The sequence below is a fragment of the Magnolia sinica genome, chromosome 10 (genome assembly GCF_029962835.1).
Source record: "Magnolia sinica isolate HGM2019 chromosome 10, MsV1, whole genome shotgun sequence".
NCBI classification, from domain to species: Eukaryota; Viridiplantae; Streptophyta; class Magnoliopsida; order Magnoliales; family Magnoliaceae; genus Magnolia; species Magnolia sinica.
The window spans coordinates 49868640-50012818 of NC_080582.1; positions in this window are offsets into that span (position 1 = coordinate 49868640).

Below are 144179 nucleotides of genomic sequence, written 5' to 3' on the forward strand. Positions count from 1 at the left end.
TTGGGTCCCACAAGTGGTCATCAATGGGTGGCCCAATCATGCATCAATTGAGCCTAAAAATTATTCTAAGGAATAAGTGAGCAATAAGTACCCAAATCCCTCAATGTGGTGGGCCCCCAATTCTAATAAAATTTTAGACATACATTGTATACTTAATTCCCAATGGCTGGACTTTTAGTCCACTTAATATTTTGGGCCTGCTAAAGCCCAAAAACTAATCAAAATAGGTGGGAATTAATCCCATAGGGGCTGGTAATGATCAAAAGGGGCCCCAACAGATGGAGGAAGGGCATTTACCACTCAATACCAAGTAGGCCTACTGCTGGAATGCAGGCCCAGCAGTAGCCCAAGCGTGGGAGTCCCAAGGGCGGGACGGCCCAAGGCCATGGACGACCTGGCCACATACATCAAAGGTGGGCTCCACACATCTAAGGTGGGCCCCACATGGGACGTCCACCTAGGGTGGACCCAACCTCCACATGGGCCACTCAAAAGGGGAAGGACGGAGTGGATGAAAAACATACATCATGGTAGGCCTAGCCAAGGACGGCCAGCCCATGGTGGACGTCCATCAGCTGGACGTCCATCATGGACGGCTGGTCCAGCTAGTTGAACCCATAAAAATAGCCCCAACGGCCTCTGGAAACATCATAGGGTAGGCCCCACAGACATGCGCAAAATCCTCAATGGGCTGGGCCCAATAAGTTCAACAATTACAAAGAAGACAGTAAGGTAGAGACAAAAATTCTGCAACATACATGTTGTTGTCCTGAATTTGGGCCCTCCAATGGAGTGGGTCCAGGGCCTCCAAAATTCCTGAAACTAAGGGCCAAGGTCCCTCATCATGTCTACAACAAGTTGGGACCTAGAAAGGTGGCCCACCATCAGAGAAAATATTTTTAAATTAAGGTTTACAACATTCTGATTGCTAGACTGTACAGTAGAAATCTGGTTGATCACCCATGTTGGCCCACTCTTTTGGAGGCTCAAAGTGGGTCAGTTGGGGCTAAAATTTGGTAGGATTATAGGTGGGATATACACCTTCAAGAATCATGTATTGTATGGTATCAATCTCTCCACCAAATGACCAAAAATCAGGCCCCAAGATGGCCTAAAAATCTATCCAAACAGTTCTGGACAGCAACATATGTCTGATAAAAATAAATTGTAAATATTATTCAAATAGAGATTTAGCCCCAAAAAATCATGGTGTGGTCCACCCAAGTGGGCCCCACAAACATTCAAGCCATCCCACCATCCAAAACATCCTTGCATGCACCTCTTTTTGGTGCATTTAGGGGCCACACGTCCAAGGGATGGATTGTCCAAAAATGTCCTCCCACTTGGGACGGTTTGGATCTTGTTGGTCCACAAGGTGGGCCACACACTCATGATCAGAGACTTATGAGCAAGAAAAGAAGAAGATCGGCCACAAGGGAAGGGTCTCCGCCTCATTGAGGCCCTTCCCCTCATCACACAAGCAACACTATCCACTATTACATGATTCATACAAAATCTACATGACCAAAGGCTATTAACTTGGGATCTATAGTGGAGATCTAATCTCCACCAAGGATCAAGGGTCTAGATGACCAAAGGATCCTTGATCTAAGGAAGGAAAGAGCATGAAGGGATCCATGGAGAATGGTCCCTTGCATGCACATGCATGCAATGTAGGATAGGCTACAAGCCATATCCATGGAGTCTTGGGGCCACCATCATCACTTGATGGATCCCACAAGCTCCATCATTGGAAGAAGAATGAAGAATAAGAAGGGATGAAAGAAAATCTGAAATTTAGATATACAAGCACACCCACCTAGGAAATCAACTCCAAGGCTACACCACAACGCTCTAGAAGCTCCAAGGATCAAGGATCTAAGGTTGAGATTGGTTGAAGAAGGGTGGATTAAGAGGTGTTTGGGAGATGAGAGGGCTGAAAATGGAGGGGAGGTGATACGTTTGGATGGTTGCAAGAGGGAGAGGAGAGGGAGAGGTAGAGAGAAATGAGAAGAAAGAGAGAGGGAGAGAGAGTTGTAGAGAGGTCATGATGACTCTCTCTCTCCTTAGTTAGAGAAAACTATGATAGCCTATGGTGATAATAACAAAGTGGCTGGCTAGGTAGGTCTTAGGGTGGTAGGTTAATAGGTCTTCTAGCAACCCTATACTAGGGGTGACATCATCACCCACATGCAACTAGGAAAACGTGTGAGGTGGGGTCCACCACCACACATCAAAGGTCCAAATCGAACGTTGCCCATAACTCATAATGTACACGTCGGATTCACGCACAAGACATGGCGTTGGAATCGCGGCACCAATACAGACAAGATGGCAGAGGTTTTGGGTCGATCTGAGTTAAGCCAATGTGACTAAACTCAAGGATGACTGTAATCATTACCTAAAGGTCGCGGGCCGCTGAGATTCGACCGATAGGACCGCGTGACCTAAAGAAATGGCATGAAAACTTGGGTTAGGGTCTTACACAAAGTCCTTATCCTTGAGTTCAAATTACTTATCCAAAAAATTTCAAAGGGTTAAGGTTTTGGATATCCATGTTCTCAAATTTTCCTAATTATAAGGGAATTTCATATAAGTCTAAGGTCCAAAAGTCTATCTTAAAAGTTTCAAGGGAACCTAAAACTGAAGTACCTATGTTCTCAATTCCTCCTAACTACAAGGGGATTTCATATAAGTTCAAATAGTTATTCTAATAATTTCTAAGGGGACCTAAGATTTTAGGTTTCTATACTCATAAAGGATTCCACATCAATTCAAATGGCTACCTTAACAATTTATGGGGGAGCTTATGTTTGGATTTCTATGCTCTCTACCATTCTTTTAAGTTTAAGGGAAATTCACCTAAGTTCAAATTTCTAATTTCAAACATCCTAACTTGAGACATTTAAAGTTTGTATAAGGTCATTTCCCAAGGCTTAGTTTGTCCAAACTATGCTCTGATACCAACTGTAACGCCCTGTGTTTTCAGTACCTGAGTATATGACCCATTTCCTAAAAACACGAGTGTTAACCTTAAAAGAGCCAAATTCCATATATAATCTTTTTTCTTTTATCAAAGTTAGCAGATAAGCGTAGAATGGATAAGTCAGTGTAAAGAAAAATTTACATTTTCAATTAGAATGTACAAGAGGCTGCCCATAATGACTTATACAAACCAATGTCTTGATATTAACAAATAGAAGAATTTCACATTTAATACAAGAGAAGTAATACTATGCATATAAATTTGAGCCACAAGATCGCGCAGCTCCTCGTAACGATACAATCGTACATCTTTGGCACTTGTACCCGGCTCCTCAACAGTCTGAACCTGGAAATCACTTAAACCACCTGTGCTACCTATACAGTTATATATTTGATGGATGAGTTGCCAACTCAGTGTGAATTCCCCTCAAGATTACATACCGTCGCATTAGGTAAGCATAGTTTAAAAACATAGCAAGGAACACAAAATAATACATGATGCGGTCTTTTTTAAAATGCATGGATGCGTAAATGCACATCGACCTTGGGATGCTTATCCAGTCGGACTTGGTCTCGTCACCCATGTAAAAGACTGGTCACCAGCATAGCATAACTCGTACAACATGGCACCAAGTCATCATACATATCTTATACGTAGGTCACTAACGTAGCATATCTCATACAACATAATGCTAAGGGTCGATAGTCGGTGGTCTGGGAGCTAGTGAAATGATACGCCAATAAAAGGGCACGTGCTATAATATCCAGAATTAGCCACCCGTCATCACTAATATGCTATGAATGCATGATTAGTCAAGGTCATTCCCTTAGTGAAAGTGCAATGGGGTCATCATTCGAAGGTCGGAGTGTCTTGGGAATGCGAGGTCGAGATTAGAGAGCATTATCCCCATTTGTTTGATGATTGATTGATGTATGTATGATTGTTTGTATTGCCTTCTCTTTGATGATTGTTATATGGTGGTGGTGTTTTGCCTTTCATTTGTCCTGAATTTGGTAAATTTCAAGGATAAAATTTCTTTGTTGGTGGGGAGGGTTGTAAGACCCGACCTGAGTGCATGTGTATGCATGTGTGTGTTTGAGTGTGCATTTCATTTCTCTTGTTCCCATGGTCCTACCGGTCAAATCTCAGTGACGCGTGACCCCCTGATAGTGTTTGCGGTCATCCTTAAGTCTGGTCAAGTAGACCCGACTCGGATCAAGCCGAAACCTATGCCATCTTATTCGCACTGTCGTTGCGGTTCTGACACTGCATCTTGTGCGTCCATCCGATATGTGGATCATAAGTTGTGTGCATCTCATTTTTAGCCTTTGATCATGATCATGTGGCCCACCTAGGAGTGGTGCACACATTTTTCTAGATGGCTCCCTCCCTATACATAAGTTCCAATACAAGCCACCCATACACTACCCAAAGTTTCATATCCTACACTACCCACTACCCAAACACCACCCATCCCTAGTCTATAGGCCCCATATAGCTCTTCTTTTGCTAGCCTATGATGAGTTTCTCTACCCCATGCAACTCTTCCCTAGAGAAACCATGATGGTTTTTCCTCCCAAGTCATTTGCAATGAGTATTTTCCTATAAGCTCTTTCCTCTCTCTTCTCTCCCATATTTCTCCCTTCTCATTTCATTCTCCCAAGCTAGAGAGAGCTTGGATGTCCCACCATTCTAGCCCCTTTCTTCTCCAATCTCTCTTAATCCATCCATCCCAATCCCATCTCATCCATTAATCTTAATTCCTTGTAGCATTTGGAGCTTGGTGATCTAAGTTTTGGTGAAGATCTTTAGGTGGGTGCTCCTCTAAATGTACACATTCCTTTTTCCATAGCTTAGATCTTTTCTTTTCTTCTTTTAGGAAGTGTAGGACCCACCAATCAATGGTGTAGATCCTACACAATCCCTTGGATGTGGCTAAATGGCCTACCTTATGCATACATGTCCCATGCATGGGGTTTCTCCTTGATGGACCCCATCATGGAGGTTTCTCCTAATTCTATAGCATCATGGGTCATCTAGACCCTTGCATCATGGTTGGGATGGCATCTCAACCATTCATCTTAAATATAGATCATGCATGATGAAGATCCATGATGTAATATGAATGTGAATGAAATGTGTGGGTGTGATTGTGTTGGGGAAGGCTCAATAGTGGCGGAGCCTTCTCCCTATGGTCGGGATGTTCTTCCTCTTCTCTCTCTTTTCTTCTATTTCTGATGATGATGGGTGTGGCCCACTTGGTGGGATTGGATTGTCTAGAAGGCCCAACTAAGGTGGGACGCCCATACCTCCTTACACTATAGTTTTGGGTGTCCCATTTACTGACCTTTAATGATGCATGCAAGTGTGGTAACTTTGGGATTTGATTTGGACATCTATGGAGCCTACTAGGGTGGGCCATAGTAGCTACTTTTTGGGATAATTCTATTTTTAATTAACTCATACATTTAATTTAATCCAAGTGTATGTTGCTGTTTAGAATTCTCTGGACAGTTTCTGGTTGATTTTGGAGCAGATTTTAGGATTGTTTGGGGGACTTTTCTTACCCATCAAATATACTTTTTTGAAAAGTGGGGATCCCATCTTGATGTTCCCCAAATTTCAGCCCCATCTGACCTTGATTGAGGACCCAAAGGTGTGGCCCAAGTGAGGTGGACAGTCTGGATTTTTTGGACTGTTCTAGCAACATGTCAGTTTGAAAATATTTGATAATAAAATAACTTTTGCATTGGTGGGCCACTTCTGTGGACCCCACCCTGTGGTATACATATTAGGAGATGTGAAAACCTTTTTTTTCCAATTTTCGGAGGCCTTTAGTCCACACCATTGGAAGCTCAGATCAGGGCCAGCCTAAATTCTGTACTAACCAAATTTTTGGGCAGGCAGTTTTCTTTTAATCAAAATAAATACTTTCCTAATTCAATAAAATCTGAAATTTTTTCAGGGGGTGACCTACCCATGATAGGACCCACCTACCAAATTTCGGGGCCAAAGACCCCTGAGTGATCTTCGGCGAGGGCTAGACTGGCCCACTAGGCTAGACGCCTAAGGTTGGGATGTCCAGCACGGGCTAGTCGTCCACCATGTTTTGGCCCACCTTGATGCATGTTATATCCACGACATCCCTCCATAGTGTGGTCCACATGGGATGTGGCCCACCTCCCTGTGGGACGTCCACGTGTTGGGCCCACTTTGATGTGTTTTGGGGGCTACCATCCACGCCCCCTTGACCATCCTCTAAGGACGCCCAAGCCTATTGAGCTGCTGCTGGATATCCAGTCCAGCAGTATGACCCACTTGATGTATGTGTTTTATGCACTCCATTCATCTAGTGGGGGCCACAGTGATGTGTGTGGCTCACCAGTAAATTATATAATTTTATAAATTGAATTTTTATTGTTGGACTCTAGTAAGCCCAGAAAACAGGTGGGATGGAATTCCTGCAATAGACTCAAACTGGCCGCCCTTAATGGCATGTTTTGGGGTAGCATGGCCTGCCAGATTTAAGGATGTTATATGCACATATCTTACTATTTCCCTGATGTGCCTTTAGGCTTAATTAGTGCACTCTTGAGGCCCACCCCAATTGGGTTTTATTGGGTCCATATTTCTAGCTAATCGTTGACTTTTAGGCCCATTTGTCCTAGAACTTTCTAAATAGGCCCCTTGACCTTTGGGCCTATATTTTTTTACTTATTATGATGGGTTTGTGGGCTATAATATGTAAGTAGTTGGGCCCTTGGTTGCCCACCAAAATAACCATTGTACTTGGGCCAAGTTGTGAGGCCCAACTCACTTGGATTAAGTATAAGGATTGCCCTTATGGTTAGATTACAGGGCTGCCCATTAGGCCCACCACAATATGTTGGTTTATGACCTTTATGGTTGGGCCCAAACCTTACTTGAGGGCCCACCATATTGCCTATGCGTTGGTTGGGTGTGTAGCCCACTAGGCCATGGATTGCTTAGTCCTTGGGCCTTGTTTCACATTCGAGTGGTGGCGGGTTACCTCTTGGGACCCAGTTGAGGTTGGATGTCCTCCTTGGTGGCCCTAAGGTAGGCCCATGGGTTGCTATGAGTGGTTTAAGGCATAGTATAGGCCCTCGTTATGACCGCTTATTCCTTTAGGCTTATATATTGCCCTCCTTAGCTTTGTGGGCTACCCCAAAGTATTGGGCCCCCACTAGAGGATTGTTCCTTAGATTAATTATCTAAGTACCTAGAGTTAATTCCCTCCTTGGGAATGAGGAGTATGTTCTAGTCATCATCGTCGTATGGCACACCCTCATGACCCACATGTATCATGGTGTGTTTGGATTTCATTTGTGCATGGTTATTGGGTTAATATGATAGAGGGATGGAGTTCCCCTCTTGTGACATTGATTGCTTGGAGCTACTGCATGATTGGTATGCGTGATTCATGCATTTGGCATCACATTTCATGGATATTATTACCCTTGCTTCATCAGGGCTTTGCCTCCACAAGGGTATTCGTGGATGGCCATATGTGGATACTGAAAATATATCATTTGAGCATTTAGGGTGCATAGGAATCCCTAGGTGAAAGCCCCTAAACCTTCAAGGTACCTAGAGGACGCCTTAACGTCGTGACCGAGTGAAAATTATGAGCGCCCGAGTGCCTTACACCATTAGGCCGCGTCTCCCACTGTCGTGCAGTCGATTGAGATGGGATGTGGCCTTATCCGCCTGAGTGATGGGCATTACTAGGCTAAGTCTAACCAGCTCGTGAGTGGGTCCACTACCGTCAAGCCTTGCTGGTGATTGGCTATCCACAGGTGGGTAGTGTGGTCTCTTATGCTCGTTTGACTGTGCAGTCTTGAGAGCGGCAGTCATCTTGTAGTGCATTAGACCCCAGTGATATTCCGTATGATGGAATTGTATTGGATATGTGGACTGGTTATGAGCATTGGCATTACTTCACATTGCATTGGTATCGGTTGTATAAATCTTATTGTATTACATAGCCTTGGTGTGGATTCCTGCATTCATGGCTTATCCTTGGTAAGGCTAGTGATATTGACATTGATCATGTTTCCCTTTTGTATCCCATATTATTCTTCTGCGCACCATTGTCACGCACTTTCACCACCCTTTAAGCTTTCTATAAGCTTATGCACGATTGATGCATGTAGGAGATCCTAGGTCGGCGTTGTAGCAGCAGAGCTTGGATAGGAGTTGAGCCGAGGATTCTAGTGTTGCAGATATTTCCTTCTTTCTTCTGCTACCTTATTTATTTCTTTTCAGCCTTATACTTGAAAAGTTCAAATTCATAATGGATTTTGCTATATGTTCCTTTGTTATTTCTGAGATTTACTTGATGTGATCTTGGGTATGCTCGTACTAGAATGGATATATGATTATGAAAATCCTCCTTGTAGGATCCCAGGATCGGAACTTGCTTTAGGAGACAAGAATTGGGTACTATGGAGGCTGTTGCGGCCAGAACTGGCTATCGAGTTCCTTGTGAGTCCAGTTACCAAGTCTGGGGCCTGACAAGGCTGCCCATAATGTCTTATACAAACCAATGTCTCGATATTAACAAATACAAGAATTTCACATTTAATACAAGAGAAGTAATAAAATGCATATAAATTTGAGCTGCGAGATCGCGCAACTCCTTGTAACAATACAACTGTACATCCCTGACACTTGTACCCGGCTCCTCAACAGTCTGAACCTAGAAATCACTTATACCACCTGTGCTACCTGTATGGTTATATATTTGATGGATAAGTGACCAACTTAATGTGAATTCCCCTCAAGATTACATACCACCGCATTAGGTAAGCATAGTTTAAAAACCCATATAGGGCAAATACAGAAACAAAGTCACATAGGGCGAATATCAAAACTGAGCTGTATAGGGCAAATATAAAAAATATGCGATAAAAGACCATCCTTAAAAACCACTGAGACACAACAACCCCTGTATGGTATGCCCACATCAGTATTCAATTTAAGCCACCATTCAATAACCACTGAGTCAAAGGTCTATTACAATTACATTCAATCGAGTTACATCCCAAGTATGGTGTACATTTATAAGTAGGGATTTCCCATTGATGTACTAGGTTAAGTTTCATAAACAATCCACAAGTAATTCATAAGAATAAGGGAGTATGTAGGATAAACATTAAGCATGTAATATAGTAATTCAATTCCAATATCTTCAGATACATGGGATTGCTATATCCCTGGATTGATATATCCAGTCTGTTTGGCACACCCGGCCAATACTGGGATTAAACCTTACCATCCCTTCCAATCCCTCGAGCCAAACGCGTCTCAGGCATTGGCTGTTGATCACCGACTCTGTTTGGCACGCCCGACCAATCCCAGAATTTAACTTCCAATCCCTTCTAATAACATCCAATCCCTTCCAATCAGAAATGCCAAACGGCCCTTAGATTTCAGAAACAAAAGGGGCAAATCCTTCCAATCCCTTCCAATAACATCCAATCCCTTCCAATCCGACCGGCCAAACGGCCCTTACATTTCAAAAATAGAGAGAGTGGAATGCGGATTGAACCTCTGAAAGATTTGAGAAAGAGATAAATAGGGAAAAAGAAATATACTCACCGTACGATGCTTCTTCTTCTTCTACTTCATGCAGCGAAATGGGTTTCAGGAGATGCGGAATGCGGCCTTGAGACAGTGAGAGAGGGTGAGGGAGATCGGGAGATGAAGAGAGGGCAAGGGAACGAGAGAGACTAAGTGTGAGAGAGAGAGAGAGATGGAGACGGTTTTGGAGGGCGAGAGAAAATGGCGATGAGTTTTGGTTTTGGAGGGAGACGGGGTTTTGGACGGGCGCGTGACGGACGGCCCTGAGCGGTTTTAGAATTTTAGTTACGTGGGGCCCACTGTGATGTATTTCATATATCCACTCCATCCAATAAATTTAAATTATTATTTTAAGGATGATAAAAAATTCATTTAGATCAAATCTTTAAGCTGACCACACAACAAATTAACAGTACACATTTAATTTATATTATTTCTTATGGTGTGGTCCACCTAGATATTCAATCCACATAATTTTTGGGCTTATGCAACAACATTATATATCCGAATTTTTGGACGGCTTAGATCAAATACATATATTCCAGTGGACCTCATGGATCCCCCTCAGCACCATATAGGTTATAGGTTGAAAGGTATGTTTTAGCTACAGAGAACCTAGGCTATAGCTACGGATTAAATCCGTAGCTAAAAGCTTTCAACTTCCATAGCCTTTACTCGATTTTTTTGGTAGTGGGATTTCCCATTGATGTACCAGGTTAAGTTTCATAAACAATCCACAAGTAATTCATAAGAATAAGGGAGTATGTAGGATAAACATTAAGCATGTAATATAGTAATTCAATTCCAATAATTAACACATGTGATTATAAAATGAAGATATCAATTATCAATTGAAATTTAAATAAAAACTATCACTCAAGCTAATGGGAAAATGGAAAGCTCAAGGGGAAGAATCATCACCTTATATTTTGAACCGCTTACATTGTCGCTAGGACGCTATTAGAGTCAAATCCTAACATGAATCGTAAGATCGTATGGATAGATCAAAGTTCTACAAACTATTTATGGCCAAGATTATAATCTAAGGTCTGAATCACTTAGGTTTAGGGTTTTACCCTAGAGTCTAGGTCTGGGCTTAGGTCTTGGGATTTGAACTTAGCTAATGTGCAATTAATTGAAATGTTAATTTAATAACTATAACATAACTATTAACATTAATGATATAATTAATATTAGCTCATCATTATAATAATAATCATTATGATGGTCGTACATGGAATGACCAGCTATCTATGGTAATATTTCTAAGTAATGAATAGGATATGAATATCTAATAATTGCAACTTTGTTTATAATGACTATTATTAGCGTAGATAGTCTATTGATGGCTAACCATGCCTACATTAAAATTTATTATGATAATAGTAATAAGGATGATAATTGTCAATCAGAATACTTCTACTTTGGGAAGACGTGTCGACTCACCATAGTCAACTTGATAGCTTAAATGTTTACAATTTATCTACCGTTAGGATTCACGTTAGGGTCATAATCATATCACCTAGTGGACTTTGACCCACACTCTAACTTAAAGTTAGCATTTTGAACTCTGACTCATATAATTAATTTATAATAATAAATAGTAATTGTCTCTTAAGACATATTGCATACGTTCCATACCATACCATACCATACCACGCACCCGAGTTCACATTCCACGTATCGGCTCGAACATTGATACAGGTAAGATCCGGGTAACGTTAGCCACACACATGGAATATATATGTATGATGATCAGAACCAGAGATCATGTGGGCCCCTTAGATTTCCAGAGGGGGGTAGTACCCAATCCGAGTCAGCAGATGGAATGGCGAACTTCAGCCAAGTTTTTTAATAGCCATAAAATTTATTTTGCAAATTGTGGCCCAAACTGAGGCTGTGCCTAGCCCGGGCCCACTATGCAGTTTTGGCCCGATTTCTGGCCTAGACTTGGGCTGATTTCAGCCCATCACATGGTCTAAACTAGTGGCTACCCTTGTCTCACCTTTTAGACTGATTTCAGCCTAGAACGTGGGCTGGTTTCGGCCCACTTCTTTAGCCCAGGTCAGCAACTGGGCTCAGCCCAAACCATAACCCGAGTTGTGGCCTGATCTAGGCCCACTTCGAGTGGGTAGGCTGGACCCCACTACGACCGGTATCGGCCCAGACTTTGGCCAGTTCTTGGCGCAACCTATGGTTCAAATGGTGGCCATTTTCAGCCCACTATTTGCTCCAACAAGAGGTTGGTCTAACGGCCCAGCTAGAGGCCATTTTCGGCCCACACATCAGCCCTCATCATGGCCTCGTTTTGACAATGGTCTCAGCAGCTGTGGTTGGATGAAGATTGAGGGATAAGGGCATTACCTAGCTTGACTCGGTGCTGAACAAGGATGGACCACAGGCAGCAATGAGGCAGCCCCACTCTCTCGCCCCCTTCCTTCTTCCTTCCTCTCTCCCTCTCTTTCCTTTTTCTTCCTTCTTCTTTTCTTTCTCTTTTCTTCCTTTATTCTCCTTACAACTGAAAATGCCCAGCAATGGCCGAAACTCGACCCCGACTGGTGGCTCGGGCGGGTCAGCACGGTGTAGCACCCAAGATGGCAGCAACCGTTGTTTCTCCCCTGAACTCTCTCTCTTTCTCTCATCCATCCTCCATTCTCTTTCTCTCCACCAGATGGTCTGATCTTGACCAGACCCATCCTACTCGAGCCAGGACTCGGTCGGACTTAGGCGGTAGAATGATGGAGAAGGAGATGGTTGTTAATGGCGAAATCTCGCTCGTAAGATTATCCTTCAATCTGCTTCCTCCAGACACTCCAAATGGGTCCTAGAAGAGTTACGAACGGGCTCTTTTGAAGCTCTAAGAGGATTTGGGTGGTGGGTTCGAATGAAGAAGAAAATGACTATTCTCTCTCTCTCTCTCATTCTCTTTCTTTTCTAAAAAAAAAAAAAAACTAGCTAGGATGGTTAGGATTACCCTCCAAGGGACGACTGAGATGGGAGGATGGAAGGGCACATAGATTGCTCAGCTGGCAATGGACAGTTTCCATTTTCGAAAACATTGTGTTTCCAGGGCCAGTTTATAGCGAGAATTGTGTGCAAACATGGTTGTATGAATGCGGATGGAGGGCATGGTTTTGGTTAGGGCCATGCTGCGCACAAGATGGACGGTTTGGATCATGCTGGTGGCCACAGGTGGTGGGCCACCGATTAAAAACTCATGGACATTGTTCGTTCACTGCCAACACTAAAAGAAAGAGAGGAAGTTTCTCTTTTTAGAGAAACACGGGTCAAATGCTCTGACCGAGCATCCCCTATTCAATGCACGACGAGTGCACATCTCTGTTCTGTACTCGCGCTGCGAGGTGGGGCCCATCGTGATGCATGTGAGAAGTCTACTCCGTCCATTCTTCTAGGGAGCTCTTCCAAGGGATCTTGGGCCATTAATTGGGCCGATCTAAGGTTTAGACGGGGCCCACAACTCGATTTGGGTCATATTGGTGGATTCCCGTCGATCTAATGGTCAGATCATTCCGAAATTGAACGTCAATGGGTAAAGGGCCCTAAGAATTTATTTAGATGACTGGGACCCCTGTTCTATGAATTTAGAACATTAAATGTTATTATTAGAATAATTTTGAAATTTGTTATTATCATTATTATTGTTGTTGTTGTTGTTGTTGTTCTTATTATTATTTTTTTTAGATTAAAATTGTAGGGGCTCATTTTAAGGTGGTCATGTAGATATGTGGGCCACAAAAGGATTTAATTAAAATCCCTAATAGTTAATTTCACGTCTTTGAAATCCTATGGTTTGTTGGCCCATATAAATCCAATGGTTGGATTGATCCTGATCCGACAATCAATGGCCCTGGGAGTTTCTAAATCATGTGAACTCTTGGTGGATTCCGTTTAATGATATGTTATGGGCCTAATGTGTGGATCGGATCTTCTTCTTGATCAGTGAAAGTGTAACATGATTGTGATGGACATGATGAACAGTGGATCACGTGTCTTTGATCTCTAACTTACTTTATATGATTTATTTATACTAAATAGGCATACGTTGAAATATCCTCACGATCAAGGTTCTAAAAATAGGATTTCTATTTATTTATTTATTTATTTAAGTACAGGGTCAGTGTAATCTTGTTGTGATAGCTAAATGGACAAATCGATCTCAAATCTTATTATGGTGTTATGATTTATTCATAGTCCAAAATTGGATGTTTTAAGGGTCATTAGGGATCCAGGACAGATTGAACTTAAATCTTAAAGGTCTGGTTGTCATAGTTAAAGTCAAACGGTTAAGATGGATAGATTGAAGGCGACTGTTCAAGTAAGTTAGGTTAGCGAGCATACTAAGGTAGGTTATACGGTAACACCCGAGTACTGAAAGTATGGGGTGTTATGTCACGCCCCAAACTCGGAAAACGGGCTTATAAAATTCCCAATCGCTAAATCCGGCGCTGATAGCCTCTGTAGTGCCCCATTCTCGGCTCCCGGAGCTCATATGCCAGATTCTGATCCTGATACTCTATAAGGAGGATTTTCAGTATGATTTTTTTTTGTAATAGAGCATAACCACAAGCATAACTAAGTCACAAAACAACATCACCACATATCGACTATATCAGAAACTTTAAGTACAATGCACGAAGGGAAAATACAAGGTGATAAAAAAGGCTCAAAATAATCCAATGCGCGCTCCTGCCTCAGCACTACTGTGATCCAACGACACCTGCACGCAACAGTCGTGCATAAGCTTCCAAAAGCTTAGAGGGTGGTGTAAGTTTGTGCACAAGACAAGTGTCAAGTATACAGTATAATGCAATATCAGAGTAATGCGAAAAAATGTGGGTAAGTCCATGAATACAATCAGCCATACCAAGGCTATGTGATGCAAGGCAAGAATGTTATCGGCCATACCAAGGCCATGCGATGCGAGGCATGTGTAGCCAAATGTCATATGCGAGATGCAAAACAAGCATGCTAGTCCTCATCAAGTACACATATAAGTATAGTTCCTCTCTGGGATATCACCGGGGTCTAGTACACTCCACACTGACTGTCGCCTCCCTAGCCGCACAGCCCAGTGAGCGGAATAGACCTCACTATCGGCCTGACCAGTAGTCTACCAATACCTACTCGGCTCGTCGATAGAGGACTCATTTGTGAGCTAGTCAAAATCAGTCTACCTTATTGCCCCCTCACTCGGGCGGATAAGACCACAACCCCTTCCAACTGACCACGACATAGTGGGAGACGCGGCCTACTGGTATTCGGCACTCGGGAGCTCGTGTATCCACTCGGTCTAGACATTGGAGCATCTCCTAGTACCAAAAAGGTTCTGGGACTCTCACCCAAGGACATCTTAAGTACCCACGGGGCTAGAATTAAGTATTTTCGGTATCCGATACGGCCATCCACGATGTGCCTGTGGAGCCACAGCCCTGATGTTGCTAGGGCGTACAATGATCAAGACATACAAATGCAAGATGCATGAAGTACATTGTCTAGTCATGCAACAATCTTGCGCATACCACGTGCTCATGTGGGTAACTCCTATCCATCAGTCCCATAAATAATCTGCCAATGGCATATGCTATGATCAGTCACTACTCATATCAAGCATAAATATGTTGCGTATGGCATGAGTCATGGAATTATACTAAGCATGTTATAAAGTAATGAACTATCCTTACAACGCAGATGGGCCTAGACGGCCTACACATAACAAGTATGGTCCTATCAATGGGCCCTAAGGAGAGTTACAATGCGGACATTTAACCAACATTGAACTTACAATGTGGGCGTCAAAACATCATTGCTCCCAAGGCATAACCCGCTATAAAGGTGAACACATAAACCATGGTGAAATCACATTACAATGGGCCTTATGTACATCCCATTGGGCCTCGACCCATGGGCCTCCAATACATCAAGTGGGCCTCATAACATGGGTCTCATATATATCAAGGTGGGCCTCAGCGGATGGGCCACAAATACATCAAAATGGGCCTCATACATCCCCAAAAATCATATGGAAGGATCATTTGGACCATGCCACAAATAGCATTGGAGATAATAAATTTGCACTGTTAAATAAATCATAAGGCCCACTACAAAGTTTATTTTCCAACCAATCTAATCATAAGGTCATAAAGACTTGGAGTAAGAGGGGAAAACAAATATCATATTGGTCCAAACCCTATAGCCCAAGGGTTTTTAATGATGGACATTCAAACCCACTATTTCCTGTAATGTGGTCCACCTGATCAACGGCTGGATGGTGTGGCCCACTGTGATGTATTTTGAGATCCAACCTATTCATAAATTAACATAGTGATAGATGAAGTGGAAAAAAATATCAGCTTAATAGGAAACTACTATGGCCCTTAGAAATTTTGAACGTCCACCATTTCAACGGTGGGGACCACTTGAACTTTAAATCTAACTCATCCTTTAGTTCATACCATAAATTAATATTTCAAAATGTTTGGACAGTATAGATACAACGCATTATATCATGGTGGGCCCCACCGTCCAAACAGTGGACGGTGTGGATAAAACACATACACCATTAGGTGGGTCCCACCGTCCAGTGCTGTGGATGGTGTGGACAAAACACATGCACCATGGTGGGTTCCACCGTCCAATACTGTGGACGGTGTGAATAAAACACATACATCATTGTGGGTCCCATGTGGGGCCACCATAACGTTTATCTGTCGTCCAATCTGTTGATTATGTCACGTACACCTGGATGCAAAGGAAAAATAAATTTTAAAACGATCCAAAACTTCTGTGAAAACCCAAATGGGTTTCAATGGCAGGCGTTCAATCAACACTGTTTCCTGTGGTGTGGGCCATCCGAGCTCCTCATACGGCTGATTTTTGGGGGGTCCACTATCCCAAAGGGGACCCAAAAAATGCACGGTGTTGATGATCAACACACATCATGGTAGGGCCCACGGCTAGGACCCTCCCACTGCCTAACGCAGCAGGACGTCGCTGGCGTCCTCTAATGGTCAGCAGCAGCAGCAGTGGCTGTTGCCTTATTTTTATTTTATTTTGGGTTTTTTTGAGGTTTTTCCTAGGTGAGGCCCGCATCAGCAAAATTCACCCCACCCACTGGATTCTACAATTCATAACAGATCCATCAAGCCCAATATTAAGCATGTTTCAGTGTATAGAAACATCGGAGTGGGTTTCAACGGTAGAAAATACTATTTTCTAAGAAATGGCCTGCCAGATAATCGGATTGACTCCATTTTTCGGCTCAACGCCTAAAATGAGCTGAGGAATAGAATGGATGGCGTGGATAAGGTTCATACATCAAGGTGGGGCCTATATGAGTGGCCCACCCAAATAGCTACAAAAATATATTTTTTTTGTTAGTACACACACTTCCTTCACAACGTCCAGTGTCCAGGGACGCTGGACATGGACGTAAATATCAAGGTGGGTCCCACGTGGACGTGGCCCACATGATCAATCTGATATTTGTGTCTTCCCATCGCCAAGGGTAGGGCCAGCATGGCTTGGACGGCCATGGGGTCCACTTGATGGATGGTTTGGACACCACATACACTCATCATGTGGGCCACAAAATAAATAAAGGAAGGAGAGAGAGAGAGAGAGAGAGAGAGAGAGAGAGAGAGACGTGATGATGGAGAGACTCCTGCACTATGGGCCCTCCCTTGCATGATTTACAACATACATCAAGTGGGTCCCATTTCATATAAGCCCACCAATCAAAATCAACGGTGGAGATCTTTTCTCCACCGAAATGGAAGGTCTAGATGTCCCTATCCATGCAAGGAAAATACACATCATGATGGGGTCCTTGGAGAATGGCCCCATTATGGAATGATCATGAGAATCAAGGTGGGTCATCGGCCACACCTAGGGTCCAAAGTGAGATCTATACCATCGATCGGTAGGCCTCACTTGGCCCATCATCAAAACATGAAAATCTAGCCTACAAAGCACCCACCGTTCTATCTTCTTAGTCCGATGGAACGCTGATCTCCATGTGTCTCACTTTGATGGAGGGTGATGTGAAGTGAATGGCTAGGATGAAGGATTTTATGATGGGAAGTGGGCCACACAACACACTTTTCTCACATGGGATGGCTTGGATGTCCACTCTCTTCTTTGCTTAGAATTTTATGTTTGAGAAATGAGAGAGAGAGAGGGTTGTAAGGAGAGAGAGTGATGGGTGATGGATGTGAGGTGAGTGATGGGTGAGGTGAGAGATTTGTTGACTTTTGGGGTAGATTGCTTGACTTGTGGAGAAATAAAGCAAGGTTTGTGTACTTGACATGAGGTGATTGATTGATGGAACATGTTGTAGAGATTCACTTAGTATTGCAAATGCATGGTGTTTTTCTCGAACTGAACGCGGGCCCACAACTCCTGGCCAGGGTATCGAATTGGTATGCAAGATGTGGCATTGGAACCATGGCGACGATGCGGTCGCAATAGTACAGGTCTCGGATTAAGCCGAATCAAATCTACAGGATATGACTTAGGATCGCGTGCAAACATCGATTATAGGTCATAAGTTATCGGAATTCGTTGGGAAGGATAGCGGGAGTTGATGGAACAATACAGACTAGGATACGGGTCTTACAGTTCTCCCCACCTAATAAAAATTTCATCCTTGAAATTTATACTACCATCACAGCTCATCATAACTCATAAGGGAATAGAAAACATAACATCATGTATAATCAAAACACAATACAACATACAATCAAACATTAAAAAGATGAGGATGGCGCTCTCGAATCTCTACCTCGTGCTCCCAAGAGGCCTCATCCACATTATGATGTCCCCACTACACCTTCACCAAGGGAATGACCTTGGTCTGCAAGACCTGGTCCTTCCGATCGAGGATACCAAGTGGCCGCTCAATGTAAGAAGTATCCTCATGAACCTCTAACGGCTGCAAATCAATAACAGGAACGATGTCTGACCCACACTTCCTCAACATAGAGACATGGAAAATGTTGTAGACGCCAGACAACTGAGATGGCAAGGCAAGCCGATAGGCCATGGCGCCAACGCGACCGGTGATCTCGAAAGGTCCTTTAAATCTCGGGGCAAACTTGCCCCTCACTCCAAATCGAACTACGCCCTTCATGGGTGAGACCTTGAGATACACATGGTCCCCTATAACAAACTCCAAGGGATGACACCGACGATTAACAAAACTTTTCTGTCGGCTCTGAACTATGCGCATCCTCTACCTGATGATATCGATAACATCTGACGTCTACTACACAAGCTCGGGACCTAGGAGACGTTGCTCTCTAACCTTAGTCTAACAACTCAGAAATCTACATGGTCTGCCATATAATGCCTCAAAAGGAGCTATGCCAATGGTCGCCTGATAGCTGTTGTTGTACACGAACTCACCCAATCGCAGGTGTTTGTCCCAACTACCCGAGAAATCAATCGCGCAGGCTCGAAGCATATCCTCAAGGATCTGGTTGACCCTCTCGGTCTGGCTATTGGTCTGGGGATGATACGCGATGCTGAGCTGCAAATCAGCTCCTAACGCTCTCTGAAAACTCTCCAAAACTGAGACGTGAACCTCAGGTCTTGGTCTGAAACAATCGAGACAGGAATACCGTGCAGTCTCACGATCTCATCAACAAACATCTTGGTGAGCCGGTCCGCATGCCAGGTCTAACGAATCACAAGAAAATGTACCGACTTCATCAGACGGTCCACGACAACCCAAATGATGTCATGACCGTGTTGCATCCTCAGCAAACCCATGACAAAATCGGTAGATATGTGCTCCCACTTCCACATCGGGATGCTCAACGGCTGCAATAGACCGGGGGGTCTTTGATGATCGGCCTTGACATGCTGGCACGTGTCACACTCGACCACAAAACTGGCTATCTAGCGCTTCATCCCCGACTAAAAATACTGACGCCTTATATCGTGATACATCTTCATCGAGCCACGGTGGATAGAGAACCACAATCGGTGTGCCTCGGTCATAAGATCTCTGTACAACTCAAGTATATCCGGGATACATAATATGCCTCTGAAGCGAAGTCCACCATCAGAACTAATCTGCTAATCTGTCTGACTCTCAGATGTTGCCTTTGCTCGGTAATTTTGTAACGACTCATCTATCCGCTGAGCCTCAATCACCTTTGCGACAAGAGAGGGTTGAATCGACAGGCTCGATAGCTGAACGATAAAAGACTGTTAGCCGATCTCGAAGTCAAAAGCTGACACATTCTCAAGCATCCTCCACTCCTGAATCATCATGTATGCCACCAGACTTCGTGGCTGACGGCTGAGGGCATCCGCCACCACGTTCACCGTGCCTGGGTGGTATTGGAGGTCAAAATCATATTCCTTCAGGAGCTCCATCAAACGCCTCTGCCTCATGTTCAGCTCGGACTGAGAGAACAGATACTTCAAGCTCTTGTGGTTGGAGAAGAGCTCGAACCTTACCCCATAAAGATAGTGCCTCCACACTTTCAGTGTGAAGACAACTGCTATCAGATCCAAATCATGTGTGGGGTAGTTTAGCACATGGACCTTGAGCTGGCGAGACGCATAAGCCACCGGCTTCCCGTGCTGCATTAAGATAGCACTCAAGCTAACTCGCAAGGCATCGATAAATATAACTAATCCATCACTCCCAGAAGGAAGAGTGAGGACAAGAGCGGACGTGGGGCAGTCCTTCAGCTCCATAAATGCATGCTCATAAGCATTGCTCCAAATGAACTCGACACCCTTCCGAGTCAAACTGGTCAATGGGGCTACAATACGAGAGAATCTCTTAATGAAACGTCGGTAGTAGCCCGCCAAACCAAGGAAACTGCGGATCTCGGATGCATTCGTGGGCTCACCCCACTGATGTATGGCATCAATCTTCGAGGGGTCCACTGCAACGCCTTGCCTCATCACCACATGACCGAGGAACTTCACCTCCTCTAGCCAGAACTCACACTTCTCCAGCTTCGCATAAAGCTGGTGTGCACGAAGGGTCTGCAATGTAATCTCCAGATGCCACTCATACTCCTCATGGGTCCTCGAATATATCGGAATGTCGTCGATGAACACAACAAACTAATCGAGATATAGACGGAAGACCTCGTTCATCAACTGCATGAATACTGCGGGCACATTGGTCAGTCCGAAGGACATGACCTGAAACTCAAAATGACCATAGCGCGTCCTTAAGGTTGTCTTCGGGATATCCTCATCTCGGACTCGAACCTGATGATAACCGGACGCATGTCTATCTTCATAAAGAACTGCATCTCCTGCAGCTGATCAAACAAATCATCGATCCTCGGGAGCGGGTACTTATTCTTAATCGTGACCTTGTTGAGCTCGTGATAATCTACGCAAAGCCTTAACGAGCCATCCTTCTTCTTCACGAAGAGTACCGGTGCTCCCCATGGTGAACTTCTCGGACGGATAAAGCCTAGCTCATGCAAATCATCCAACTGCTTCTACAGTTCTTGTAACTCCAACAGTGTCATACGATACGGGGCCTTCAAAATAGGCACGGTACCGGGCACGAGATCACTCTAGAACTCAGTGTGCTGACGAGGTGATATCTCCGGAATCTCCTGGAACACATTGGGAAAACCACAAATGACTGACAGCTGGTCGATACTCAAAGCAGCTGACTCCTCAACGGCACATGACAACAGGCAGGAAAGCTACCCTCCTATGGGCTCGGCAACAAACTGGAACTCTAGCACGCTGGGTATATAGAATGTGAATGTCCTTATGGAGCATTCCAATATACGTGGTACTCGGCGAGCCAATCCATGCTCAGGATGACATTAAACTCAGACATCAGCAATATGAATAAGTCGGCAAGCAAAAAGATATCCCCAATCAGAACTGGACAAGAAGAGAAAAATTAGTCTAACACTGCAGTCTTCCCCAAGGGCGTCGACACCGACAAACCCTCACGGGCAGACTTCATCAGCAAACCGGTTGATAAACAGAAATCATTGCCCACAAAAGAATGCGATGCACCAGAATCAAACAATACACGTGCAATGCATGCAGAAACAGGGAGAGTACCCTTGACGATCCCTCTTGATGACTGAGGGTCCTGCTAGGCAGCATAAAATCTACCCTAGGCCTACTAGGGAGGTGCAGGTCCCCTCTGAGGTCTCTGTTGATGCTATTGTCGCTGTGGTGGTCTGATCTGTTGTCTCTACTACTGTGGGGGATGTCCTGGAGGCTGGTGCTGCGGTCGCTGCTACTACTGTGGGGGCTGATACAGTGCCCTCGGCTGCTGCTGCTGCTGTGGATGGGGACACTCATGCCTACGGTGTCCTGTCCTACCACATCCAAAGTAGGTACCTAAAAATGGTCCCCGAGGTGGCGTTGGGGGTACCACTGGTGCTCGAAATGCTGGGCAGGTCATGCTTCGCTGCTGTGGACGATGCTGCTACTGCTGGGAACCACCAGAGGGCGTCTTCCTCTTCTGATCTCCTCTCTGGTCACGGGTCCTCTGCAAACTGGCCCAATTTGACTCATAGATCTGGGCCCTCTCTATAATCTGCTCAAATGTCGAAAGTATGTGTCCGATTCACGGCTCGTGAGGGAAGGACGCAAACCGTTCTTAAAATGGTGGGCCTTCCGCCCCTCATCATCAACAAGATACGTCACGAATCTCGATAGTACGATGAAATGTGCCTCATACTGGGACACAGTCATGTTCCCCTGGAATAGAGTCTCAAACTCTAATGCACGCTGCTGGCGCACATGCTCGGGAAAGAACTTCCGGTCGAACCGGTCTACAAAGTCCTCCCAGGTCCACATGAAATCGGCCTCTACTGATCGGGTAACAAATGCCCACTAATGTTAAGCCTCACCCTAGAGAAGAAATACGGCTAACGAGAGTCGCTGTTGGGTCGTACATCTCATGGTGTCGAATATCTTCTCTAGTGGGGAGCACCATATCTCTGCTGCAGTAGGGTCTGGCTCGCCGCAGAAACCCAGGGGATCGTGCTATCAGAAGTCTTTGAGAAGGGTGCTTGCACACTCTTGCTCTGCCTCGGCCGGTGTAAAAGTGGGACGCCTGCTCTGCCCCTGAAGAATAGCGATCATCGCCTATAGCATTTGCTGCAGCTGGGTGGCACTCACAGGTATGGTCCGATCCGCACCAGTCACAGGTAGAGGATTGTCATCCTCAGGCTGGAAAGCAGGAATATTCGGTGGTGGAGTGGGAGTAGCAGGTGGTAGAGCGGGAGTAGTAGGTGGTAGAGTAGGATTCACTCGGGTCACTCTTCTAGGCAGCATGTCCTATGAGAAGGAACAAGGGCCTATCAACCTTGAGAATTCTCAAAGGCATAAATGTTAAGGGTCTATGTCAGAAAATTGCTAAGTTATTCAGACTTGGAACCTATTCATTCTAAGTTCATAGTAGATATGTGATGTGATCCTTAGGTATTCCCAAGTTATGCTTTGATACCAACTTCTGTCACACCCCAAACTCAGAAAATGGACTCACAATATTCCCGATCGCCGAACGGCGCTAACAGCTTCCATGGTGCCCCATTCTCGGCTCCCTGCGCTTATACGCTGGATTTCGATCTTGAGACTCTACAAGAAGGATTTTCAGTATGATTTTTTTTTTTGTAATGAAGCATAACCATAAGCATAACTAAGTCACAAAACAACATCACCATATATCCACTATATCACAAACTTTAAGTACAATGCGGGAAGGAAAAATATAAGGTGATAAAAAAGGCTCAAAATAATCCAATGCGCGCTCCTGCCTCAGCGCTGCAACGATCCAACGACACCTGCACGCAATGGTCATGCATAAGCTTACAAAACCTTAGAGGGTGGTGTAAGTATGTGCACAAGACAAGTGCTAAGTATACAGTATAATGCAATATCAAAGTAATGCAAAAAAAATGTGGTTAAGTCCATGAATACAATTAACCGTACTAAGGCTATGTGATGCAAGGCATGAATGCTATCAGGCATACCAAGGCCATATGATGCGAGGCCTATGTAGCCAAATGTCATATGCGAGATGCAAAATAAGCATGTCAGTCCTCATCAAGTACACATATCAATGTAGTTCCTCTCTGGGATATCATCGGGGTCTAGTACACTCCACACTGACTGCCGCCTCCTTAACAGCACAGCCCAACAAGCGGAATAGACCTCACTATTCGCCTGACCAGTATTCTGCCAATACCTACCCGGCTCGTTGATAGCGGACTCATTTGCAAGCTGGTCAAACTCAGCTTACTTTATATCCCCCTCACTCGGGCAGATAAGGCCACAACCCCTTCCAACCGACCACAACATAGTAGGAGACACAACTTACTGGTATTCGGCAAATAGGCACTCATGTATCCACTCGGTATAGATGTTGGAGTATCTCCTAGTACTAAAAAGGTTCTGGGACTCTCACCCAAGGACATCCTAAGTGCTCACAGTGCTAGAATTAAGTATTTTCAGTATCCGGTCATCCACGATGTGCCTGTGGAGCCACGGCCCTAATGTCGCTAAGGCGTACAATGATCAAGACATACAAATGTAAGATGCATAAAGCACACTGTCCAGTCAAGTAAAAATCTTGCGCATACCACGCAGTCATATGGGTAACTCCTATCCGTGAGTCCCATAAATAATCTGCCCAATGACATATGCTATGATCAGTCATTACTCATATCAAGCATACATATGATGTGGATGGCATGAGTCATGGAATTATACTAAGCATATTATAAAGTAATGAACTATCCTTACAACGTAGATGGGCCTAAACGGCCTACACATAACAAGTATGAGCCTATCAATGGGCCCTAAGGAGAGTTACAATGCAGACATTTAGCCAACATAGTACTTACAATGTGGGCGTCAAACCATCATTGCTCCCAAGGCATAACCCACTATAAAGGTCAACACATAAACCATGGTGGAATCACATTACAATGGGCCTTATGTACATCCTATTGGTTCTCGACCCATGGGCCTCCAATACATCAAATGGGCCTCATAACATGGGTCTCTCATGTATATCAAGGTGGGCCTCAGCGGATGGGCCATTACTACATCAAGATGGGCCTCATACATCCCCAAAAATCATATGGAAGGATCATTTGGACCATGCCACAAATAGCATTGGAGATAATAAATTCGCACCATTAAATAAATCATAGGGCCCACTATAAAGTTTATTTTCCAACCAATCTAATCATAAGGTCATAAAGACCTGGATTAAGAGGGGAAAACAAATATCATATTAGTCCAAACCCTGTAGCCCAAGGGTTTTTAATGATGGACATTCAAACCCACTATTTCTTGTAATGTGGTCCACCTAATCAACGGCTGGATGGTGTGGCCCACCGTGATGTATTTTGAGATCCAACCTATTCATAAATCAACATAGTGATAGATGAAGTCGAAATAAATATCAGCTTAATAGGAAACTACTATGGCCCTTAGAAATTTTGAATGGCCCACCATTTCAACGGTGGGGTCCACTTAAACTTTAAATCTAACTCATCCTTTAGTTCATACCATAAAATAATATTTCAAAATGTTTGGACAGTATAGATACAACGCATTGTATCATGGTGGGCCCCACCATCCAAACAGTGGATGGTGTGGATAAAACACACATCATTAGGTGGGTCCCACCGTCCAATGCTGTGGACGGTGTGGACAAAACACATACACCATGGTGGGTTCCACCGTCCAATACTGTGGACGGTGTGAATAAAACACATACATCATTATGGGTCCCACGTGGGGCCACCATAACGTTTATCTGCCATCCAATCTGTTGATTAGGTCACGCAGACCTGGATGCAGAGGAAAAATAAATTTCAAAATGATCCAAAACTTCTGTGAAAACCCAAAAGGGTTTCAATCGCAGGCGTTCAATCAACACTGTTTCCTGTGGTGTAGGCCACCCGAGCTCCCCATACAGCTGATTTTTGGGGGGTCCACTGTCCCAAAGGGGACCCAACAAATGCACGGTGTTGATGATCAACTGTCAGGCATGTGTCCTAATGACTATTCTGTTCTGTAAGATCTCGCGGTTCTCCCGATCGAATTCCGGTGACCTGTGACTTGTAGACGGTGTTTGCGCATGACTTTAAGCCACATCCTGTAATTCCAATACGGCTTGACCCAAGACCTATGTCATTGTGATCGCATTGTCGTTGCGGTTCCAACGCCGCGTCTTATGCTCCGATCCGACGGGTAGATCAAAAGATGCATCGTTTGTAATATTTGAGCTCTTGATTGATGCGGGGCCCACTTTGGGGGGTGCACACATTTTTCTAGGTGGACTCACCCTAGCTGCACCATTTTCCATGAGAGTTTTAGTCAACTCTCTCTTACAAGTCCTTATGAGATTCTCTTCCATATGCTCTTACAACTCATTATTACTCTCTTACAACCCATCCTCTCTCTCTCTCTCTCTCTCTCTCTCTCTCTCTCTCTTCTTCTTCTTCTTCTTCATTTTTCCCTAGCAAGGAAGGAGCTAAAAATGTCTGTGGCAGCCCTCCCATTTCCAGCCACATTCACCTTAGATCTCCTTCAATCCAGCCATTAAAAGCCCATCTTCACCATTGAAGGAGCCTCAGTGGAGCTTTGGAGCACTACGGAGGAAGAAGAAGGAAAGGTAGGTGCTTCTTTCTCTCTCTTTCTCTTCTGTTTTTGGTGATGGCGTGTGGCCTACCTGATGATGCATGCATTATATCCTGACCGTCCATCATGTGGGACTGTCCAGTCGGCCCAATCTTGCTGGCCGTCCAGCAGTTTTTCCTGGCTGCCTGCTTTGGTCAGGCCTGGACGGATGAGAAAAATGCAAATATCAGCTTGATCTTTTAAGGTGGGGTGGCCCACTGACATGTGGACCCCACCTTGATGAACATCCACACCGTCCATAGAGCGGGCCCCATTGCTGACACCGACCAGTGGCCTGCTTGGACCGGCCCAAACGAAGTTTAAAAAAATACAAATAACAACTTGCATTCAAGCCGGTGGCCCACCTGCGTGGACCCCACCATGCACCATGAGATCATCCAGGCCGTCAGTCTGAGGATGTCCAGCAAGCCTGGAAGATAGAAACACAAATATCTGCTTGGTCCATGGGGCCTACCTTGTTGTGTGCGTTGCAGTCCACACCGTCTAGCCATGGATGGTGGGATCCACCAGAAGAATGTGTTCTGTCCACACGTGTGGACTCACCATAAGTATGTGTTTCATCCATCTCTTCCACCATCCAGCTATGGATGGTGGAGCCCACCCTGCCTACATGTACCGCCCACATCGTCCGGACCCCTGGACGATGGGACCCACTGTGATGTATGTGATCTAGCCTCTCCGTCCATCCATTTCAGGCGGTGGGGCCCACCTTGATGTAATGTATATCCACACTATCTGTCAGATTGGGACAATGGATCCCACGCAGCAAAGTGCTGTTGTTTTAACGGCAACAAGTTCTAGGGCTGATCATGTGGTATGCGTTATACCCATGCCGTCCGTCCCCTTTTTCCTCATGTGGGACCCACCCACATGTGCTGGGGGGTGGGGCCCTACCTTGATGTATGTGTCCTATATCCTCAACCGTCCATCTGCACGGCCCAGATCCAGCATGTTGTGGACTACACAGTAGCAGCAGCAATACCATCCACCTGTTGACTGTCTGGATAAGGAAAAATGCAAATACCAGCTTTGTTTCAAACATCGTGGGCCACATTGACGTGGACCCCACCTTGAGGAATGTATTGTACCCACACCGTCCATATGCAACAGACTAGATCCAACGCTCTCGTGGGCTGCACCACAGCAACAGTTGAACCGTCCACCTGCTGGACCGCATGAAAGGAAAACACGAGTATCAACTTGATCCAAAAAAATTCTGGTGGGCCACTCACGTCGACCCCACCTTGATGTATTTATCTGATCCACACTGTCCATCCTATTTCCCAGTTTATTTTAGGCGTTGAACTGAAAAATGGAGCTAATACAAATCTATGGTAGGCCACACCATCAAAAGATCATTTCAGTAGTGATATACTGTCAGGGCCCTCCGTGATTTTTTATACTTCAAAACTATCCAATATTGGACTCATTGAACCTGTCTCGAGCCCTGGAACCTAACCGGTGGAGTGGATCGGCCTGATGTGGGCCCCACCTATTAAAAACCATGGAAAAAAATAAAAAAAATAATAATAATAGGTGCCAGACGCTGCTGCTTCCAGCGTCCAGAGGACGCTGCAGCAAGCAGTGTCCAGCTGCTTGGGATAGCTGTGTCCTACGGACCCAACAGCAGACCCTAGCATGATGTATGTCAAATATCCACACCATGCATTTAATGGGTCCCCTTCAGAAATTGGGACACCCCAAAAATCAACCGTACATGGAACTCAGGTGGCCTACACCATCAAAAATCATCTGAAGACTTGCTAAATCATATAAAAGCACTTGCTGGGGTCCATTTGAGATTTGGATGCACCTAAAACTTGGTCTGACTCCTTAACCTAGGGGGACACACATAATTGATAGGCTGGATTTGTGAACCATGGCTTGGTGGGCCCAACAAATAATTATGAATGCTTCAATGGAGGGTAAACCTCTCAACTGTTGTGCATGGTGTGGCCCACACAAGCCACAGATTGACTTGATTTTAAGTCCCAGGGCTCACCGTGATGAATATGATTATATACTCAATACCCAACCATTTTTTTTTTACCTCTAAGGCCGTGGGCCCCCATTGCCATGACAGGTCCACCTTATATATGGGCCCAGTTAGGTGTCCAGATTGCTAGACGTCCAGCAGGCCCAGATGGGCTGGATGTCTAGTGATCAAGCCCACCTTGTTGTAAGCATAATATGTATAGGTTGCCATCCAAATTGCTGGACTATGGACTGACCTATAAAGCCCACTATGATGTATGTGATAAATGTAGACCGTTTATCCATATTTAGGGTCGCGAGCCCCACTGTTTTGAGAGGCCCACCCTACGTATGTGCCCAATCATGGGCTGCCTTATGCAGGCCCACCATGATGTATGTGTGTCACACACACTGTTCTTTTGTCCTTAGGGTCATGAGCCCCATGGCCTTATAAGGCCCACCATGAGTTATGTGTATATGCATGCTGCCCATCTATTTTCTTGGGCCATGGGTTGCCTTATGAGGCCCACTATGATGAATATGTTATATCCATTCTACTCATCCATTTGAGAGTAGTGGTCCACCTCGTGAGGCCCGCCATATAAATAAGAAGTATGTACATGTTGTCCATCTGTTTACCAATTGTGTATGGGCCGTGGACCCCATTATGAGTTAGATTCCATATTCCAATTGGGTCGTACCATGTTGAATGTACCATATTCATGCCAGCCACCTTTGGTGAGGCCATTTATGATGTGCAGGGGCCCCATTTGTTGTATGATTGGCCGCCCATTGTACAGTTGTGAGTCCCACCTTATTGTGTGCATTGGAAGCACATTGTTTATCAGTTCCCTGGCCACAAGCTGCCCCATGAGGGCTTGTTATGATGTATGTGTTGCACATGCTGCCCATCTATTTTGTTGGATTTTATGGACCACCCCATGAGGGCCCAATATGATATAAGTGACCGAATCTTTGCCGCCCACCCAACTTGCCTAGTTTTGGGCTGAATGGAAAAGCACACATTGGTGGATGTTGGTTACACCTTGGCTATTTAATTGGGGCATGTGGGTTGCCCATGAAGTCCAACATAATGCATGAGCACGATGTTTCCCATGGCCATGATGTTTTTGGGCCATGGGTTGCCCCTCATGAAGCTCATTTGTTGTATTTAGGCCTTCGGCCATTACTTGGAGCCCAACATGGTGTGTAGAATATTGTAGATAATGCTCATTTTTTTCCCAGCTTTTGTGTGGGCCATGGGATGTTTCCTAAGAACCTTGTATGAAGCCCATGGGATGTGGCCCAAATGTGATGCATATGAGGCCCCTAAGCGAGGCCCAACACGATATGTTTATGGCCCTTGTGTGAGGCCCAACATGATATGTTTATGGCCCTTAAGAGAGGCCCGATATGATGTATTTATGACCCTTGTCGAGGCCTAATGCGATATATGAGAGGCCCATGTGATGAGGCCTTTGTAATGTGTAAATCCACTATAATTATGTTTGCCCAATCATTCTCTTGGTTAGTATAAGCCTTGGGCCCCCATCATGAGATAGATTCCATGGGCCAAGCCTTGGGAATAATGATGGTTAAATGTCTACATTGTTAGAGCAATGGTGGTTAAATGTCTATCTTGTGATCCTCCCCAGGGCCCATTGATTAGGCTTGTTCTCATACCCTCCTTAGTGGGCTAACCTAAACGGATGGGCCCCTACTATTATTAGTATGATCCACCCCATTTATTGGTCTATCCTAATTCTTTGGGTCCCCATTGATGTTAGTAGAAGTACCCAAACCTGGAAGCCGGTTATTAGGTCCATGAGTAGGCCATCTAAATCTACCTTTGTTATGAGGCTAGTACATCATCACTGTAGATGGTAGGATCGGTGGTATCAGATTTGGTCTATCCACCATTGAGGACCGATCCTCATGCTATGAATTAGATCCCCTATCCTTCTAAGGACCCCGCCATATATAGGTCGATCATTGATTTCGACTATGTTAGTATATGCACTAGGTATGTGTTAACATAGCATTATGTTTGCATGAGGTCCATTGGGATTGTTCGAGGCCCATTGTGATGTGTGAGATCTATTGTGATGTTATAAGGCCTATTGCGAATGTATGAGGCCCATTACACGAGGCTCGTTGTGACTACTTGAGGCCTATCATAACTATGTGAGGCCCATTGTGATATATGAGGCCCATTGTGATTGTCTGAGGCCCATCGTGACTATGCGAGGCCCATAGTGTTTATCTGTGGCTCATTGCGATTATATGGGGCCCATTGTGTTTGAATGAGGCCCATTGTGTTTGTATGAGGCCTATGGCACGAGACTCGATGTGATTGTGTGAGGCCCATTTATGACTAGATGAGGCCCATTGTGATGTGAGAGGCCCATTGTGATTATGTGATCGATCATTGTTAAGTTCAATAATCATGCATAGTTTCATGTTTCATGTCATATGCATTATATGTGTGCGTGTTATAAGGAGTGATCATAGCACATGCCATTGGATGGATTATTGCATGACTAGACGATATGACGCATATACCTTAGCATTTTGTGATATGAACATCGTGCGCCCTAGTGACATCAGGGTCATGGCCTCCACAGGCATGTCGTGGATAGTCAGTTGGGACACCGAAAATGTTATTTGAGCATTTAGGGCACTTAGGATGTCCTTGGGTGGAAGCCCCTAAACCTTCATGGTACTAGGAGACACCCCAACGCCGAGACCAAGTGGAAAACATGAGCGCCTGAATGCCTTTACTATTAGGCTGCGTCTTCCATTGTAGTGTGGTTGGTTGTGAGGTGGTGTGGCCTTACCCGCCTGAGTGAGGGGGCATAACTAGGCTGAGTTTGACCAGCTCGTAAATGGGTCCGCTACTGTCGAGCCTTGTTGGTGATTGGTTGTCCATAAGCGGGTAGTGAGGTCTCTTATGCTCGCTAGGCTGTGCAGCTTGGAGAGCGGTAATCAGCAGGCAGTGTACTAGACCCCGGTGGTGATCCTAGAGATGTACGGTTTTAGATATTGTGATGACTCGTCACTGTTACACATTTGGGTGGGTACATGTGGGCAGACGCTGATGTAGGCGGGGCCTAAGGGCCTGGGCGAGCTACCAGTGATTGGCAGGCTATTGTACTGGCATGCTACTGTGCATATAGTGAGACGGAACCTTATCCCACATCGGACACTATGGCAGTCACATGTGGGCTTGCTAGTAGGGGTTGCATACTTAGCTCTTAATCCATTTATTCATTCATTCACCATACACTCGGGTTGGTGATGCGTAACCAAATCATTATGTGTATCTTCGCAATGACCAAGATTTTGGTTAGGAGCGCGACCAACCTGAGATCAGGAGTTTACCACATTAAGTCTAGCTATCCAAATTTAGGAATGAGCCTGGTTTGGATAGAAGTCCTTTGTGATGGACCCTCATCGCTTGCGATATTACGTGCTATCCTCCCGATTACACACTGTAGCTTGGTCATCCGCATTACATACTCTAATATCATATGATCTATCCTCAGCACATTGCATTTGGTTTATTGTGTTTTTACATGGCCTAGATGAGGCTGATGGTATTTGTGGCTCATTAGGTATTGCATACTGTATTGTATTCTTAGTGATTAATATTTGGCTTATATGTTTCTACATTTGCATAGCTGATCTACATTACTTTCTTAGTTCATGGCACTGGCTTATTATATATTTACATTCCATATCCTAGATATTGTTGTAATATTTCTACAAACTTGTTAGTACCTTCGCTTACTTTGATATCTGTGTGCTTGCCACTTATCTTGCGCCCAAACTTACACCACCCTCTAAGCTTTCTATAAGCTTATACACGATAGATGCATGCAGGCGATGCTTGGGCAGTCATAGCTAAGCAAGAGCAGGAGCGCCAGCAGGAGCGCGAGCTTTGTGGAGATTCTATTATATACATGTATTGCCTTTCAATATTGTAATCAACGATTTATTATTAGTGGATATATGATGATGATGTTGCCATTATGAATTGGGTACACTCATGGTTATGCAAAAAATAAAAAAATAAAAAAATTTCACTTACAAATCCTCCTTATAGGACCCAAGGATCGGAATCTGGCGTATAGGCGCTGGGAGCCGAGAATGGGGTACTACGAAGGCTGTCGGCGCCGGATTCGGTGATCGGGAACTCTATGAGCCCGATTTCTGAGTTCGGGGCATGACGTCAACACACATTATAGTGGGGCCCACAGCTGGGACCTTGCCCACTGCCTAACGCAACAGGACGCCGTTAGCATCCTCTGCTACTGCTGCTGCCTTATTATTATTTTTGTATTTTGGGTTTTTCTGAGGTTTTTCCTAGGTGAGGCCCGCATCAGCAAAATCCACCCTACCCACTGGATTCTACAATTCATAACAGATCCATTAAGCCCAATATTGAGCATGTTTCGGTGTATAGAAACATCGGAGTGGGTTTCAAGGGTAGAAAATACTGTTTTCTAAGAAATGGCCCACCAAATAATCGGATTGACTCCATTTTTTGGCCAACGCCTAAAATGAGCTGAGGAATAGAATGGATGGCATGGATAAGGTTCATACATCAAGGTGGGGCCTACATGAGTGGCCCACCCAAATAGCTAAAAAAATTATTATTTTTTTTTGTTAGTACACCCACTTCCTTCACAACATCCAGCGTCCAGGGATGCTAGACGTGGACATAAATATCAAGGTGGGTCCCACGTGGACGTGGCCCACCTGATCAATCTGATATTTGTGTCTTCCCATTGCCAAGGGTAGGGCCCGCATGGCTTGGACGGCCATGGGGTCCACTTGATGGACGGTTTGGACACCACATACACTCATCATGTGGGCCACAAAATAAATAAAGGAAGGAGAGAGAGAGAGAGATGATGATGGAGGTACCCTGGCACTATGGGCCCTCCTTTACATGATTTACAACACACATCAAGTGGGTCCCATTTCATATAGGGCCACCAATCAAAATCAACGGTGGAGATCCTTTCTCCACCGAAATTGAAGGTCTAGATAACCCTATCCATGCAAGGAAAATAAACATCATGATGGGGTCCATGGAGAATGGCCCCATCATGGAATGATCATGAGAATCAGGTGGGCCATCGGCCACACCTAGGGTCCAAAGTGAGATCCATACCATCGATCGGTAGGCCTCACTTGGTCCATCATCAAAACATGAAAATCTAGCCTATAAAGTACCTACCGTTCGACTTTCTTGGTCCGATGGAACGCCGATCTCCTTGTGTCTGACTTTGATGGAGGGTGATGAGAAGTGAATGGCTAGGATGAAGGATTTTAGGGTGGGAAGTGGGCCGCACAACACACTTTTCTCACTTGGGATGGCTTAGACGTCCACTCTCTTCTTTGCTTGGAATTTTGTGTTTGAGAAATGAGAGAGAGTGAGGGTTGTAAGGAGAGAGAGTGATGGGTGATGGATGTGAGGTGAGTGATGGGTGAGTTGAGAGATTTGTTGACTTTTGGGGTAAATTGCTTGACTTGTGGAGAAAGAAAGCATGGGTTGTGTACTTGACATGAGGTAATTGATTCATTAATTGAGTGATTGATTGATGGGACATATTGTAGAGATTCTCTTGGGATTGCAAATGCATGGTGTTTTGCTCGAACTGAATATGGGCCCATAACTCCTGTCCAGGGTATCGAATCGGTATGTAAGACACGGTGTTGGAACCGCGGCGACGGTGCGGTCGCAATAGTACAAGTCTCGGATTAAGCCGACTTAAATCTATAGGATATGACTTAGGATCGCGCGCAAATGTCAATTATCTGTCGCAGGTTATCAAAATTCATCGGGAAGGATCGTGGGAGTCGATGGAAAAGTACGAACTAGGATATGGGTCTTCCAGTTACATCTGACCATCCTTCTTCATATGCCCCTGTCTTCTACAGTTCCAACACTTCATCTTTCCCTTGTCCTTAGATTTGGATTGTGAACGCGATGAATTTTTCTTCTCCCACTTTGAATTCCTTTCCCTAGCTACCAATGCATATATAGAGGAACCTATGTGCTGTCCTTCTTTCTTAACACCCTCAACTAAAGGGCTGAGATGACAGTCTTAACATTAATGGTCTCTCTATCATATAACATAATGTTTACGACACTATTGTAAGACTCGATAAGAGAGTTTAACAAAATTAAGGCTTGATCTTCCTCTCCCATCTTCACTTTCACGCTTGTCATTTTGTAAAAGATCTAATTGAACGTGATGATATGTTCATTAAAATCTGACCCTTCCACCATCTACAAATTATAGAATTAACTTTTCAAGTACAGACGAATCGACGATGATTCCATCATAACAAGCTACATATCTTCTTCTAAAGTCTTGTGGTGGTCTTTTGATTAATGACATTATAAGGGGCATCATCCACCAAAAATAGTTGGACTGAGGTTTTCGCTCTTTCATCCAACTCTTCCCACTCTTTGTCGCTCATAGACAATGGATGCTTCTCAACACCAAGAAGTTCATGTTATAGCCCTTGTTGAACTAAAAGGCCTCCCATCTTCACCTTCCATAGTTAAAAGTTGTTTTTACCAGTGAACTTCTCCATTTTATACTTCATATTTGATCCCTTAATCATCATGACACCAATCCAAACTTAAATCCCAACATTTTCTTTGATATAACTTGTTGAGAATCCATGAAAGTAAACTCCGAATTCAAATCACATGAGATTAATCAAATGTAAACAAAGAAATCACAAGCACAAATAAATTTTACATGGAAAACCTCTTGAAGGAAAAAAAAAATCACAGCACAAAGTGACAGTTAATCACTATGAAAGTAAAAGTACAAGATATGGAATCACTTACAAAGCTTGGAAAACCCTCATTTCACATCCTCAAACCCTATAAATGTTTAGCCCTTGGTTAACATCTATTAGGATGCCCTAATCCCGCATTACACCATCATATATATATATATATATATATATTATCACACATGGAGTAAGAAACAAACTGTGAAATTCCACAAAATTGCACGTCTTAGATCGAAACATCAATCGATCGACACTGATGGAGCAATCCTCAATTTATCGACACTAATTAAGAATCCTCAATGATCGACCCAGCGTGTTCGAGCAATCAAACATGCCCAAAAGTGTCCAATGAGTTTAGAGGAATTTATGAATTTCTGTTGATCAATCGACCTGACAGTTCGACCGATCGAGGATATCTAAAATTGTCCAGAGACCAATCTGCATACAATCCAATTCAAGCATTTAAATGATTTAATTAATCAAACAGATAAGTAAGAATATAAATGTATGAAATTCATAATCGCAAACACAACCATATATAGTGATTTAGTTTCCCTGCTTCACTCTAAGGGGACACACTCTCCTTGAATTTACTAGTATTCACTATCGAAGGTTTTAAATCAGGTTTAATCTAATATATACAAGCGTACACTCCCATTAGAGCCCTACAAGGACTTATCCAGCATATACTCCTACTGGAGGCTCCCGCAAGAGGCTTTAATTGGTTGATCGGCTAACCAGCAACCTTGGTCCTAGTCCAAAGACTTACATTTACTCACGCCAGAGGCTCCACAGAAACTAACACCTATGCACCCTTTTTTGATGAATTCAACCCTATATAAGAGCCTAGGTCCTACACAAGAACCTATCGAGTTTCGGGTACAAACTTTTACCTTCAATCCTACACAAGGAAAAAGAGTATATGGACTCACACTTAACAACTTACTTGCCAGATTGAACCCCTTTGTTGAGACGCTCTTGAGTTGCTTCTTCAAAAATATCATGTGCTTAAATCCGCTTCTTAATTTCTCTCATGAAAGTTAATGTCGTTTCTTCAGCTCATACGGTCGTTTGCTTTACATATGATGTGCCAACCAGGTGACCAAGGCAAGGGAGGTTGAGTGAATCTCTTACAATTAATGGGAATGTTATAATCTTAAGGGATTCACTTAGATGGGTCTTCTAGAAGATTTAGACAAAAGACATGCTAATAAGATTAAGTCTAGTATCTAGTAAATGATAGAGTTCAAGATCATCTTTAAGGTGGAAGTTGGAATTTTTATTAGAGTAAAAATCTTAAGGAAGATGACTTGAAACTTATAGGATTATAGGTATAGGATAGGTGCTATGACTGAGAAAACATAGTCTTTTATTGCACCAAATAGCCCATAAAAATGCCCAAGGTCCATATGCCCTTTATAAAGGAACCAAGTTCCAATAGTTAGAAAAATAGGCAAAAAATGGCTAGTTTGATTGATCGATTGATCCGAGCCTTTGATCGAACTCCCATTTGATTGATTGGGCAACGCATTGATCGATCACTATAACCACAACATTTTTCCAAAAGCTTGTTGGACATTTTGGGACATGTTCAATCGCTCAAGACTGATCAATCGAGGATCTCTCGATAACACCTATGAGTATTTTTTTTGGGTAGTTTGGTTTAACAACACCTCCATATAAGCATGTTCAAATAGGGCTTATAAGGCTAATGAATAATCAAACAAGGTTTACCTATTAAACTATGATCATCTAGAGGTACAAGATTATTTTGGGCCAAGGTTCGGGTCACCAGGGCACCTCATATAATTTTATTTTATTTTTTTTACTTGCTTGATGTTCTAATCTTCTTGTGTCTTTGGTCTTCAACTTCCAAGGGCTCAACTGACTCGTTGACATATAAATGCATGTTTTTGACAAATAAGGTGCGCAACTAAGTGAACTAACATAATCTACATAATTTGGAGTTCACCTGATTGATCAACCAAGGTGGTTGATCGAGTGAACTGCTGTTTCGTGTACAAATTTAAGACATCTCACAACAAGCATTAACTAAGAATGATAAGTATTAAGACATCTCACAACAACATGAATTTATATGTTTTAAGTATAATTTTATGGGGTGGGCCTTCTACAAAACTATTGGTAGCCATTTCATCCCAACTATTCACTGTGGTGTGGCCTACCTAAGTATCATGGTTTTGGTTTCCTTGATTAACACGAAGCAATGTACCCGATGTATGGGGTAGATCACATGAAATTCCACACACCTGGCTCTCTTTTTGTGAAAATAAACCCACTATTGTGGAAGGGATTTGAAATGATTAATGTGTGCGTATGTGGGGCCGCTGAAATGTCCGTGAGAAAGCCACTCCGTCCATCAGTTTTCCTACTTATGTTAGGACATTAGGAAAAAAAACAAGGAAAATCTAAAACTCCCGTGGGCCATGCCAAAGGAAAAATGTGAGAATATAAATAACTATCATTGAGACTTATGTGGGGCTACGTAAGTTTTGGATAAAGCTAATATTTGTTTCTTCTATTCATTACAATGTAAATAACCTTATGAGTTGTTTACATGATATATACATCATTGTAAGCTCCAGAAAGATATCAACAGTGGGTGTTTACATTCTCACCTTTTTCTATTGCAAGGCCCAACTGAGTTTTGGATCTATCTCATATTTGCCACTGCCCTACTGCAAATTTAAGAAACTGATATGAATATTTGGGACTTATGAAAACCTATTTTATAAACCTTCATAAGTCTCAATATGTAAAATCAGGCCTAGTCCACTTGCAAGTAGGTCAAATTGGTATGAAAACAATGGTCTGTTAAAAAAAACAGAAGTCCAACTTTTCAAATCCAACCAACACTTGTGTCTCACATTATTTGTGTACTGTCATGATTTTTAAGATATGGTGTCTGCATTTTTTTACCATAGCTTTGCTATACTCAATTTATGACTATTCTTGAGAAACTCAATTGAAAAGGATATGTGTTATAGAAAGAGAAAGATATAGCATACTAAAGGTTTTTAAGCATACTTGGAATGCTTTTTACAAAATCACAGCCGTCAAGATGATAAGAGAGGGAGTGGCGGAGAGGTGTTCAAAAGAAAAATGAGCGGCTGAGAGGCATTCAAAATGCTCGACTGAGAGGTGTCCAAAAGCAAATCGAGCAGTCAAGATCTATTCAAAAGCAGAACGAGCAGCCAAGAGGTGTCCAGAAGAAAATGAGCGATCAAGAGGCGTTCAGAAGAAGAACAGACAGAGGGAAACATATCAAGAAAGACAGAAGTATCTAGAAGACTACATAACAATGGTTTAGTTGTCATATTAAATAGAGAAATATCTAGAAAAATTAATATTACATGTCATTAGACAATCGTTGAAAGCAATGTGACCGATGAATGATTAGCTACCAAATCAGAGCTTGGAATAGGAACAATCAGGAAGAAAAAACGTAATAGAAAGAAGAATCTAAAGAAAGACTTTTTCAACTACCATAACCACTAAAGTAATGATAGACATATCTCGAAGAACAAGTTGTAACATAACTCTATAAATAGTAGAGTAATCAAATAGAGAAAATTCCAACTAGTCCAACACAACAACCAATTAAACCAAATCTATCAATTAATTATCTTTTATCTCAACTTATCTTAAAAGTAATGATAATCCATTAGGTGTAATTCTTAGATATAATCTTTATTTGCTCTTCATCTTATATCACACAATTCTTTCAAGAGACATGTTCTTATATTTGCTCCTGGTCACCAATTGTAAGTGGTTTTTCTTTTTTTTTTTTTTTTGGGTGAACTGTTATTTTGAAAGTCCTTTATTGTGAAATGCACAAGGTAAGCCATCTTCGTAGGAAGAACCCGATCCTCAGGCTATCACAATTATTAAATTCTGTAAGTGACCTACGGTTATATCGAACATATCTACTTAGTTTGGGTAAGCCATCTTCATGAGAAGAACCCGATCCTCAGGTTATCACAATTATTAAGTTCTGTAAGTGACCTACGGATATATCGAACATATCTACTTAGTTTGAGACGCCTGGAATCACAGTTGACCGAAACACCGTATCGATTCCGGAACGTGCGCACAATAGAAAATCAACCGAACGACCAACAAGCATTATAAATGGCCTGGTTTATGACTCGTGTAATGTCCGCCAGCGTATCTCTCACGTACACAGCCTGGCCTTGTTTATGACTCGTGTACTGTCCGACAGCATAACTCTCACGTACTCGGCCTGTAAAGGCAGGCATGGAATCACCTCACCCTGCAAGCTGTGCAACGAAAATTGATACTCTGGGTGCGTACGGCGGTGGATACGACAGTCACTTTGAAGTGGGACATGCCTAACCGCTGTCTCTAGATTACATTCTAAGAATCAGATTAGTTGAACCATCCTACCCTGCGATTCTTCCACATCTGTTTAAAATAAGACCAACATATATGTTTTTATTTTATCCTTCCAATAAATATCCAGCAATCTAATAGTTGGTTATCCAAATAAAAGCAATTTTTGGTTCACCATATCTACTAAAATTTGAATGGTGCATGTTGGGGAAAAATAGTACAAGTTCAGAGACTCGGTTATGGAATGGACCAACTCTACTAACACTGCCAGGGATCCCGAGGCAATAAGCCTGACCGATGCACATATACTCAAAACCTGAAGGAGAGACTTAGCTTGGATAACAAGGAACCAATCTAGACCGAGACTTACAAAGTCCTGAGCCGAAAGGCAAAGTATCTATAAGATACACGGAGTTGGCTCGGCAAATGAGGCAGTAGCATCCGAATCAGCCGACTAAGGCCTAATGCTCATAAGCCCCACGACCGGCCATAAAACCGACCCATCCTAAAGTCAGTTTTGGAGTCGACCATCAGGTTAAGAAGGTGTACTAATTATGGATCAGCCTCAAATTATCCGACGGAGGACAAATAGTTCAACCTTCTATAAGTCAGCCGAGACTCGTTTAGAGTCGACCAGGCTCGGGAAAGGAAGAAACAGTGTAAAGTGAAACACCCTCTCGAAAATCTAGTAAAAAGATTCCCAATCCCGAAGATTTTAGAATCGGCTGGAGTCCTAAAATGGATTGACATCAAATCTCTAAGATATCAGGAAAAGAATCCTGACACGATGAGATCCTCCCCTTCCTATAAATATAGGAGATTTCCTAGGTAAAAGGTACGCAAAAACTCTCCCTAAAAAGCCTTCTAAACAATCTTAGTCTTGACTTTGGCATCGGAGGGTCCCCGGCTCAAGCTAGGGTCTCATTTGTCTCATTCTTGTGCAGGATCAAGGTCAAAGGAAGGCGCACTAGTTTTTTGCATCAATAGTTTGGCACCGTCTGTCGGAAATAAAATGAAAAGTCGTCTTCCTAGCTCTATCAGAAGCTTCAACGAAATTTTCAATGGCAAGAACAAGGAGAACAGTCCAAAATGAGCCTAATGAGGTCGCTGTCATTGGACTACCAGCGATAGAAGGTCCGCCGGGTACGAATGGAGCCCAAGGGGCCCACAACCGACCCGATAATCGACAAGGTTCTGCGGCCCGTCCGTCAACCTCCGTCTCAACCATGTACACCCAACGAACTGAGGAAATGGACGGTTAAATAAGGAGGTTTAGGAACTCCGGACCGATATGAACTACATGAAGCATATGCTGGAACAGATCCATCGCCAGCAAGTTCCGCCTCAGTATGATGGCGATCGGGCAAATGCCCCACGACAATTGGCCGACCCTCAGCCCGTTGCTCCACAATCTGTTCCTCAGCAAAGCCAACACCAAGGTCCAGCCGAGTCTGCACCCGCTCATTTCATGACCACCCCGTTGCCTGATACTGATCTTCGGCACGAAATAGATCGGAAAAGACGCAGCAGGCCCTCGGTTGAGGGTATAGCTGATAGCGATGAACCTTGGAAAGATGACCTTCAGGATTTTCGGAGGGAAGTACAAGGAGATCGCAGACATGAGGCAAAACCGTAATCTAGGTCAGACAAGACCCGAGGCGAAGGCATCCTCGTTTACAAAAGAAATTATGCAAGCTCGGCTACCGAAACGATTCCGCCTACCTCAGATTTCACCTTTTACTGGCAAAGCCAATCTAACCAAGCATATCGAGTCCTTTCGGACATATATGGAATTGCATGATGCCTCAGATGCCGTGATGTACTGAGCCTTCTCCCTCACTTTGGCCGACGTAGTTCGGTTTTGGTTTAAAGAATTAAAGTCAAAATCCATTAGCTCCTTCATAAAGCTCAGCGATGCCTTCCTCGCCAATTTCATTGGTGGGAAGAAAAAATTAAAGTCATCTACACATTTGAACACCATAGTTCAGAAAGAATGAGAGCTGCTGAAGGATTATATCAAGTGCTTTAATTTCGAGTCGCTCCAAGTCCGGAAACATTCGAACGAGATAGCTCTTAACTCGATCATGCAAGGCGTCAAAGATAAGTCGTTTCTCGCATCCTTAGACAAGAACCCGCCTACTACTTTGGCAGAATTCATGGCTCAGTCAGATAAATATGTGGACGCCGAAGAAACCTGAATCCTGCGTGAGGCCGCCTAAAACACAAAAAATTCGGCCAAAGAGTTAGTAAAAAGAGAAGTTGACTTGGCTAGTGGAAAGAAGAGTAAAGACGATTGGTCTCGGGATGAACATAGGTCGGGTAAGCAGCCTGATCATAAATTCTAAACGTACACCCCGCTCAATAAGCCACAGGAGTAAGTGTTGATGAAAATCAAGGGCGAAGGGTTCGTCAACTGGCCAAATAGACTCCGAAGTAATCCGAACCAACGACGTAAGAATAAATACTACCATTATCATCGTGATCATAGGCACAATACGGGTGATTGCTATCACTTGAAAGAAAAAATCAAGGGACTCATCCGAGAAGGCCGTCTCAGAGAACATGTCGAAAGAACTGGGACAACGGAAGAACACTCGAGCGATAACCAACCCACAAAAGAAATTCGAACTATTGTCGGTGGTCCCAGAGGCGGGGGCAACTCAAACAATGCTCGAAAAAATCATGCAAGGAGCATCAGTCGACCTAAGTACGAGATCCTAATTTTAACTCGGCCTTCGAAAGAGAGGAAAAAGGAGAAGTACTGCATATCGTTTACCAATGAAGATGCTCGGGGTATTCATCATCCACATGATGAGGCGTTAGTCGTCACCCTCACTATAACAAACCGCAAGGTGTTTCGTATTCTCGTTGATACAGGATTGTCCACAGATATACTGTTTACTCAAGCATTCAACAAAATGGGCATCGAACTGTCGGCATTATGACCAGTTCACACCCCATTAATCAAATTCTCTAGTGGACAAACCCTCCCTTAAGGAGTCATCTAACTGCCACTCACTGCCAGAAATTTCCGGCACCAGGCAGTGATGGTCGAATTTTTGATAGTCGACCAACCTTCAATCTATAACGCCATCCTCGGACGACCTTCTCTGTATCTTCTCCAAGTTGTAGTGTCAACGTACCATCTCTCCATGAAATTCCCGACTGAGTTGGGAGTAGGAATCGTTAAAGGTGACCAATAGGATGCAAGGTGCTGCTATACGACGATCGTGAACGCCCCAGCCGAGGTAACCACGATAGAGTCATTGGACCCTCAGGCCGAGACCTACGAACGAGGCCAACCGATAGAGGACTTGATTCTAATACCTTTGGTTGGGATGGACGAATCCAAAACGGTTCGGATTGGCTCGTCTCTGCAATCATCTTTGAAAGATAAGCTGGTATCCCTACTCCGACGATACACCAACGTGTTTGCATAGAGCCATGAAGATATGCCTGGGATCGATCCCTCGGTAATGACTCATCGCCTCAACATCGATCCGACCTACCAATCGATTTGACAGAAGCGACAACCACTTGGCCCCAAAAGGTACACCATCATCGAAGAAGAGGTTAGCAAGCTCCTCAAGGCTAAATTCATCGAGGAGATATACTATCTAGAATGGGTAGCTAATGTCGTACTTGTTAAGAAAGCCAATGGGAAGTGACAAGTCTGTATTGATTATACCGACTTAAACAAAGCTTGCCCAAAGGATAACTTTCCTCTTCTGAGGATCGATCAGTTGGTGGACAGCACTACAGGACACGAGCTTCTTAGTTTTATAGATGCTTATTCTGGATACAATCAAATTGTAATGCATCAATCAGATAAATCTAAGACTACCTTTGTCACTGCAAAGGCCTTTATTATTACCACGTGATGCCATTTGGCCTAAAGAATGCAGGAGCAACCTATTAGCGGTTAGTAAACAAAATGTTTGCTTGGCAGATCGGCCGGACAGTGGAAGTATACATTGACGATATGCTCGTCAAAAGTATACGTGTGGCCGATCATATTGCCGACCTAGAAGAAATGTTCCTTATCCTTCGTAAATATCAAATGAACCTAAAATTGAGCAAATATGCCTTTGGGGTAAGCTCGGGTAAATTCCTCGGGTTCCCAGTCAACCAGTGAGGGATCGAGGCAAATCCAAAGAAGATCAAGGCGTTGCTTGAGATGAAATCCCCTAAAATGATTAAAGATATACAAAGACTGACTGGATGAGTAGCCGCACTCAACCGTTTCCTTTCCTGAGCTACTGATAAATGCCTCCCATTCTTCAAACAATTGAAGAGACGACAAGTGGTGGATTGGACGGAAGCGTGTGAAGAAGCGTTCCAGCAGATGAAATCATATCTCAGATCTCTTCCTCTCCTATCAAAACCCGACCCGGGGAGCCTTACTGCTTTATCTAGAAGTTTTCGACGCAGTCATAAGCTCGGCCTTGATACGCGAGCATGAAGGGAAGTAATTGCCGTCGTATAATGTCAACAAAGCATTGTTAACGGCAAAAACCCAATATCCGCCCTTAGAGAAAGTGGCCCTAGTGTTAGTCGTATCTTCACGATGACTTCGATCGTACTTTCAAGCGCACACCATCATTGTTGTAACTGACCTCCCACTGTGTTTGGTTCTTCAGAAACCGGAGGCTTCCGGCTACCTAACGAAGTGGGCAATTGAGCTCAATGAATTCGACATCCAATATAAGCCGATGGTAGCCATTAAAGGACGGTCGTGGCCAACTTCATAACTGAAGTTACTCCGCAGACCGATCCACCTACCAAGCTTGTACATGAATCTGTTGATCCCCGAACGGTTGCAGCACCTGAGTTATAGCTCGATCCAACCCCTGGCAACTTTATGTCGATAGCTCATCCAACTCTAAAGCAAGCGAGGCAGGAGTCATCCTGGAAACTCCCGATCAAACCCATATGCAATATGCCTTAAGACTTAGATTTCAAGTCTCAAACAATACTGCAGAATACGAATCTCTGTTGCTTGGTCTTCGACTAGCAGCCAGTCTGGGTATTACTCATCTCAACGTATTCAGTGACTCGCAGTTGGTCATCAATCAGGTTACTAACGTGTATCAAACACGTAAAGAGTAGCTGAAAGCATATATGAAGAAAGCCAAAGAGTTGATCGACGGTTTTCAATGATGTACTGTCACTCGGATCGCTCGAACAGAAAACTCTAAAGCTGACCTATTGGCAAAACTTGACTCTGCCAACAAGGACGATATACCCAGGTCCATTCCAATCAAGTACTTTGCTAAACCGAGCATCGACGACCTGCCTAGCTCAATCGTACATTTGATCAATTCGGAGCCTACCTAGCTTAACCTGATCGTCCAATATCCGACAACGGGAAGTTGCTTGAGGATCGCGTCGAGGCCCAACGGATGAAGATCCGAGCCTCCCGTTACACCATGAGCAACGGGGTACTGTATAAGAAAGGATTTTTCACTCATTTGCTACGTTGCTTAAATCACGATGAGGCTAACTATGTACTACGCAAGATCCACGAAGGGATTTGTGAAAATCACTCGGGAGGACGATCGCTCGCACATAAGGTCTTACGATAAGGGTACTACTGGCCGACCATTCAACACGACACTCGTAAGCTCTCTAGAGTTGCAATAAATGTCAATGATTCACGACCATTCTAAGACAGCCACTAGAGGAGCTAACCCCTATGGTCGGTCCTTTGCCTTTCGCGCAGTGGGGAATCAACATCATCGAACTGCTCTCGTTGGGGAAAAGGCCGAACCAAGTTTGTCATCATTACGGTGGATTACTTCACTAAGTGGGCCAAAGCCGAGCCATTGGCTAAGATAACTGAACATAAGATTACAGACTTTGTTTGGAAAAATATCATCTGTCGATTCGGGATACCTCAGACCATTATTACTGACAACGAGAAGTAGTTCGACAACAGGCAATACAGAGAGATGTGTGACAATCTCGGAATAAGAAATGTCTACTCGCCCCCCATCATCCTTAGATGAATAGATAGGTTGAAACAGTCAATAAGATCATCAAACAGCATCTCCGAACCAAAATCGACCAAGCTAACGGAGCGTGGGCCGAAGAACTTCCTAAAATTCTATGGGCTTATCGGACTACCGCTCGAACGGCCACGGGAGGGACTCCCTACTCCCTTGCATATGGATCGGAAGTCATCGCTCTGGTCAAGATCAGACTACCTTCTGCTCGAGTCAGTTCATTTAACGAACAAGACAACGAAGAACTGCTAGCTCTCAGACTCGACCTCTTGGAAGAACAAAGGGAAAGGGCTCGGCTACGGATGATGGCTCGGCAACAACAGGTAGCTCGATTCTACAATGCCTGATTCAAGGTTAGACGATTCTGAGCAGGGGATATGGTCCTCCGAAAAATGTTCCTGAACATAAAGTAGGTTGGTGCGGGCACACTGAGACCCAATTGGGAAGGACCCCATGTTATCTCGAGCACCATCCAACTTGGAACGTATCGGTTAGAAGATCTAACTGGACAACTACTCCCCCATCCTTGGAATACCAAGCATCTAAAAATCTACTATCCCTAGGTCGGCCGTTGAGCAATTAATTGCATTCGTTTATCAGACGAGCAAACAATGAAAAATATATAAACTGAGTCAAATGAATGTGAAAATCGAATATATTCATTCATCAGTGCAAGTTTTACATCGGATTACATTAGTTTCTACTTTGGAATTACATTGACAAAGTGATAAGGATAGTGCAGAAAAAGGGTCAGCCGAAATAAGCGATGTCCCCCCTCGGTTGCAGATGCTCTCGAGCCCGGCTTGAAGCTTGGTATGCTTGAAGTGCCTGACACGCTTTCCAATCTAAAATTAGCTTCAAGATTTATCAGGAGCTAACTCAGGAGGAGGCTCGGGTTCAGCTGCTGCCGCCACTTGAAGCAACCTCTAGCGCCGCCTCAAGAGCAGCCTCGGAAGTAACCTCAAGATCAGCCGCCGCCGCATCAGCAGACCTAGTTGCCTCAGCCTCCAGTCCATCTGACCCAGAGCCACTTTCGTCAAACCTCGAAAGATCAAGGTCGGGGAAGGACTGCTTCATCAGGTCCATGCATTTGATGTAACCGTCCTGATACAAGTGTTCCCGCTCTTCCAAGTACTCTTGTGACTCAAGAAAGGCCTCTACGGCCTGGACCTGGGCTCACGTGATAACAGCCTTAGTCTCGGTCTTAAGCTGAGATAACTTCTCCTCGGAGGAAGCATGAACCTGACGGTTCCGCAGACTCTCCTCCTGGGCCTCTTTCAATTGCGAGGCTATACGAGCACTCTCGGCCTTGGCTTCCTTGGCGACCTTCTTGGTGATCCCCAAGTCGCCAGTCATTATGTTGAGCCGAGTTATAGCGGCAGCGAGTTGTGTTTCCGCCTCCCCAGCCCACTTCTAAGTGTCGGCCAGATCTGAGCCAGCCCTGAGCCCACAAGGGGCAAACTGCAAAAGAAAAACGTAAGTTCAGCCAAGTCTGAGAAAACCGACAAAGATAGCGCAAAGTTCAACTCTTACCTCGAGGAGCATCTTCGCCATATAGGAGAGAGTCCACCTTGGGGGAGCTTTGAAGAGGGCAGCGAAGTCTTTTTTACTCCCGTGGGAAATTGCCCAAGGGACCATGTCCTTCATGGCCCGTTGAAAGACCGACGTTTCTTGTTGAGTCGTCTCCCCTCCTGAGGGCTCTCCCCTTCTCTGCTCCTCCCTCTGCTCCATAACCTGCTCGGCAATAAGTCCTGGCTCAAGAGCCCCCCGGGACTCGGGAGCCACCGTGTTCGCCACTTCCGCCCCTTTCTCTGAGTCGGTATCTATCACGGTCGGGATGGGCGGGGTGGCTTGCCCCTTAGTCTTCAAGACCGTCTTCGGCATCTTTGGAGGCCAAGGCTCTGACCTTGGAGGGGCCTTCATTTTGGAAGGTGGACGGAGGAGAGGCCGAGCCTCTGCCATCTTTATATAAAAAATAAGACAAGTCAGACAAGAATCAAAGGGAATAAAGGACGGCAGCTAGAAAGTACCTGTTAAGGCTAAGTCCAGACCCGATTAAAAAAGGTGCTCTAGTTAGAGAAGTCTCTTCTAAGACCGATGCTCCGAACTTAGCGCCTTTAGATCCTTAATCCGAGCTAAAGTGCCGACTCCGAGGCTCGGCCTTCGCTCGGGGGTATCTGCAAAACACACGAAATTAGACTTGAAGACTTAAAAGTACGAAAAGATAAAAAAGAGCACACACCGAGTCACCTGCTTGGGAGAACACTCGAGGAACGCGAGATTCGATTGGCCCTGGCTAGGCAGTCTCCCAGTGACCACACGCCCAGAACCATTTATCTCTCCAATGATTGTTGGAGGTGGGAGGGTCGGTTATCAAAGGTCCGCCCTTATTCCACCAAGCATACAAAAAGTACCGGTCGGGATGTTACGGGTTCGGCCGTACTTGGAACAGATAGAGGAGCTCGTTGATGGTCAGTGGGGGCTGCTCCATTTCAACCTACAACACTGCACATACGAACAAATTCCTCCACCTGTTCGGAACTATCTGCCCTGGTGCTATCTGGAGTCGGGAAAGCAAATTCCGAGCTATCCCCTAAAGGGACAGACGTAAGCCGCATTGTAAAGCGACATGAAAAATCACGACCATCCAAGCAGGAGGATGATCGGGTAATTCATCTGGAAGAGGGAGGCGAAGAATGACCGAGTTCAGGACATGGTACCTGACCCTGATCTTGTCCAGCTCTACCTCGGTTAAAACTGAGGGAACGGGACCCTTCTGCTCGACCTCAGCCTCCTCTCCCTCGGCTGCTGACTCAGCAGCACTAGCCGATTTTTGGGCAGCAGTCGACTCAGTAACTCATTCAGCCGTCCACCCTCTTCCTCTGCATCCTCCTCGGGAGGATTAGGTTTGCTAGGGGCAGTCGTCAACAATGTCCCTCTGCGAGAAGAACCCGCTGGAATAGGGCACACCGCTAAAGATCTAGTCATCCTTTCCGAGTGCTATAAAGTGATATTGACAATCGTAGCCATCTCCGCCAACAACAAAGGTGATTCTGAAACGTCCTAAAAATGCCTCGCTTCACCCTCGTCACCGGAAGCTCCCTCCCGGGGGCTCAAGGAGCCTTGCATTGTTACTACAATTGAAAGCAAAAGGGAGGGAGAGAGTTAAAAAAACTCACTGGAGGCAGCTAGAGAGGTTGAGAGAAAGGCGGAACGTGGGAGCGGAAGACAAAAATGGCGAAAATAAAGGAAACTGGCGGAAAACAGTGGAGACAGGAACGAAAAAACGCTCGTAAAAATGGGAGAAATGCGTCATGCTCCCCCTTTTATAGCTTTGCCACATGGCAAGTGCATTTAAGGAGGAGTCGAGTCGACGCCTGCTTCGACTCCCTCGCCCAATACGTGGCTAGCCTCGGGCGACGCAAGCGCCTTTTTTGCCACGTGTCTAGCTCTCATAAGGCGGAGAAACATCCTGGCGGCTTCCCGCTCATGCGACCTCAATCAATGAACCGACGTGTGTTCTGGACGATACGAGACGCCTGCAGGCAATAAATGTTTCATCATATAGTTAGTCCCAGTTCAAGCCGACTCAACAACTCACTTCTCCTTAGCGTCAACGAAGTTGATGCAAGGAGTAAGGGGGCTTACTGTTTAGGAAAAATAATACAAGTCCAGAGACTCGATTATGGAATGGACCAACTCTACTGACACTGCCTGGGATCCCGAGGCAATAAGCCTGACCGAGGCACATTTACTCAAAGCCTGAAGGAGAGACTTAGCTCAAATAATAAGGAACCAATCTATACGAAGACTTACAAAGTCCTGAGCCGAAAGGCAAAGTATCTACAAGATGCACGGAGTTAGCTCAGCAAACGAGGCAACAACATCCGAATAAGCCGACTAAGGCCTAATGCCCATAAGCCCCACGACCGGCCATAAAACCGACCCATCCTAGGGTCGGTTTTGGAGTCGACTATCGGGTTAAGAAGGCGTACTGATTATGGATCAGCCTCAACTTATCCAACAGAGGGCAAGTAGCTCAACCTTCTATAAGCCAGCCGAGACTCATTTAAAGTCGGCCAGACCCGAGAAAGGAAGAAACGGTGTAAAGTGAAACACCCTCTCGAAAATCTAGTAAAAATATTCCTAATCCCGAAGATCTCGGGATCGGCTGGAGTCCTAAAATGGATTGACGCCAAATTTCCAAAATATCAGGAAAGGAATCCTGACACGATGGGATCCTCCCCTTCCTGTAAATATAAGAGATTTCCAAGGTGAAAGGTACGTAAAAACTCTCTCTAAAAACCCTTCTAAACGATCCTAGTCCTGACTTTGGCATCGGAGGGTCCTCAGTTCAAGTTAGGGTCTCCTTTGTCTCCTTCTTGTGCAGGATCAAGGTCAAAGGAAGGCGCACCAATTTTTTGCATCAACAGTTCATATTGAATTAGAATTACTCGCATAATTTTTTATCAAAGAATTAAATATAAATTTTATTTTATTTTATTTTTTTTTTAAAAAAACAAGAATAAGTGGAGTGCACTGCACCCTAGGCACAACCTCCTAAGCCAACCGATTCAATATTGGCTTGGGCCCAGACCGGCCCGCACATGAGGTAAGATTTCAAGCCTAAATCCAGCCTGCGGGCGAAAGGGCCCTGCCATAGCTCTACAGGGCCTAGGCTTAAGACTTGAAAGCTTACCTCGGCTTAACTAGGGGTGCAGCGTGGGTTGGATCAAGCTGAACCCAAGTGGCTCAACCCATAGTGTGGGTCATGCTGGATTGAAGTGATGTTGGGTCCGGTTTGAAAAGACTCAACCCAAATCTCAACTTGCTCTAGGTTGACTTACATCATCAAAGACCCACAACTACTTTTGGTCCATAGCATAGCTCACTGCTGGATGAATGATATGGATCTCTGACGTGTGTCCGTCCATCCAGATGTCTTGCACCAGATCCACCCCCTCACATTAAGGGCTCTTAATAAAAAATTTGTAAGTGACTACTCACCAGCCTATATGACTCTATTAGAAACGCTGGAATCCTCCCACAAGACATCCTAGCTCTGTAGGGCCTAACATGTTCTACATGCAACATCCATTCCATCCATTTTTTAATTATATTTATTGGTGATTTTAGAACTTATTTTTTTAACCTTATTTCAGTAGATGCATGTGTTACTTTAATAATGTTATTTGATATTTAATGAATGGACATTGAGTGAATGAATATTGGTGGCGGCGCAGCCATGGTGGGCCCACAATTAAAATATGGATAATTTTCTTTTAAGCCGCCCATCCACGTGCTACAAGGTCTGTTTGGTCATGAATGAGTGGGACCACAGTTTTGATGCGCCGAATATACGTACGAATTGCCTCGATGGATACGCACCAACTGCCCAGCATTCAACTCCCACGTAATTGTTTCGTGTACTACAATTCCTCACCTATAATCAAACGCGGATTCGGTGAGACTGACACCGACTTCGGTGAGGCAGGCGAACACGGAAACGGATTGGGTACTCCCCCTGCCACCAGCCAATGGCTGGCAGTCGGTGCTCCGTGGGACCTACATGATGTATGTGATTCATCCATTCCGTCTATTTATTTTTCTAGATCATTTTATGGAATGAGTGAAAAAATGAGGTATATACCAATCTCAAGTGGACTATATTACAAGAAGCAATGTTAAGTGAATGTCGACCATTGAAAACTTTTTGGGGCCATAAAAGTTTTGGATCAGGCTGATATTTGTTTTTTCCCCTTCATCTGGGTCAGAATGACTGAATCAACAAATTGGATGTTAAATAAACAGTCCAGTGGGACTTAGGAGGATTTTAATGGTGGATATCCAATCACTATTGTTTTCCTGGGTTGTGGTCCACCTGAGATTCGTATCCCCTCATTTTTTAAATTAAGCCCTAAAATAATCGGGAAAAATGGATGAACGGAATGGATGAAACACATGCATCATGGTAGTGTCCACATAGCACCGACCATCAGCCACCGGGGATTAGCCAATACGCGTCCGGGAAACACCGCCTTCCGTGAGACGGTGACCGAGGGCTGTTGCAGTTCAATCAGAGACACGGAGCACACTGTCAACGAACGGTTGTCAACGAACGGCCGTGTATTCTGTCAAACGTACGCGATTAAGATAGGAAATGTATGTAATTTAGATAGCCCACGCATACCAAAGTCATATTACTAAAGTTTGGTTGAACGCTAACAACTTATAAATACCCTACCTAAGTTTTAAAGACACTTTGAACGCTAACAACTTATAAATACCCTACCTAAGTTTTAAAGACTACTTTTCAACCAACTACTCATGATAAAATATAGTCTCCTGTATCACTGTTAGACTGCCGAACAAATCTACACACAGTACCCCTAACTCGACTCCAATAAGGGCCCGTTTAGCCGGTCGGATTGGAAGGGATTGGATGGTATTGGAAGGGATTGAAAGTTAAATCCCGGGATTGGCCGGTCGTGCCAAACAGAGTCGGTGATATGATCCCAATCCCATGGGTCTCAAGACAATCCGCTGACAACACCATCATTACCTTTAAATCCCATCCGATCCACCTTAATCCATTCAAATATGCCAGCGACGTGTTTGGTTTGAAGGATTGGAAGGGATGGGAAGGTTTAATCCCGGGATTGGCCGGGCGTGCCAAACCGACTGGATATAGCAATCCCATGGATCTCAAGACAATCCACTGACAACACCATCATTACCTAGAAATCCACGCCATCCACCCTAATACCATTTAATCCCTTTCAAACCACCCGGCCAAACAGGCCCTAAAGTTATCAGAGATACTGAGGTTGTCAACTCCCTGTCCCGTAACAGCGGTGGTAAGCCTTTGCAGAAACCTATTACACTGGCACAATCCAATAAAATTGCACCTACCCGGCAAAATAACCCTTGAAAGCCTACCAAACGAAGATAATAGAACCAAAAACCTCTCCTGAAAAGACTAAACGGGCCGGATCCCCTGATCCCGAGGCCAAATTAAACCACAAAAAAAAGCCAAAGGAAAAGGAGGAAGAATGCTGACGCTACCCGGAAGTAAGGGATAGTATACCATCGTCCAACTATTGTCTAACAGACCCCTAACACCCAATTTATTGCCGCCTTTAGATTTAGATGCTCTCTAACAGATCTTAGATGGCAAAATGCTGTGAAGTGTCCAGTCGGTTACTCATTAACCGACGGTTTCTCGGCCTATAAATTCGACCTCTAACATTCGGTCGAGGGGAGGACGTACGAAGGCGGAGAGAATAGCAGAGAGGTCATGAGAAGCTCGAGCTAATTAAGTTTAGCCCTCATCCCCAATGGAGAGAAAGCTCTGCCACCTAGGACATCACAGAAGTGACCACATCTATACTTAGGTTCTGATCCATTGAAGCCAGTTACAGAAAGTCAACTTACTAGAGAAAGCAGTCAATTCAAAGAGTAGGGTCACGATTAGGGACGTCAAAAGGGACGTCTAATTATCCATTTTCTACTTAAAAAACGGTGTTTGACATTCTTTTTTCTTTTTCACATCTCAATTAAACGCAAGACCATACACATTACAGGTGGCAAACTGAGTGGAGATACCTCGTTTCAACACTTGAGGTCTTGGCATCGATCCTTAGTTTTGGTGGCTAACATGGAGTGTGTGTTATGACATGGATGTGCACTAACAAACTAACCCACAAAAACAAAAAAAAATAAAAATAAATAAACAAATAAATAATAAAAAAGAGAGAGACTATGCACATCCCAATGTAGCCAACACTACTTCATTTTATTTTACTATATTTACTCTTTATTGAATTCATTTTTATTCTGTTTGCCTGTCTGGTGTCTTTTGACTCTGCGAAGCAAGGCATGGATCCATTTTATTTTATTTTCACATGTCCAACCCTCTCTGGGGCCTACGCAATGCATGGCTAAGATGAGTGATGCATATGCATGTATCATATTCTCCTAATAGTTAGACATTAAGAAATTGCACCCGATTCAAGCGGGACTGGGTGCCTAATCCCTTCCTCTCTTATAATCAAGGCCCTTATCCAAATCTCCACAATTATAAGCCAACCATAAGAGTCATTTAGGTAAGGAATTTTCACTAATATCTAAACCCTCGGGCAGATCTATTGCTCTACCTGACCGTGGATGAACATCAAGCCTAATCAGCTAGTGGTGACTCGAAAACATGCAAATGAACTATCTTAGCTACCTAAAAAAGGTATTGCACAATCAAGGACGTTAAGCCTGGCTAAAAAAAAAAAAACCATATACACTATTGTGTTGTGGCTAAAGAGAGTTGCGAATGCGAGCCCCTTAACCACACCATGTCAAAGGCAGAATGGAAAGGACTTTTGGGGGGGGGGGGCATGGGATACAATGGTGGCATTTTTACATACTGGTTAGAAATAATGACAATAGAATGTTAAGGGCTAAGATGGGCCTTATTGATGATGTAAAGGTCTGAATGGAAATCGAACGGTCGGATAGCTTAATAAACCTATAAAGAATTATGTCGATAGTTGGATTGATGGTAAATTAAGTATACAATGATATATAGGCTCCAAATGTGTAGATGTATGTACACGCCTATGTATGTGAAAGTAGAGTACTTAAATCATGATTCTAATGATAAGTTAAGCCTATACATAGTTAACAAGTAAGACGAATGGATCTAATTCTCATATGAATGCATGTACGAGTAGATATGTTGATTTTGAAGTTAGTTTACTATGATGGAGTGATCCAAAACTGAAGCAGGTGATTATATATCTTCAGCTAGTGATGAATAGTTGTTTGGACGGTTGGTTTGATGACTAATCAAGTGTATGAACATATATCAAAACGTGGTATATGTAAGTGTGCGCACAAGTGTGTAAATCTACGTAATGTTTACTCCAAACCAAGAATCTACACTTAAAAAATACACATCGGTGAGCACTCATGTAGTTACTCGTACGCGAAAAGTTTCAAGCTATTACACATAGTGTTTTGATTTTAACAAGTGACGTGTCACCGAAGGGAATGGAGTCGAAAAATATCCTCGAGATATGAGTAAGATTTCATCTATCATTCATATGTAGTGTTGACATGTGGTGGCATCTCATTGGTTCATGTGGATTATGCCAGTCGTAAACAGGGCCCACCTTGATGTTTGTTATATATCTCTGCTATCCATCTGTCTTTCCATCTCATTTTAGGGCATTATTTTTAAAAAAAAAGAGACATTATTGCATATTGCCAGTAGTGACTATTGGACAGTACTTTGTCAGCCCCGCCACCCCACCCCCCCCCCCCCCCCCCCCAAAATTGATGCAAATCTAAATCTCTATTGGACCACACCATAAGAAAACAGTGATGACTGAACCTTACCATTAAATACTTCCTAAGGCCCTCTTGAATGTTTATTTGCCATCCAACCTAAAATAGTTGTAAAGTGGATGAATGACATGGATAAAATACGTATATCATGGTGGGGCCCACATGTTGAGTATGAAATATTATATATTTTTCTTTTATTATGCATTGGTTTTATATGTATAAATGTGTTTAATTGATCTAATTACATATGTTTTTCTATGCAAGGTAATTTAGAAAGCTAAGATGTAAAGAAAGATTAAAGAGAAGATTTAATGCTCAAAGAATGACCAAGTGAATATTTAAAAAATTGGAGGTGATTAATAAAGAATTTAAGTACCAAAGATCCAAGAAAACCAAGTGGAAAAGAGAGAGAAAAGACTAGAAAAATTACAAAGTGCATTAACATAAATAATAGATTGTTCGGTCTCACCTGAGGTTGGTGCGGTCTGACAGAATATGCATAGAACAATCTAACAAGAAATGATTAGTTTTAAAAGAAATTTAGCTTGACACTTAGGTTCAATAGAAGACACCGAAAGGAGGTTTGATAGGACTTAAGGTATGTTCGATGCAACTGAAGGTTATTGTCGGTGCGACTAAGCATAACATAAGTGCATAAAATTAAAGTTGATGCAAGTTTTTCCTATTTAAAGGAGTGATTCAAGCTCTTCGAAATATGATTTAGGGTAGAGGAGAGAGCAAGGAGTTGCGGAACTTCTATGAAGTCCTTTTCCAATCATCCAGATCTACTTTGATTTTTATATTTTTATTTAATTTTAGTTCAATCATGTCAATAGTTGGCTAAATCTCTTCGCTAAAGCTAAGAGGTGAAGCTTGTAGTGGTTTTCAATATCTTACTTTACTTTGATTCAATTATTTGGTTTGGATGTTGAACAATTCATTGATATTGGTTTGTATGAAGATTTATTTTTAGTTTACTTTGATCCATTGTTGATTCCGGGTACATTGGATGCTTAGAAAGGCTAAGAGTGATTTCTTATCTATTTTACAAGGGATTGATCTGTAAAATTCATTGATTTATTGTCACGCCCCAAACTCGAAACGGGCTCATAGAATTTTCGATCACTAAATTCGGTGACGACAGTCTCTGCAGTACCCTATTCTCAACTCCCAGCGCTCAAACACCAGGTTCTGATCTTGGGATCCTAGAAGGAAGATTTTCTAATGTACATTTATCTTATAAGAAGCATAACCACAAGTATGCCCAAATTACAAAGGTAACATCATCATCACATATCCACTAATATAAACAGTTGAATACAGTGCTGAGAGCGAAATACATATATCAAAAATTAAAAATCAAAACTCCAGAAGACAACTGCATGCTCCAAGCTTAACACTGTTGTGACCTAATGCCACCTGCACGCATCTATCGTGCATAAGCTTATAGAAAGCTTAGAGGGTGATATAAGTGTGTGCGATGCATGTACCAAGCATATAGATATCAGAGTAAGTAGAAATACTGGCAATCCATAAATCGTACAATATTAGAGTAATGTGGAAACATACTGGTAAGTCCATAATATCATCAGCCTTATCCAAGCTATGTGATGTAAAAACATAATAAGCCAATATCATATACTGAGGAAGCAATGTAGATCAACTATGCAATGCAGAGACATAATAAGCAAAATATCATATACAGAGAATACAATGCAATATGCAAATCCTGATGAGTCTACAAATACCGTCAACCTCATCCAGGTTATATAAATGTAGAAACATAGTAACCCAAAATGCCATATGCCATGGATGTAATGTAATATGCGATGCAAATATAATGACCAAACTAGAGTGTGAAGTCGGGATGATAGTATGTAGTATCGAAAGGTGTGGGGTCCATCACAAGGGACTTCTATCCATACCAGTCTCATACATAAAATTGGATAGATAGACTCAATGTGGTAAACTCTTGAGCTCAGGTTGGTTGTGCGCCCCAACCGAAATCTTGGCCATTACAAAGGTACATATAGCAATTAGTTGTGCACCACCAGCTGTAACGACCTCGGAATTTTTGTGCTAATCTTTCCTTAAGTAGTTGTTTTGGGGTAATTAGCGCTTTACTCGATTGCTTGTGAAATTCGCATCAATCACTTTAAATTGTATCTGCATGGCTCTAAACGTGTAGATTAGTGAGCGCTACGTTACTCTGAAATCTGGTATTCATCGCTAAATCCAGTTATTCTGGGGAATTTTTAGAAGATCTGGATCGGACTCGGACCGCGCGTCGAAAGTCCGATGGCGATGATCTTAGGCTGTTACGGTCACCGAGTTGGGCTTGGTCTTCACCGCGAAAATCAAGTCGATCCGATGTTCTGGGTTGATTTGATTGAGTTCGGAGTGAAGAGTGTGAGAACGGTTGAAATTTAATAAGCTTTTATTGAATCTGAGTCGTGTCGCTTGCACGACGATTTTAAGCTATCTGACCGTTGGATTCTGACCCAATTTCACCCTCTGATCAGGATAGTTGGCCCAGGCATATCCTAGTGCTTGTGGACCTGATCGAGTTTCCGTGACCGTTGAATTGAGTGTGGTCCGCCACGGCTGATCTGAAGAGCCGGTCGGTATGAAAACTCAGCCTGACCTAGATCCATGGTCAGTGAGCTTAAGTCCGACCTTTCGTGGTTATAGGCCCACCAGAAGTGCTTCGTTGGATCGAGAAAGGCTTACTTTGGTTATAACCTAAGTATACCTTGACCCTGGGGTTATTTTCGTCAAGTTTAGGCCTATTTATAGTCCTTAAACCCTAGCTCTCTTTTCCATACGATTTTCTCTAACCCTAGCTTGGAAAGAGAGTGGAAAGGAGAGAGAAAGTGAGAGAGATAAGTTGGTGAATCATCTTGGATTCTTCCTTGTTCTTCTTCATCTTCGAACCTTCGCTTTGAATCGTTCTTCTGACGATTCTGAGTTCTTTTGGGGTAAGTTAACCTAACCCTAACCTGTGTTAGAGCTTAGACTAGACTTGGTGTTGTTGTATCTCATTTCTATCCTTATTTTAGGATATTCTAGCGCCGTTGACGAAGACAACTCGTCTAAATCAGCTCGGCGGTTCTTTCTTCGCTTAAGGTGCGGACTTTAAGTGTATAGGTTATGGTTTTCAAGGCTTTCAATCCCAGTTAGTGATTTATTCTTGTTATGGATGAAATTTCACATGCCAAATGTTGTGTTTACATTGCTTTCCTGATATGCATGTGCTATATTGAGATTTGTGTATTCTATGTGTATTTATAAAGTACCGTATACATATAAAATATGCACTTATGTTTGCCATGATTATTTGTCATGTATGTATGCTAGATGCATGTATGATGACTCCTTGGTAAAAGGAATTGTCTAAGTGCATGTATTCCAACATACGCCATGTATGTTGTTCCTTGTATGCTAAGTGTTGGTAGAAATGCATGAATGATCTAAGTGTAACTGATTACACTAATTGTGGGCGTTGAGAAGTGATTCTCAATACTCCTATTGATGCGCATGATTTCCTTTATGCAGTTACATTCCAAGTTATTTAAATTCAAGCATTACCTATGCTTACATTTATGTTAAGTTGTTATTCTTCAAGTGATGATGTACCATGATTTGAGTTATTGTTCCATTACTGTTTTACATTCCATATGAGCATCTATTGTAGTGTAAGGTGTTTGGGACTATGCCTTAGTCCAGGAAATCGGTAATTGACCCTATATTCGTGGTTGAGATTGCTTTCGCCACGTAGGACGTATTAGACGAACCCGAGCCGTATTAGAGTTGGCGGCAGTGGTTTGGCCACGCGGAGTGTTTGCGCACTCTATGTCGCTCAACTCAACGTGCGCTCGTGCTAGTCGAGTTCGTCAAAGAACCCGATTGTTCGATGTATGTTAACCAAGGTAGGAAGTGTGTTTGTGTTTGGCAGTTGCTCTATGTTCGTAGTCTTGCTTGTAATAGCTTATATACGTTTCCTGTCATGATTCATGTAATGTGTATTTCATGTATTGTGACAATTTTGGTAAATGAAAGGCATGAAGTTCCTTTAAACTGTGTGTAAATGCTGTGTGGTTGAGGTTGTGGGCATGCTGAATCTGACCTGGGTTGCACCCTATGTTGTATATAGGGAATACCACCTAAGGCCACACAGTACAGCACGGCTCACTCTTGGCGATTCGTTTGAAAGGGCACCTCCCCTAAGCAATAGTCATACGGACCCCAATTCAGGCTCGTCTCCCACTGACACCATGCTAGACTCTCAACCGGCCACTAGCCCTACCAATGGGCCTACACCTGTTGTGTCAATGGTTCTAGAGCAGAACTGTGCCTCCTCCTCGACGCCATCTGTGCCTCAGTTTGCTCCCCCTACTGATAGGTTGGAGCAGATGATGTTGTTAATGCAGCAGCAGCAACAGTAGCAGTAGTAGGCATAGTAGCAACAGCAGCAGGCACAACAGCAGCAGCAGTTTTTAGCCACTATGGCGAGGATTTTTGCCCAAACATGGGTGTGGCTTCACCTACTCCATTTACACCTCCTACTGGGAATGCAGGTGCCAGCGGCCACTTTGAGTGATTTCAGCGCTTACGGCCCCCTACCTTTGCGGGTACTCACAGACCCGAGGAAGCCGAGTATTGGCTTGACTGCATCTCTAAGATGTTAAAGCCACTACATTGCACTGAGCCTGAGCTGGTGGAGTTGGTCTCCTTCATGTTCAAGAAGGAGGCTAGCTTATGGTGGGATAGTGTCCTCTATACTATTGCTGTTGGACACGTGTGGACGTGGGCAGATTTTGAGACCCGCTTCCACCAGAAATACTATCCCATCACCTATCGCCACGAGAAGGAGAGTGAGTTCATTCACCTTCGACAAGGAGGGATGTCAGTGGGAGAGTACGAGAATAGGTTTACAGAGTTAGGCAGGCACGCCCCGTTGATTCTGGCAGATGAGCTGATGCGTATGCGGCATTTTTCTAAGGGCTTGCGACCAGATATTCGCTCAAAGATGTGCTGCACTAGCATACCTAGCTATTCTGAGCTAGTGAGCATGTCTATAAGGGCTAAGCAAGATGGGGACAGGCAGTCCCGTATGCTAGCACCGATGGCTCCTAGGCAGCGACCAGAGATTCAAAGCAGACCATTCCTCAGGAAGAGGCCATGGGCAGATTCACTACCAAGGCTGATGGCTTCACCTGCCTCTGTGAGGTGACCTGACGTGTGGTGTGCCTACTGCAAGAGGCCAAGCCACACAGAGGTGAACTGCTTCACCAGGATGAGGGATAGTGGTTTCTCACCGCCTTAAAGGGTCAACCGCCAGCTTCCCCAAGTTATATCGGCACCACCTCTACGCACGGCACCAGTTCATTCATCATTTCGGCCACCTGTACCTCGATCTAGGCCGCCTCAACCGCCTATGGTACCTCAGCCTAACCGTTTTCAGCAGGCTCGAGTGCACTCACTTACAGTTGAAGCATCAGAGGTAGCACCTACGCCACCTATGGCTTTTGATGTTACGGCATATATCCAAGGTACTCCTGTCTTTTTATTAGTGGACACTTGGTCCACTGTCTCTATCATATCGTGCACAGCAGTCAAGCGGCTAGGGTTGGAAACTAGTCCTATGGTTGGGGTGAGAATCATTACCACCACAGGAACTTTCTCAGAAGCTACCAAGATCTACAAGGGGTGTTTGATAGATGTAGGGAATGAGACAGCGCTCCTCGACTTGATTGCCACCCCATTACATCATTATGATGTCATCTCGGTATGGATTGGCTCACAGAGATGAAGGTAGAGATTGACTGCGATTGTAGAGTGGTGATAGCTTATGGACCAGAGGACACGACCTTTACTTTTCCGATGCAGGTCAGTTGGCCCTATTGCATTGATTGTTATGCTTCCATACTGGAGGACGCTCATGGTCCAGTGCTTGAGGGCACTCCTATGTAAGTGCTATAGTTTATATCCCTGTCTGTTGTCAAATTTGTGATGACAAAATCATTGTTATGTTATATATAACTTGCTTAAGTGAAGCTCTTTCAAGGATCAACATTCATGAACAAGCTAAGCTCACAACAAGCAAAGCTCACAAGTACAAGGATCAATCTTGAATGAAAGAACTGCTCACAAGACAAGACTCAAGATCTTGAATGAAAGAACTGCTCACAAGACAAGACTCAAGCTGCAAGACTTCAAGAAGAGTTCAAGGCAGTTTGTACACTTTCAAGATTGAGCTACATCAAGGTTTGATCTACATCAAGACTTCAAGGCTCATACTTCAAGGTCTCTTGTTCCTAATGTTTCAATGTCCATACTTCATGATTGAGGTTTGATTGACCATAGGTTGACCTTAGAAGTAGGTCATTTCGGATACTTAAACCAAATGTTTATTTTACATGTGATTGGTCTGGTCTTCGACTAGTCCTAGGCCTTCTTCGACTAGTCCTAGACTTGCTTCGACCAGTCTAAGAAAATCCTCGATCAGTCGTGAGTTTGTTACAAATTCCGGATAAAATCTGTTAGCCTTCGACTAGTCCAGGAATCTGTTCGACCAGTCGTAGGAACAGTGTCGACTGCTCTTCGACCAGTCGTACAATCTTCGACTCGAAGTCCAGCGAAGATTTGCAGGACCTACGACCAGTCGTAGGAGAGCTTCAACCAGTTGAAGAACGGTCAGAGCATATCCCGCCGGATTTTTCAAATATCTGTTAGTGCTTCGACTAGTCGAAGAGCACTCTAGACCAGTCGAAGACCCGATCTTCTCACTTATAAATAGTGCACGAATCTCAGAAGAAATCATCGAATTAATTAAAGTATTCAAGCCAATCTTCGTCGAACTTCTGAGAGATAATTCTGTGCTCCATCTAAGCTAAGTGTGCTTATTTAATATTCTCTTTCCTTAGCTTTATTTAATTGATTTTGTTTCTGCTATTCCAATCTGATTTGATAAGAGGAATTGTTATTCCCTTTCTTTGGAATCAAAATCAATTAAGGCAAGCCCTATTTGGTTTAATTTAAAATCTATTAGAATTAGAACCATTGTAATCGAGTACTGGACATTGAACTTGGACATTCAATCATCTACTTTGATTTGGTTCTACCGGGCTGCTACAACGAAGGAGATATTCAGGTATTTTACATATTGTAAATTCCTTTCTATTATTTTGGTTTCTTTTAAGATTTTCTAGAAAAATCTTGTTATATTGGTTATCTGAGGAAAGCCAGGAAAACTCAGAAGTGGAGTTTTTTTAATTGTGTAAGCCCACATACAAAGACACAATTGTAAGGGTTTTGGGTGAACCTGGGAAAACCTATTTTTAGTGAACGCTAATATCCCCTGTGTGAGGATATTAGGAGTGGAGTAGCATTTTGTGTGGCTGTTGTTTAACAGTTGGTGAACACACAGGCGAACCACTATAAACCCTTGTGTTGTGGTTGATTGATTTATTCTTCTAAATCTTTAATTATTCTTTTGTGGGATGTATGTATGGTGGTGAATGTTGTAATTATTTTCAAGCTTTGTGAGAATTTTATAATAGCTTAGAATTTATTTTCTGCTATTCCTTTATCGCTTGATTTTCAATTTCATTTGAAAGTTGTTCCAGCAAGGTTGCCCTGCCATTTTTATGGTGTATGGCTGTCCCTAGAACAATACATTTTTAATTACAAGTTATTTCAATTCAGTTTATATTTTTATTGTATTCCTCTTCGGTTTGAGACTTGATACAAAGATCTTTCTAGGAATAAGGTTGTCCTACCATAAACTCTGTTTTTAGTGTAAGGTTGTCCTTAGAACAACGTTTGTATCAACCTCTCAAGATCTGAATTTTGAGGTTATTTTAATTTACTGCATTGTGATTTACTTTGGCTATCATATTCATTTTAATTCCGCTGTTATAAGTTTTAATTTGGCACTGTCCTATTCAACCCCCCTCTAGGACATATACCTTGGCCTTTTCAAGTGGTATCAGAGCCTAATAGCTCTTTTTTATTCTTGGATTTAATTCCTGAGCTAACGATTTAAGCTATTTAAGATGTCAAATTTTGATAGCCTTTCAGTCACTAAGCCTCCACCCTTTGATGGCTCCAATTATGCCTATTGGAAAGCCAGAATGAGGATCTTCCTCAAATCAATGGATGAAAATGTGTGGCAAGCCACAGTGACTGAATGGAATCCTCCTATCATGGAAGTTACTGGGGTTGATGGTTCAAAATCAATGAAAGTAACACCATATTACCAATGGACCACTCTTCAGAAAAGTGAGAGTAGTGCAAATGCTAAAGCACTAAATGAAATTACTTGCGCACTATCACCGGATGAGTTCAAAAGAATCATTTCATGTGATACTGCAAAGCAAGCTTGGGATATATTAGAAATGACACACGAGGGTACTACAATTGTCAAAAAATCTAAAGTCCAACTCCTCACAACCAAATTTGAAGAAATTTATATAGAGGAAAATGAAATGTTTATGGACTTTTACACTAGATTGAATGACATTGTAAACTCAATGTGGGGTCTTGGCGATAAAATCCTAGAAAGTAAAGTGTGTGCAAAAATACTACGCTCACTTCCTAAACGGTTCAATTCTAAAGTAACCGCGATCCAGGAACTTCGTGATACGGATAATATGAGGGTAGATGAACTAGTTGGTTCACTACATACCTACGAGTTAAACTTTAAAGCTCCTAAAGGAAAATCTATCGCACTAAAATCTTCTAAATGTAATTCAGAAGAAAATTCTGATTCAGAAGATGATATGGCTCTTTTAGCTAAAAAATTTTACAAGATTTTCAAAAGCAAGAAAAGGGTTGATTTTCAAAAATCAAAGGACAAAAAGAAGTTTAGACCCAAATCTCGAAAATCTTTGAAAGATAGTCAATGTTACAACTGTCTAAAATATGGGCACTTAGCAAATAGATGTCCTAAAAGGGACAAACCCAAGAAGAAGGGTATGTTGGCTACATGGGATGAATCATCTGATTCTGAAGGTTCTTCTGAATCAGAAGATTCTGAAACTGAGTCGGGCAATGAGGTTAAAGCTCTTATGACTCTAGCCAAATTCACATTTTCAGATAATGACTCTACAAGTGAAGAAAATCTGAATAGTGAATGTGAAAATGAAGATGATCTTCAAGACGCTTACAATGCCCTATATAAGGAAAGTTGTAAAATTGCTGTCAAACTGAAAATTCAAAAAGAAAAGTTTTCTAAACTCAAAAATTGTTTTGATTCACTTGTCTTAGAAAAATCACAAATTTTAGATTGTTTTGAAAAATCAAAATGCGATTTGGAAATCAAAAACTAACTAATTGTTGATTTAAAATCTGAAATTGAGAATCTTAATACTGAAGTATCTTCTCTTCTGAGTCTAAAGGACACATGGAAATATGCCCAAGGTGATCCAAAGTTAGAGAAACTTTTATCCGGATCAAGAAAATGTGGCGATCGATCCGGGTTGGGCTATGATAAAAATTTACCTCCTAAACAAAAGTATACTCCTATGTTTGTTAAAGGAGAGTCCTCAAACTCAAAAGGGAAAAGTACTTATCAAGATTTTTCTAAAAATTCAAAAACTTTTCAAAAACCTAGAAACAACCATGTCAACTTTAATCAAAAACGAAATCCACTAGCTGAAAAGATAGTTGATTTACTCAAGGAGCTCTTAAAATCTAACTCTATAGGTCATTCCTACAAATATACACAAAAGAAGACCAACTATGTTTCTAAACCCAAAACTGTTATGAAATGGGTTCCTAAAGTTACCTGCTTGGTTGCTCACACTGCTTTCAAAGCAACAAGTCATTCAAAGTGGTACCTAGACAGTGGATGCTCCAGGCACATGACAGGTGACAAAGCTTTATTCACCGATCTGAAAGATATGACTGATGGTTCAGTCACATTTGGTGATGGTAGCAACTGCAAGATTATAGGCCAAGGTATGGTTCAACTTTTTAATCTTCCTGTGTTTAAAAATGTTTTATACGTTGAAGGCCTAAAGCACAACTTGCTTAGTATATCACAAATAATTGATAAAAACCATAATGTTCGGTTTTCTAATCAAAGCTGTGAAATACTAAACAATAAGGGTTCTGTAATATTAACTGGACGTAGAACGTCTGAAAATTGCTATATTATTAGCGAATCCAGCTCATCTAATCAAACATGTTACATGGTCCATACCGACGAGACGGATTTATGGCACAAACATCTTGGACATGTACATTATCGAAATTTATATCGATTGAGCAAACGAGAACTTGTAAAAGGTTTACCCAAACTTCAAAAATTAGATAAAATATGTGGTGAGTGCCAGATAGGCAAACAAACAAGGAATTCACACAAAAAGGTGAATTCAAATACCACATCAAGACCACTCGAACTTCTCCACATGGATCTGATAGGACCTATTAGAACAGAAAGACGTGGTGGTAAAAAGTATATCCTGGTAATAGTTGATGACTTTACCAGATTCACTTGGGTAGTCTTCTTAAGGGATAAATCTGAAACCCTTGAAGAAGTAAGAAAAGTTCTCAAAAGGATTCAAACTGAAAAATCTTCTCAAATTAGTAAAATTCGTAGTGATCATGGATCTGAATTTGAGAATAGCAATTTTGAGAAGTTCTGTACTGACTAAGGAATATTACATGAATTCTCTGCTCCCAAAACTCCACAACAAAATGGAATTGTTGAAAGAAAGAATAGGGTGCTTCAAGAAATGGCTAATGTTATGTTGAATAGCATGAAGCTCTCTAAAAATCTTTGGGTTGAAGCAGTCAACACAGCTTACTATATTATTAACCGAGTATACACTAGCAAAGATAATAATAAAACGGCTTACGAATTGTGGTTCAATAAAAAGCCTACTATTAAATACTTTTGAGTTTTTGGCAGCAAGTGCTATATTTTACGTGATCGTGAAAATTTGGGAAAGTTCGATACGAAGAGTGATGAAGGTATTTTTCTAGGATATTCTTTAAACAGTCGAGCTTATAGGGTCCTGAACAAAAGGACTGGTGTGATTCAAGAATCCATTAATGTTGTCATTGATGATCACTTAAACACACCAATTTCTAATTCAGATATTGATGAAGTACTAATCATTGATAAACCCGATACTTCATCGAATCAGATTGATTTTGAGTTGAGGACTGTTGAAGATTATCCAACCACACAAATTCTTAGAAACCCTCTCACCGGTGTTCACACCCGTAGACAACTTGAGGATATATGTAATTATGGATGTTTTACATCCCAAATTGAACCATCTAACATAAAAGAAGCTCTGGCTGATGAGAACTGGATTGTTACGATGCAAGATGAACTCAACCAATTCGTAAGAAATGATGTTTGGTATCTCGTACCAAGACCTAAAGATAAACACATCATTAGAACAAAATGGATTTTCAAAAATAAGTCTGACGAATGTGGAAATATAATTAGAAACAAGGCTAGACTGGTGGTACAAGGTTATACTCAAATTGAAGGGATCGATTTCGATGAAACCTTTGCACCAGTAGCATGTCTTGAATCTATCAGACTATTTATATCCATTGCATGTTTTAGAAAGATAAAGATCTATCAGATGGATGTGAAAAGTGCTTTTCTAAATGGCGATTTACATGAAGAAGTCTATGTTGAACAGCCAATGGGTTTTGAAGATTCCAAAAATACCGATCATGTATATCGGCTTAAAAAGGCACTTTATGGATTAAAACAAGCACCTAGGGCATGGTATGAGAAACTAACGAAATTTTTTTAAGTCATAATTTTCGAATGGGATCTGTTGATAAAACTCTGTTTGTTAAGAAACATAATGATCATATCTTAATGGTGCAGATTTATGTTGATGATATCATTTATGGATCAACTTGTATTGACTTGACTACTGAGTTTGCAGATTTGATGAAATCATAGTTCGAAATGAGCATGGTTGGGGAATTGACTTATTTCCTTGGATTGCAAGTAAAGCAACAACCTGAAGGAATATTTATTTCTCAATCTAAGTATGCTTTGAATCTAATCAAGAGATTTGGATTTGAGAATGGCAAGAATTTTGATACTCCTATGAGTACTACCCTGAAACTATCAAAAGACTCTAATGGTAAAAATGTTGACTCAAAACTTTATCGGAGTATGATTGGTAGTTTGTTATATTTAACTGCTAGTAGACTTGATATTTCTCTAAGTGTAGGTATTTGCGCAAGATATCAATCTGATCCAAAAGAATCTCACTTGATTGCTGTCAAGCGAATTATTAGATATGTCACAAGTACTGTAAATCTTGGCCCCTGGTATCCTCATGAAACCAATGTCCAATTAGCTGGGTACTCGGATGCTGATTGGGCTGGTAATCTAGATGATAGAAAATCAACCAGTGGTAGTTGTTTTTACATTGGAAATTGTCTAGTTTCCTGGTTTAGTAAGAAACAAAATTCTATATCACTTTCAACAGCTGAAGCTGAGTATATTGATGTACACAGCTTGTTTGGATGCAACGAATGCTAAGTGATTATGGAATTAAACAGGATTCTATGTTATTACATTGTGATAATTCCAGTGTGATAAATATTTCAAAAAATCCTATTTAGCATTCTCGTACTAAGCATATTGACATTAGATTTCATTATATAAGGGAATTAGTAGAAGAAAAAGTTATATCTCTAGAATATATTCCTACTGAAGATCAACGAGCTGATATTTTCACAAAACCTCTCGATAAAAGCAGGTTCAAAAAGATGAAATTTGATCTTGGCATGTGCATTTTAAATTGATAATTTATGCCTTCTTGTATTATAGTGTATATATTTGCTAGATTGAATTCCAATTTTTGTTTAAATTGCAAGAAAATTGAATTTTTTGGGGTTTATTCGACCAGTCGTGAGTATACCTACCAGTCGTACTACGACCGGTCGTAGATACCCACGACCAGTCGTGGAACACGGGTTTCACTTATATTGGGAATTTTTTTCCTTTCTTCTTCATTTCTTCTTTCTTCTCCTTGGAGCCGAACTTCGACTCGTCGAACCCATCCTTCAAGTCCTTCAAGGTTAGTGTTCCAAATCCCATTTTTCTTGCAGATTTGTGTCAAGATTGTTTCCTTTTCTCTCTTGAAGCTTTCTATTTTGAAAATCATTGAGATTTGGGGTTTAGATTTTGAAAAATCTGTTTTGAGCAAACCCACTTCTCAATCCTTTGCAACTTCCTATTTTCTTGAAATCCTTGTTGCAAATGGCTTCTAGAGGTAGAAAAACTACTTCACGTGGTCCTTCTTCTTCCTCCAGATCGACCGCTATCTCTAAACGTCATCTTCTTATTCCTAATGATGATCCATCATATGTTAGGGACATTAGATCTCGTAATGTTATTGTTGAGCATGCTGTTGATGTTAATCACATTGCTCCTTTTGACATCCTTCCTATGCTTGAAGCTGTAGGTTGGGTTAACTTATTGCATTGGGGTGGGCCTGCATACCAGTCCATTGCCCAATCCATGTTTACATGTATTGGTGCATTTTCACAGGATAATTTAACTTTTCAAATTTCTCCTAGAGAAGGGCCATTTGACGTTGATCATCATTTAATTTCAGCCCTTATGGAAATTCCTATGAATGATGAGGGTATTCCTATCCATAATTTAACCGATAAACCCTCAATGGCTGAAAAACGTATGTTCACTAGAGACTTGTGCAATATGGATGTTCAATAGACTCAAAAAGGGAATGCGCTCCCCGCAAGGTATTTGTTACCCAAATACAGAATTCTCCACAGAATCTTTGTGTCTAATCTGTATCCTCGTTCGGGTAATAAATCTGACTTGACTTCGTTTATGGTTCATGTTATCCATGCTATCTCAAATGGTACTCAGATTTGTTTGCCATCCTTAATCTGTCATTTCATTATTCAGTTTCGACTCCATCCTGGTCATAGTGACATTCCTTTTGCCTATTTTATGACTGTATTGGCTACTCATATGTTAGTTGATATGCCGGTTGATGAGGCACCTATCCATCATTTGATCTTCAACAATACAAATATCAATAAGATGAAGTTGGATCTGCTTCCTGAACAAGGTGGTGGTGGTGGTGGTGGTCCTGAAGAAGCTGGTGTTGACATTAATATGGATGACATTTTTGAGGAACTGGATTCTGACTCAGCAAATGATCCAGATTTTGTACCATCTGATGTTGATGCACGTCTGAGTGCATTAGAGGGTAAAGTTGAGGATATTAATGTTAAGTTGGAAAACATGTCTGTTGCTCATGATTTACAATTCAAGTACATGCGCAAATATCTTAGGCGCTTGAACAAAGGCATGCACCAACTTGATCCCTCTATTCCTGCTCCGTCATCAAGTTCTAGTTCTGATTAGTTTTTATGAGACTTCTGACCTGTAATAACTTTATTACTTAGCACCTGTTTGCTTGAGTTTGAGTTGGATTTTATGCTGGATATTTGTTCTTGATGTAATATTTATGCTGGATATATGTGATGCTATTGGTTATGTTACTCAGGGGGAGTGGGGAGTCAAGGGGAGTATATGTTTGATCTTGTTGAATGAAACTGGTTGAATGTTGAATATTGAATATTGATTTGTAGGTATTAATCAGTTGTTTTACTCTTGTTTATCTTGATTATGTGTTTTGTCACTAATTTAACAAAGGGGGAGATTGTAAGTGCTATAGTTTATATCCCTGTCTGTTGTCAAATTTGTGATGACAAAATCACTGTTATGTTATATATAACTTGCTTAAGTGAAGCTCTTTCAATGATCAATATTCATGAACAAGCTAAGCTCACAACAAGCAAAGCTCACAAGTACAAGGATCAATCTTGAATGAAAGAACTGCTCACAAGACAAGACTCAAGATCTTGAATGAAAGAACTGCTCACAAGACAAGACTCAAGCTGCAAGACTTCAAGAAGAGTTCAAGGCAGTTTGTACACTTTCAAGATTGAGCTACATCAAGGTTTGATCTACATCAAGACTTCAAGGCTCATACTTCAAGGTCTCTTGTTCCTAATGTTTCAATGTCCATACTTCATGATTGAGGTTTGATTGACCATAGGTTGACCTTAGAAGTAGGTCATTTCGGATACTTAAACCAAATGTTTATTTTACATGTGATTAGTCTATTCTTCGACTAGTCCTAGGCCTTCTTCGACTAGTCCTAGACTTGCTTCGACCAGTCTAAGAAAATCCTCGATCAGTCGTGAGTTTGTTACAAATTCTGGATAAAATCTGTTAGCCTTCGACTAGTCCAGGAATCTGTTCGACTAGTCATAGGAAGTGTCGATCGCTCTTCGACGATCGTACAATCTTCGACTCAAGTCCAGAAGATTTGCAGGACCTACGACCTCGTAGGTGAGCCTACGACCAATCGTAGGAGACCTACGACCAGTCGTAGAACGGTCAGAGCATATCCCGCCGGATTTTTCAAATATCTGTTAGTGCTGCGACTAGTCGAAGAGCACTCTAGACCAGTCGAAGACCCGATCTTCTCACTTATAAATAGTGCACGAATCTCAAAAGAAATCATCGAATTAATTAAAGTATTCAAGCCAATCTTCGTCGAACTTCTGAGAGATAATTCTGTGCTCCATCTAAGCTAAGTGTGCTTATTTAATATTCTCTTTCCTTAGCTTTATTTAATTGATTTTGTTTCTGCTATTCCAATCTGATTTGATAAGAGGAATTGTTATTCCCTTTCTTTGGAATTAAAATCAATTAAGGCAAGCCCTATTTGGTTTAATTTAAAATCTATTAGAATTAGAACCATTGTAATCGAGTACTGGACATTGAACTTGGACATTCGATCATCTACTTTGATTTGGTTCTACCAGCTGCTACAATGAAGGAGATATTCAGGTATTTTACATATTGTAAATTCCTTTCTATTATTTTGGTTTCTTTCAAGATTTTTCAGAAAAATCTTGTTATATTGGTTATCTGAGGAAAGCCAGGAAAACTCAGAAGTGGGGTTTTTTAAATTGTGTAAGCCCACATACAAAGACACAATTGTAAGGGTTTTGGGTGAACTTGGGAAAACCTATTTTTAGTGAACGCTAATATCCCCTGTGTGAGGATATTAGGAGTGGAGTAGCATTTTGTGTGGCTGTTGTTTAACAGTTGGTGAACACACAGGCGAACCACTATAAACCCTTGTGTTGTGGTTGATTGATTTATTCTTCTAAATCTTTAATTATTCTTTTGTGGGATGTATGTATGGTGGTGAATGTTGTAATTATTTTCAAGCTTTGTGAGAATTTTGTAATAGCTTAGAATTTATTTTCTGCTATTCCTTTATCGCTTGATTTTCAATTTCATTTGAAAGTTGTTCCAGCAAGGTTGCCCTGCCATTTTTATGGTGTATGGCTGTCCCTAGAACAATACATTTTTAATTACAAGTTATTTCAATTCAGTTTATATTTATTATTGTATTCCTCTTCGGTTTGAGACTTGATACAAAGATCTTTCTAGGAATAAGGTTGTCCTACCATAAACTCTGTTTTTGGTGTAAGGTTGTCCTTAGAACAACATTTGTATCAACCTCTCAAGATCTAAATTTTGAGGTTATTTTAATTTACTGCATTGTGATTTACTTTGGCTATCATATTCATTTTAATTCCGCTGTTATAAGTTTTAATTTAGCACTGTCCTATTCACCCCCCCTCTAGGACATATAGCTTGGCCTTTTCATCCTATGGTCTAAGAGTTCCCAGACATGTTCAGGAAGATACCTGGACTACCCCCTCAGCACAAAATTGATTTTATCATCGACCTAGTGCCAGGTACGACACCTGTATCTCTTCCAACCTATCGCATTACTCTGTGTGAGATGGAGGAGCTGAGGAAACAGATCAATGATCTATTAGATACAGGCTTTATATGACCCAGCGTGTCTCCATGGGGAGCGCCCGTGTTGTTTGTAAAGAAAAAGGATGGATCTCTGCGATTATGTATTGATTATTGCAGGTTGAACCAAGTGACGGTAAAGAACAAGTATCCTTTGCCCAGGATAGATGACCTATTTGATCAGTTAAAGGGGGCAAGGTATTTCTCGAAGATTGACTTGCAGTCGAGGTATCACCAATTGTACATTAGGGATGAGGACGTGCAGAAGACGGCCTTCAGGACCAATTTTGGACACTGAGTTTCTCATAATGTCGTTCGGCCTTACGAACGCACCGGCCGTGTTCATGGACCTGATGAACAGGGTATTTCGGCCATTTCTATTTCGATTCGTCATCGTGTTTATTGATAATATCCTGATATACTCTAAGAGTTGGGAAGAGCATGAGGAACACCTGCGAGCAGTCTTGGATACTCTGAGGAAGAACCAGTTGTTCGCCCAATACAAGAAGTGCGACTTCTGGAAAGAGGAAGTCAAGTTTCTAGGACACGTGGTGTCCAGGGAAGGGATAGTTATGGACCTTGCTAAGGTAGCCACAGTTCAGGACTGGAAGCAGCCCGGTTCGGTTACTGAGGTGAGGAGTTTCCTTGGTCTGGTAGGTTACTATCGACGATTCATTCAGGATTTCTCGAAGATAGCTAGACCTTTGTCTCAGTTGACACGGAAGGATCTGAAGTTCGCTTGCAATGAAAAGGCGGAAGTAGCCTTTCAGGAGTTGAAAGACAAGTTGACATCCGCCCTTGTGCTAGTATTGCCAGAGCAAGGGGTCAAGTATGCGATATACAGGGACACGTCTCGCGTCGGATTGGGCGGTGTTTTTATGCAGAAGGACAGGGTTATTTCCTACCTGTCGCTACAGTTGAGGAAACATGAGGAAAACTACCGTACGCATGACTTGGAGTTAGCTACCGTCATCTTTGCCTTGAAGATCTGGATGCATTACCTCTACGGAGAGGGGTTCGAGCTCTTTTGTGACCATAAGAGCCTCAGATACATACTCACTCAGCGGGACCTGAATATGAGGCAGCGACGATAGATGGAAACCTTGAACGACTTCAAGTTTAAGGTTTCTTACCATCCTGGTAAGGCCAACCTTGTGGCAGACGCACTGAGCCGCAAAAAGGCATTGGCGTTTGCGGCTCCATTAATGGTAGCAGAGTGGGACATGGTAGAGTTCGTGCGAGACTTTAAGCAGAAACTCACGGTGGAGGAGCCGTATGAGGGCATCACACATATTTGAGTATAGCCCCTCATTGATGATAGGATTATCGCAGCTCAGGCAAACGATGAGCTGTTGGCAAAGATGAGAGAGCAGGTTACTACAGATGAGGACTCAGAGTGGAGAGTTGGCAGGGATAGGGGCTTACGTTACGGTGGCCACCTATGCGTCCCGAACCTCCCTGACTTGAGGAAGGAAGTTCTTGAGGCCGCTCACGATTCAAGGATGACTATGCATCTAAGCAGTACGAAAATGTATCGCGACGTAAAAAGGTCGTACTGGTGGAAAAATATGAAGGCCCACATAGCAGATTATGTATCACGTTGCCTCACGTGCCAGCAGGTCAAGGCAGAACATCGCCGACTTCCTAGACTACTTCAGCCCATGCCCATAGCAGAATAGAACTGAGATTTCATCTCAGGGCTACCGAAGACGAGGAAGGGGCATGATTCCATTTGGGTGATCGTGGACCGGTTGACGAAATCGGCTCATTTCCTCCCTATCAGAGTTTCGAACTCTGCAGACGAGTTGGCCAGGTTGTACATCAAGGAGATTGTACATCTATATGGAGTTCCCTTGGAGATCGTGTCAGACCGAGACACGCGATTTACATCCATTTTCTGGACTCACATCCAGGAAGCGATGGGTGTGAAGTTGAAATTTAGTACCGCGTTCCACCCACAGACTGACGAGCAGACGGAACGGGTAAATCAGATTCTGGAGGATATGCTGTGAGCCTATGTGTTGGATTTCATGGACAGTTGGGATGACTTTCTTCCTTATGCAGAGTTCGCATATAACAACTTCCAGGCAAGTATTCACATGGCTCCTTACGAGGCACTGTATGGGCGTCCGTATAGGGCACCGCATTACTGGGTAGAGGTTGGTGAGAAGAGCTTGATTGGCCCGGAGTTAGTTCAGGCGACTTCAGAGAAAGTCGACATCATCAGGCGCCGATTTCTGACAGCGCAGAGCAGACAAAAGAGCTACGCCGATACGAGGCGACGACTGCTAGAGTTCGAGGTCGGAGACCATGTGTTCCTCAGGGTTTCCCTTATGAAGGGAGTCCTTCGGTTTGGCAAGGGGAAGCTCAAGCCTTGATTCATTGGCCCATTCCAGATACTTAATCGAGTGGGGGCGGTAGCGTACCACCTTGCTTTGCCCACTCCACTTGCGGGTGTGCATAACGTCTTTCATGTTTCTATGCTCAAGAAATACGTTCACGATCCTTCCCACATTATCAGATGGGAGCAGGTACAGTTGAGTGAGGACGTTACATATATACTGCGACCGACGCATATCTTAGACAGGAAGGAACAGGTGTTGCGCAGCAAAGTTATTCCACTTGTGAAAGTGCTGTGGACGCATCACACGGAAGAAGAGGCTACTTGGGAGACATAAGCCGAGGTTCAAAAGAACTACCCTCAGATTCTCGAGGAGTATGAAAAGGTACTAATTTCGAGGATGAAATTTTTCTTTAAGGGGGGTAAATTGTAATGTCTCGGAAAAATCCGTACAAGGACACGAGTACCACCTCAGGCAGAAATCACCTAGGATCAAAACCTTTAGAAATTAGGTTAATATTAGAAAGTGTTAAAATAGAGTACTTGTGAAATTAACACTAATCACTTTAAATATGATCTGCAAGATCCAAAATGTGCAGAATCATTGACGCTACATTATCCTGAAATCTAGAATCCATCTCAAAACACCGTTACTCTCGGGAGCATCTTGAAACTTCGTATCGGACCTGGACCGCACGTCAAAAATTTGACCACAAAACTATACAGTTATGACCGTATTACTGGACTTGACAACCGCCTCAGAAATTAAGTCTTAATTGTGTCTAGAAATGCACAACTTGAGCCCGGAGCGAAGTGTATGAGAAACGTGAAAAAATTTAGAAATAAAATCTAAATTTAAGTAACCTAAGTCGTGTCACTTGTAGGTCAAATATAAGGATTCAGGCCGTCAGAATCTGACCCAAATACACCCTCGGATCAGGAGAAATGTCCCACACATGTCGGTGTACTTATGACCCTGATCGAGTGACCGTGACCGTTGAACTGAAACGGGTCCGCCACGGTCGATCTGCAAACCCGATCGGAATGAAAACTTAGCGTGACCTAGATCTATGGTCAGGGAGCTTAAGTCTGACCGCACGCAGAAAAAGGGCCACCAGAAGTGCTCCGTTGGGCTGAAACAGGTGCCATTTGGATATAACCTAAGTATACCTTGGCCCTGGGCCATTCCCATCAAACCTGGGCCTATATAAGGACCTTAAACCCCCTCTCTCTCACCTCATACGAATTTGAGAAACCCTAGGAGAGAGAGAGAAGAGAAAAGAGAAGGGAAAAGAGAAAGTGAGACTGAGAGTTGGAGATTCTTCCCGGGATTCGATCCCGCTGCTCCACATACTCAACCGCCATTCCTGTATCGCTATATGGGTGATTCCGACTCCGTACTTGGGTAAGAAAACCTAAACCTAACTTATCTTAAGGTTTTCGACTAGCATAATAGATGAATTAGCTAACCTATTCCCTGTTATAGGTTATTGTGGTGCCGTAGACAAGACTTAACTTTTAAAACTGAGTTCGCTACGAGTCTACCGGTGAAAGGTGCGGACTATAAATGTTTAGGTTACGGTTTTCAAGGCTGTCAATGTCAGTTAATGATTTATGACTAACTTGAATTTTTATCACATGCTTAGACATGTTGTTCCCGCACTTTACACATATATATGAACTATGTTGAATATAGTGTTTTGTTGTGTTTGTTGAAATGTTTGTATGAGTATGGATTCCGGATATAGATTTGCCATGATTAACTATTATAGACATATGGTTGAGGTATACGTGACAATTCCTTAGTGAAAGGATTTTCCCTAATACATGTTATCACCAACATACATCATGTATAATGGAATATGTAGTCTAAGTGTTTGTAGAAATGTCTGAGTGAACAAGTGTGTAATAAATTGTACTTTATATGGGCGTTGAGAAGAGATTCTCAACTACCTTAACGATGTGTATGATTTCCTCCATGTAACTTATATTCTTTGTCTGTTTACTTAGGGACTGCATATGTGTGAATTCATGTTTAAGTTGAAATCCATCAAATGCTCACATGCTTATATGATTGGAATTGTTGATCCATTACTGTTCTGATTAGCTTATATGATTATCTGTTATAATTGAATGTGTTTGGGACTATGGAATAGTTCAGGCAATCGGTAACAGGCATTGAATAGGTGGCTGAGGTTGTTTCGCCACATAGGATGTGATCGATGAATCCGAGCCATACTTAAGATGTCGGCAGTGGTTAGGCCACACGGAGTGCTTACGCACTTCATGTCAGTTAACTCAACATGCACTCGTACTAGTCGAGCTCATCATGTAACCTGATTTACCCGATGTATCATCATGTATGGATGCTACTGCTTGAATCTAAGGTACCAAACTCACCAGTGAAAACTCCTTTAACTTTGGTACCTCGATCCGTTATGACTCATGAGCCGGGCATGGTGGTATGGGACACCATGGTCAAGCTGTTGGCCTAGGCTGGGGTGACGAGCCTCCCCGTAGTGTCCAGTGAGCAACACAGTCTCGTAAGCCGAATACGATGGTATGAGACATTGTATTCGAGCTGTCGGCCTACACTGATAAGGTGACGAGCCCTTTGTAGTGACCTCGAGCATACTCTAAGATTGCGTAGAGGTGACAAGCCCTTACGTAACAACAAGAGTACAAACTAAGCCTGCACTGATAAGGTGATGAGCCCTTTGTAGTGACCTAGAACCATAATATCGTATGAGATTTACTAGGATTGACGACCCTAGAATGGATTATCGTTTGAGAATTGATATAAGGGAGGTACCTTAGCTTCCCAATCCTACTATATGAAAAGGACTAATAAGAACTTGGTAATCACGTTCATGCACCACACTGCATGTGCCATTTGGCGTTGGGCAGAGCACTGAGGAAGTGACTGACATGCGCGATCGTTAGATGAAGATCGCAGAGGGAGTGCAGGCGAGGGCATGCATCATTTATTCATACTATTTTTGCATTAATCAGAGTACTTAGGGATGTTTAATTGTATTATTTTATCATTACTGCTTGACTGAATTGAGAACATGTTAACCTTTGCTTTATTGTTCCACTGAGTTGACCACTCACTCCTACGTTTCGGGACAGTGTTGTGCACACCAACCAGACTCTGTCTTAGTTGCAGATGGAGACCCGACTGATGAGGCAGAGGCGGACTTCGTAGATGATGAGGATGCCTTCTCATATATGCAGTATTCTGGCGAGTTTACATAGACCACTCTGATTGGCGGGGCTTCAGGGTTACACTTGTAGAGGACTATTACATTTTGAAATTTTGTAATTTGAAACAGTACATGTAATTATTGACCTGAAAATGCATACATACTTAGGAGAGCTATACTGAGTTATAATGCTATACATATTTGAGTAAGTCTTCCACTTGCGTATTACAACTGTCCCTGAATTTTGTATTGTTAATTTGGCTTAATCTTATTCATGTTTTATGCACTAATACAAACCACATTTAATCATTATTAAATATGTTGCATAAGTGATGCATTGGAACTCAGGAGTTGGACTTCTACTCAACCCCCGATTTTCAAGGCGTTACACCCTTGCTTGCCCACTAAAATAAACACATACTTGGGCCGAGATGTGAGGCCCAACTTACTTATTTTAAACATTAGGATCACCCATATGTTGGAATAATGGGTTGCCCATTAGGCCCACCATAATGAGTGGACCCATGATCTTTATAGTTGGGCCCAAACCTTACTTGAGGATCCACCATGTTGTCTATGCATTGGGCTTAGTGTATGGTCCACTAGGTCATGGATTACTTGGGCCTTAGACTTTACTTTTTTGCGTAGCGGGCTGCCTTTTGGGACCCGGTTGAGGTTGGATGTCCTCTTTGGTGGCCCTAAGGTATGCCCATAGGGTTCCTATAGGTGGTTGAAGGTCCAACTTGGGCCCTTGCTTAAGATCGCTTCTTCCTTAGGTTTATGATTCTCTTAGCTTGTGGGTCATCCTAAGGTATTGGGCCCTCACTAGAGGACTTCACTTCTCCTTAAAGTACCTGTCTAAGTTCCTAGACCTTTCCCTCTTTGTGATGGAGGATTATTATTTTACAGGTAGTGCACTTACACCATTGTGACCGATATGTATCATCTGTGTATTGATTACATTGTGTGTGGTCATAGAGGGATGAAGTTTCTCCCCTTGTGCACATTGAGTGCCTGAAGCTGGTGCATGATATGTATGTGTGACTCATGCATTAGCATCGCATTTCATGATAATACTACCCTTGCTTCATCAGGGCCTTGCCTCCACAGGGATATTCGTGGATGACCATATGTGTGGACACCGAAAATGATACTTAAGCATACCGGGTGCATAGGATGCCCATGGGTCAAATTCTCAAAACTTCCATGGTACCAAGGAACTGCCCCAACGCCATGAACGAGTGAAAACTATGAGCACACGAGGGCCTTATACCATTAGGCCGCAACTCCCACTGTCGTGTAGTCGGTTGGGTGGGGATGTGGCCTTATCCGCCCATGAGGGAGGGCATTATTAGGATGAGTCTGACCAGCTCATGAAATGGGGTCGCTGCCATCGAGCCTTGTTGGTGATTGGTTGTCCACAGGCAGGTAGTGAGGTCTCTTACACTTGTTTGACTGTATGGGGTCTGTAGAGCGGCAGTCATCCATCAGTGTAATGGACCCCGATGATTTCCTTACGATTGGAAATGTACTTGATATGTGGATTGGATATGAGCACTGTCATTACTTGCATCGCATTCTGGCTATATAAGCCTCTTCATGCATGGCCTTGGTATGGCGCCCAGTACTTATTGTATCGTATTCATGATAAGCGTTGGTAAGGCTAGTGATATTGTCATTGAGCATGTTCCTCTTCTTGTACCTCCTTCTATTCTTATGTGCACCATTATCACACACTCTCACCACCCTCTAAGCTTCTATAAGCTTATGCACGATTGATGCGTGCAGGTGATCCTAGGCGGGTGTTGTAGCGGAAAAGCCTGGAGTAGAGCTAAGTTTGAGGACTCTAGTGTTGCTGGCTTTTCTCTTCTTTTCTATTATCTTATGTATGTTCTTTTGGATCTTATGAAAGCTTATTAAAGTTTAAATTCTTAGTGGATTTTATGATGTGTGCCTTGCTATTCTTAGATATACTTGTTGTGATCTTAGGTATATTCATATTGGAAATGATTATATTATTATGAAAATCCTCCTTGCAGGATCCCAAGATCAGAACCTGCCTCAGAAGCCGAGAATGGGGTACTACGGAGGTTGTTGCGGCCAGAACCGGCCATCGGGTTCCTTGTGAGTCCGATTACTAAGTCTAGGGCATGACAGTAAATGACCCCCATTTAACTTAGTCTTACCTCCAATTCATTGAAAATCATCTTTGGTAAACTTAAGTGTTGAACACTTAGAATGTCAAAGGAGTAAAACATGATCTATACAGAAAAAAAAATCATTGCATTGATTTGCAATCGAAGACATTTTCGATTCTATCGAACATGGTTCGATTGCATCGAAGATAAGGCCCATTCTGTGCAACAACAAAATGAACATATGCTGAGAATTGTCGAGTAATGTTCGATGATATTGAAATTCAAATTTTGAAAGAATCGAACCATATTCGATGGCATCGATCAGGGCACTCCATCTTCACAGAAAATATTCTCTAAGTGTTCATCGATACAATTGAGCCACCTTCGATCACATCGAGAGTAAGTTCTCAATAGAATCAAAAGATACTCAATTATATTGAACTTAAGTAACATTTTGTCTAGAAAACCATCTAGGAAAATACATCTCTTCGATTACATCAAATACCATTCGATGTTATTGAACTTCAAAATTTGATAGCATCGAATTATGATTGCTAGCATCAGAGATCATGACAAATCTTCTAGCAACCAAAGGTAATTTTCTGAAAGAAAATCCAATGGCATCGATTCACTTCTCGATTACATCGAAGTGCACGTTGATAGAATCGAAGGGTGATCGATTAAATTAAGTAAAATCTATTCTACACAAAAATGAATATATGTGTGTAGAAAATCAATGCAATCGAATTAATCTCAATAACATCTAAATTCAATTTCGATTGAATCGAAGACTACTCGATAGCATCAACAATGACAGTTTTCTGTCCATTTTTTTACCATTGGGATTCTTCTTTTATAAATACCATAGGTTGCTTCTTATTAAAATGAGCTATAATTTAAGAGGGTTTGAGAGAGTTGCTTCAAAGATTAACACCCTCTTCCTCATTCTCTCTTTCCCATTAGAGTCCATCATTTAATCCTTGGCATAACTCACATCTTCATCACTTGGATTAAATTATGAACTCCACCATTCAATGAGTTTTTAAATGCTTTCATAGGCAAATAATTGTATTGGAACTCTTGAATGCATAGATCATTGGAACCTTCTCTATGTGTTAAAATCATATCATATATATAGAGATGAACAAAACCCTAAACCTCACAACTTCAGAACATTGATCGAAGCATCAGAAGCAGTTGCAGTTCAAGGGAGTTGAAGATTTTTCATCAACATCGAAGACCTTCGGATTGTGCGAGAAAGGGGCTCAGTCATTTATCTATAAGTATAAGGAGTCCATTGAGTCTGAAGCCTTTTCCTTGTGTAGGATTGGAATTCATAGTTTGAGTAGCAAACTCGCCAAGACCTCGTTGTAGGCCACCGATGGGAAAATACGTTGTCCTTGTGTAGGACGTGTTGTCCATGTAAAGGACGTGTTGCCTTGTGTAGGCATGGGTTACCTTGTGTAGGCTCCCAGTTGTATCCCTGTGTAGGACTCGTAACCTTGTGTAGGTTATGAAGGTTCATGGTTAACCTAATTTAAAACCATTGGATAGTGAAATTTGATACACTCTAACGAGAGTGTGTCTACCGAGAGTGTAGTAAGTAAGTAGCCTAACCACTATATATGACTGTGTTTGGGATTTGTTTCTGTACAATGATCAAGTTATGCTTATGTCTATCGAATGATCATTATGATGCATGATTTAGTTAATGTATAAGTATTGATAGGAATCACATCCCACACACTATCACATATACTATCCTTATAGGCTTGTTCTTTACATGGAAATCTTATATAAGCCGATGTGATTTGAACCGTCTATTAGCTTGAAAGCCATATAGTTACTTTGCCTTACTCTTTTGTTTATAGTTAGGCATTGTTTGTTCTTATAGGAAAATAATTTTTAAAAGTCTTATTCACCCCCCCTCTAGGACATTTGGATATACTTTCATACTTCAATAATAGTGGTTCTACCGCAATTTTAGTTGGAGCTAGATAGGATGGTTTACACCCAATGCTAGTTTACTAGAGTTTTTTGCAGTTGATCAGGTTAATCTAATGCAGAGTCGATCATTTATATACTTGATGATGTATAACATTCAATGGAATCTGAGATACCACTATTATCATTCGTTCTGAGTCCATTCATAACCATCAATGTGTTACGATCGTAAAAGGTCTCTGAGCCAGGCATGATGGTATGAGATACCGTGTTTGCCGATGTTTGTATAATGATCCTCCCCGTAGTGATGACTAGTGAGCACCAATGGAGGTGACGTGCCATATCACAATAGGATGCTAGTTGTTTGTAATTTTGGCGACGAGCCACTATGCCATTATACTAAGGACGAGCCATTTTTCATATTGATTTGTGTTGACTGGTGAGCCCTTAGTTTATTTGTGATTGTCCTTAGGTGATGAGCCCTTATCATTTGATTGATTGTACAAATTGGACTATTAGGTAACGAATCCTATATTGGATCAAGTGACATTGGTGAGGAACCGCTACATGCCGTAACGAACATGTGATCTACATAGAGACTTGTAATATAATGATGGTATCCTATCTTCACCAATTTGTTGTTTAAACATGGATTAATAAAATACTTGGCTAACCATGCAATGCATATCATTGCAATTGTTGATTTTTTCTTTTGGTAAGCCACATTTCCATTGGATGGTTATTTTGTTGATTAGTATGCTAATGAGGAAGTGTTACAATTGTTTTTATTCCTGAGCCGTGCATTCACATCTCATGCCATCCATGCACTTAAATAATTAGCTTATGAAATTTCTTGTTTTGTAATGTTATCATTACCTACACGTGATTGTGTTGCTAACATATATAACTTAGGAAAATGGAACCATTGAGTTGATCACTCACTTTCACCTGAGATGGTGTTTTAAAACACCAACCAGACGATGTTATCGATTCAAGTACCACCGAGGCTAACGCCTTAGATGAGGCTTATTTGGACCCTACAGTGGAGTTATTGATGAGTTCTCGCCATGAAGTCGACATTCATACTTCCATGTCTCGGATGGACAGACATATACTGACATACTCCATCATCAATTATCATTGCTAGAGTGTTGGGCAAAGACATTAGACTTACACTTTATTTAATTTAGACATGTATATTAGAGTCCCCGGCTGAGTGAACTCTGTGACTTGGATCTATATATGTATATTTTGGATTCTTAACTTGATTACGTTTATATTCTAACTTTTATACACTATTTAGTTTAGCTCTTATGATTATTTGGATGCTAATATAACTGTACAGGGGAATCATGCTTCTGTAAAGCAAAAGTGACACCCGGAATATCAAGGATCGAGTTCGTGCTCGAATCTCAAAATTTAAGGCATTAGATAAGCTTTATCCCAAAGAGATTCATTATATCTTCTTAGAGATTCTTCATGCTAATCAACATTCCAAGCTTTATTACAAGAAGAACATGATCTGAAGCCTTCTTTAGAGTTTAGACATCAATCTCATAGGTAAATACTAATATCTATCAACCTCTAGACTGTCCATCTAGGTGAATCCCCATTTGGAAACCAACTGTCCATTACTTATAAGAGATTCCATCATCTTCCCATTACCTTGGTAGCCTCATTTGAGCATTAAATCTGGGTAGCCAATTTAAGGAAGCGAAAGAAGATCGTCTTCAAAGATTGAGGGAGTACAAGATAAGTAGATTTAAAATGTGAAGATGCATCTCAAGCAAGGCGCATCAACGGGACTCAATCTGATAAGTAAGGTTGTCAATTTGGAGTCATGTGTAGGATTGAGTATAGAGTTTGTGACCCAAACTCGTGTAGGTCCTTATGTAAGACCGTACCATAACCGAGCATGGATGTATACATGTGTAATTCCTGGTGTAGGCCTCTGATGGGAGTGTACGAGTGTAAGTCCTTGTGTAGCCCTCCGATATGATTGTATGTGTGCAAGTCCTTGTGTAGGCCTCCGATAGGAGTGTGCATGTGTAAGTCCTTATGTAGGCCTCCGATGGAAGTATACATGTGTAAGAACTTATGTAGGCCTCTAGAGGGAAAGTACGTATAACACCCCGAACATTTCAATACCCGAGCATTGAAAGTTCTTGAGTGTTATCATGAAATTTAACTTCGCATGTACATGTGTATGATGCCAATTTAGCCAATCCTAACCAACCGTTCATTCGATGGTTGGATGATACCAATTTAGTCATCTGACCATTAATTTTTAAGACAGTCATTATATATCCGAGTATTCTCACTTGTCCATCATAACCGACCGTTCAGTTAACTATTCACCACTAGGTAAAGATATTTGACCATCCACTTTAAGTTTGGACTACCCGATCATACTAAACTAACTACTTAATCTCTACATCCGCTCTTACACGTGTCGAATCGAAATTCTGATATGTTCATTTTGTTCATCACCTATAAATATGTTTAACCCACCATTAAAATGACAATACAAAGAACATACATATGTGAACAAGTCACTCGAATTTAACAGTATATATATCCTATCTCTTGATCAATTCAAAAACCCACTTGTACTCATCTGTTTACAAAACTAATCGTACATATATCTATATATACGGTTAAAGTACCAACCATCAAGTCTTCATATTTTTAGCATATCATCTGACCGTCCATCATATTTGGATCCCCCAAACGGGCCTTCCGAATATGAGGATAAATTGGTTGTCATGAAGATCTTAGGGTATATGTTCAAACTACCGAATAATATTTCAACTAGATATGTACAACTATGGTTCTTAAGCAAGGAGTGCGTTAGCCATTTAAAAGAGCATCTCGATCATCCTTGAGAGATTTGGACCCAAATTTAACCAATTGAGATATCTTGAGAAATAAGGATCGGTGGTAAAATTTCACTTCTTTTGGACGGTATAGTAGGGAGGAACGGAGGATGGAATTCACTATAAGGGAGAAGGGCAAATTTGTAATTATAAACCCTAATCTTTGTTTACACAGCAGAAGCGTATGTGAATTTCATGGAAGTTTTGTGGTGAGTTTCGATCACATTTTTTTGTAATATGTGGCCCACCCACAACTTAGATCTACTTCATATTTGGGCCCGTGGCCCAACACGACCAGCTTAAGCTAATGAACAGACTAGATTTCATTAAAAAACGTCACAGTGGACCCCACATCATACCTAAGGACAGCTCATCCAAACTGCCTCACGTACAGAGACGTGTTCTTTTCCTTCAAATCTCAATCACGGTAGGGACAGGTCAAGACTGCGTGGTCCACTTGGTTAATGGATCTGCCTCATCTTTAACCCCATGTCCTAACATGACCCGATAGATCTGATGGATGGAAGGGATTTCTCACAAGCATCATGTGTGGGCCAATGCATAACGCATATGCATGACTCACTACAACCTCGATAAACCAGATGAAACCGAGACAGATTGCGGGATTACACTAGTCCCGTTCTAAAATAGGAAACTCCCTGTTCTCCCTCCAACTAGAAATAGAATTCAATTACGGACTTATCCGTTCATGGCCCTCTCCAAATCTCGGCCATTCACACCTGTATTCAAACCCATTCGAATGTGAAGATCGTCACCCATCACCGATCGTGAAAACCAAAGAACGAACTGGTTTCTTATAAACGTTCACTTCTTGAAAACCTTAAAAGCCAAAAGCCAGAGATGTAGTGAAACCCACTAAACATCTACAGTGATGACTCCTAATTCGGAGAAGCAATTTCCGCCAGCTTTTCTGCAAAGAACCGCGGACAGCTTGCGAAGGAGGTACCAACATGGACATAGATTCCTTCCGCGCAAACCACCATGCAAAGCCATCTGGAACTTCAATTTTGTGGGCCATGAGCATTGGTTGGTCAATCCGAACCATCCAAAAGAAACAATTCGAAGAAAGAAGGCCAAAAGCAAAATCTATCATTAAAACATCCATTGTCTTCTCGGATTCGACGTTGATCATGGGAGTCTAAAATCCTTCGATATGGAAATAAAAAACGGCCACTGGGTGAACTCCACAATACTTAAAATAAAAAAAAATAAAAAATAAAAATAAAAAAAAACCCCTCTTAAAAACCTTGGCCATATCCATCTCAGGGAAAACCATTAAAGTAGCATCCAAAAACTATCGCCACAAGTTGGTTCTCGCACAGCGTAACTTGACACTTCACGTCTACGTAAAAGAATGATACGGAGACGTTAAAAATATATAAAATCCTCCTTTTCCATTGCTGGAAGAGAGAAGGTGAGATAGAGAGAAAGAGGAAGAGACCTTTAGCATCGCGGATCGCCACAGACAAGCATCAAGTCCAGCAGACGAGTCAGGTCTCGATCCCTGGTTAAACTGAGATTTCGTAGAAACCAAATTGAACTGAGTTGAGTCAGCAGGCGCATTCGCTTGATTTTGGGTTTGTCTTGGGCTAATACCATATGCTAAACAAGGTAAGCTACTGTCCAACTCCATCTAAATTTAAGCCTTCTTATACGGGTGTAATCATAGGTTAAAATCAAGTTTAGATCTTGGACTAACTCTAACCTAAGATTTGATCCTAATCATGTAACCTATTTAGTGTTTTAATCTAACTCGTACAATCCGTGAAATCATGTTAGAATTCAACCTTAAAGCATACACAAAATCTTAACGACACGAGAGGGTGATCCGACCTTAAGGTGAGGGTTTTTCCTTCAAATTTTGTGATAATTTGATTTGATTATCTTATTCTTACATGCTTCGAGTTTTATTATTGTGAATCGTCGCCTTATGAATGATTGTTGCATAATTTAAATTATCACATTATTACCTTGTCATGCAAGTGTGGTATTGGAAATCTCACCCTAGCGATTGATATATCATCGTGGACGCAGTGTGTTTCGGGTAGCGACCCTCTTGGTCAACATGTAATTCAATGGATTTTGGGTAGTAGTGCACACATTGATGTAAGTAATTCACAATGCATATTAAATCATTTCTGGGATTGGATGTCGCAAATAGTCGCTCCATGAATAAATCGTGTCACGTAATTTATCTGATCTATATATTGTGCTGCCTTGAGATGTTCGTATAAATCCATGCTAACATTAGACACACCGACGAATCTCCATAATATGGGATGCGGGGTGAGCCGGATATTTTTGAACTACTTTCCACATTGTAATGATCGCTGAGTGTGATTGACTGCACATACTTTGTTAGGCATGCGTTTCATGTAGAATGTTTGCGCATACCGATACCATTTGTATTTGTGAAGTATGAGATGTATCGGGACCTTTTTGTTATTCTTATGAATCACTTAAATCATTATAAACTTTAAAAGATGACCACTACTATGAGTAGGGCATTGACCATCTCCAACCATAAAGATATTGCAGATGAATCATAGGTTGATGATATGAACGATAATTATTCTCACTACCAAAAAATCGAGCAATGGCTATGGAGGTTGAAAGCTTTTAGCTACGGCTTTAATCTGTAGCAAAATAGCTACAGATTTAATCCGTAGCTATAGCCTAAGTGCTCTGTAGCTAAAGCATACCTCTCTACCTAAAGCATATTAAATATAGATGGTGCTTAGGGGGATCCATGAGGTCCATTGGAATATATGTGTTTGATCTAAGCCGTCCAAAAATTCGGATATATAATTTTATTGCATGAGCCCAAAAATTATGTGGATTAAATGTCTAAGTGGACCACACCATAAGAAATAATATCAATTAAATTTTTACTGTTAATTTGTTGTGTGGTCACCTTAAAGATTTGATCTAAATAATTTTTTATCACACTTAAAATAATAATTTAAATTTATTGGATGGAGTGGATATGTGAAATACATCACAGTGGGCCCCACGTAACTAAAATCATAAAACCTCTCAGGGCCGTCCGTCACACGCCCGTCCAAAACCCTAACTCCCTCCAAAATCGAAACCCGTCCCCCATTTTCTCCCGCCCTCAAAAACCAAAACCCGTCTCTCCATCTCTGTCTCCATCTCTGTCTCTCTCTCGCACTCAGTCTCTCTTGTTCCCTTGCCCTCTCTTCATCTCCCGATCTCCCTCACCCTCTCTCCCTGTCTCAAGGCCGCATTCCGCATCTCCTGAAACCCATTTCGCTGCAAGAAGGAGAAGAAGAAGAAGCACGTATGGTTAGTTTCTTTCTTTCTCCCTCTTTATCTCTTTCTCAAATCTTTCAATCCTTCAATTCGCAATCCCCTCTCTCTGTTTCTGAAATCTAAGGGTCGTTTGACTGGTCAGATTGGAAGGGATTGGATGTTATTGGAAGGGATTGGAAGGATTTGCCCCTCTCTCTATTTCTGAAATCTAAGGGTCGTTTGGCTGGTTGGATTGGAAGGGATTGGATGTTATTGGAAGGGATTGGAAGTTAAATCCTGGGATTGGTCGGGCGTGCCAAACAAAGTCGGTGATCTGATCCCAATCCCTGAGATGTGTTTGGCTCAAGGGATTGGAAGGGATGGGAAGGTTTAATCCCAGTATTGGCCAGGTGTGCCAAACAGAATGGATATATCAATCCAGGGATATAGCAATCCCATGTATCTGAAGACAATCCACTGACAACACCATTAATACTTAGAAATCCAGGCCATCCACCATAATACCATTCAATCCCTTTCAATCCACCCAGCTAAACGGGCCCTAAAAATGCTTTATGGGCTCCACCATAATATGTGTATGCAGGCCATTCATTTTTTCAACTTCATTTTAGGGCCAAATCTCAGGTGGACCACACCATAGGAAACTGTGGTGATTGAATGCCCACCATTAGGGCCTGTTTGGTTGGGCAGATTGGATGGATTTGGATGGTATTAGAGTAAATTGTACAGATTTCAAGGTAATGTTAGTTGCGTCAATGGATTGGTGTAAGATCTATGGGATTGCTATATCCCGGGATTGCTATTTCTGGTCTGTTTGGGACGCTTGGCCAATCCCGGGATTAAACCTTCCAATCCCTCTTAATCCCTTGAACCAAACACGTCCCAAGCAATTTTAAAGGGATTAGGGTGGATTGGATGGGATTTAAAGGTAATGATGGTGATGTCAGTGGATTATCTTAAGATCCATGGGATTGCTATATCCTGGGATCAGTTTGGTTTGTCAGATTGTGACATCAATTTGAATTTCTATGTTTTTTTTTATTTTTTTAATTTTTTTTTACAATGTCTTTTATGTTATTGGCATAGGCATTCATATATATATTGAGAAATATGATTGAAGTGCTAGACTAGCATGTGCATTTACACCATTTTTTTAAATGTTGGTGACTCATCCACCACACGTGTCATAAAACATGTTAATCCACTGCATTACATTCATCAGGAATCAAGCTTGTGGGTAAACATTTTTGGCTTTTATTCGAAAAATTAGGCTGTTTCAACTCCTAGTCTGGCCACTTATAAAATTATACCTAAAAATTCTAAATATACATCGTATGGTCCACTTCAGTCTCGAAATAATACAATTTTTGGGTAGTTTTTTTCATCATGATGAGCCAATACTATATGAATGGATTGGATACACAGGAAACAGTGGTAATTCACCATTAAAACTTAATGTGGGTTGAAGAAATTTTGTATAGAGCTGATATTTGTATGGTTTCTTCATCCTAGGTCTTTGTAAGCATTCCATTGCCCTTGTGTGGTGAAGTCTTTAACTGGTACGATCCGTCATTTAGGTTGATATATTAGAATTGCATGCGAGACTTTTCATCTATGCAAGTGGTTTAAGATTTTACTTATTAATTACATATTAATTTATTGTAAAAATGCAATGATTGCAAACTCCTTAATACATTGTATTTGATAGATAATATCTGTATGGGTCCAATCATCTGATAGCACTTCCTTCATTTCCAACTTTTGAGGAGGATGGTGCATTAGGTTAATTTCCAACTTTAATTTTTGGTAAGGTGCAGGTTGAAAATGGACCCATTGGTTAATCGAGATTTGGCTGTAATGAATAGGGAGTGGATGACACTAAGTTTCCCTGACCCACGTTTTCTTTCTGGAATCAGAAGTTTTGCACAAAAAAACCATCCTGGTAGAGAATTTGTTCCTTTTCCATGCACTACTTGCAGATGTGCACGTTTTCCGGTTTCTTATGATGATATGGAAATACATCTAATGAAAAATGGATTCGACCCAAGCTATAGGGTTTGGAACATGCATGAGGAGCATGTATCACCTAAGTGTACTGTACGTGAATCAAGTTCCCAACAATACCATAGTGTCTCGAACTTAAATGAGGTTCACAACGCGATCGTTCAAGAACTTGGTGGTAATAACCTAGATGAAGTTGTACAGGATGAGCCCAACGTGACCCCTATAGTTGAAGGCGTCTTCAGAGAAAATGAAACTAATGAGTTTGAAGCAAATCTACGAGACACAATGGCTGAGTTATACCCTGGGGCCCAAGATTTCACCGTGCTGACTTTCATTGTATAACTTTTCAAATTAAAGGTGAATCATGGATGGAGTGAAAAAAGCTTTACAGAGCTCCTTCAACTACTAAAGAAGGTGTTACCTTCCGGTAACAAGGCCCCAACTAATACCTACCAAGCGAAGAAGATCATTACAAAGTTGGGTCTTGATTATGTGAAAATCCATGCTTGTCCAAATGACTGCATCTTATACTGGAGAGAGAACGAGATGAAAACCATTTGTCCAAATTGTAAAACTTCTAGGTACAAGACTAAAATGGATTCTAAGAAAAAACGATCTACAATACCTAAGAAGGTGTTAAGGTATTTTCCATTAACACCAAGGCTACAAAGAATGTTCAGTGTGCCATGGTTGGCGAAAGAAATGTCTTGGCACTCAACCAGGAAATTTCAACATGAAAAGATGGAGCATCCGACTGATTCTATTGCATGGAAGAATCTTGATGACAAGTATATAGATTTTTCAGCTGAGCCTCGTAATGTTCGATTAGGCTTGGCTACAGATGGGTTTAACCCATTCGGCACTTTCAGTATGTCGCATAGTTCATGACCCGTTATGTGTGTGACGTACAACCTTCCACCAAAGCTTTGCATGAAACCTCAGTTTACTATGTTGACTTTGCTCATCGAGGGACCGCGACAACCAGGAAAGGATATTGATGTTTATTTACAGCCATTGATTGATGAACTGTAAAAGTTATAGCGAGAAGGGGTCACGGCATTTGATGCATACTATGAAAACAAATTCAACATGCGTGCCATTCTGCTTTGGACAATTCATGACTTTCCAGCATATGGTAACGTTTCTAGTTGTAGGACAAAGGGTAAGTATGGTTGTCCTATATGTGGTCCTAATACAGATTCTTTGTGACTCCAATATGGAAAGAAACATGTTTATATGGGCCACAGACGATGGTTGCCAATGTCAGAATAGGCTAGGAAGGACACAAGTGCTGGCACGTTCAACAAGAAGGTGGAGATACGACGTCAACCGATCCGTCTGGATGAGATTGAGGTTAAAAGACAAATCGTGAACTTGAATATGCAGGGGCGGAAGATTGGGAAGAGTAATATAAGGGGTATTGATGGAGGCTGACAAGATCTAGCGGATGATGTTGAATCACCGTCGTTCTTCAAACGGTCTATATTATTTGATCTGGAGTATTGGAAAGATATTCCCATGCGTCACAACCTTGATGTCATGCATATTGAGAAAAATATATGTGAAATCCTTGTTGCCTTAATGTTGAACACGCCTGGCAAAACCAAGGATGATGCTAATGCACGTAAAGACCTGAAATAATTGGGAATTAAGAAGCGTCTATGGCTGAAAAAGAACAATGGCAAGGTGATTCATAAACAAAGTCCTTTCTGTCTAAGAAAAGAAGAGAAAAAACTTTTCATCCAGACTTTGCATGAGCTGCGTGTTCCGATTGGTTTTGGTGCGAATTGGAGGACCATCATAAAGGAAGATTGCGTGGATTTAAAGGGAATGAAGTCTCATTCTTACCATGTGTTGATGCAACATCTGCTCCCAGTTCTCATCCAGCATGCATTCAGGGATAGAAAGGTCATTCGTCATATACTTACAAGTTTTTGCACCTTCTTTAATGCCTTGTGCTCGACAACCGTAGACCTTCAAACACTCCTTACTCTCGAGAGAGGCATGACTAGGACATTATATCAGCTTGAGACTATATGTCCGTCGATATTTGTCATTATGATGCATTTGTCGATCCATTTGGCTTACGAGGCTCGCATATGTGGTCCTGTATACTATCGATGGATGTATCCATTCGAAAGGTATGTTGTGAGCTTAATAAGAATAAATTGGCTTAACATCTATATTTGCATGTATATATAATGTATCATTAACTTTGTCAGGTTCATGAAGACATTCAAGGCCTATGTCTGTAACAAAACACGACCTGAGGGCAGTACATCCAAGAGGAGATAGTTATATTCTGCAACCAATATAAAGGAAAACAGAAAACAAGCCTACTGGAAAAGCTGGAAAAACGGTTTAACAGAGTCATTCCAGGACTATGTAAGTTGGAAGATATCATTGATGATGACCCTAATGATGACGATGTTGGTCCAGTAGGTTCGGGTCAAAGTGTTATCCTAGCGGGTATCGAATATGAACAAGCTCGTAAATGGGTACTGAAGAGTCATCCTAGCTACGACGAGTGAGAATGGTATGTATAATAAGCTCATATATATATATATATGTATATATATATATATATCTTCCTTACTTTATGCGATTTCAATATAATAATGTTATCGAATATCGCGCAGGAAGCACAAAGATTTCTTGCAGCGATGCTATAAGAGGATCAACAGGGTGCCTAGCGATGACGAATTCATATCTTGGTTGAAGAGGCAACTACAATTCATTGAATCTGACGATAATGAATTTAAAGATGTCGTGAGAGGACCTCTAGCTTTTTCTATGCAATACAATAAATATTGTACTAATGGTTTCCTCTTTGTCACTAAGGACTATGAGGAGAATAAAACGAACCAAAACAGTAGGGTTAGGACAGAGGGTATGACAACCTTTCGATCAAGTGCTAAGGATATCAATATAGTGGATGAAAATCAACCTTACTACAGAGTCCTTCATAGAATTATCCAAATGGAGTACCGAACAGGGTACAAGCCCGTCCTATTTAAGTGTGATTGGGTGAAAGTGACACATCATGGTGTTTCTTTTGATGCAGAAGTGAATTCGAGATTAGTAAATTTGGCTAGTCTTTACAGTTCAGACAAAGTCGGTGATGAGCCCTTCATTCTTGCAGAGCATGCCACGCAAGTTTTCTACTCCAGAGATCCAATAAATCCTGACTGGCATGTGGTCTTGGAGGTTCCCAAAAAAAAATTTGTCGAAGAAGAGAAGTGCGTTCTATCGGAACAATTAAAGGCTGTAAGTAATGCCGATGCAGGACCAGATCTCACCTCATTAGCAATGGTTGATGAGTTGATATTCAATGAATCTGAAGATGTCAGTGTTGTGGTCGAGAAAACAAAGAAAAGAAAACGATCGAAGAGAATCTACTGATTTTTTTGTATTTTTTACGCATGTAACAGAATGATATTTATTGGAGGAAATCTAAACAAGGTTTGGATAATATAGTGAATTTTTTGTACTTTATCTGTGATTTAAATTATTTCTTAACCATTAGCTTTTTTTTTTTCTTATCTTTTCATATTAGGGAAGAAATAGGCACATGGATTCACAACCAGAGGTATTGGGTGCGCAGGTGCTTGGGAGTACAGATTCAAGCAATACCAAAGGTAATAAGATACTTCTCCTTAATTATATATGTAAATTTTCTTTTCCTTATATATTGGCAGTAATCAATGATGTGTATATATAACTGTTATTATTTTTATGTAATTGTGTCAGCTTCTTCTTCATCTAATAAAAGAGGCATTACTAGGGGGGTCTCTTTACTTGTGCCACCTGATAGGAAAAAAGTCCTAAAGATGAATGAATTCGGGCAACCGAATGAGGACTGTTCCAATCACAGAGACTTTGCATTGCATGTTGGTGTCCTCACCCGTTCTCATATCCCTATCATATACCTGGACTTTCGCCAAGTGCCTCATGAACAAATTCATATGGTCACAGAAAGATTGTCACAGTTTTATGAGTTTGAAGGTCAAAGTTGGGCTACATGTCTTGATTACATTACAAAACGCATCAATGAAGTGTGGAGGAATTACAAGAGAAGATTGACTGCAAAATATATTACAAACAAGGATCCTATTACTGTAAGAGATGGTCCTGCCCCCCAGGTATCCCTATGGAGGATTGGAGGGCCTTCGTGGATCAATGTACCACCGATGAATTCAAGAGGATAAGCGTAAGGAATAAAGTCAATCGACCCAAGCTAAAAGGACCTGCATGTCTTGGGAGGCACAGCATGGCTGTTACTCGCCATAAGATGGTATGTATTTAAAAATAGATATTATAGTTTAAAATTGAATTTAAATTTGAATTACCATTCATCTAAATCTATTAATGATGTGTATTTGAATGATATGTAATGTGGCAAAGGCGATGGAGAAGAATCTTACCTCTGATGTTGAGATAGGTAGATGTGAAGTCTTCTTAAGAGCCCATACAAGAAAGGACAAAGTTGTCCAATATCCTGACCTTGCTGTAAGTGCATCCCTCATACCACTAACTAGTACCCTTATGAAAAGCCTAAGTATAACTTTGAATTATATTGCATTCATTTGTATTTTTTCATAGGAAAAACTAAATGAGCTTTATAGTAGCAATCCTGCTTCTAGGATGACCGGCATGGATGATGCCCTTACAGAGGTACTAATAAATTTTAAAAATTACTTAAGTTTTATGGTAATTATAAATATCCTAATAACTTAATTTACAATGTTTTACAGTTGGTTGAGTCTGACAATAGAGGGCGAATGCGGGGTCTAGGTTGCACAATAAGTAAGGTAGGACTGAAGAAGTTAGCCCCTGCTCATTCAAAGGTAGAGAATGTGACAAAAGAAAAGGAGAGCGTAACTCAAGAGTTATCTCAGGTGAAGAAAAAATTGGATGGTATGACTCAAGATATAGTTGAGATGAAAAAAACATTGGTTGATATGCAGAAAGATAGACAGTATACTCAAAATCTCTCATCACCAACAGTCGCTAAATCTACTCAGGCGTCGTCGGTATGCAAGTATAAATTTTTTACTATAATGAGCTTACAATTATATTATAAACGCTGACAATACCAATGCCATTTTATGTGTAAATGTAGTCGGATATTATATATCAGTAAGAGATGCGACTTGCTTGGTTTTGGAAAACGTGGTGTAGTTGCTCGTGGTGAAGTACACGAAGTTAATCCAAATGCAACTGTCCATTGCGAGCCATTGGAGGATTGAGCTTTTGTTGTTGTCCTGACTGAGGTTATACAACCTCACACTCCTTTGTGGAAAGAAGATGGGTTCACATCTACACTTGGAGAGGCTGGTCCAGGATCATTTGTACAATGGGGGAAAGAGGCTTTGAGAATTCAATAATTTGAACAAATTTGGTACTGTATAATTGAACATGTGTTGTGTGCATTTTGAACTAATTTTAAACTTGTTGTGTGCATTTTGAACTAATTTGAACTTGTTGTGTGCTTTTTAAACTAATTTTGAACTAATTTGGCACCTTTTTTTTTTTTTACTTTTTTAAATATTGAATGAATTTTTGTACTCTATATTTGAACGTATTTATAGTCTTAGGCTCCATTTGGTCATCACATTAGTATTTATAAAAATATTTTTTTTGAAAACCAAATGGAGCCTAAGCTCTTTTTTAACTCCGCCAATACAACTCCTTGCATTGCCAGTCCCAAGCCTGGGTAAAGGAGGAGGGAGAAGGGCTTTAGAATGAATAGTCAACTATGGAAGAGGTCTTGAAAATGTAGTGAGCATCTCTGGTTTTATAGTTTTACTTGTACATTCCTATATTGATTACTCAAGCATGACAGTTATGCACATTCTTTCAGGTGGATGTTGTATGTGGGAGGGTTGGAGTTGCATATTTCAGATTCAAGCATCTGGTACGTCTCTTATCAAGAATGCACATGTGTAGTTCATCAAACAATACATTATGTGATATCATGTACATGATATCTATGTTGTAATTTCCCTCATGTATTTTGCTTAAAATCCATGTTTATGCGTGATTCTCATGTATTGACATGAATTTGAGCTAAAAAAGATCGAAATAGAAAATTTGAGAAAATAGGGGAGATTTTCTTTTATAAAGTAAGTATTTGGGACCAAGTGGTTACGTATTTGCTCCATTAAATTTGCGTGAAATTAATGAAGTAGACCCGGATGTGCGTCGGAGCTATCCGGATGAGCGGGGGTCTCTGGAAGGTGGGAACCGCTGTTATGACCATGATGAAGCTGTCAATTTCCTATGGACAACATTGGAGGGACCTGGCCATTTGGAAAGGCCGTGTTTATGTATTTAATCAAAATTAATGGAGCAAACTCGGATGTGCGTCGGAGCTATTCGGAAGAGCGGGGTTCCCTGGAAAGAGGGAACCACTATTATGACCATGATGAAGCTATCCATTTTTTATGGATAGCATTGGAAGGACCTGGCATTTGCGTCGGATAGCCGTGTTTATATCTGTATTTGCAGGGACCATACCCTTAACCTAAACCAAAACCTATGACCTAAAACCTTAACCTATAACCTAAACCTCAACCTTAACCTAAACCTAAACCTTAACTTAAAAGCTAGAACCTAAACCTAAACCTAAACCCAAAACCTAAACCTAAAACTTAACCTATTCTCAATTCCCTAAACCTATATCTTATAACTTAAACCTAAACCTAAACCTAAACCTTAACCTATACCTATAACCATAACCTAAACCAAAACCTATGACCTAAAACGTTAACCTATAACCTAAACCTCAACCTTAACTTAAACCTAAACCTCAACCTAAACATATAACCTTAACCTAAAACCTAAAACCTAAACCTAAACCTATAACCCAAATGTATTCTCAAATCCCTAAACCTAAACCTACACCTAATCCTAATCTTAACTCCCTAACTTAAACCTATACCTAAACTTGAAAACCCAAATATAAACCCGATCCCGAACCCAAACCCGATTTCCTAAACCTAAACCTTAACCTATTCTCAATTCCCTAAACCTATATCTTATAACCTAAACCTAAACCTTAACCTATACCTATAACCTTAACCTAAACCAAAACTTATGACCTAAAACCTTAACCTATAACCTAAACCTCAACCTTAACATAAACCTAAACCTTAACCTAAACATATAACCTTAACCTAAGGCCTAAAACCTAAACCTAAACCTATAACCTAAATGTATTCTCAAATCCCTAAACCTAAACCTACACCTAATCCTAATCTTAACTCCCTAACCTAAACCTATACCTAAACTTGAAAATCCAAACATAAACCTGATCCCGAACCAAAACCCGATTTCCTAAACCTAAACCTTAACCTATTCTCAATTCCCTAAACCTATATCTTATAACCTAAACCTAAACCTAAACCTTAACTTATACCTATAACCTATAACCTAAACCAAAACCTATGACCTAAAACCTTAACCTATAGCCTAAACCAAAACCAAAACCATTAACCTAAACCTTAACCTAAACATATAACCTTAACCTAAAACCTAAAACATAAACCTAAACCTATAACCTAAATGTATTCTCAAATCCCTAAAACCTAAAACTACACCTAATCCTAATCTTAACTCCCTAACCTAAACCTATACCTAAACTTGAAAACCCAAACATAAACCTGATCCCGAACCCGAACCCGATTTCCTAAACCTAAACCTTAACCTATTCTCAATTCCCTAAACCTATATCTTATAACCTAAACCTAAACCTTAACCTAAACCAAAACCTATGACCTAAAACCTTAACCTATAACCTAAACCTCAACCCAGACCTAAACCTAAACCGATAGCCTAAACTCAAATCCCTAAACCTGAACCTATAACCTAACCTAAAACTATACTTATAACCTAAAACTATTCCCAAATCCCAAAACCTATAACCTAAACCTAACCTTTCCCTAAACCTATAACCTAAACTCAATTCCCTAAACCTAAACCTACACCTAATCCTAATCTTAACTCCCTAACCTAAACCTAAACCTAAACATGAAAACCCAAACTTAAACTTAAAAACCCAAACTTTAACCCAATCCCGAACCTGAACCCAATTTCCTAAACTTAAACCATAACCTATTCTCAAATCCAAAAACCTATAACCTAAACCTATAACCTATAACCTAAACCTTAACATAAACATATAACCTATAACCAAAACATATAACCTAAACCTGAACCCATTCTCAAATCCCTAAACCTATAACCTAAACCTAAACCTAAACCTAAACCTTAACCTATAAGCAAAACCTATAACCTAAACCTGAACCCATTCTCAAATCCCAAAACCTATTACCTAAACCTTAACCTAAACCCATAACCCATAACCTAAAACCTAAATCAAAACCAAAATCAAAACCTAAAACCTAAACCTGTAACCTATAACCTAAATCAAAACCTATTACGTTTCCCTAAACCTTAACCTAAACTTATGAACTATAACCTAAATCAAAACAAAAACCAAAACCTAAAACCTAAACCTATAACCTAAATCAAAACATAAAACCTAAACCAAAACCAAAACCTATATCCTAAACCCGAACCCATTCTCAAATCCTATAACCTAAACCAAACCTATAACCTAAACCAAAGCCAAAACCTATAGCCTAAACCCGAACCCATTCTCAAATCCAAAAACCTATAACTTAAACCTAAACCTTAACCTAAACCTATAAGCTAAACCAGAACCAAAACCTATAACCTAAACCTGAACCTATTATCAAATCCCAAAGCCTATAACCTAAACCCGAACCCATTCTCAAATCCCAAAACCCAAACCCAAACCTAAACTTAAACCTAAACCTAAACCTATAACCTAAACTCAATTCCATAAACCTCAACCTATACCTAAACCTAAACCTATAGCCTAAACTCAAATCCTTAAACCTTAACCTATAACCTAACCTAAACCTATACTTATAACCTAAAATTATTCCCAAATCCCAAAACCTATTACCTAAACTTAACCTTTCCCTAAACTTATAACCTAAACTCAATTCCCTAAACCTAAACCTACACCTAATCCTAATCTCAACTCCCTAACCTAAACCTAAACCTAAACTTGAAAACCCAAACTTAAACCCAATCCCGAACCTGAACCTGATTTCCTAAACCTAAACCATAACCCATTCTCAAATTCAAAAACCTATAACCTAAACCTAAACCAAAGCCAAAACTTATAACCTAAACCCGAACCCATTCTCATCCCAAAACCTATAACCGAAACCGAAACCAAAACCTATAACCTAAACCCGAACCCATTCTTAAATCCCAAAACCCAAACATAAACCTAAACCTAAACATAAAACCTAAACCTAAACCTAAAACCAAAACAGAAATCCCTAAACTTAAACCTAAACCTAATCCTATAACCTAAACTCAAATCCCTAAACCTTAACCTATAACCTAACCTAAACCTATACTTATAACCTAAAACTATTCTCAAATCCCAAAACCTATTACCTAAACCTAATCTTTCCCTAAACCTATAACCTAAACTCAATTCCCTAAACCTAAACCTAGACCTAAACCTAAACCTATAGCCTAAACTCAAATCCCTAAATCTTAACCGATAACCTAACCTAAACCTATACTTATAACCTAAAACTATTCCCAAATCCCAAAACCTATTACCTAAACCTAACCTTTCCCTAAACCTATAACCTAAACTCAATTCCCTAAACCTAAACCTACACCTAATCCTAATCTCAACTCCCTAACCTAAACCTAAACCTAAACTTGAAAACCCAAACTTAAACCCAATCCCGAACCTGAACCAGATTTCCTAAACCTAAACCATAACCCATCCTCAAATCCAAAAACATATAACCTAAACAAAAAACAAAATCAAAACTTATAACCTAAACCTGAACCCATTCTCAAATCCCAAAACCTATAACTTAAACCAAAACCAAAACCTATAACCTAAACCCGAACCCAGTCTCAAATCCCAAAACCTATAACCTAAACTCAAACCTTAACCTAAACCTATAACCTATAACCTAAATCAAAACCTATAACCTAAACCAAAACCAAAAGCTATAACCTAAGCCCGAACCCATTCTCAAATCCTAAAACCTATAACCTAAACTCAAACCCATTCTCAAATTCAAAAACCTATAACCAAAACCAAAACCTATAACCTAAACCTGAACCTATTCTCAAATCCCAAAACCTATAACCTAAACCTAAACCGTAACCTTATCCTATAACCTAAACTCAAATCCCTAAACCTTATCCTATAACCTAACCTAAACCTATACTTATTACCTAAAACTATTCCCAAATCCCAAAACCTATAACCTAAACCTAACCTCTCCCAAAACCTATAACCTATACCAAAACCTATAACCTAAACCAACACCAAAACCTATAACTTAAACTTGAACTCATTCTCAAATCCCAAAACCTTTAACCTAAACCTAAACCTTAACATAAACCTATATCCTATAACCTAAATCAAAACCTAAAACCTAAACCAAAACCAAAACCTATAACCTAAACTCGAACCCATTCTCAAATTCAAAAACCCTTAACCTAAACCAAAACCTATAACCAAAACTAAAACCAAAACCTATAACCTAAACCCGAACCCATTCTCAAATCCCAAAACCTATAACCTAAACCTAAACCGTAACCTAATCCTATAACCTAAACTCAAATCCCTAAACCTTAACCTATAACCTAACCTAAACCTATACTTATAACCTAAAATTATTCCCAAATCCCAAAACCTATAACCTAAACCGAAACCTATAACCTAAACCAAAACCAAAACCTATAACCTAAACTTAAACTCATTCTCAAATCCCAAAACCTTTAACCTAAACCTAAACCTTAACATAAACCTATAACCTATAACCTAAATCAAAACTTATAACCTAAACCTAAACCTTAACCTAAACCTATAACCTATAACCTAAATCAAAACCTATAACCTAAACCAAACCCAAAACCTATAACCTAAGCCCGAACCCATTCTCAAATTCCAAAACCTATAACCTAAACTCGAACCCATTCTCAAATTCAAAAACCTATAACCTAAACCAAAACCTATAACCAAAACCAAAATCAAAACTTATAACCCAAACCCGACCCTATTATCAAATCTCAAAACCTACAACCTAAACCTAAACCGTAACCTAATCCTATAACCTAAACTCAAATCCCTAAACCTTAACCTATAACCTAACCTAAACCTATACTTATAACCTAAAACTATTCTCAAATCCCAAAACCTATAACCTAAACCCAACCTCTCCCAAAACCTATAACCTAAACCAAAACCTATAACCTAAACAAAAATCAAAACCTATAACCTAAACCTGAACCCATTATCAAATCTCAAAACCTATAACCTAAACCTGAACCCATTCTCAAATCCCAAAACCCAAACCCAAACCTAAACCTAAACCTATAACCTAAACTTAATTCCCTAAACCTCAACCTAGACCTAAACCTAAACTTATAGCCTAAACTCAAATCCTTAAACCTTAACCTATAACCTAACCTAAACCTATACTTATAACCTAAAATTATTCCCAAATTCCAAAACCTATTACCTAAACCTAACCTTTCCCTAAACTTATAACCTAAACTCAATTCCCTAAACCTAAACCTACACTTAATCCTAATCTCAACTCCCTAACCTAAACCTAAACCTAAACTTGAAAACCCAAACTTAAACCCAATCCCGAACCTGAACCCGATGTCCTAAACCTAAACCATAACCCATTCTCAAATTCAAAAACCTATAACCTAAACCTAAACCAAAACCAAAACTTATAACCTAAACCCGAACCCATTCTCAAATCCCAAAACCTGTAACCTAAACCGAAACTAAAACCTATAACCTAAACCCGAACCCATTCTCAAATCCCAAAACTCAAACATAAACCTAAACCTAAACATAAAACCTAAACCTAAACCTAAAACTAAAACACAAATCCCTAAACCTAAACCTAAACCTAATCTTATAACCTAAACTCAAATCCCTAAACCTTAACCTATAACCTAACCTAAACCTATACTTATAACCTAAAACTATTCTCAAATCCCAAAACCTATTACCTAAACCTAATCTTTCCTTAAACCTATAACCTAAACTCAATTCCCTAAACCTAAACCTAGACCTAAACCTAAACCTATAGCCTAAACTCAAATCCCTAAATCTTAACCTATAACCTAACCTAGACCTATACTTATAACCTAAAACTATTCCCAAATCCCAAAACCTATTACCTAAACCTAACCTTTCCCTAAACCTATAACCTAAACTCAATTCCCTAAACCTAAACCTACACCAAATCCTAATCCCAACTTCCTAACCTAAACCTAAACCTAAACTTGAAAACCTAAACTTAAACCCAATCCCGAACTTGAACTTGATTTCCTAAACCTAAACCATAACCCATCCTCAAATCTAAAAACATATAACCTAAACCAAAAACAAAACCAAAACTTATAACTTAAACCCGAACCCATTCTCAAATCCCAAAACCTACAACTTAAACCAAAACAAAAACCTATAACCTAAACCCGAACCCATTCTAAAATTCCAAAACATATAACCTAAACCCAAACCTTAACCTAAACCTATAACCTATAACCTAAATCAAAACCTATAACCTAAACCAAAACCAAAACCTATAACCTAAGCCCGAACCCATTCTCAAATCCCAAAACCTATAACCTAAACTCGAACCCATTCCCAAATTCAAAAACCTATAACCAAAACTAAAACCTATAACCTAAACCCAAACCTATTCTCAAATCCCAAAACCTATAACCTAAACCGTAACCGTAACCTTATCCTATAACCTAAACTCAAATCCCTAAACCTTATCCTATAACCTAACCTAAACCTATACTTATAACCTAAAACTATTCCCAAATCGCAAAACCTATAACCTAAACCTAACCTCTCCCAAAACCTATAACCTATACCAAAACCTATAACCTAAACCAACACCAAAACCTGTAACTTAAACTTGAACTCATTCTCAAATCCCAAAACCTTTAACCTAAACCTAAACCTTAACATAAACCTATATCCTATAACCTAAATCAAAACCTATAACCTAAACCAAAACCAAAACCTATAACCTAAACTCGAACCCATTCTCAAATTCAAAAACCCTTAACCTAAACGAAAACCTATAACCAAAACTAAAACCAAAACCTATAACCTAAACCCGAACCCATTTTCAAATCCCAAAACCTATAACCGTAACCTAATCCTATAACCTAAACTCAAATCCCTAAACCTTAACCTATAACCTAACCTAAACCTATACATATAACCTAAAATTATTCCCAAATCCCAAAACCAATAACCTAAACCGAAACCTATAACCTAAACCAAAACCAAAACCTATAACCTAAACTTGAACTCATTCTCAAATCCCAAAACCTTTAACCTAAACCTAAACCTTAACATAAACCTATAACCTATAACCTAAATCAAAACTTATAACCTAAACCTAAACCTTAACCTAAACCTATAACCTATAACCTAAATCAAAACCTATAACCTAAACCAAACCCAAAACCTATAACCTAAGCCCGAACCCATTCTCAAATTCCAAAACCTATAACCTAAACTCGAACCCATTCTCAAATTCAAAAACCTATAACCTAAACCAAAACCTATAACCAAAACTAAAACCAAAACCTATAACCTAAACCCGACCCTATTCTCAAATCCCAAAACTTATAACCTAAACCTAAACCGTAACCTAATCCTATAACCTAAACTCAAATCCCTAAACCTTAACCTATAACCTAACCTAAACCTATACTTATAACCTAAAACTATTCTCAAATCTCAAAACCTATAACCTAAACCTAACCTCTCCCAAAACCTATAACCTATACCAAAACCTATAACCTAAACCAACACCCAAACCTATAACCTAAACTTGAACTCATTCTCTAATCCCAAAACCTTTAACCTAAACCTAAAGCTTAACATAAACCTATAACCTATAACCTAAATCAAAACCTATAACCTAAACCAAAACCAAAACCTATAACCTAAACTCGAACCCATTCTCAAATTCAAAAACCTATAACCTAAACCAAAACCTATAACCAAAACTAAATCCAAAACCTATAACCTAAACCCAAACCCATTCTCAAATTTCAAAACCTATAACCTAAACCTAAACCGTAACCTAATCCTATAACCTAAACTCAAATCCCTAAACCTTAACCTATAACCTAACCTAAACCTATACTTATAACCTAAAACTATTCCCAAATCCCAAAACCTATAACCTAAACCCAACCTCTCCCAAAACCTATAACCTAAACCAAAACCTATAACCTAAACAAAAATCAAAACCTATAACCTAAACTTGAACTCATTCTCAAATCCTAAAGCCTTTAACCTAAACCTAAACCTTAACATAAACCTATAACCTATAACCTAAATCAAAACCTACACCTAATCCTAATCTCAACTCCCTAACCTAAACCTAAACCTAAGCCTGAAAACCCAAACTTAAACCCAATCCCGAACCTGTACCCGATTTTCTAAACCTAAACCATAACCCATCTTCAAATCCAAAAACATATAACCTAAACCTAAACTAAAACCAAAACTTATAACCTAAACCCGAAGCCATTCTCAAATCCCAAAACCTATAACCTAAACCAAAACCAAAACCAAAACCTATAACCTAAACCCGAACCCATTCTCAAATCCCAAAACCTATAACCTAAACCTAAACCTTAACATAAACCTATAACCTATAACCTAAATCAAAACTTATAACCTAAATCAAAACCAAAACCTATAACCTAAACTCGAACCCATTCTTAAATTCAAAAACCTATAACCTAAACTAAAACCTATAACCAAAACCAAAACCAAAACCTATAACCTAAACCCGAACCTATTCTTAAATCCCAAAACCTATAACCTAAACTTAAACCGTAACCTAATCCTATAACCTAAACTCAAATCCCTAAACATTAACCTATAACCTAACCTAAACCTATACTTATAACCTAAAGCTATTCCCAAATCCCGAAACCTATAACCTAAACCTAACCTCTCCCAAAACCTATAACCTAAACCAAAACCTATAACCTAAACCAAAATCAAAACCTATAACCTAAACTTGAACTCATTCTCAAATCCCAAAACCTTTAACCTAAACCTAAACCTTAACATAAACCTATAACCTATAACTTAAATCAAAACCTATAACCTAAACCAAAACCAAAACCTATAACCTAAACCAGAACCCATTCTCAAATTTCAAAACCTATAACCTAAACCTAAACCGTAACCTAATCCTATAACCTAAACTCAAATCCCTAAACCTTAACCTATAACCTAACCTAAACCTATACTTATAACCTAAAACTATTCCCAAATCCCAAAACCTATAACTTAAACCAAAACCAAAACCTATAACCTAAACTTGAACTCATTCTCAAATCCCAAAACCTTTAACCTAAACCTAAACCTTAACATAAACCTATAACCTATAACCTAAATCAAAACCTACACCTAATCCTAATCTCAACTCCCTAACCTAAACCTAAACCTAAACTTGAAAACCCAAACTTAAACCCAATCCCGAACCTGAACCCGATTTCCTAAACCTAAACCATAACCCATCCTCAAATCCACAAACATATAACCTAAACCTTAACTAAAACCAAAACTTATAACATAAATCCGAACTCATTCTCAAATCCCAAAACCTATAACCTAAAGCAAAACCAAAACCTATAACCTAAACCCGAACCCATTCTCAAATCCCAAAACCTATAACCTAAACCTAAACCTTAACATAAACCTATAACCTATAACCTAAATCAAAACCTATAACCTAAACCGAAACCGAAACCTATAACCTAAACTCGAACCCATTCTCAAATTCAAAAGCCTATAACCTAAACCAAAACCTATAACCAAAACCAAAACCAAAACCTATAACCTAAGCCCGAACCTATTCTCAAATCTCAAAACCTATAACCTAAACCTAAACCGTAACCTAATCCTATAACCTAAACTCAAATCCCTAAACCTTAACCTATACTTATAACCTAAAACTATTCCCAAATCTCAAAACCTATAACCTAAACCTAACCTCTCCCAAAACCAATAACCTAAACCAAAACCTATAATCTAAGCCAAAATCAAAACCTATAACCTAAACTTGAACTCATTCTCAAGTCTCAAAACCTTTAACCTAAACCTATAACCTATAATCTAAATCAAAACCTATAACCTAAACCTAAACCAAAACCAAAACCTATAACCTAAACTCGAACCCATTCTCAAATTTAAAAACCTATAACCTAAACCAAAACCTATAACTAAAATTGAAACCAAAACCTATAGCCTAAACCCAAACCCATTCTCAAATCCCAAAACCAATAACCTAAACCGTAACCGTAACCTAATCCTATAACCTAAACTCAAATCCCTAAACCTTAACCTATAACCTAACCTAAACCTATACTTATAACCTAAAACTATTCCCAAATCCCAAAACCTATAACCTATAACCTAAACCAAAACCAAAACCTATAACCTAAACTTGAACTCACTCTCAAATCCCAAAACCTTTAACCTAAACCTAAACCTTAACATAAACCTATAACTTATAACCTAAATCAAAACCTATAACCTAAACCAAAACCAAAACCTATAGCCTAAACTTGAACCCATTCTCAAATTCAAAAACCTATAACCTAAACCAAAACCAATAACCAAAACCTATAACCTAAACCCGAACCTATTCTCAAATCCCAAAACCTATAACCTAAACCTAAACTGTAACCTAATCCTATAACCTAAACTCAAATCCCTAAACCTTAACATATAACCTAACCTAAACCTATACTTATAACTTAAAATTATTCCCAAATCCCAAAACCTATAACCTAAACCTAACCTCTCCCAAAACCTATAACCTAAACCAAAACCTATAACCTAAACCAAAATCAAAACCTATAACCTAAACTTGAACTCATTCTCAAATCCCAAAACCTTTAACCTAAGCATAAACCTTAATATAAACCTATAACCTAAAACTTAAACCAAAACCAAAACCTATAACCTAAACTTGAACCCATTCTCAAATTCAAAAATCTATAACCTAAACCAAAACCTATAACCAAAACCAAAACCTATAACCTAAACCCGAACCCATTCTCAAATCCCAAAACCTATAACCTAAACCTAAACCGTAACCTAATCCTATAACCTAAACTCAAATCCCTAAACCTTAACCTATAACCTAACCTAAACCTATAGTTATAACCTAAAACTATTCCCAAATCCCAAAACCTATTACCTAAACCTAACCTCTCCCTAAACTTATAACCTAAACTCAATTCCCTAAACATAAACCTTCACCTAATCCTAATCTCAACTCCCTAACCTAAACCTAAACCTAAACTTGAAAACCCAAACTTAAACCCAATCCCGAACCTGAACTCGATTTCCTAAACCTAAACCATTACCCATTCTCAATTCCCTAAAGCTATAACTTATAACTTAAGCCTAAACCTAAACCTAAAACCTAAGCCTATAACCTATAACCTCAATCAAAACCTATTACCTTAACCTAAACCTTAACCTAAACCTATATCCTATAACCTAAATCAAAACCAAAACGAAAACCTAAAACCTAAACCTATAACCTATAACCTAAATCAAAACCAAAACCAAAACCTATAACCTAAACCAAAACCAAAACCTATAGCCTAAACCCGAATCTATTCTCAAATCCAAAAAACCTATAACCTAAACCTAAACCTAAACCTAAACCGTTAACCTATAACCTAAATCAAAACCTATAACCTAAACCTAAACCAAAACCTATAACCTATAACCTAAACCCGAACCCATTATCAAATCCCAAAACCTATAACATAAACCGAAACCAAAACCTATAACCTAAACCCGAACCCATTCTCAAATCCCAAAACCCAAACCTAAACCTAAAACCTAAACCTAAACCTATAACCTAAAATCAAATCCCTAAACCTAAACCTAAACCTAATCCTATAACCTAAAGTCAAATCCTTAAACCTTAACTTATAACCTAACCTAAACCTATACTTATAACCTAAAACTATTCTCAAATCCCAAAACCTATAACCTAAACCTAATCTTTCCCTAAACCTATAACCTAAACTCAATTCCCTAAACCTAAACCAAGACCTAAACCTAAACCTATAGCCTAAACTCAAATCTTTAAACCTTAACCTATAACCTAACCTAAACCTATACTTATAACCTAAAACTATTCCCAAATCCCAAAACCTATTACCTAAACCTAACCTTTCCCTAAACCATAACCCATTCTTAATTCCCTAAAGCTATAACCTATAACCTAAACCTAAACCTAAACCTAAACCTAACGTAAACTTATAACCTTTCCTTAAACCTAAACTTAAAACATAAATGTATTCTCAAATCCTTAAACCCAAACCTACTCTTAATCCTAATCTCAACTCCCTAACCTAAACCTAAACTTGAAAACCCAAACCTAAACCCGATCCCGAACCCGAACCCGATTTCCTAAACCTAAACCTTAACCTATAATCAAGTTCCCAAAAGCTATAACCTATAACCTAAACCTTAACCTAAATCTAAACCAAAAACTATAACCTAAACCTTAACCTATAACCTAAACTTAATTATAACCTATAGTCTAACCTTAACCTAAACCTATAACCTAAACCTAAACCTATAATCATATGGTGAGACCATTTCTTTTTTGTCAATTTCATTCCTCTTTGAGTTTTTTTTTTAATTCATTAAGAAAAAAAAGTGGTTATACGTGATGCACTTCTTTCACTGTCTTTCTTTTCTTCAATGGGCATTCTAATTTATGAATGACATGACTGTTTATAGGATGATGGAATATCGAAGCTATTGAAATTTCAGGGTGAAGTCGAGCACGTTTCTCTAATGAAGCCAAAGATTTGTATTTTCAGCATTATTGTAATTGTAACTGTAATTGATTGTAATTGTAATTAATTGAATGAAGGATTGTAATTATAATTGAATGAATGAAGGATTGTAATTGAATGAATGAATGATTGTAATTGAATGAATGAATGATTGTACAGGTGGTAATTGAATGAACAGGTGATAATTGAATGAACAAATGATTTAATTTTTCAATGTACAAAATAGCTACGAATATTGACCGTAGCCACTAGTCAGACAGGTGTAGCCTTTTTAATTTTGGCATATTGCTACGGACTTTCAGCTACAAATAATATCCGTAGCTGTTTGAAGTTTTTGCTACAGATATAATTGCTATGGATTATATCTGTAGCTATTTAACATATAGCTACGGATTAAATCCGTAGCCACTAATCAGACAGGTGTAGCCTTTTAAATTTTGGCCTATTGCTACAAACTTTCAGCTATAAATAATATCCGTAGCTGTTTAAGTTTTTGCTACAGATAAAATTGCTACGGATTATATCTGTAGCTATTGAACCTATAGCTACGGATTAAATCCGTAGCCATAGGTTCCAGACCTATCGTTATGGGACCTACGACGACGGTCGTGTTACGGACTAGCTACAAACTAAATTTGTAGCCATAGGTCTATGGCTACAGATTTAATCCATAGCCTTTGCCCCTTCTTTTGGTAGTGTCTATGAAAGATTCTTTCGAATAAAGAAGAAGGATAACACCACGAATTATTTTATTTATTTTCTACTACAAACTTTAATAATGTAATAAGCTCCCATTGAGAGGGCATTAAAGAAATATTTGTACGTGTTTTAATCCAATGCAATAATAAATACAATTAATTTTATTCTCGTGAATGATTACCTTCATCGATGTAACTGGATGTGATTTATCTTAATTTTTTTTTAAAAAAAAACAAGGTGCTATTTTGAAACATCTAATTTTTACTTGAGGAGAGTGCGTTCGCTGGGAGTGGAGAAGGAAAGTAGTTGAACCACTATACATCTTTATGTTTGTGATTATTTATATGGTTGTAATTCTATTTATGCTTGTGGATGATTTGAGTAAATGAATGCATGAAATAGATTATATGCTAGGCACTTGTAGCATACGCAATTAATATTTTCACATCTCATCATATAGACTAGTTGCTTATAATACTGCATCTCTTGTAGTCTATACAATTGGACCCACTTGGCTTGGAGGCCTAAGTGTTAATTTCTTTTAATTAGCACATAATTTTTAAGTGGTCCTATTCACCCCCTGTTGGACTTAGCCGTAATTTTAAGCTCCGCTAAGCTTCTGCATGCCATAGTAGATAATCCACACAATTTCAATTAGTATTAGAGAGGGTTTCTCTTCAAGGACTTAATCGTCGAGAGTAAGATCCGTAGGGGTTTTAAAATAATGTCTACCTATGAGGGCAGCACCATCACACAACTACTTTATTTTGATGGGTCTAATTATGCCTATTAGAAGGTTATGATGAGAGTATTTTTAAGATCCCTTGACCCTATAGTTTGGGTTATTGTTGAACAAGGATGGAGTATTCCCATAGAACATGTAATGGTTGACTGTATAACCATTAACACTCCTAAAGACAAATCAAATTGGAGTGTTGATAAGAGAGATAGATATGCCTATGATGTCAAAGCTCTCAATGCGATTTACCGTGCACTTTCTCTCTAATGAATTTAAATGTATTTGCACATATGAAATAGGAAAGGAAGTGTAGGACATTCTAGAAACCACCCAAGAGTGAACTAGCATGGTAAAATGCTCCAAGCTTCAAATCTTGACCATAATTCAAGAACATTAAAATGGAAGAGTCTGAAAAATTTATGGAGTTTTACTCTAAACTAAATAATATTTACAACTCTATGTGGAGTTTAGGAGAAAAGGTTCAAGAGGTTCATATATGTAGGAAAATACTTAGATTCCTTCTTAATAGGTTCATTCCTACAATAAAGAGTATAGAGACATAAATGCGATGAAAGAAAAAGAACTTGTAGGTCCTTATAAATACATGAACTACACTTTAAAATCCTACTACTAAGAAGAAACACACTATTTTGAAAACTTCACATAAGCATGAGAATAAGAAAATCAAATTTGAAGATGATGGTGATGGTGATGATGATGAAAAGATGAGGATGAGGAAATGGGTTAAAATTTTAAGAATTTTCTCAAGATAAGTAGAGGGAGGATTATGAAAAAAAAAGGAGGAATATCTTAAACCTAAGTATATAGGTAAACCTTTCAAGAAAATAAGAGAAATCCGATGTCACAAGTGAGAGGGTTATGGACATGTTACCACTGAATGCACTATCAAAGTAAGATCAAAAGGCTAGACTATATGTGCAACATGGGATGATAATGAGTCCAAGTTAGATTGTGAGGACTCCCACAGTAATGAAGATCTCAACTCTTTTAGAGTTTTGATGGCCTCCACCACTACTTCCCTTCCTAGAGACTTAGGAGGAGATTCCAACCATAACACCTTGGAGGTGGAGGAAGAAGAGGAAGAGTCCTCTAATGAAGAAGATGAAGATGGAAGAGATGGGAACTTCCAAGAAGCCTACGACCATCTATACACCAAAAGTTCAGAGATTTTTAAAAAGTTAGGTCAGGTAAAGGCAAAAAATAACCAATTGGCTAACCAATTAGAATAAGATAAATCAGAAAATCTCTTCCTGATTCAAATAAAGTCTAGTCTTAAGGAGACTCAGGAAGATATTTGGTTCTTGAATTGGAACTTGATACAGTTAAATACAAAAATCAAGACATGAAAATTCAAGTTAGCCAACTTGAATCTCTTATTGCCAATACTAAGGCTAAGTTTTTCCAAAAGGATCAAGTAGGTAAATTTGTTAGTATGAGTAAGGATTTGGGGGAAAAGGGAGGTTTTGAATTTAATAATCATATCTTTGCTATAACTTTACCATTTGGATAATCCAAAAAGACTCACCTGCTTCAGGAAGTAGATCAAGATCCTCTCCTGTGTGTCATGCTTGTGGGGATGTGGGTTACCTGAAATTGGATCTTTGTAAAGTGGATGAATTTTGGTTAACCAATTGGTTAGATTTGTTAGAGCTAGCCGTTATGGATTTGTTGGAGCTTTTTCTCTATAAAACTAAAAATTGGCTCTTTGCAAAGTGGATGGATTTTGGTGAATTAGAAGCTCTAATGTATTCCACTCTTCTCCAAACCCCCTAGTCTATAATGTCACACCCTAAACTTGAAAATCGGGCTCACAAAATTTCCGACTGCCGAATCCAGCATCGTAGCCTCCGTAGTACCCCATTCTCGGCTCTCAGTGTCCATACGCCAGATTCCGATCCTGAGATCCTACAAGAAGGATTTTTCAGTGTACATTTATCTCGTAAGAAGCATAACCACAAGTATACCCAAATCACAAAGGCAACATCATCATCACATATCCACTAATATAAACATTTGAATACAATGCTGAAAGGGAAATACATATGTCAAAATCAAAGCTCCAGAAGATGGCTGCACATTCCAAGCTCAACTCTGCTACGACCTAACACCACCTGCACGCATTTATCGTGCATAAGCTTATAGAAAGCTTAGAGGGTGGTGAAAGTGTGTGCCCAAGATAAGTGCCAAGTATTCAATATAATGCCTTAATTATATAATATCGGATTTACTGGCAAGATCACAAATCATATGATATCAGAGTAAGCGGGAATACTGCAAGTCTATAAATCATACAATATAGAGTACACAACATAGATCACTTATACAAATGAGGAGTCATAGAGAGCCAAATATCAGATGCCAAGGGTACAATACAATATGTAAATCCTGCTAAGTCTGTCTAGGCCATATAAGCGCAGAAACATAGCAACCCAAAATGCCATATGCCTACGGATGTAATACAATATGCAATATGTGGTGCGAATGAAATGACCAAGCTGCAGTGTGAATTCGAGATGATAGTACGTAGTATCGCAAGCTATGGGGTCCACCACAAGGGACTTCTATCCAAACCAGTCCAATACCTATATTTGGATAGTCAGACTCAATATGGTAAACTCCTGATCTCATGTTATTCACATGCCCCAACCGAAATCGTGGCCATTGCGAAGGTACACGTAATAAATAGTTGTGCACCACCAGCCCGAGTGGATAATGAATGAATGAATGAATGAATGAATAAGTATGCAACTCCTACTCAATAAGTTCACATATCAGCACTGTACATCTCTGGGATCATCACCAGCTTGCCGCCCCGTCAAGCGCACAACTGGGTATGCGGAAGAGACCTCACTATCCGCCTGACCAGTAGTCAGCCAATACTTACCCGGCACGTCGATAGTAGACCCATTCACGAGCTAGTCAAACTCAGTCTAGCTATGCCTACTCCCTTAGGCGGATAAGGCCACACCCCCACCCAACCGACCACGACACAGTGGGAGACGTGGCCTCCTGGTATTCAGCACTCGGGTGCTCATGTATCCACTCAGTCTTGACGTTGGGGCGTCCTCTGGTACCAAGAGGGTTTAGGGATTTCCACCCAGGGCCATTTATGGTAACCTGATGCTAATAACATATTTTCGGTGTCTCATCTGCCATCCACGATATGCCTGTGGAGGCTACGGCCCTAATGTCGCTAGGGCATACAGTAATCACAACACACAATGCGAGGTGCATGAGTCATACAATCCAATCATGCATTAATCATGCGCATACCATGCGCTCATGTGAGATAACCTCCGCCTATCTGGGAGTCTCATAACAACTTGCCCAATGTCATATGCAATGGTCAACTACATCTCATAACAAACATACAAATGATACGTATGGGTACGTATCATAATGTTATGCTGTCATATACTCATAATCGGTATCAATAACCGGCATCAACAATTGACCTCAACAACGTAGACATTTAACCAACATTGCCCCCAAGAATTATCCACATAGAGCCTAACATATAGTGGACCCATGACCTCACACAAGGGCCAAAAATACAATACCATGGGCCTCACTCAAGAGCTTAATACACATCACGATGGGCCTTTCATATGGGCCTAACATACATCACAATGGGCTCCATAGCTTGGCCCTCAAATACACCTCAATGGACCTCATACAATCATAATGGGCTGCGTCACATAGGCCTAATACACATCACATGGGCTGCATCACATGGGCCTATATACATCGGATGGGCCACGTCCCATGGGCCCCGAATACATCACAATGGACCACAACCCATGGGCCCCAAACACATCGCAATGGGCCTCTCACACGGGTCCATTATGCATTATATCAAGGTGGGCCTCAATGGGTGGTCATAAATACATCACATTAGGCCTCATATACATCAAGTGGGCCGCATCACATGGGCCACATATACATCACAATGAGCCTCTAACTCGGGCCTAATATATATCACAAAGAGGCACATCCCACGGGCCTTATATACATTACATTAGGCCTCGACAATCGAAGTTGGCCTTGATAATCAGAATCGACCTCGATGATCGGCCCTAACAATTGGAATCGCCCTTGATAATCAGAATCGGCCTCGACCAAACAGAATCGGCCTCGATAATCAGAATCGGCCTCGACCAAACAGAATTGGCCTCGATAATTGGCTTCGACAGTCTGACTCAGCCTCTACAATTGGAATCAGAATCAGCCTCGACAATCTGAATAGGAATCGGCCTCGATACTTGGCACCAATGATCGATAGTCGGCATTGATAATCGGCACCAACAATCAACATTGATAATCGACACTGATAATCAGCATGTAAATAAGGCAGGGTCCATAGAGGAACATCCAATCAACCATAATATAAGGATCGGCCCTCGGCCGGGGTTATATCAAATCCGATAGCGCAAAACCATCCGTTTATGGTGAATGAGGCCCACTTTACTGAGTTAACTAATAAGGGAATTATGAGAATGGGCTATCAAGGCCTAAGGGAAGGTCATAATGTGGACATTCAACCATTATTGCCTATCAATGTGGTCATTTAACCAACATTGCTCCCAAGGAGTGGCCCACATAAAGCCATACGTATAGTGGGCCCATGGCCTCACACAAGGGCCTAATATACATCGTCATGGGCCTCACTCAAGGGCCTCACACTCATCGCATTGGGCCTCACTCATGGGCCATGCCCATGGGCCTCGAATACATCACAATTGGCCTCGCCCATGGGCCTCAATACTAGGCCTCATATATTACGTGGGCCACATTGCATGGGCCACATTATATGGGCCGCGCCAATGGGCTGTAAATGCATCACCATGGGCCTCTTACGTGAGCCTTGTAAACAACAAATGGGTCGTACTGCTTAGCCTCATATACGACAAATGGGCCGCGCTATATGGGCCGCACCAATGGGCCTCATGTATATCAAATAGGCCGTACCAATGGTCTCTTCATCTACACCATTCATCTATATGCTAAAGATCATCTTAGAGCATTAAAAAAATAAATAAATAAATCATATCAAAAGATTATCTGGACTGCACTCTAAATAGCAGTGGTGATAATGATTTTCACCATTGAAATTCCCCAGGCCCACCATAACATTTATTTTCCACCCAATCTGATCATAAGGTCACATGGACCTAAATAAAAAGAAAACAAATTTCATGTTGATCTAGATTTTCTGTGATACTAAGAGGATTTCAATAATAGATGTTCAATGCTCCACTGTTTTTAGTAGTGGCCCACCTGATAAGTAGATCTGTCTCATTTTTTGCCTCAAGCCATAAAAAGAGCTTGTCAAAAGGATGGACGGTTTGAATGCAGCACATGCATCAGCGGCCCCATGGAGATGGATGGTATATATAAAACACACCTCATGGTGGGGTCCCCTGGCCGTCCAGCAGCCAGCCAAAATGCTAGACAGCAAAGATAAAACACATACGTCATAATGGGTCCCACTGTCCAATGATGTGGACGGTGTGGTAAAACACATACACCGTGGTGGGTCCCAGCGCTGGGGCCCACGGTCCCTGGTCCCTTTCACACGCACTGCAGCAGGACGTTGCGCATCCTCTAGACAGCAGCAGCGCCTGCTACTTACACTTGTTTTTTTTTTAAATGGTTTTCGCGTTGTTTTTCCCAAGTGGGGCCCGCATCGGGAGGATCCACTCCACCCATTGAATTTAATGGCTCAAGACAGACCAATCAAGCCCAATATTTGACGTATTTTGGTGTATAGAACATTAGGGTAGATTTCAACGGTAGAAAATACTGTTTTCTATGCTATGGCCAGCCAGAAAATTGGATTAGCTCCATTTTTTGGCTCTACGCCTAAAATGAGCTGAGGAATGGAATGGACGGCGTAGATTAAATCCATACATCAAGGTGGGGCCTGCATCAGCAGCTCACCCCAAAAGCTTAAACCAAGCTAATATATATATATATATATATATATATATATATATATATATATATTGCTCTTTTTCTTTTCTTTTCCTTTTGCTGTGAGTACAGCCCACTGTCCGTTCACACTCCAGCAACCACGTCGATGCTGGATGGACGGCGTGGATATGTCATCAAGGTGGGTCCCACATGGATGTGGCCCACTTGATCTGGATCACTCTAATATTTATGTTTTCCCAACATCCATAAGGTAGGGCCCACATGGTTTGGATGGCCATGGGGTCCATTTGATGGACAGTCTAGATATCACATACACTCATGATGTGGGCCACAAAATAAAGGAAGGAGAGAGAGAGAGAGAGAGAGAGAGAGAGACGTGGTGATGGAGGGACCCTGACATTATGGGCCCTCCCTTGCATGATTTACAACATACATTAAGTGGGTCCCATTTCATATGGGCCCACCGATCAAAATCAACGGTGGAGATCCTTTCCCCATTGAAATGCAAGGTCTAGATGACCCTATTTATGCAAGGAAAATAAACATCATGATGGGGTCCATGGAGAATGGCCCCATCATTGAATGATCATGAAAATTAAAGTTGGCCATCGGCCACATCTAGGGTCCAAAGTGAGATCCATACCATTAATCGGTAGGCCTCACTTGGCCCATCATAAAAATATGAAATCTAGACCTATAGAAACATCCACCTAAAGATCTTCTTGGTCCAATGGAACGTCAAACTCCATGCCTCTCACTTTGATGGAGGTTAATGAAGGTTGGAGGGTTAAGATGGGAGATGAGAGGGGTAGGAGGTGGGCCAAACTTGGCTTTCTTGGAGCTTAGAATAGCTTGGACGGCCAACTCTTTGGTTGCTTGGAAAAGTGAGTGGAGAAGGAGAGAGAAAGGGTGGTTGTAGGAGAGAAGTGATTGGTGTGAGTGATGGATGGGGTGATGTAAGAGTTGACTTAGGGAATGGGAGAGCGATGGGTTGTGTACTTGGAGATGGGATAGAGTGATGGGTTACTTGTACTTGACATTTAATTGATAGATTGATGTGTACTTGATTGATTGATGCAATGTTTGGTAGAGATTCCCTCAGATTTTGCCCCACGCGGTGTTTCTTCGAAATGTACCCGGGCCCATAACTCCTGGCCTGGGTATTGCATCGACCTACGAGATGCGGCGTTGGAACCGCGGCGATGGCGCGGTCGCACTGGTATAAGTCTCGGTTCGAGCTAACTCTGATATACAGGACACGACTCAGGATCACGTGCAAATACCGATAATAGATCGTGGGTCGCCGAAATTCGACCGGGAGGACCGTGGAGGCCTATGGAATGGTACGGGCTAGGATACGGGTCTTACATATAACATCTTGTAAAATTTTCATATTAGACCCTATCACATACACAAGCATTATTGTTAATGAATCGTACAAGCTTAGTTAATTACCCTGCTTAGCCTAAAAATGAAGGATTTAAGTTTATTATGACTGAATCACCATTTTCGCTAATTATGAATAGGTTACACTATAAACTTAAGTTATTCAAACTCTAATCGTCGTGCCAAAAAAAAAAACTAGAGTGCCTAGGACCCCTTGGTAGAATCTGAGCTAGCGGGTGAAGTGGCTCGGATAATACAACTCCCTCCAAAACTCCATCCCTTTGCGAAGAGCCAAGGAAACTGAACGAAAAGATAGTAGGAAGAAATGCATCCCCTAAGAGATCGAATTATAGTCCATGACCTCTCTGTCCTCTGGAGTGTTGGTCAACGAAAATTACAGGAAATGAATGTCATCCTGGTGCTCTATTTTGTCGATGATCCACTAGAAAATCTTCTTGAACATCGGCATCTTCTAAAAATAATGGAGGGGCATATGCTTGAGGTGAAGGTAAGCCATGTTGTTCACATCATATACCCAGGGGAAGTACACCCCAAGCCATCCACTCAAGAAATGCCAAGGGAGATGGGCCCCATCCAGGCCATATATGGGTCGATTGTTATTACTAACTATGTTACCCAAGGCCTTATATATGTTGCAAAGCACCGCTGAAGCTAGTGCAAGCTGCTTCCCTACAGTTAAAGCACCAACAGCAAAAAGGCATTGGATGTTGATGCCATCAGAAGTTTTAGAACTAGGTAATCCCACGACGTAAAGCCAATACACCAAGAAGTCTGCAAGCTTGCATCAAGGGGAATGTAACATTCTGAAATTTTCACAGCCCAAGTACATACTCGTGCTCGAGAATTCCGAGTGTTAATAATGAATAAATTAGATGCTTTAAAAATCGCACCTTATTTTTTTCATTTAGATCACAACCAGTTACATTCATGAAGGTAATCATTCACGAGAATAAAATTGATTGTATTTATCATTTCATTAGAGTAAAAGAATTCAACAAATTATCAAATGCCCTCTCAATTAAAGTTTATTACACTATCGAGTTCGCAGTGGAAATACAAATAAAACTAAGTCATAAAACTATCTTCTTATTCATTCAATATAATCTTCCATGGAGGGATAGTTCTCTAGGTGTTCAATATGTACATCGTCTGCATCATCTGTATGGTTGGAGAGGGTCAACGCCCTACTCATACTGATAGTCATCCTTTAATATTAACAATAATTCAAGAGATTCATAAGAGTAATATAAGGGTTCTGATACGTCTCGTACTCTGCCACTATGAGAGGTACCGGCATGTGCAAACAATCTATTTGAATGCATACCTAGCAAAGTGTGTGTAGCTCATCATATGTAGTGATTATCACAATGTGGAATATAATTCATAGAAAACCCGACTCGCCTCACATCCCATAAATACGGAGATTTACGACGTGTCCGACGCTACTATGGATTTACGTGAATACCTCAAGGCAGCACAACACATGAGTTGAATGAATTACGTGATATGATTTGTTCATGGAGCAACTATTTGTGACATCCAGTCCTAAAAGTGATGTAACACGCATTGTAAATTACTTACATCAATTTGTGCACCACTACCTAAACCCATGGAATTACGTGTCGACTATGAGGGTCACTACTGAGAGAGCACATTACGTCCACAATAAATATTTGAATCACTAATTATGATATCTCTAACACATCACTAGTAGTAATATTAGTGAGTTCTGAAATTCCAAGACACATGCCCAAGCCAGAAAGGGAGGTAGCACAAGGCTAACATAATAAAGGAGAAGAGTAGCAATAAGCTAACTCAACAAAAGAGGAGAGTAGCAATAGCTAACTTGACAAAATTAGTAAAGACAAGGGAAAGGCTTGTATCCATAGCCTTACATAAATTCATAAAGATCACGCATAATTAAAGTCATACCATAATTTCCAAATGATAAATAATTGATGGAGGTAAATCAAGTAATTACAGGGAGGATTCACAGCAACATGGAAGCATGTAAAAGAACAAGATAAATCATATCAACCCAAATTAATATAAGCTTGAAGGAATCCATCACCTTAGCCTTAGATCTAAACTTTAGGTAAATACATGAAAAGTTTCCACATGAATCATGACATTGCTTAAGCAAGAGGAAGACACCATACATACGGAGAAGGAAGCGGATGATGGATGTCTAGGCTTCTCTTTCTCTTTTTTTCTTTTTCTTTCTTTTTCTCTTTCTCTCTCTATCTCTCTCTCCATGCTTGTTGGGAGATTGGGTGTGAGTGGAGAGGGGAATGCACACCCTTTTTTAAAACGAGTGGGCGTGTGAGAGGGGTGTGTTTCACATCCCACTTGGATTGGGTTTCTCTAATTTTCTCTTTTCTGACGATCCTTCTTTAAATCTAATTCATCCATTGTGTCAAGGTCGTCAAATAGAGTTGTGATATATGATTTTCTTGATGATCCAGAATTTAGATTGGCCTATCTTGAAAATTCTCCTAACGGGTGCTAAAATGAACTTGATCTCAATTAAAGGTCCACACTTATTTATCAGGGCCCAATTTTGAAAAAAAAAGTATAGTCAGGATGGGAAAATGGTTGAAAAAAATTTGATTGTTGATTAATGGTAGAAAAAGCCAAATCTAAAATTTCACCTTTTGTAAAAAAAGGAACTAGCTTCAACCTTCAATAGTATAGGATCATAGATCGGGGCCTAAATTTTGTATAACCTCATAGTTAAATGAGACCAAAGTGTAGTCTAAATTTGATTTGTGATAAACTGCAGGAAGTGGTTAAATCAAAAGATCCAGATTTATAAGGAGTTGGTAGGCCTCGAAAGGATAACTTCGTGCTTAAGGAAAGTCTATCAAGGTGGGGTCTTTATATTTCATACTTAGCATATATTATGGGCGATCCAAGTCGTTCATATGGAGGGAAGTATCTTACTACGACTACCCGCAAGGTTTCTTCACTCGAGGGACACCAAAAATCAATGGTTAAGGAGCTGATTTATCAATTGGGTTATTTTTAAAATGATCTAAGGAATGAAATTTGACATGTATGCTTAATTTATGATACATAGGCATGGTATAAAATTTCACATCAAACGGATCATGGGAACCATGTGATCTGGAATTCATGGGTATAAATTAATGGCATTTTCATAATTATTGCTGATTTGAGAGTTTTGGGAAATCTAATGGTTCTACATGATTATAGGCATGTTTATAAGTAATTCTTAGAAAATAACTTATGTCTAAATCATTATGAATAAAGAATTATTCACTAAATTAACTAAGGGAACATACATTTCTCAACCAACATAATGGATGGTCAGATGACATGTTAAAATTAGAAAAAACTTGATGGTTAGTACTCTGATCATGTATGTAAGTGGGTGTACGGTCAGTTTTGTAAACCGATGATCATAAGTGAGTTTTTGGAGTGATCAAGAGGTAGAACATATGTATCGTTAGATTCACATGTCTCGTTCACATGTGTAAGTTTCTCAGATTGTAGTTCTAATGGTGGGTTAAGCATATTCACAGGTGATGAACAAGATGAATGGATTAGAATCTCAACTTGATATGTGTACGAACGGATGTAGAGATCAAGTAGCTAGTTTACTACGATTAGGTGGTCCAAAATTATCAAAGTAGACAGTAAGATGTATATATCTATTAATGAATATTTGATTAAGCAGTTGGTTATGATGGACAAGTGAGGATACTTAGATCTATGATGGTCTTGTCTTAAAATCAACAGTCGAATGGTTTGATCTCAGGATGAAGATTATTCCACAAGGTCAGATTCATGTCGGAGAATAGATGCAAGGTTATGATAGCTAGATTAGTATCGTATACATGTACATAATGACTTCAATTTTATGGTAACACTTGAGAACTTTCAATACTCGGGTATTGAAAAGTTTGGGGTGTTATAATCTACCCCCCTTGTTCTGTTTACACGGATTCATTATGTTTAATATTTCACCATGTTCCTCATGAGGTGTGTGCATGCGTGTGTGTGTGTGTGTGTGTGTGTCTAGGTGTGTGTATAATTGTCTATATGAAATCAGGATGCTATAATCTACCCCCCTTAAATGAAAATCTCGACCCGAGATTTGGTATTTGGATTAAACCGCTTATGCCTTGCTTGAATATGGTTCATAAATCCATGGTCCCAGTCATTCTAAATCCTTGGGAGGTACGATAAAAATTTCTATTTTCACCGTAAAAGTATCCCAGGTTTCATAAAGGATAGGCCAGATTATCCATTCCCCATTGGACCTAAGTTTTGGTGTCATCCTTTATATGAAAGGTTTTAAATTCCCAAAATCATTTTATCCTGACAGCCTGTCACTCCCAGAATTTTAATTTTCGATTCATACGTCTAATTTATTTGAATTTTGGTTCTTAAGCCCGTGACTTATACTTGACATTACAAAAAAAATTTTGAGATAATATTACATGGTCTGGGGGTTGTTTCACCCTTATGATGTGTATAAAAGCTTGCTGTCCAGCAACAATTTCTACTGATTTTTGCTACTATTGGATTTTTATGAAATTTTGTATAAACCCAATTGAGATGAAATTTTAGAAGAAGGTTGACAGAGACCTAAGTGATCATTTGGAAAATTAAAAAAAAAAATTCTGACATGTCTTCTTTCTGTAACTAGTGGAGATTTGACAATATGTCAAAATTTCATTGAAATAGTTACAAATTTTGGAAAAATTAGAAAATCTCCAATTATAATTTGGGGAAGTTAATTTTCTGGTTTATAATTTCCTTCCAAGCAATTTTTTAATCCAGGGTAAGTTTTTTTGGGTTTTTGATAATTTACATTCAAGGTACCTAGATTCATAGTCTGTAAATTCTAATCTAACAAGTTTAATGGGAAACCTAATTATGGGTTTTTAATTCCTTAATTTCTTAACTACTTTTGGGGAAATAAATTTAAGCATAAGTATCGAATTTGGATTGTATTCTAGTCGTGAAAAGCCAATTATGGTCCATTCCCTCAGGCCCAGTTAATCTCATTCTCATACTCTGATATCAACTGTAATATCCTGAAATTTTCGCAGCCCAAGTACATACTTGTGCCTGAGAATTTTGGGTGTTAATAATGTATAAATTAGATGCTTTAAAAATCACACCTTATTTTTTTTCATTTAAAGCACATCTAGTTACATTCACGAAGGTAGCCATTCATGAGAATAAAATGGATTGTATTTATCTTTTCATTAGAGTAAAAGAATTCAATAAATTATCAAATGCCCTCTCAATGAGAGCTTATTACATTATCAAGTTTGCAATAGAAATATAAATAAAATTAAGTCATAAAACTATCTTCTTATTCATTCAGTGTAATCTTCCATTGAAGGATAGTTCTCTCAGTCTTCAATCAGATTAACAATAACTTAAGAGATTCATAAGAGTAATGTAAGGGTTCTGATACGTCTCATACTCCACCACTACGAAAGGTATCAGCATGTGCAACCAATCTGCATGAATGCATACCTAGCAAAGTGTGTGCAGCTCATCCTACGTAGTGTCATCACAATGTGGAATATAATTCATAGAAAATCTAACTCATCCCATATCCTATAACTAGGGAGATTAGCCGGCGTGTCCGGCGCTACCGTGGATTTACATGAACACCTCAATGTGGCACAACACATGAGTCAAATGAATTATATGACACGATTTGTTCATAGAGCGACTATTTTTGGCATCCAATCCCAGAAGTGATGTAACACACATTGAGAATTACTTACATCGATTTGTGTACTACTACCCAAACCCATGGAATTATGGGTCGACCAAGAGGGTTACTACCTAAAGCGCATTATGTCCACGATAAATATTTGAATCACTAGTTGTGATACCTCTAACACATCACTTGCACAAAAGAGAAAATAAATTGAATTACGGGAGTTCTGAAATTCTAAGACACCTGCCCAAGCGATAAAAGGAGGTAGCACAAGGCTAACATAATAAAGGAGAAGAGTAGCAATAAGCTGACTCAATAAAAGAGAAGAGTAGCGATATGCCAACTTAATAAAAGAGGAAAGTAGTAATAGCTAACTCAACAAAAGAGAAGAGTTGTCATGCTCCAAACTTGAAAACCGGACTCACAGAATTCCCAATCGCAGAATCTGGTGCAGACAGCCTCTGTAGTACCCCATTCTCGGCTCCTAATACCCATACGCCAGATTCTGATCCTGAGATTCTACAAGGAGGATTTTTAATATGATTTTTTTTTAAGAAGCAAAACCACAAGTATACCCAAATCATAAGAACAACATCAACACCACATATCCACTAATATAAATGTTCGAGTACAATGCTGGAAGGGAAATACATAAATAACAAAAACTCCAAAGTGATCTGCCACAAGCTCCTGCTTCAATGCTGTAGCGACCTAACATCACCTGCACACAACGGTTATGCATAAGCTTATAGAAAGCTTAGAGGGTGGTGTAAGTGTGTGCGCAAGATAAGTGTCAAGCACACAAATATCAAAGTAAGCGGAAATACTGGCAAGTCTATAAGTCATCAATATCAGAGTATGCAATGTAGATCGGCTATGCAATGCGAGGTCATGAATACCGAGGATGCAATACAATTTGCAATTCTTATGAGCCATGAATACCATTAGCCTCATCTAGGCCATATAAATGCAGAAACATAGCAACCCAAATGCCATATGCCGCGGATGTAATCCAATTTGCAGATCCTGACTAGTCCATAATACCATTAACCTTATTCAGGCTATGCAATAGAGAAGCATAATAAACTAAATGCTATGTGCTGAGGATGCAATGCAATATGTGGTGCGAATGACATGATCAAGCTGGAGTGTATAGACGGGATGATAGTACGTAGTATCGCAAGCTATGGGGTCCATCACAAAGGACTTCTATCCAAACTAGTCTCATACCTAAATTGGATAACTAGACTCAATGTGGTAAACTTCTGATCTCAGGTTGGTTGCGCACCCAACCGAAATCTTGGCCATTGCGAAGGTACACATGATGATTTGGTTGTGCACCACCGGCTTGAGTGGATAGTGAATGAATGAATCAATGAGCCAAGTGCTGAGTATGCAACTCCTGCTCAGCAAGTCTACATATCAGTACCGTACTTCTCTGGGATCATCACCAGGGTCTAGTACACTCTATGCCAACTTGCCGCCCCATCAAGAGCACAACTGGGTAAGTGGAAAAGACCTCACTATCCATTACCAATATCGACCCGACTCATCGATAGCGGACCCATTCCTCAAGCTGGTCAGACTCAGCTTAACATTACCTACTCCCTCGAGTGGGTAAGGCCACACCCCCTTCCAACCGACCATGACACAGTGGGAAGTGTGGCCTCTTAGTATTCGGTACTTGGCACTCTTACATCCACTCGGTCTAGACGTTGGAGCGTCCTCTGGTACCAATAGTGTTTAGGGAATTCCACCCAAGGACATCTATAGCACCCCATGTAGAAAAAGATTTTCGATGTCCCATTTGGCCATCCACAATATGCCTGTGGAGGCTACAACCGTGATATCACTAGGGCGTACAGTAATCATGTCACACAAATGTGAGATGCATGAATCACACTATCGAGTCATGTAGCAATCCTACACGTACCACATACTTATGTGGGGCAACTCTGCTTATCAGGGACTCCTATAATAATAATCCACCCAATGATATATGCTATGATCAATCACTCCTCATGTCAAACATATATATGATGCACATGGGCATGAATCATAGAGCTATACTAAGCATGCTCTACATGATGATGTACTCTCCTCATATCAAGGATGGGCCTAGAGGGCCTACTTATATTAAGAATGGGCCTAACAATTATGGGAGCCCAATGGTTTAGGTTAGCCCATTAAGGGGAGATGAGAATGGTCCTAACAACGGTCTCTAGGGAGAGTTATAATGTGGACATTTAACCATCATTGCTCTTACAACGTGGACATTAAACCATCATTGCTCTCAAGGCATGGCCATTTAATTTCAACTAGGAACATGGATGGGCATCATAAACATCATTACATACATCCTGGTGGACTCACAGATCACGATGGGCCTCATATACATCACATTGAGCCTCACACAAGGGCTTTATATACATCGGATTGAGCCTCACTCATGGGCCTCATAAAGATCACATTGGGCCTCATACTTAGGCCTTAAATACATCATAATAAGCCGCATCACATAGGCCTAATACACATCACAATGGGTGTTCACCACCCTAAGTATAGGGTCACAATGTAGTAATAATCTCGGTAAGACCAAGGTCGAATCCACAGGGACTGAACCTTGTACGTAAGCTGAAAGTAACTAGAACTAGAACTAGAAGAAGATGTATCTAAATCAAAAGAATTTAAGAGAATAATGATGAATTATTAAACTAAAACTTGTAAAGTTCAAAGGTGGGAAACTAAGGTTTCCAAGGATCCACTTGTAGAGATCAGGGAGATCTATGCTTGATTCATAAACACAACTGGATTTAGAGTCCCATCTTCATCCAATTGGAAGATATGTCATTAAAAATTAACTATGAACGTCCTTCGATTTGGTTTTTAATGAATGATAGATATGAGGACTAGAATTGATTCCATCACAAAACCATGCCCATGAGACAAAGTAAACAACATAATTTAACCAATCCATAACCAATCTGAGAGAGTTCCGAAGATTAGGAAGGATTCTATCATCCAACCATATCCATGAGATGATGGTGAACAACAGGGTTCCTAATTTCATAATCATAATAATGAGAAGAACATGCTCAAAGCTATCGCAGATCCATTGTAATTTAAGTCACAATGAACAACCTCCGTAGTACCCCATTCTCGGCTCCTGAAGCAGGTTCCGATCCTGAGATCCTACAAGGAGGATTTCCATAACAATATAACCATTTCCAATACGAGCATACCCAAGATCATAACAAGTAAATCGAGAATAAAAAAGGCACATATCACAAAATCCACTAAGAATTTGAACTTTTACAAGTTACATAAGGTCCAAAAGGACCTACATAAGATAATAGAAGAAAGAAAGGAAGGATGCACTCCTGGGTCCTCAAGCTCAGCTCTAATCCAAACTCTTCCACTGCGACACCTACCTAGAGTCTCCCGCACGCATCAATCGTGCATAAGCTTATAGAAGCTTAGAGGGTGGTGTAAGTGTGTGATAATAGTGCACAGAAGAATAATAGGAGATACAAGAAGGAGACATGCTCAATGAGAATATCACTAGCCTTACCAAGGCTTATCATGAATATGATGCAATGAGTCGGACGCCATACCAAGGCAATGCATGAAGGGGCTTACATAACCAATATAATGCGATGCAAGTAATGCCGGTGCTCATAACCAAACCATATGTCAAGTATATTTCCAATCATAAGGAAATCAGCGGGGTCCATTACACTGCTGACTGCCGCTCTGCAGTCAAACGAGCGTAAGAGACCTCACTACCCGCCTGTGGACAACCAATCACCAGCAAGGCCTGACGGTAGCGGACCCATTCACGAGCTGGTCAGACTCAGCCTAGCAATGCCCTCTTACATCAGGCGAGTAAGGCCACACCCCTATCCAACCGACTACACGACAGTGGGAGTCGCGGCCTAATAATATAAGGCCCTCGTGCGCTCATATATTCCACTCGGTCACGGCGTTGGAGCAGATCCTTGGTACCATGGAAGTTTTGGGAATTTCACCCATGGGCATCCTATGCACCCAGTATGCTCAAGTAACATTTCCGGTGTCCAAACATGGCCATCCACGATGTATCTGTGGAGGCTACAACCCTGATGAAGCAAGGGTGATAATGCTCATATATTATGCAATGCCAGATGCATGAATCACACAATCAACTATGCATTAATTCCGAGCATCCAACATGCTCAAGAGGGAATATTACGTCCCTCGGGAAGACAGCATGCAATGCCCAATGGCACAATCATAACCACACACACAGTGTCATCCAAGCATACAATGATGCACATGGGTCATGAAGATGGGTCTAGGCGCATCATGCGGCGATATACAAAGTAAATTACATTCCTCCTATCCAAGAAGGAACCAAGACTAGGTACTTAGACAATATCCATAAGGAATCCCACCTCTAGTGGGGGCCCATTTACCTGGGGTAGCCCACAAGACTAAGCATACAACTACGGGTCTAAGTAATATAGAAATGAGCCTAGCAACTGTCTAAGATAAGTATCCAATCACTTTTAGATACAACCAGACCTAGTGGGGTCCATAATGGGGACATTTAACCACCATTCCCCAAAAAGGCATATCTACCATGAACTATATGGATAAAAGGCCCAAGGCCTACATTTAAGATAAAAATAAAAGTAATTACATACATATATTTCTCATAATAGGCCATAAAAAGATATAATACCACTTTTAACAACATGGCTCTAAGAGGGGAATTAAGGCCCAAGGCCCAATTCCCAATGGCCATAGAATCCATGCATTAAGTTGGACTTGGTGGGCAGCCCGCGTATACAATATATGACCCAAAAATAGGTTTAAGTTTGGATGAAATGGGCCCCACTACATCAGCCCAATAATTAGTAATTTAAGTAGGCAACCGAGGGCCCAATACTATCCTTACCTCAGCCCACAAAGTCCATCAAAATAGTGGAAGTCGGCCCAATGTATGGTTGGGCCAAGCTGGAATGTCCCTGCCCAATCTGGGCTCACTGGATGTCCCAAAATTCTGATCTTAAGATGGGGTCTTCATAAGATCACTAAAAGTGACCTAAAAGAATGCATTGATTAAGCCCAAGGATTATAAGAAAGCATAAGCATGTAACACGTACACAAGTTCTCAATATGGTGAGCCCCCTTAAATAAAGTTGTAACCATAAAATTGTACATTAAAGGCCCTTTGATAAACTTTTGGCCCGTTTGACTTCCTGGGCCTGAAGGTCCAGAAATTAGTTGAGTATGTGGAAATAATCTCATGAAGGCCAACTATACTCACCGGGGAACCCCACCAGATGGAGAGTGTGTATATATCATGAAAAGATCAAGTAGGCCTACTACTGGATTGTGAGTCCAGCAGCAACCCAAGGCAGAGAGTGCTTCGACAATCGGGCGATCCAAGGCTTGGACGGCCTGGACCAAACATGCATTAAGGTAGGTTCTACATACATGCATTTGAGCCTTAAATAAATAGCCTAAGGTCTATGGTGGGCCTTTAACCACCCATAGAGAAACCTATGAGCTTGCCTTAGGATCACCCAGGAGGACATCCAACCTCAATTGGTTTCCAAGAGGTAGCTCACCACTACCCATATAATGAAAGATCTAAGGCCTAAGCAATGGTGGACTAGTAGGCCATACACCAAGCCCAACTCATAAGCCATATAGTGGGCCCTCAAGTAAGGTTTGGGCCCAACCACAAAGGTCATAATTCCACATATTGTGGTGGGCTTCATGGGCAGCCCAAGAATTCATTTACATGGGCAAGTTTCACATTTAACACAAGTGAGTTGGGCCTCACTTTTGGCCTAAGTACAGGGTCGGTTTAATGGGCAGCCAAGGGCCCGACTTCTTGTGTATCATTGCCCCTAAGCCCATCACAATAGATAGTAGAGTATAGTCTCGAGATCAATTGGCCTATCCAAAAGAACCGAGTCCACAAGGCCTACTTGCTAACACAAACATGCATATACTATATCACATAATGGGCCCTAAAGAAATAGCCCAAAACAAAAGTCATCCAATTCATACATTATGGTGGGCTTGAGGGCAGCCCATAAACCCAAGAATACACATAGGCAAGGCCTATACTACAATGTGGGCCTTGCCACATCAGCCCAAAGACTTAGCAAGGCCCTCCACACTATACATTTATGTGGGCCCCGCAAGTCAGCCCATAATTAAGCATTTCATGAGGGCATCACGGCTAATAAATACACACGGTCAGCCTGTAGACGGCTCGTTGGGCCCGTGAAACAATAAGGTCAGGCCCTACACGATCTTGGGCTCAAGAAATAGGTTTCCAGCCCATTGGGTCTATAAACTACCAAAAATCTGGTTAAGGCTAACCCACAACATCACCACAAAGGTGAGCCTTAAGAGCCACTAATTATGCCCAAAAATATCTAAGGAAATAAGGCAAGGAGTGTGTGCAACACTCCCTTAAATTTGGTGGGCCACAACAGCTCCAAAACAATCAACTATGGAGCAAATTTGGGCCCCTTGTTGGAATTTCAGCCCACCCACTTCCGGGCCTGCTGGAATCCAGAAATTTATGTAATTCAATGGGTTACCAGCCCATGGTGACCCACACATATCACAGTGGGTCCCACCAGATGAGAGGGGAATGCACAACACACATTAGAAGTGGGCCATGCTGCTAGAATACAGGCCCAGCAACAGCCCAAGGTAGGGGCGTCCCGTGGTGGGTAGTCCTACGGGCCTGAGTATCTGGCCCAAAACCGACCCAAGTTTGTAGGCCACACCACGATCAGTACAGGGGCCCGATGGCCATGAAAATTTATAAGATGGTCCTCCCATAGGTGGACCACGAATTCTCAAAATTTTGTGATTTTTGGACGATCAGAAGTATTTTAATTAATTTAAATAAATCAGACCATCAAGAAAATCTGGTGAATCGGGACACCTGGACGTGGTGAGCCATTCCAGCACTTGTCACGGTGTACACAGGGCTCCATTGGGCCCAAAAATTTGTAGGTGAGTCACACCATGGGTGGACCACATCTCTATAAATTTTCATGATTTTAGGATACTTAGAAGTATTTAAATTAATTTAAAGAATACAATCTATCCAGGGTGAAATATTGCTGGAATATAACTGTCCTGAATTTGGGCCATCCAATGGGTGGGTTCTGGGCCTCCAAAATTCCTGAAATTTGGACCCAAGGTCCCTCATCAAGCCTAAAACAAGTTGGCATCCAGAAATATGGCCCACCTTCTTAGAAATTATTTTTTTAATATTATTTTTATGGGACTATGCTACTGGACTGCACAACAGAAATTTCTGGCAGTCCAGTATGTTGGCCCACTCTTTTGGATGCCCAAATAGGATTCCTTGGCCCTGAAATTTTGTGGATAGGTCCTACCATGGGTGGGACACCTCCCTACAAAAATTTAGGATTTTTGGGATAGTAAAAATATTTTATTTAACTCATGCAATTTATGGACAGCAAGGTCCAGATTTTTATTTTCCTGCTACAGCAATGTTGCTGTCCCTGACTTTAGCACCCCATTTGAGTGGGCCCAAGTCTATGTAAATTTGGAAAAATGCAAGGCCAACCTTCCTATACAAGTATAAAGTAAGGTGGGGTCCACAAAGGTGGCCCAGCATTTCAAAATCAGGCTGATATTTATGAGTTTCCAGCAAACAGTGTAGCTGGACAGTCCAAAAAAATCTGGACCGTCCACCCTCCTTGGCCCACCCTTTTGGGTGATCAAATAGGGACATTTGAAGCTGAGGTTTAGCATACTTTTAGGTGGGGTCCATACCTCAAAGAGAAGTCTAAGAAATCAGGAAAAAGGAGACCACAAACAAGGCCTACAACACATACATTACAGCATAAAAAAATTCCAGCAATCTGGACAGCAACATGTTGCTGTCTAGATCAGCCCAAAAATTTAATAAATGGGAAATAAATCATAGATTCCATAAGGTGAGTTCCACCCTGATGTGTCACACAACTCCTTGGCCCAGCACCTCCCCAAGAAAATCCATAAAATCAGGCCCAAAGGCTTTCCAAATCAAGCAGCAAAACTAGGCAGCACTGTCCAACAACTTGGGCCTGGGTGTCCAACAACTTGGGCCTGGATGTCCCAAAATTTAAAAATTCTGGTTGCATGGCACATCAGGTGGGCCACATAATCATTACATCCAAACCATAGAAAGTGGAGAAGAGAGGAATAAAGGAAATCTCATCAAGATGGGGTCCATGGAGAATGGCCCCATCAAGATCACATGCATGCAAGTGATGGCTAAAAAGACCTTATCCAAGGAGTGGTGGACCTTCACCATTGATGTGGTGAGTCCTACACTCTCCATATGAAGCAACAAAAGATCTATGACAATAAGAATCATGCAATCTATCCTACATGCTCACCCACTTGTTGGATCTTCAAGATTCTTCAACCACCATGCTCCTTAAGCTTCAAGGAAGGAGGTTCAATGGTGATGATGGATCTTTGATGGTTAGATCTAGGGGGAAAGAAGAGGAAAGAGGGCTGGAAAAATTCAGCAATGGAGGACATTTGCAAAGAGGAGAAGAGAGAAATGAAGAAAGAGAGAGGGAGATGAGAGAGTTTCTAAGGTTGAAATGATTGCTTTCTTAGAAAAAGATGAATTTTTGAAAAGAGAAATAATCATTGCTCATGGGATAAGGTGGCTCATCATTGCCTAGAGAAGCCAATCTCATCATGGTTTTCTTGAGAAAAGAAGCCATTATTGCTAGGCAAAAGGTGGCTTACATGGGGAATAATGAACATGGGGAAATGTGCAATCAGGTGGGTCCCACCAAAAATGCAATCAACGGTCCAAATAATGCGCGGCCCATAACTTTTGATGGACATGCCGGATTTACGCATGAGACGCGGCACTGGAATCGCGGCGACGATGCGGTCGGAATGGCATAGGTCTTGGGTCAATCCGAGTTGGGTCTACATGACCAAACTCGAGGGTGACCGCAATCACTATCCGAAGGTCGCGGGTCGTTGAAATTTGACCGGTAGGACCGCGGGACCAAAATACATGAGATGCATACTCACACACACAAATGCACACATGCGAACTCAGGACAGGTCTCACAATCCTCCCCACCAACAAAGAAATTTCGTCCTCGAAATTGATAAAACTGAGACAACAAAATGCATAAGCCTCCTCATATATATCAATCGTCAATCAAAGGAAGGAAATGCAAGAAATACAAGCAATCAATCATCAAACGAATAGGTATAACGCTCTTTAATCTCGGCCCAACAACTAGGAGATCTGCACGGTCTACCATAACGTGCCTCAAAAGGAGCCATGCAGTCTCACTATCTCCTCAATAAACACCTTGCAAGCCGATCCATAGACCAAGAAGCACACACTGGAATGAAATGAGCCGACTTCGTTAAACGATCAACGATAACCTAGATGGTATCGTGCCCGTGTTGAGTCCTCGACAAACCTGCGATGAAATCCATCAATATGTGCTCCCATTTCCATTCTAAAACACTCAACAGCTGCAAGGGACTAGGGGTCTCAGATGATCGGCCTTAACACACTGGCAAGCATTACACTCGGCCATAAAACTAGCAACTAAGAAAAAAAATACTGGCTTGACAACAAAACAAGCCAACAAGCTCAACATTGGCAATACCAAATTATTCAGCAGGGAAGAACATCTCACCAACCAAAACGGAACACGATAATATCATCAACCTAACACAGCGATCTTTCCAAAAATGTCGATACTAACAATCCCTTACGGTAGACTCTAATAATAATCTAAGCGAACGAAAGCCCTTGGATACAAAAGGGTGCGATGCACCAAAACACAAGACTTACATACGGAGACAAGGAGAAAACCCATAACGACTCCCCTAACAACTAAGGGTCCTGCTAAGTCGTGCAAAATTAAGCCTGAGGTGGCGGGGGAGGTGTCTGTCCCCTCTGCATCTGCAGTCTCTACTGCTTCTACGGTCACTGCGGAGGTCTACACTACAGTCTCGACTGCTATCGGGGTCTCGGTGGCGGGAGCCACTGTCGCTACCGCAAGGGAAGAGTGCACTCGTGCCTCTGATGCCCTGTCTACCCACATCCATAGCAAACGCCAGTAAATGGCCTAAAAGAAGAAACTGCTAAATGCGATGTTGATGCTCTGACGGATCAATAAGCTACACACCTCTGCCACTGTCGATGCTACCGAGAGCTACCGGAGGGGGCCTACCTCTTCCGGCCTCTCCTCTGATCACAATCCCTCTGTGAACCGGTCCACTCGGCCTCACCCTGAAGTAGAAATACAGCCAACAGAGCTCACTGTAGAGTCGAATCTCTCACACGCTCTGTTCGCCCGACCGGGCATCTCAGAACGGGTTGGCGAGTCGAAGAACATCGTGATGACTGCATCAACCGCCGGAGATGCTCGGCTCCTACGGGAATCGTCAAATAAGCGGGGGTAGCACAGGCCTCTGACGGAGGCACAGGTATGGCGGGAGCCTCAAGAATAAGTACAATGGGCTTCAGAGGGGAAACAGGAATCTCAGGTGGTGGAGTAAAAGTCACTCGGACCGCCGGAGCAGAATGAGAACCATGTCCATGGGCACCACGGCCACGGGCGTCACAATCATGGGCACCTCGACTAGACGACATGGTCTACAGAAAGAACAAAGGTAATGGAAACCTAGGAATTAGAATCCTTGAAGGCTCAAACGGAATGAGGGAAATGCACTCGGGACACTACTTATCCTAAGATTACAGCAGATATATGATGTTATCCTTAGTTATTCCAAAATTACTTGCTATGCTCTGATACCAACTCCTGTCACGCCCCAGACTCGGTAACCGGATTCACAAGGAACCAGATGGCCGGTTCTGGCCGCAACAGCCTCCGTAGTACCCCATTCTCGGCTCCTGAAGCAGGTTCCGATCCTGGGATCCTACAAGGAGGATTTCCATAACAATATAACCATTTCCAATACGAGCATACCCAAGATCATAACAAGTAAATCTGAGAATAAAAAAGGCACATATCACAAAATCCACTAAGAATTTGAACTTTTACAAGTTACATAAGGTCCAAAAGGACATACATAAGATAATAGAAGAAAGAAAGGAAGGATGCAATACTGGGTCCTCAAGCTCAGCTCTAATCCAAACTCGCTACCACACCCGCCTAGGATCTCCTGCACGCATCAATCGTGCATAAGCTTATAGAAGCTTAGAGGGTGGTGTAAGTGTGTGATAATAGTGCACGGAAGAATAATAGGAGATACAGAAGGAGACATGCTCAATGAGAATATCACTAGCCTTACCAAGGCTTATCATGAATATGATGCAATGAGTCGGACGCCATACCAAGGCAATGCATGAAGGGGCTTACATAACCAATATAATGCGATGCAAGTAATGCCGTGCTCATAACCAAACCATATGTCAAGTATATTTCCAATCATAAGGAAATCAGCGGGGTCCATTACACTGCTGACCGCTCTACAGATCCGCATAGCCAAACGAGCGTAAGAGACCTCACTACCCACTTTGTGGACAACCAATCACCAGGGCCCGACGGTAGCGGACCCATTCACGAGCTGGTCGACTCGGCCTAGCAATGCCCTCTTACATCAAGGCTAGTAAGGCCACACCCCTATCCAACCGACTACACGCTGGGAGTCGCGGCCTAATAATATAAGGCCCTCGTGCGCTCATATATTCCACTCGGTCACGGCGTTGGAGCAGATCCTTGGTACCATGGAAGTTTTGGGAATTTCACCCATGGGCATCCTATGCACCCGGTATGCTCAAGTAACATTTCCGTGTCCAAACATGGCCATCCACGATGTATCTGTGGAGGCTACAACCCTGATGAAGCAAGGGTGATAATGCTCATATATTATGCAATGCCAGATGCATGAATCACACAATCAACTATGCATCAATTCCAAGCATCCAACATGCTCAAGAGAGAATATTACGTCCCTCGGGAAGACAACATGCAATGCCCAATGGCACAATCATAACCACACACACAATGTCATCCAAGCATACAATGATGCACATGGGTCATGAAGATGGGTCTAGGTGCATCATGCGGCGATATACAAAGTAAATTACATTCCTCCTATCCACGAAGGAACCAAGACTAGGTACTTAGACAATATCCATAAGGAATCCCACCTCTAGTGGGGGCCCATTTACAGGGTAGCCCACAAGACTAAGCATACAACTACGGGTCTAAGTAATATAGAAATGAGCCTAGCAACGTCTAAGATAAGTATCCAATCACTTTTAAATACACCCGGACCTAGAGGGGTCCATAAAGGTGTAATTTAACCACCATTCCCCAAAAAGGCATATCTACCATGAACTATATGGATAAAAGGCCCAAGGCCTACATTTAAGATAAAAATAAAAGTAACCACATACATATATTCCTCATAATAGGCCATGAAAAGATATAATACCACTTTTAACAACATGGGCTCTAAGAGGAGAATTAAGGCCCAAGGCCCAATTCCCAATGGCCATAGAATCCATGCATTAAGTTGGACTTGGTGGGCAGCCCGCGTACACAATATACGGCCCAAAAATAGGTTTAAGTTTGGATGAAATGGGCCCCACTATATCAGCCCAATAATTAGCAATTTAAGTAGGCAACCGAGGGCCCAATACTATCCTTACCTCAGCCCACAAGTCCATCAAAATGGTGGAAGTCGGCCCAATGTATGGTTGGGCCAAGCTAGGATGTCCCTGCCCAATCTGGGCTCACTGGATGTCCCAAAATTCTGATCTTAAGATGGGGTCTTCATAAGATCACTAAAAGTGACCTAAAAGAATGCATTGATTAAGCCCAAGGATTATAAGAAAGCATAAGCATGTAACACGTACACAAGTTCTCAATATGGTGAGCCCCACAGTTAAATAAAGTTGTAACCATAAAATTGTACATTAAAGGCCCTTTGATAAACTTTTGGCCCGTTTGACTTCCTGGGCCTGCTAAGGTCCAGAAATTAGTTGAGTATGTGGAAATAATCTCATGAAGGCCAACTATACTCACTGGGGAACCGCACCAGATGGAGAGTGTGTATATATCATGAAAAGATCAAGTAGGCCTACTACTGGATTGTGAGTCCAGCAGCAACCCAAGGCAGAGAGTGCTTCCACAATCGGGCGATCCAAGGCTTGGACGGCCTGGACCAAACATGCATTAAGGTAGGTTCTACATACATGCATTTGAGCCTTAAATAAATAGCCTAAGGTCTATGGTGGGCCTTTAACCACCCATAGAGAAACCTATGAGCTTGCCTTAGGATCACCCAGGAGGACATCCAACCTCAACTGGTTTCCAAGAGGTAGCTCACCACTACCCATATAATGAAAGATCTAAGGCCTAAGCAATGCGTGGACTAGTAGGCCATACACCAAGCCCAACTCATAAGCCATATAGTGGGCCCTCAAGTAATGTTTGGGCCCAACCACAAAGGTCATAATTCCATATATTGTGGTGGGCTTCATGGGCAGCCTAGTAATTCATTTACATGGGCAAGTTTCGCATTTAACATAAGTGAGTTGGACCTCACTTTTGGCTTAAGTACAAGGTCAGTTTACTGGGCAGCCAAGGGCCCGACTTCTTGTGTATCATTGCCCCTAAGCCCATCACAATAGATAGGAGAGTATAGGCCCAAGATCAATGGGCCTATCCAAAAGAACTGAGTCCACAAGGCCTACTTGCTAACACAAACATGCATATACTATATCACATAATGGGCCCTAAAGAAATAGCCCAAAACAAAAGTCATCCAATTCATATATTATGGTGGGCTTGAGGGCAGCCCATAAACCCAAGAATACACATAGGCAAGGCCTATACTGACAGTGTGGGCCTTGCCACATCAGCCCAAAGACTTAGCAAGGCCCTCCACACTATACATTTATGTGGGCCCCGCAAGTCAGCCCATAATTAAGCATTTCATGAGGGCATCACGGCTAATAAATACACACGGTCAGCCTGTAGACGGCTCGTTGGGCCCGTGAAACAATAAGGTCAGGCCCTACACGATCTTGGGCTCAAGAAATAGGTTTCCAGCCCATTGGGTCTATAAACTACCAAAAATCTGGTTAAGGCTAACCCACAACATCACCACAAAGGTGAGCCTTAAGAGCCACTAATTATGCCCAAAAATATCTAAGGAAATAAGGCAAGGAGTGTGTGCAATACTCCCTTAAATCTGGTGGGCCACAACAGCTCCAAAACAATCAACTATGGAGCAAATTTGGGCCCCTTGTTGGAATTTCAGCCCACCCACTTCCTGGGCCTGCTGGAATCCAGAAATTTATGTAATTCAATGGGTTACCAGCCCATGGTGACCCACACATATCACAGTGGGTCCCACCAGATGAGAGGGGAATGCACAACACACATTAGAAGTGGGCCATGCTGCTAGAATACAGGCCCAGCAACAGCCCAAGGTAGGGGCGTCCCGTGGTGGGTAGTCCTACGGGCCTGAGTATCTGGCCCAAAACCGACCCAAGTTTGTAGGCCACACCACGATCAGTACAGGGGCCCGATGGCCATGAAAATTTATAAGATGGTCCTCCCATAGGTGGACCACGAATCCTCAAAATTTTGTGATTTTTGGACGATCAGAAGTATTTTAATTAATTTAAATAAATCAGACCATTAAGAAAATCTGGTGAATCGGGACACCTGGACGTGGTGAGCCATTCCAGCATTTTTCACGGTGTACACAGGGCTCCATTGGCCCCAAAAATTTGTAGGTGAGTCCCACCATGGGTGGACCACCTCTCTGTAAATTTTCATGATTTTAGGATACTCAGAAGTATTTAAATTAATTTAAAGAATACAATCTATCCAGGGTGAAATATTGCTGGAATATAACTGTCCTGAATTTGGGCCATCCAATGGGTGGGTTCTGGGCCTCCAAAATTCCTGAAATTTGGACCCAAGGTCCCTCATCAAGCCTAAAACAAGTTGGCATCCATAAATATGGCCCACCTTCTTAGAAATTATTTTTTTTAATATTATTTTTATGGGACTATGCTGCTGGACTGCACAGCAGAAATTTCTGGCAGTCCAGTATGTTGGCCCACCCTTTTGGATGCCCAAATAGGATTCCTTGGCCCTGAAATTTTGTGGATAGGTCCTACTATGGGTGGGACACCTCCCTACAAAAATTTAAGATTTTTGGGATAGTAAAAATATTTTATTTAACTCATACAATTTATGGACAGCAAGGTCCAGATTTTTATTTTCCTGCTGCAGCAATGCTGCTGTCCCTGACTTTAGCACCCCATTTGAGTGGGCCCAGGTCTATGTAAGTTTGGAAAAATACAAGGCCAACCTTCCTATACAAGTATACATTAAGGTGGGGTCCACAAAGGTGGCCCAGCATTTCAAAATCAGGCTGATATTTATGAGTTTCCAGCAAACAGTGTAGCTGGACAGTCCAGAAAAATCTGGACCGTCCACCCTCCTTGGCCCACCCTTTTGGGTGATCAAATAGGGACATTTGAAGCTGAGGTTTAGCATACTTTTAGGTGGGGTCCATACCTCAAAGAGAAGTCTAAGAAATCAGGAAAAATGAGACCACAAACAAGGCCTACAACACATACATTACAGCATAAAAATTCCAGCAATCTGGACAGCAACATGTTGCTGTCTAGATCAGCCCAAAATTTAATAAATGGGAAATAAATCATAGATTCCATAAGGTGAGTTCCACCCTGATATGTCACACAACTCCTTGGCCCAGCACCTCCCCAAGAAAATCCATAAAATCAGGCCCAAAGGCTTTCCAAATCAAGCAGCAAAACTAGGCAGCACAGTTGGGCCTGGGTGTCCAACAACTTGGGCCTGGATGTCCCAAAATTTAAAAATTCTGGTTGCATGGCACATCAGGTGGGCCACATAATCATTACATCCAAACCATAGAAAGTGGAGAAGAGAGGAATAAAGGAAATCTCATCAAGATGGGGTCCATGGAGAATGGCCCCATCAAGATCACATGCATGCAAGTGATGGCTAAAAGACCTTATCCAAGGAGTGGTGGACCTTCACCATTGATGTGGTGAGTCCTACACTCTCCATATGAAGCAACAAAAGATCTATGACAATAAGAATCATGCAATCTATCCTACATGCTCACCCACTTGTTGGATCTTCAAGATTCTTCAACCACCATGCTCCTTAAGCTACAAGGAAGGAGGTTCAATGGTGATGATGGATCTTTGATGGTTAGATCTAGGGGAAAGAAGAGGAAAGAGGGCTGGAAAAATTCAGCAATGGAGGACATTTGCAAAGAGGAGAAGAGAGAAATGAAGAAAGAGAGAGGGAGATGAGAGAGTTTCTAAGGTTGAAATGATTGCTTTCTTAGAAAAAGATGAATTTTTGAAAAGAGAAATAATCATTGCTCATGGGATAAGGTGGCTCATCATTGCCTAGAGAAGCCAATCTCATCATGGTTTTCTTGAGAAAAGAAGCCATTATTGCTAGGCTAAAGGTGGCTTACATGGGGAATAGTGCACATGGGGAAATGTGCAATCAGGTGGGTCCCACCAAAAATGCAATCAACGGTCCAAATAATGCGCGGCCCATAACTTTCGATGGACACGCCGGATTTATGCATGAGACCCGGCATTGGAACCGCGGCGACGATGCGGTCGGAATGGCATAGGTCTTGGGTCAATCCGAGTTGGGTCTACATGACCAAACTCGAGGGTGACCGCAATCACTATCCGAAGGTCGCGGGTCGTTGAAATTTGACCGGTAGGACCGCGGGACCAAAATACATGAGATGCATACTCACACACACAAATGCACACATGCGAACTCAGGACAGGTCTCACAATCCTCCCCACCAACAAAGAAATTTCGTCCTCGAAATTGATAAAACTGAGACAATAAAATGCATAAGCCTCCTCATATATATCAATCGTCAATCAAAGGAAGGAAATGCAAGAAATACAAGCAATCAATCATCAAACGAATAGGTATAACGCTCTTTAAACTCGGCCCAACAACTAGGAGATCTGCACGGTCTACCATAACGTGCCTCAAAAGGAGCCATGCAGTCTCACTATCTCCTCAATAAACACCTTGCAAGCCGATCCATAGACCAAGAAGCACACACTGGAATGAAATGAGCCAACTTCGTTAAACGATCAACGATAACCTAGATGGTATCGTGCCCGTGCTGAGTCCTCGGCAAACCTGTGATGAAATCCATCGATATGTGCTCCCATTTCCATTCTGAAACACTCAACAGCTGCAAGGGACTAGGGGTTCAGATGATCGGCCTTAACACGCTGGCAAGCATCACACTCGGCCACAAAACTACCGACTAGAAAAAAAAAAATACTGGCTTGACAACAAAACAAGCCAACAAGCTCAACATCGGCAATACAAAACTATTCAGCGGGCAAGAACATCTCACCAACCAAAATGGAACACAATAATATCATCGACCTAACACAGCGATCTTTCCAAAAATGTCGATACTGAGAATCCTCTATGGCAGACTCTAATAGAAATCTGATCAAACAAAAGCCCTTGGATACAAAAGGGGTACGATGCACCAAAACACAAGACATACATACGGAGACAAGAAAAATACCCATAACGACTCCCCTAATAACTAAGGGTCCTGCGAAGTCGCGCAAAATCAAGCTTGAGGTGGCTGGGGAGGTGTCTGTCCCCTCCGAGGTCCTTTGCTGTTGTGGAGGTCTACACTACAGTCTCGGCTGTCGGGGTCTCGGTGGCGGGAGCCACTGTGCCGCAAGGGAAGAGGGCACTCGCGCCTCTGAGTCTGCCGCCCACATCCATAGCAAATGCCAGAAATGCCCTGGCAGAAAAAACAGGCATGCTGATGCTCTGGCGGCTCGATAGGCTATGCACCTCTGCTGCCGACCGCCGGAGCTACCGAGGGGCTGCCTCTTGGCCTCTCCTCCGATTACGATCCTCTGCAACCGGTCCACTTGGCCTCGCCAAGTAGAAATATCGCTAATGGAGCTCGGGAGTCGAATCTCGCAAAAGGGGACTCACACGCTCCTGTTCCGCCTGACCGGGCATCTCAGGAACGGGTTGACGAGTCTGAAGAACATCAGTGATGACCTGCATCAACTGCTGGAGATGCTCAGCTCCTACAGGAATCGTCAGATAAGCGGGGGTAGCACTAGCCTCTAGCGGAGGCACAAGTATGGCGGGAGCCTCAAGAATAAGTACAATGGGCTTCAGAGGGGAAACAGGAATCTCAGGTGGTGGAGTAAAAGTCACTCGGACCGCCGGAGCAGAATGAGAACCATGTCCATGGGCACCACGGCCACGGGCGTCACAATCATGGGCACCTCGACTAGACGACATGGTCTACAGAAAGAACAAAGGTAATGGAAACCTAGGAATTAGAATCCTTGAAGGCTCAAACGGAATGAGGGAAAGCACTGAACTACTTATCCTAAATTCGGGATTATATAATATCCACCATATTATCTAATATCCATGGCAAATCATAGAGCTACTAAGCATGTCTAATATCAATAATGCCTATATCTTAAAGGATGGGCCTAGAGGGCCTCTCTATTAAGTTGGGCCAAATTGGGAGCCAATGTTAGGTTACCCTTAAGGGAGTAAATGGCCATTTATAGGTTACCCATTGGAATTATAATTTCTACAAGGTCCTACCTGGACAGGTTAAATCATAAATGGTGGCAATAACATCATTCAACACTGGACATAAAGGGCTCATAAATCATTGACCTCCCAGGGCATTGGATACTCCATGGGCCTCATAGACATACATTAAGGCCAACATAACATCAAATTAGCACCACCTAAATCAGGGGTAAATACTTACCAAAATAAACCAAGGCCCTAACAATACTTGAAGACAACACAAAGGGTTTCAAAAAAGATAATAGAATTATAATACTGGTTAAAACAATTTCCATTAAGGCGGAATAATTTCACAAATTTGAGAACGCATCCTTGGAAAACATAAATGTTCCTTTTAAATCATAAATTAGTAGAATATTATTAATAATAAATTGAACATTGCATACAATCCCGTGCCCATAAAAATATGAACAATATAAATAAATTAAAAGATAGAAGTCCCCCTATCCTAATAGGAAGGATCTTAAGACATAAGTTGAATTTAAGACTAAAAGGAAATTTCCCAACAAAACCAGGCCATAACCATAAACGGCCAAACATCCAGATCTTAAGATTCAAAATATAATATCAAAAGATCCAAATCAATTTGAAAAGCAATTCAAAAACAATAGAAATTGAACTTTCACGCATAAGGAAACATTAAAGGAAAGAAGGGAATGGGCTGACTAGGTCAACCAAACCGCCAAACAGAAATCCATTACCAAGGTTTCCTAAAATGGAATTAAACGGAAAAGGATCAAGGCTAACAGAAATAAGTAACAAGCTATCAAATGTTCATAACATAACATAAGGTAAAATATTAAAGGGAATCAAAGGTTGGGTTCACAAACCGGATCCTCCGGATCCCTCCTAATACGGTCGGCCTCTCCCTAAACCGTGAGCCTACGGTGGGAAATCCAGGGATAACGGTAACATGCCTAATACAAAGCAACCCTCCTACCATAAAGGGTATCAAATAAGGCCGGATCACAGCTAAAATCCCTTCAAAATTTGGAATTTCTGAGGAATCCTTAGGTTCAAAAATTCACCAAATTGGAATCCAAGAAAGGAGCAAGGGTCAATAACTGCCTAATACGTCGACACACCCGACAGAAATTAAGCCCATACCACAATTTGCTGAACAAAAGCAATCACAACAGGTAAAAATTCACAGCCGAAGACGGGCATCAAAGGGCACACATCCGAAAGTTCACCTACCAAGCCATATCAATTGGATGGGCCAATTGGGCCATCTACCCATAAACTCCACAGGGCAAGCAAGAAGTGGCTTTCAATAATCCATAATAATCAAACATGCCCAAAGGGCCAAAACCAACCAGTTCAAGTAATCAACCATAAAGGTACAAGGTCATTAATATGAATCCATTTAAAAAGCCTAAATTAACATTTAACACCCAAGAGGATTACCCCTGGAACCAATGCAAAAGCCAAGGCAATTAGGACCACCATCAAAAGTTATGGTCTATCAATGGCATGAAAGGCCCTTAACACAAATATAAAAGGATCCCCCAAAGAATAAGCCATGGGTCCTGCCAATTCCAGGATCCCTTTGGTTGGGATTTTCATAGCCAAAAGCTAAAATGGTTGCCAAATAAAGGCCATAAGATTTAGTACACACTTTCAATGGACCCCCAAATATGACAAATTATCCAAAGGTGTCCCCAAAAGGATTTAATGAAATCTGGAGGCCAACCCGGGCCAAAGCCAAAATGTAATTCATATATTAAATGCCACTGAATAATATAACCAGTTAACCAAGGCATGCCTAACAAGGGTAAGGGGCCAAAAAAGTTGGCCATAAATATGCATTAAGCTTTAAATGGCCAATTTCATGGGGTGTAAAGGCCAATATGATGCAAATATAAAGGCCCATGATTTCTGGAGTTTGGTTCATTCTATTGCAAAACTCTCCATCACAGGGTGGTGGAAAGGGCATCACCTTATGGGCCATCTTAAGGTGGGCCACAAAGCATAAAATACCTAATGGGGCTTACAGCCCAAGAATTATGAGTGCAAGTATCACAAACTTTCAATATGGGACTTAAAGGGTGTAAACCATTAAAAGCATTCCAAGCCCTTAAAAGGCTTTCCAACCATCCAAGCTAATTCCAAAAGGGTATGTTAAAAAAACATAAACATAACCACAACCAAAATAATCTTTAAAGCAAAACAAAATAAATGGCCCTACGGTGGTTGAAGCCCAAAGGCAAGCATCCCAATGGGCCCATGCCAAATTGGATTTGGGCAGGCCATACAATAATAGTAAAAAAGGCTAAGTTATGTGGGCCTAATCCCCAAAAAATGGTCCAGGATAAAGGCCACCATTCAATTTTCCCAAAAATACCAAAGCACCCAAATTACAACCAAAGGGAAGCCTAAGCCCAATATCCCTATGTTGGGCCAAAGCAAGGATTTCCACATACTCCCATGTGGCCAAATTACTTAAATTGGGCTTTCCTGGAATACAATGTGGGCCCGGAAAAAACAGATTTGCCAAT